Source organism: Myodes glareolus, chromosome 21, assembly GCF_982192425.1.
Source record: "Myodes glareolus chromosome 21, mMyoGla1.1, whole genome shotgun sequence".
In the NCBI taxonomy this organism is placed as follows: domain Eukaryota; kingdom Metazoa; phylum Chordata; class Mammalia; order Rodentia; family Cricetidae; genus Myodes; species Myodes glareolus.
In genome coordinates this window covers 39,987,638-40,131,816 of record NC_142046.1, presented here as the reverse complement: position 1 = coordinate 40,131,816, position 144,179 = coordinate 39,987,638, and the positions used below count along the sequence as shown (strand labels likewise).

Sequence of the window (144,179 nt, the reverse complement as noted above, 5' to 3'; positions counted from 1 at the left end):
AAACAACTTTGAGATACCATCTTACACCTGTCAGAATAGCTAAACTCAAAAGCACCAATGATAGCCTATGCTGGAGAGGATGTGGAATGAGGGGAACACTCATCCATTGTTGGTGGAAATGCAAACTTGTGCAGCCACTGTGGAAATCAGTGTGGCGGTTTCTCAGGAAACTGGGAGTCAACCTCCCTCAGGACCCAGCAATTCCACTCTTGGGAATATACCCAAGAGATGCCCTATCATACTACAAAAGCATTTGTTCAACTATGTGAACAAAAATATGGCTATTTGTAATAGCCAGAACCTGGAAACAACCTAGGTGTCTTTCAATAGAAGAAAGGTTAAAGAAGGTGTGGAACATATACACATTAGCGTTTTACTCAGCGGTAAAAAACAATGACATCTTGAATTTTGCATGCAAATGGATGGAGATAGGAAATGCTTTACTGAGTGAGGTAACCCAGACCCAAAAAGAGGAATATGGTATGTACTCACTCATAAGTGGATTCTAGCCATAGTTAAAGGTCTTTGAGCCTATAATTCGTGATCCTAGAGAAACTAAATAAGAAGGTGAACATGAAGAAAATATTACAGTTATCCTCTTGGATATTGGAAGTAGACGAGATTGCCAGGCAAACTTGGGTGCAGGGATGGGGGGTTGTGGGTGGAAGTAAGGGGAGATGATTAGAGAGAAGGGAGAAGGGGAGGATTGGGGCTGGCTTGGGGGAATGTAATGGGGGGGAGGAAGGATGGAGATGGGACTAGCGAAGTATATATCTCAACTAAGGGAGCCAATTTAGGGTTTGCAAGAGTCTTGATTCTGGAGGGGTTCCCAGGTCCAAGGGGAGGTCCCCAGATTGTTCACTGGGCAGCAGAGAAGAGCGTACCTGAACTGGCCTTGGCCCATAACCATACTGATGAATATTTTGTATATCACCATAGAACCTTCATCTGGCAATGGATGGAGATAGAGACAGAGACACACATTGGAACACTGGACTTAACTCCCTAGGTCCAAATGAGAAGCAAAAGGAGGGAGAACGTGAGCAAGAAAGGCAGGACTAGAGGGAACCTTCATCTGACGATAGATGGAGATATTGACGGTGACCCACATTAGAGCACTGGACTGAACCCCCAAGGTCCAAATGAGGAGCAGAAGGAGAGAGAACATGAAACAGGAAATCAGGAACGTGTGGGGTGCGTTCACCCTCTGATACAAGGGGACTGATCGAATGAGAGCTCACCAAGGCCAGCTGGACTGGGACTGATCGAGCATGTGATCAAACTGGAGTCTCTAAATGTGACTGACGTGGGGGCTGACTGAGAAGCCATTGACAATGGCACTGGGTCTTGTTTTGTCTGCATGTACTGGCTTTCTGGGATCCTAGTCTCTTTGGATGCTCACCTTCCTAGACCTGGAGGGAGAGGGGAGGAACTTGAACTTCCCACAGGGCAGGAAACCCTGACTGCTCTTAGGGATGGAGAGGGAGGAGGAGAGGGTGTGAGGGGGAGGAGGAGAGGGAGTGGGGGGAATGGGAGTGTATGGGAGGAGGGGAGGAAGTGGAAATTTTTATAAACAAATAAATAAATTAATAATAAAAAAGAAAAAAGAAAATTCAAAGTTAATAAAGTATTATGAAATCTAAAAAATAGCTCAAAAAATACATATAAAGATGAGGAGACATATATGCTTGTACACACAGGAATCTCATAAAAACACAAAGTCAGGAGCCATAAAATACATGCAAAGAATCTGTAAGGTTAAAAAAATACTGAAACAACATTATTAGATAAAGGACCTCCACAAATGCTGCTGAATTCTATTTGTATCAGCCATTCACTTCTGTGCATAAGGCCTACTCTTAAGAGTCATTTGATTCTGATTGTCTGCTCTTTTCTGAAGAGAAATGGAGAAGTGGGTCTGAAGAAAGTAGGAGACTGGGAAGAGTGGATAGTGGGGAGGCTGTTGTTAGTATATACTGCATAAGTAATAATAAAGTTTTAAAAATGTAGAAATAAAATAAATAATTTAATGATGAAACACAAAATTTCAAAAGACAAGAAAAAGAAATCAAATTCAAACACAGTTGAAGCATGGAAATAATAAAAATGAGACCAGAAATTAATGATATAAAAGCAATGAAACTGATAGAAAGAATCAAGGGTCCAAGAGCTACTTCTAGAAGATAAACAAGATTGATTGACAGGCCCTGATCCAACTAACCAAACGGGGGGAAAAAAAAAGAGAGAAGGTCATATAAACAGAATAAGAAATGAACAGGAAAACATTACAACAGACACTAAAGAAATTCAGAGTATTATAAGGGAATACTTGACAACCTGTACTCTATCAAGTCAGAAAATCTAAAAGAATTGGACCAAATTACACATTCAGTCAAAGAATTAAAACGAACCTTGAAAAAGTCAGTAACCTAAACAGACCCATACTGAATGAGAAAATTGCAGTAATAATTAAAAGCTTTACAGAAAAATTCTAACAGAATTTCAAGGAAAAGCAAAACCCAATTCTTATCAAGCCATTCAAATATAATAAACAAAAGAAACAGGAGCCCTCTCAAATTTCTATCACCCTAATACCCAAAGAAATAGAAACATAGCATCAACAAACAACAATAAAACTACAGGCCAATACCTTTGATGAACAAACACTCAAAATACTCAATAATATACTTATACACAAAGTACAGACATACATCAGAAAGATTAGCCACCATGACCAAGAAGGCTTTTTCCTATAAAGGCAAGGATGTCCAACATAAGCAACACAAAGAATGTAATAAACCACATAAGTGGACTTAAAGATAAAAATTTGATGATTATCTCAATAGATGCAAACAAAAAGCCTGTGACAGAACAGCTTCACAATAAAAGTCCTAGAGAATAAGTTCTAAATGGGACACACCTCAACATAATAAAAGCTATATATGCACCCTACAGCCAATACCATCTTAAATGGAGAAAACTCGAAACAATCTTACTAAAGTCAGGAAAAGATAGGGATGTCCACTATTCCCACTCCTTTTCAATGCTGTGCTCAAAGTACTAGCTGGAGCAATAGAGCGAGAGAAGGGAATTAAAGGGATACAGATAGTGAAAGAAGAAGTCAAACTGTTGCTATTTGCAAGTATTATGATGCCATACATTAGAAATCCCCTAAATTTTACCAGAAAACTTTTAGACATTGTTGAGGGAGGAGCGCTTGTTCATCCTGGCCACCCAGAACCAAAATAATCACACGGAAACTGTATTTCTTTTTTTAAAGTAATTTTATTAAATTATAAAAGTTTCCATTTCCGCCCCTCTTCCCAACGCCCTCCCACTCCCCCCCTCCCTCTCCTCCTCCCTCTTTGTCCCTAAGGGCAGTCAGGGTTTCCTGCCCTGTGGGAAGTTCAAGTTCCTCCCCCCTCCCTCCAGGTCCAGGAAGGTGAGTATCCAAACAGACTGGATCCCAAAAATCCAGTATATGCAGAGGAAACTAGTCCCAGTGTCATTGTCAATGGCTTCTCAGAAAGACTCCAGGCCAGCCACATTCAGAGAATCCGGCCACATTCAGAGAATCTGGTTGGATCACGTGCTCGTTCAGTCGCAGTCCAACTGCCCTTGGTAAACTCTCATTAGATCCGACCCCTTGTATCAGTGAGTGATAGCATCCCTCGCAGTCCTTCGTCATTTTCTTCCTCCTTCTGCTCCTCATTTGGATCTTGGGGGGCTCAGTCCGGTGCTCCAATGTGGGTCTCCGTCTGTATCGCCATCCAACGCCAGATGAAGGATCTATGGTGATAAGCAAAATATTCATCAGTATGGTTATGGGCCAAGGCCGGTTCAGGCACCCTCTCCTCTGTCCAGAGAACAATCTGGGGATCTCTCCTTGAACCTGGGATCCCATATATAATCAAGTTTCCTGTAAACTCTAAAATGACTCCCTTAATTGAAATATATTCTTCCCTGATCCCATATTCATCCTTCCTCCCTTCCCCCCTCCCGGTCAACCGAGTTTTCTCCATTCCTCCCCTACTCCCTTCTCTCTAACCCTCTCCCCTTCCAACAACCCTCCCCCCCCCCATGCACCCAAGGTTACCTGGGACTCTTGACTATTTCCTACCTCCTGGCAGATAGCTAAATAATCTTCATCAGGTTCGTCTTCTTATTTAGCTTCTCTAGGATCACGAATAATAGGCTCAAAGACCTTTAATTATGGTTAGAATCCACTTATGAGTGAATACATACCGTGTTCCTCTTTTTGGGTCTGGCTTACCTCACTCAGTAAAGCGTTTTCTATGTCGATCCATTTGCATGCAAAATTCAAGATGTCATTATTTTTTTACCGCTGAGTAAAACTCTAATGTGTATATCTTCCACACCTTTTTTAACCATTCTTCTATTGAGGGGCACCTAGGCTGTTTCCATGTTCTGGCTATTACAAATAGTGCTGCTATGAACATAGTTGAACAACCGCTTTTGTAGTATGTTCGGGAATCTCTAGGGTATATTCCCAAGAGAGGAATTGCTGGGTCCTGAGGGAGGTTGACTCCCAGTTTCCTGAGAAACCGACACACTGATTTCCACAGTGGCTGCACAAGTTTGCATTCCTACCAACAATGGATGAGTGTTCCCCTCACCCCACATCCTCTCCAGCATAGGCTATCATTGGTGTTTTTGAGTTTAGCTATTCTGACAGGTGTAAGATGGTATCTCAAAGTGGTTTTGATTTGCATTTCCCTGATCGCTAAGGAGGTTGAGCATGACCTTAAGTGTCTTCTGGCCATTCGAAGTTCATCTGTTGTGAATTCTCTGTTCAGATCAGTACCCCATTTTTTAATTGGGTTAATTAGAGTTTTAGTGTCTAGTTTCTTGAGTTCTTTGTATATTCTGGAGATCAGACCTTTGTCTGATGAGGGGTTGGTGAAGATCTTCTCCCAGTCAGAAGGCAGCCTTTTTGTCTTACTGACAGTGTCCTTTGCTTTACAAAAGCTTCTCAGTTTCAGCAGGTCCCATTTATTCATTGTTTCTCTTATTGTCTGTGCTACTGGGGTTCTACTTAGGAAGTGGCCTCCTGTGCCTATATCTTGTAGACTACTTCCCACTTTCTCTTCTATCAGGTTCAAAGTGGACAGATTGATGTTGATGTCTTTAATCCATTTGGACTTGAGTTTTGTGCATGGTGATAGATATGGATCTATTTTCATTCTTCTACAGGTTGACATCCAGTTATGCCAGCACCATTTGTTAAAGACGCTTTCCTTCTTCCATTGTATACCTTTAGCTCCCTTGTCAAAAATTAGGTGTTCATAGGTTTGAGGGTTAGTATCTGGGTCTTCTATTCGATTCCATAGGTCTACTTCTCTGTTCTTATGCCAATACCAAGCTGTTTTCAATACTGTAGCTCTGTAATAGAGTTTGAAGTCAGGGATAGTAATGCCTCCAGAAGTTCCTTTATTGTATAAGAATGTTTTGGCTATCTTGGGTTTTTTGTTTTTCCATATAAACTTGATTATTGTTCTCTCAAGGTCTGTGAAGAAGTTAGATGGGATTTTGATGGGGATTGCATTGAATCTGTAGATTGCTTTTGATAGAATTGCCATTTTTAGTATGTTGATTCTCCCAATCCAAGAGCAGGGGAGGTCTTTCCATTTTCTGGTATCCTCCTCAATTTCTCTTTTCAAAGGCTTAAAGTTCTTGTCAAATAGGTCTTTCACATCCTTGGTTAGAGTAACCCCAAGATATTTTATGCTGTTTGTGGCTATCGTGAAAGGTGATGTTTCTCTGATTTCCCTCTCCGTTTCTTTATCCTTTGTGTATAGCAGTGCCACTGATTTTTTGGAGTTGATCTTGTATCCTGCCATGTTACTAAAGGTGTTTATCAGCTGTAGGAGTTCTTTGGTAGAGTTTTTGGGGTCGCTTATATACACTATCATATCGTCAGCAAATAACGAAAGTTTAACTTCATCCTTTCCAATTCGAATCCCCTTGATCCCCTTATGTTGTCTTATTGCTATTGCTAGAACTTCATGCACTATATTGAAGAGGTATGGAGAGAGTGGACAGCCTTGTCGTGTTCCTGATTTTAGTGGAAAGGCTTTGAGTTTCTCTCCATTCAATTTGATGTTAGCTGTTGGCTTGCTGTATATTGCTTTTATTATATTTAGGTATGATCCTTGTATCCCCAGTCTCTCCGACACCTTTATCATAAATGGGTGTTGAATTTTGTCAAATGCTTTTTCAGCATCCAATGAAATGATCATATGGTTTTTTTCTTTCAGTTTATTTATATGATGGATTACATTGATAGATTTGTGTATGTTGAACCATCCCTGTATCTCTGGGATGAAGCCTACTTGATCATAATGGATAATTTTTCTAATACGTTCTTGGATTCAGTTTGCCAGTATTTTATTGAGAATTTTCGCATCGATGTTCATGAGTGAGATTGGCCTGTAATTCTCCTTCTTGGTTGTGTCTTTGTGTGGTTTTGGTATTAGGGTGACTGTAGCTTCATAAAAGGAGTTTGGCAGTGACTTTTCTTTTTCTATATTGTGGAATACATTAAGGAGTATAGGTATTAGCTCTTCCTGGATGTTCTGGTAGAATTCTGCATTGAAACCATCTGGTCCTGGGCTTTTTTTGGTAGGGAGATTTTTGATAACAGCTTCTAGTTCTTCACGACTAACAGGTCTATTTAGATTGTTCACCTGGTCTTGGTTCAACTTTGGTATATGGTACTTATCTAAAAAAATGTCCATTTCTTTTACATTTTCCAACTTTGTGGCATATAAACTTTCGTAGTAAGATCTAATGATTCTCTGAATTTCCTCTGTGTCTGTGGTTATGTCCTCCTTTTCATTTCTGATCCTATTAATTTGCAAGTTCTCTCTCTGCCGTTTGATTAGTTTGGATAGGGGTTTGTCAATCTTGTTAATTTTCTCCAAGAACCAGCTTTTTGCTTCATTGATTCTTTGAATTGTTTTCTGTGTTTCTATTTTGTTGATTTCAGCCCTCAGTTTGATTATTTCCAGTCTTCTACTCCTCCTGGGTAAATCAGCTTCTTTTTTTTCTAGAGCTTTCAAGTGTGTTGTTAAGTCTCCAATGTGTGCTTTCTCTGTTTTCTTTAGGTGGGCACTTAGTGCTATGAACTTTCCTCTTAGCACTGCTTTCATTGTGTCCCATAGGTTTGAATACGTTGTGTCTTTGTTTTCATTATATTCAAGGAAGACTTTAATTTCTTTCTTTATTTCTTCCTTGACCCAGGGGTGATTTAGTAGTTGACTGTTCAACTTCCATGAGTTTGTTGGCTTCCTGGGGGTACCAGTGTTGTTGAATTCTAATTTTAATCCATGGTGATCTGACAAGACACAGGTGGTTACTAATATTTTTTTTGTATCTGTGGAAGTTTGCTTTGTTACCAAGTATGTGGTCAATTTTTGAGAAGGTTCCATGAGCTGCAGAGAAGAAGGTATACTCTTTCCTATTTGGGTGGAGTGTTCTAAAGATGTCTGTTAAGTCCATTTGATTCAGTACCTCCAATAAATCTCTTATTTCTCTGTTAGGTTTCTGTCTGATTGACCTGTCCATTGGTGAGAGAGGAGTGTTGAAGTCTCCTACTATTAGTGTGTGTGGTTTGATGACTGCCTTGAGTTCTAGAAGAGTTTCTTTTACATATGTGGGTGCCTTTATATTAGGGGCATAGATATTCAAGATTGAGACTTCTTCCTGATGAATTGTTCCTGTTATGAGTATGAAATGTCCATCTCCATCTCTTCTGATTGATTTTAGTTTGAAGTCGATTTTGTTAGATATTAGAATGGCCACACCCGCTTGTTTCTTAGGTCCATTTGCTTGGAAAACCTTTTCCCAACCCTTTACTCTGAGTAGGTGTCTGTCTTTGTGGTTGAGGTGTGTTTCTTGTAGACAGCAGAATGTTGGATCCTGTTTTCGTATCCAATCTCTAAGTCTGTGCCTCTTTATAGGTGAGTTGAGACCTTTGATATTAAGTGATATTAATGACCAGTGATCGATGACTCCGGTCATTTTTTTGGGTAGTAGAGTGTATGTGTTTTCCTTCTTTGAGTTGTGCTTGTGAAGGGCCGCTAGATGTCTGAGTTAATGTAGGCAGTGTTGGGAATGTTGGATTCCTTGGGTTGTGATTTTCCTTCTAGTATTCTCTGTAAGGCTGGATTAGTAGCTATGTATTGTTTAAATTTGTTTTTATCCTGGAATATTTTGTTTTCTCCGTTGATAGTGAACAATAGCTTGGCTGGGTAAAGTAGTCTGGGCTTGCATCCATTGTCTCTTAGTTTCTGCAGTACCTCTATCCAGGACCTTCTGGCTTTCATGGTTTCCATCGAGAAGTCTGGTGTAAGTCTGATAGGTTTACCTTTATAAGTTACTTGACCTTTTTCCTTTGCAGCTCTCAATATCCTTTCTTTAGTCTGAATGCTTTGTGTTTTGATTATTATATGACGAGGGGATGTTTTTTTCTGATCCAGTCTATTCGGTGTTCTGTATGCTTCTTGAACCTTCATAGGAATATCGTTCTTTAGGATGGGAAAGTTTTCTTCTATAATTTTGTTGAGTATATTTTCTGGACCTTTGAAATGCAATTCTTCTCCTTCTTCTACTCCTATTATTCTTAGATTTGGTTTTTTTTAATTGTATCCCACAGTTCCTGAATGTTTTGTGATGAGAATTTGTTGGATTTGCTGTTTTCTTTGGTCAGAGTGTTTAATTTCTCTATGGTGTCCTCAGAGTCTGAGATTCTTTCTTCTATCTCTTGTATTCTATTGGTTAAGCTTGTTTCTGAAGTCTCTGTTCGTTTACCCAGATTTTCCATAGCCAGCTGGCCCTCGGTTTGTGATTTCTTCATTGACTCCATTTCAGTTTTCAAATCTTGAACTGTTTCTATTACCTGTTTGATTGTTTTTTCTTGGTTTCCCAGAATTTCATTTACGGATTTACTCATTTCTTCAAACTTTTTGGTATATTTCTCTTCCATTTCTTTACTCATTTCCTCAATTTTTTTGTTATACTTATCTTCCATTTCTTTACGGCAGATTTTCACCTCCTGTTTAAGTTCCTCTATTATTTTCATAAAGAAGCGCTTAGAGTCGATTTCTTCTATTTCTTCTGGAGTAGGGTGTTCAATTCTTCTAGTTTCGAGCTCCCTGGATTCTGGCGATGTCATGTTGCCTTTCAGGTTGTTGGAGGAATTCTTGCATTGGTGCCTGCCCATCTCCTCCACTCTGGATGAAACTCCTCAGCACTTTCTGGATAGAACTCCTCAGCACTCTCTGGGTAGGACTTCACAGCACTCTCTGGATAGAGCTCCTCAGCCCTCTCTGGGAAGAACCCCTCAGCAGTGCAACAGGGCTAGCTGGTCTTCCCAGGACCCAGGAGACAAAGGGCTCGCAGCAGTGGGGGGAGGGGAGGGGTCCCTTGGAACACCGAAGACTCTGCCGCAGAAGCTGAGGGGGGAAGGGCTGTGCTCCCTTCCCGGACAGGCAGGCAGGCTGCCCAGGCTAGCACCCACTCAGCTCTCTGGGAAGAGCTCCTCAGCAGTGCAACAGGGCTAGCTGGTCTTCCCAGGACCCGGGAGGCAAAGGGCCTGCAGCAGTGGGGGGGAGGGGAGGGGTCCCTTGGAACACCGAAGACCCTGCTGCAGAAGCTGGGGGGGGGGGCTGTGCTCTCTTCCCGGGCAGGCAGGCTGCCCAGGTGAGCACCCACTCACCTCTCCGGGAAGAACTCCTAAGCAGTGCAACAGGGCTAGCTGGTCTTCCCAGGACCCAGGAGACAAAGGGCTCGCAGCAGTGGGGGGAGGGGAGGGGTCCCTTGGAACACCGAAGACCCTGCGGCAGAAGTTGAGGGGGGAAGGGCTGTGCTCCCTTCCTGGACAGGCAGGCAGGCTGCCCAGGCTAGCACCCACTCAGCTCTCTGGGAAGAGCGCCTCAGCAGTGCAACAGGGCTAGCTGGTCTTCCCAGGACCCCGGAAACTGTATTAATTAAATCACTGCTTGGGCCATTAGTTCTAGCTTCTTATTGACTAACACCTACATCTTAACTTTACCCATTTCTATTAATCTGTATATCACCCCAAGGTCATGGCCTACCAGCAAAGTTTCAGCACATCTACCTCCAACCATGGATCCATGGCATCCCCAGACTCTGCCCTTCTTTCTCCCAGCATTCAATTTAGTCCTCCCTGCCTACCTAAGTTCTGCCCTATCAACAAGCCAAGGCAGTTTCTTTATTCGTTAATGGTAATCATGGCACACAGAGGGACTCTCACATTAAGACATGGCAAATTCAGCAATGTGGCAAGATACAGACTCAATACCACAAATCTAAAGCTTTTCTATAAACCACCAACAAACATACAAAGAAAGAGATCATGGACACACCTTCATTAACAAAATCATTAAATAAAATAAAAGATCTAGGAATAGAACTAACCAAGGAAGTGAAGGATCTCTACAATAAAATCATTAAACAGCAGAAGAAAGAGACAAAACATTACAAATTGGAAAGACATCATATAATCATGGATTAGTAGAAGTATTATTATAAAATGACCACTTTATCAAAAGCTATTTATAGATTCAATGTAAACGCAGAAGTTCATGAGATCTGCAAGTATCATCAAAGGTTGCCATGAAGAAATTGAGAACTTGGGCTTGGAATCAGGTGTCAGAATTCTCTAATAGTTGTCTGACCTGGTCTCATTTATTCATTTTGAAATGGAGCTAAGAATGTTGTTTAAGTCACAGGTTTGGAGGATCCACTAGGATCATTCCTGATGGCTCTAAGCATGCAGCCTGTCCCCTAATAAAGATACATGCTGATCATGTTTAAAACTGTAGCACTTTGTCATTCCACTGATGTTATTAAACATTTAGGTTATAATTACATATGAAGGCATGATATGGTAAAGGACACTGAAAACAAGTAACTGTCGAAGTTTTTCCAAATTTTTAAAAATACAAATAAAATTTTAAATACTGGCAGATGTAATTTTGAATCCTATGCCTGAACACCCTATAATGTGGGTATGAGTCTGTTCCAGGTATTCTCCAGAATAATTTTAGTTAGTTTTCTTCTTTAGAGGAGCAAAACTGAGAAAATACACATATACATACATACACACACATACACACACACATGCTCACACACACACACACACACACACAGGATTTAGTAGAGTAGCTTACAGGTTGTGGTGTAGGTAGCACAATGGCTAATCCCTACAGAAAGGTTTTTTCCACGAATCTGCTAATTGCTCATTCAGTCTATGAGGTTGGATGTCTCAGCTGGGTCTTTGGTCTGTGTTGGGAGAAGCAGGTTCTTATCCCAGTGAAGGAAAGCTTCAGCAGCAGGATAGACTTGTAATCCAGAGTGAGAGCAAGCAACCCAAAACCCTTCTTCCTTGTTCTTTTATGCAGGCTGCTACCAGAGGTGTGGCCAGATTTAAGGTGGGTCTTCTGACATCAAATAATTCAGATTTTGTGTCTCTTCCAACCTCAAAAGATCCAACAAAGAAAATACTACTCAGGTGTGCAGGTGTGTCCATCTATGTGGGGTTAAATTGATTCCAGACATTGTAAGATAACAGTCAAGATTAACCACCACAAATAATCAGGCACATTTAAGGGAATGTCTCATGCTTCTTCCAATAGCCCTGCTCCAGTTAATATTGATTGTCAGCTTGATGGGATATAGGAAGTTTCTACAGAGTTGAGGTGAGAATATCTAAATATTGACACAGCCACAAAGACACTTTTAAATAAAAAAAAAAGACCTTTATTGCTACCTACTGCTGCATAAGGACCTTGCCCGAAGCATGCACCTGGGAGCCTCATTGATTTTTGACATTTTTGATGGATAAAAATAAATTAAAACAAAACAAAACACACCCTGGTTGATACACTTCAGTTAGCAAGAACAGGTAACAAGAATCAAAACTACAGAAGTCAAAAAACAGTTTGTACATTTAGGGATTTTCCAGAATCCTGGAACTATTGACTATGTTGTCTTTGATGGTTTAGGTTTCTGTTCCCATTTTGGCAGGTGTTGGAGCTACCTGCTGGGTTTTGTGGTCAGAATGGTGCCTCCCACATGACGTCAGTTGTGCTAAGGTCAGGGGTCTCTTTCATGTAAACATGGGTGGTGTCATCCCATAGGCTGGATTCTGGAATTACATAAACAGAAAGTGAGCTGAGTACCAGGGTTTATTTCTCTCTGCCTCCTGACTGTGGGCGCCTCAAGCTTCAGTTGTCAGGGCTTCCTTGCCAAGATGAACTGTACCTTCCAAATGTAAACTGCAAATAAACCCTTTATTCCTTAAGTGGTTCTTGTCAAGTATTTTGTTCTGCAGTGACAAAAATAACTATTGCAAAGCCCATGAGATTGATATTTGAATATTCATTATACAGTGAAGAACTCGGAGACTTGTAAGTGATTGGACTCAGATCACATGGTTGGTGACAGACAGATTATGTATGCGAACGAGTTCTTTTTCCTCCTACATACTGCATTCTTTTCCAATACTACATCATTTTTCCAATCCAGTTGTCTGTAGATCCATCCCTTTCTTCCATTGAAGGCAAAAATTGGTTCTAGAGAGGAACACTGCTGCTTGCTGAAACTAATGGAGAGGAAAACTTATCTACATTTATAGCATGAATGAGTCTCTACTCTTCCACTACTTCGTTATCCAATTAACCTTGGCCGTTGAACTGTTATTCTATATTAACACTTGTTTAGCGACATGATATCTAAAATTTAACTCAAGTGACACTTTCTTTTATTGAACATATTTATAATGAAATATCTGAAGCAATTGATTAAAACTGTTTAGAACTTGGAATCTTTAAATCATTTCAAGCACTCTATATACTGTGACTGTAACGAGCTGACTCTTTCTGATTTGCATTAAGTTGGTAACAATGCTTAGAGTTATAACCACTCATAGAAATAAAGATTTATGTAATTTTATGTGATTTATGTAATTCATGATATCTTTATTAAATTCCCTTTGTAGTGTTTATCAAGACATATTAAGGGCTACAAATTCAAGGCAGGGGCTTTCTGTGGGAAACAATTCTACTTGCGTTGCGAGGACTTAGTGTGGGATTGTGTTCTATTCCTCCATTAAGGACAAATTTTTTTGGGCGTTGCATCTGCGAAACAAATGCAGATTGAACATCTTTTGTGTGGTACTATTCACCTCCACAATGACAATGCTTTGACATACATAATGTGATCATTTCACAATCTTTCTACCAAAGATGCAAACCTTTGCATTATCCGCAGCCTGATAAACAGTCCGCAACTAGCTAACAAAGAGAATGGGGAAAGCAGAGAGGAAAGGCCAAAGCTGTTATCATTCCAATACACAATACTCCAATACACAGCTGAGTTTTTCAGCCTTTTGTAAAAGTCGGCTTACTAGACTCCCTTTCACTAAGAAAACCTTCTGAGTGAACCAAAAGATTAAGTTCAATTTTTCCCATTGAGAAGCTCATCAGAGGGCTTATAAATATGCCTTTCTTGAGCGACTTAGTTTAAATTTAACTGTTAACGAAGGCACTTCATCTGTCTTGGCCACCTTTTGAACCCAATCAGCTCAAACTTCCTCGGTTCAAAAGTACAAAGAGTTGATGATTAGAAAGAATCTTTCTTTGCATTTTCCAGGCATGTTTAAAGTACTCTCCTTTTATATTTTAAGCCACCCTTTTGTGACTTTGTGATTTTCCAAATTATTATTTTTTTTTTTATTTTTCCATTGACCAGATTTTACTGAGATTCGGTTATGTGGTAAGGGAGCTTAGGGAAAGTGGAAAAATTTTGTGTAAAATGTAAACAGCAGCAAAATAACAGCTTATGACATCGATTTATGACTTATGACATTAGAAAGAAATGAAGAGTTCGATAAGTCTGGAAACCCTTGTTTTCTTAATAATGGTCATAAAAACTAATACAATATTTTCTTGTGTATCTGCAAGGGTCTCACAATTTATTGTTCTGTATTTTTCTTTTTCTTTTTTTTTTGAGACAGTTCTTTACTTTTCTAACATCTGGTCAACTGCCCTCATTTTCACCCTGTTTTACGGTTATGTTTTGTGTTTAACTTAAACATTGAACTCCGACTATGCAGGGCAGAGAGCAGCCACAAAAAGAGGAACTGCTGCCTTGATTCCTCTATTTTAAATGTCATGTAAATAAAGGTTTTCTGCTTTTACTGCCAAAATAGATTCTAAATCTGACCAATCTGACCAGCTCACAAAGTGAGTGTTTCTGTCTCCACGCTGCAAAAGCAGGGCAAACCAGCACCACTGCACTTTGTCTAAATACCTAAATTATTTCTTTCTCTTTTGAATATTTATGTATTTATTTTACACCCTGACCAAAGAAAATGGCAAGCCTCCCATGGATGTCAGCAAAGCATGGCATATCAAGTTGCAGTAAGATTAAGCAGCTCCGCTTTGTATTAAGGCTGGGCATGGCAACCAGTGTGAGGAGTAGGGTCCCTAAAAGCCAGCACAAGAGTAGAAACAGCCCCTCCCCCACTGTTAGGAGTTCCCCAAGATGACCAAGCTACACAACTGTCACATATATGAAAAGAGTGTAGGTTGGTCCAATGCAGGCTCCCTAGTTTTCGATACAGTCTCTATGAGTTCCTATAAGCTCTGGTTAGAAATTTCTGGGGGTTCCCTTGTGATATCCTTGACAGTTCTGGTTCATATAATCTTTCTTCCCCCTCTTCAGCAGGACTCCCCAAGCTCAGCCTATTGTTTGGTTGTGGGGCTCAGAATCTGTTTCTATTAGTTTCTGGATGAAGCCTCTCAGATGACTATTGGACTAGGCACCAGTCTCAGAACATCATTTGGCATCATGACGCAGACAATTTTTTTCTCTCCAGTCGTGTTTGGTTCTATTCTAGGACTCTAGACTATCCAGCCTCTGGGTACTGGCACTCCAGGCAGTGTCAGGGGTGGGTTCACTCTTGTGAACTTGTTCTCAGGCTGTACCAGTCATTGGTTAGCCACTCTCACAGTCTTGGTGCCACCCTTACTCCTGCACATCCCATAAGCAGGACAGACTATAGGTTGAAGGTTATATGGCTTGGTTGGTGTCCCATTCACAACATTGGTAGTCTTGCCTGGTCACAAGAGATGGCCCATTCAGTCTACATATTCCTTATTGCTAGGAGTCCTAGCAGAGGTCACCCTTGTGGATTCCTGGAAGTTTCCCTTATACCAGGTTTCTATCTAACCCTGAAATGATCCCCTTCCTAGTTACCTCTTTCAATATTCTACCCCCACCCCACCTGCACCCAATCCCTCATGTTCCCATCCCATGGACCCCAGTTCACCCACAAATCTTTTCTATTTCCCCTTCCCAGGGAGATTTAGTGTCCACCTTGAGCCCTCTTTTTTTTACCTAGCCTCTCTGCATCTGTGGGTTGAAGCACGGTTTTCCTTTATAACTAATATCCACTTATAAGTGAATAGATACCATATTTATTTATCTTTCTACTTCTGGCTTACCTCACCCAGGATGGTTTTTTCAGCTCCATCCATTTTACTTTAAATTTCATGATGTTTTTTAACAGCTCAGTAATACTCCATTGCATAAGTATACCACTTTTTTCTCATCCAGTTCTTCAGTTGAGGGACATCAAGATTTATTTCAGGTTCTGGTTATTATGAATATTGCTTCTATGAACGTAGTTGAGCAAGTGTTTTTGTGGGATGACTGAGAATCCTTTGGGTATATGATCAAAGTGGTATATCTGGATCTTGTGGTGGATCAGTTCTCAATTTTCTAAGAAACCGTCGTATTGATTTCCCCAGTGGCTGTTCAAGTTTGTACTCCCACCAGCAGTGGAGGAGTATTCCCTTGGCTCCACATCCTTTCCAGCATAAGCTGTCAATTATATTTGTTATCTTAGCCATTCTGACAGATATAAGATGGAATTTCAGAGTCATTTTGATTTGCATTTCCCTGTTGGCTAAGCTTGTTGAACATTTCTTTAAGTGATTCTTTGTCATTTGAGATTCCTCTGTTGAGAATTCCCTATTTGGATTCGAACCCCATTTTTAATTGTATTATTTAGTTTTTTGATGTCTAATTTCTTGAGTTCTTTATATATTTTAGAAATCAGCCCTCTGTTGGATGTGAGGTTGGTGAAGATCTTTTTTCTCTATTCTGTAGGCTGCTGTTTTGTCCTATCGGTTATATCCTTTGCCTTACAGAAGCTTTTCAGTTTCATGAGATCTCATTTATTGTTGAACTTAGTGTCTGTGCTATTACGGTTTCATTCAGAAAGTTGTTTCCTCTGCCAATGCATTCAAAAGCTATTCCTCACTTTCTCTTCTATCGGGTTCAATGTATTTGGATTTATATTAAAGTCTTGAGTCACTTGGACTTGAATTTTGTGCAGGGTGATAGATATGTATCTACTTGCGTTCTTCTACATTCTAACATCCAGTTAGACCAGCATCATTTGTTGAACATACTTAATTTTTTCCATTATATAGTTTTGGCTTTTGTCAAAAGTAAGGTACCAATAGGTGTGTACATTTACATCTGGGTCTTTGGCTCAATTCCATTGACTAATCTGTCTGTTTTCATGCCAATACCATGAAGTTTTTATTCTTATAGCTCTGTAGTAGAACTTGAAATCTGTAATGGTGTTATTTCCAGAATTTCTTCTATTATACAGGATTGTATCAGCTATCCTGGGTTTTTTGTTTTTCCATATTAAGTTAAATATTGTTAAGTATTGTTCTTTCAAGGTCTGTAAAGAATTATGTTGGGATTTTAATGAGGACTGCTTTGAATCTGTAGATTGATTTTGATAAGATGAACATTTTTATTTTGTTAATCCCAATGATCCATGATCATGTGGGCTCTTTCTATATTCTGATACCTTCTCCAATTTCTTTCTTCAAAGACTTAAAGCTCTTGTCACGCTGTTCTTTCACTTGTTTGGTGAGAGTTACTCCAAGATATTTTATATTATTTGTGACAATTATAAAGGGTGTTGTTTCTCTAATGTTTTTCTCAGCCCATATATCATTTATATGCAGGAGGGCTACTGATTTTTTAAGTTAATCTGTATCCAGTCACTTCAATAAAGGTGTTCATCAGCTGTAGGAATTTTTTGGTAGAAGTTTTGGGGTTGCTTATGTATACTATTAAATCATCTGTGAATAATGATACTTTGACTTTTTCTAATTTGTGTTCCCTAGATCTTATTGCTTTATTTCTCTAGCTAGAAACTCAAATATTATATTGAATAGATATGGAGAGAGTGGGTAACCATGTTTCTGATTTTAGTGGAATTGCTTTGAGTTTCTCTTCCTTTAATTTGATGCTGGCTATTGACTTGCTGTATTTTGCTTTTATTATGTTTGGGTATGTCCCTTGTATCCTTGATCCCTCCAAGTATTTTATCATGGAAGAGTATTAGGTATTGTCAAAGGCTTTTTCAGCATCTAATGAAATGATCATATATGTTTTTCTTTCAGATTGTTTATTTTATTTTATGTACATAATTTTTTTATTTTATTTATAAGATGAATTGCATTAACAGATTTTTGTGTGTTGAGTGATCCCAGCATCTCTGGGATAAGTCCACTTAATCATGGTGGATAAGCTTTTAGTTTGTGTTCTTGGGTTTTGTTTCTGAGTATTTTATTGAGTATTTTTTAATCTATGTGCAAGAAAATATTAATTGTCCTTAAAAGGAATAGAAATTTTAAACGAATTTACCTTGAGGATATTGTACTAAGTAAAACAAGCCAGGAACAAAAGGTGAATACTCTTTTTAAAAGAGATTTGTTTTTATTTTATGTGTCTGGATGTTTTGCCTGCATGTATGTATGTGCATCGCATGTGTTCATTGCCTGTAGAGGCCAGAAGAGGGTGTCATATTTCCTGGAACTGACATTAGGAATAGTCCTTAACAGCTATGTGGATGCTGGGAATCAAAACTCAGCCTTCTAGAAGAGCAGTCAGTACACTTAACTGATAAGCCATCTCTTCAACCTCTGGAAAAGAGTGTATTAATTCACTTATATAAGATTCAATTTTGTAGAAAAGGCAAAATGGTGGTTCCCTATAAGCAAAGTATGGGGAGAATGGAATTTCTTCCTAATGAAAATGTAGCTTCAATTTGAGAAGATGAAGAAGTTCAAGAAACAGTAAATGGTGAGGGTTATAGTAATTTCATTCTTATTAACAGTTTGTGAAATAAAATTAATTATATTTAAAAAGTGAGCCAAATGGCATCTTTATAAAAATTGTCTTTATTAAATTATCTAATAAAGCACCAAGTGAAATATATAAAGGGAAATCTATTATTAAATCAGTTCAGTGATCCAGTACATATTTCTAGATAAGGTATTTATTACTACTATATATTTCATGCCCTTTATGACACTTGATTCTTTCGACACTCTTTAAGAGGTCAAAATTTAATAAGTTAAAAAAAAGTTTAAAAAATTAAGCAAGTAGTAAAAAATTGGGATCACTTGTGGTTTTATAGTGCAAATAACTCTTGGTCTATTTTATTTACAAATTTAATTCTTATTGTATGTATTATTTATTATACATGGTACTAACATGGTAAGAAATTCCCATATAAGTATATATTGTACACTGAGCATATACACTCCTTTCTCCCCTACTCTACTCTTTCTCACAACCACACTAAACAATGACAAATATCCATAACCCACTAAAAAAAAAAAAAACCACCCCTCACACGACATTGCATTCGTAAGTTTACTTCCTGCTGTCTGGGGGCAATGGCATCTTCAGGGCACCCTGAAAAGAAAAATTTGGGTTAATTGTCAAGTCCTGGGAGAGGCAGCTGTATCATCTGTTATCCAGTCTTTGCATAAGGAGAAAGTGCAGGGCTTGTCTCAAGTCCTGGATAGAGTAGCCTGTGAAGCTAGATCATCTCAGCTAGCCACCTCGAAACTGTCCTGAGCAATTTATAGTCCAAAGCAGATGTTTGGGTGGTGTTTGTCAGCTTAGTAGCATTATATTAGTCTATGTGAAATCATTGTTGTGGGGGCCCATCATCTCTTTGAGACTTCGGAGATCACATTAGGTCAGATTATTCTTTTTCTTGGTAATTTTTTCAAGGTAGTTCTCCCTTCTTTGGATGCTTATATATCCAAATATTTTTAAATTTCTCAATAATTGTTTTTATTTCCCAAAATGACAAAAACAAAATCCTTCCCCACTCCTCACTTTGGAGTGTTTCCCTTTAGACAAGTTATATCTGGTCAAACAAACAAACAAACAAAAAAAAACAACATTTGTTAGTTTTATAGGTTAGTTTAGATTGAATGGGCACATTGTTGGATGAACTATCATATCTTCTAATTATGAGGTCTCTCATTCAAACCTAATCATTCTCAATATTGATTTATGGTTTCTTCTGAAATTTTTGTTTTGTTTTCTAAAACTGTTCTATCATCCAGAGAAAGTATGTTTTTACAATAGGCCTTAGATTTTTTAATTGCTCTGGGAAAGAGTTTCCTCCACAGTAACAGGAAATGACTGAATCAAATGTGACATGGGGGCCTGCATGAGGCCCCTCAAACCATTTTATAAAGGTAAAAGATTATCTTGACTGTTCCTCATTCATTTACATTCATTAGTCCAATGCCTGCCCTTATTATATCTTCTGCATAATCCAGAAGTGAAGAATGTTCTGTTTGGAGTATACTTAGAAAAAAAAACATTGTTTTTAGGAATGCCCTGTTCACAACCCCCTTTTTAGGTGGCTTTGTTTACCTCAAGTGAAACGTTTGACATTTTAATTTTTCCTCAAACCTCTGGAAATCTCCTCTCCTATTCAAGTACCATTATGATCATGAGATTCAATATTGATTATATCTCAGACCTATTCCTCCAAGGGTGCTGATCTTGTCTTTAAAGGCCTAATTATCCTTTTTTATTGAGAATTAGAATTTTCAAAATCCAGAGATTCAATTATTATTTGTCTAGCTTCTGAATTTGGTATCACCTTATTTACTGCTGAAGTCAATCTTTGTAAGAAATCAGTGAAGGTTTCTTTTGGGTTTTGGATGACTTTAGTAAATGTTAAAATTTTCTTTCCTACTTCTTCAATTCTGTCCCAAGCATTCAAAGCTGCTGTGAGGTGCAAAGTCAGAGCGTGATCATCACACAGAGATTGCCTTTTTAATATTAGCATTATCTCCCTCCCCAAGAAGTTAGTCTTGGGATATTTCCATACTTCTAATTCTACTTCATTATTCAATTGTTTTAGCCTCATCTTTTTACCAGGTCCTCCACTGGAATTGAGGACCAGGCTCCAAACCTGCTCTCTCCAAATCACCAGTCTTGATGGATGATTCTATTACAAGTTGACTGCGAGTTTAATATCTGGTTCACAAAAGGTGAATGCATACCATATGAGACTATTGCATCCTTGAATCTCCTTAAATCTAACATTTCCAAGGATTCCAGTGAGCTGAGCACTTAAACAGCCTTGGAGATATCTGTTATTTGGCAGTTTCTGTAAGGTGACTGGATAAATTAAGTCTGGTTGTTTGGAAACCTTAGACTGTTCCTCTCTAACCTTATAATGTAGCACAAAAACTGATTTTCCTCTGCCTGGATTTGAATATCTCTATGATATGTTTTAATAGGGTTTTCTAAGATTTGTATCTTGGCATTAATATCAACCTTTTAAAAGATGAATTAAGAAATATTAACATGATAATTAACATTATGTCAATCTCAGTTAAGTTGATTATCCCTTCGTTCAATTAGTTTAATTGTTCAAATTCTAAATCATGTATTGAATAATCATACAGAGACCTAACTCTCTCCATTGTAATTGTGTTTCCCATTTTTCTACGTGGAAAAATCTCTCTCTCTCTTTCTCCCCCCCTCTCTTTAATTCCTCCCTTTAAGAGTTCTTAATTGTCTCACTAAATCTGCTGCTGCTGCTGATTCAGATGACAATGAAGGGTGAAACTGACTGCTGCTACATAGAACCGTAGAAGCCCAAGTGAGTCTCAAGGTAGCTTCCTAGTTTGGTCACAGTTCTAGGAGGGGATCCACAGACCACTGGGAAAAAATAAGCCAAAGAGCCAGTCATCTGCACTGGGGACTGTGCAAAAGCGGCTAACTCCTGGGGCATTTGGAGCTAAAACACCTGCGGAGTTTGCTGCAGAGACGCTGTAAAAGAAAAATCGGGCCCATTCAGAGGACTTGGAGAAATGATAAAAGGAAAACCCAGCCAGTGAGGCAGTGACCTCAGTTGCATATAGCTCCTGCCTGGTTTTTTTTTTTTTTTTTTTGTGAATTTGTGCCCTAGAGTTGGATGGAAGATGTAGTAAGAATTCTAACTGATCTTAATAATAAAAACCTGGAGTTAGATATTAGGGGGTGAACGTTGAAAGATCAGGGAAGCAGTGCAGCCTGTCACTAGCTCTTACCTCTATGAAATTCTCAGACCAAATGGGGCATCCTGTATCTACAAGTCCAGAGACAATTCCATATATCCTGAACTTCTGGTGTCCTTCCGCCTTATATTCCTTTCTCTGCCTAGCCATATTACTTCTCATCTCCACCTCCTTAGTGCTAGGATTAAAAGTGTGAGCCACCACTGCTTGGTTCTGTTTCTCTTTTAGACCTAGTCAATCTCATGTAGCCCAGGGTGACCTTAAACTCTGAGATCTGTCTGCCTCTGTCTCTTGAGTATGGGGATTAAAGGTGTGTACTACCACTGCCTGGTCTCTATAGCTAACTAGTGTGGCTAGCTTTACACTCTGATCTTCAGAAAAGCTTTATTTGTTAAAGCACAAACAAAATATCACCACATTGGGAACTGGATTTCTGATGACCTCTGCTCCAGCAGGGGTTGGCTGACCAAGATTGGAACTGAAGTTCTTTCTATGTTTTTGCATGGCCTCTGATCTGACCATGAGTCCTCTGAGGTTCCAATGCTAGGCTGACTTCTGGAGGGGATAAGAGGCTTCTGCCTGGTTTTCAAGGAGTTACCCTGGTCCCTGGGATTCAGGATCTTGGTCTGGCATCTGATGGGGTGGATGGCTTCTGCCAGAGGTATGCGTCAGGATACGGTGATGAGAAGAGGAGGGGATGTTGGAAATATTGTGTGAACACGGGCAGGGTAGGGGGCAGTATTTCCTGTACTTCAAGATGCTGGTCTGGCCTCTGGTAGAAGTGAAGGTTTCTGCCAGAGGTCTGGGCCTGGATGTGGTGACAAAGAGAAGGGAAGTTAGGGGTATATTGGGCAGACATTGGTAGGACAACGGGAAGGGGTGCTTACCTGGTTTTCAGGGAGCTAGCCTGGCCTTTAATGGACTGGGAGACTTCGACCAGAAGTGTGCCAGGATATGGTGATAAGGAAAGGAATGGCAGTTGGAGTTAAGCTGGGTAAACATGGGAGTGGTAGGGGAAATCTTCCTTCTTTTTCATTTCTACCGCCACCTGTATATAACCAGACTGAGCTTTAAAAACTGTAAATTGGATTATGACACTGCTGTCTTTCTAAGGGATGCACATTGAAATTGGATTATATGGAAAACTCCTCCTCAGGAGTGTATTCTCTGTTCTGGCTCTTGCCTCATATGCTATCTCTCTTAGTGCATTCTGATACCTGGGTGTCACACATGCTGCCCTCTCTTCCTGAGACACAACTTGCTTGCCACTGTGACTGCTTCTGCTCTCGTCTTTCTCTACTCTTTGAAAATCATCTCCCCATTCATCTCTTTTCTTCTCTGAGGTCCTGTTCAACCCACTATAAGTCCTTCTTGGTTCCCAGCTACTGTCCAGTTTATTCTCTCTCTCTCTCTCTCTCTCTCTCTCTCTCTCTCTCTCTCTTCCTTTCTTCCTTTCTTTCTTATTTTTTTGAGGCAGGGTTTGTCTGTAGCTTTGGAGCTTGTCTGGGAACTAGCTCTTGTGTTGGTCAAGTCCCTCTAGTTGGTCCCGGGCCTGGCTACTGAAATAATCACACAGAAAGTGTATTAATTAAATCACTACTTGGCCTAGTAGCTCTCGCTTCTTATTGGCTAACTCCTACTTCTTAATTTGACCCATCTCCATCAATCTATGCATTACTACAAGGTCGTGGCCTACCAGCAAAGTTTCGGTACATCTATCACCTGCAGCGGCTCCGTGACTTCTCTCTAACTCAGCCTTCCTCTTCCCCTGCTATAGGCCAAGCCAGTTTCTTCATCCATTAACCAATAAAAGCAACACATAGACAGATAAAGCTCCCACATCACTCTTGTAAGCCAGGCTGACCTTGATTTCACAGAGATCCACCTGCCTCTGCCTCCCAAGTGCTGGGATTAAATGTGTGCACCACCACCACCTGGCCAATCTATTTTCTTTATAATTCTTATTTCTGTTTGGAATAATATACCAATTTACTTCATTACTTAGTTACTATATAGATGCCGGGTAAATGCATATCAAATGAATGAATAGCTTAAGAGTACTGTGCATTAAGAGAAAAGATGAATGTGATTTCCTACAAAGAGCAAGAGTTCTCTATGTGTTAGCTGTAGCAGGAAGATTTGTTTAAAGCTGATATAATGTTATAAATATGAAGATACATAAATAGTCCATTCCTTTGCCAGTTTCATAGCAAAACCTTTACTCTACTTTCTCAGCTACTCAGAGAAATGATTCCCCGAGGCTAAATGTGTAACACATTTAAATAAACATATTTAGGAAAAAAAACCCTTGGGTAAGCTTAAGATAAAGGAAAGCCATGCAGAAAAGATATTTTTGGAGTGATATGCCATCTGATTGTTAATTTTTATCTCTGCTTATGTCGGAGAACAGAAAGTGTGTCATGACATGCTTCTGAACACCTCCCCTAGGATTTGCCGCCTAAGTTATAACTCAGTTTGCCTTGTAGAACTTAAAAAGGTATAGAAAGCAATTGATTTCTCTGTATTTAAAAATTGTGAAAGAAAATTACCTGGCAGAAACTGGGGGAGGGAAAGATGTAAGAAGGATGACCCTGTGGTAAGTGAGTTATGGGGGACTGCCTGAATATTTATGTCCATTTGGAAATTTGAATACCTTGTTTAAACTCTGTTCACCAAGCAGATTTCTAGTAACCCACTTTGCTCAGCATGCATGAAGGGAAAGAAGGTACTGTGATTTTAATCACTTGGGATTGTTGGTAAAGAGTTTTATAGATATTTGCCAGTATATAAATAATTATATTTGCAAAGTTTAATTCCTACCACCTGAAAATTAGTGGGCTGTTTATGTGTGTTTCTAATGGTTAAACTGAAACCTAGAGACAGACAGATTTACCTAGACAAGAAAGGGCCAAGGTGAGCGTGTGAGACAAATTCCTGCCTCTCTGTATATTTGAATCGTACTTCCATTTTTTTATTCCTTTGTCTCTCTTGCCAGTAAGTGGCCTGGATTAGAGGCTTCTGCTACACAAAGAGTATGAGTACTAGTAATCTTATTATTACCATAAGATCTGAGATTCAGATTATCAGTAGAGAGAAAGATAATAGATTTTATACTAATGCAATAGAACAAATGATAGCTTTTACAGAAGTATAGGTTATATCTTACTTATACTTTAGTTCAAAACAGAATCAGTTTGTTAACTATTCCCACAAAATGGTGGTGTCAGACAGCCAATTAAAGGGTCTCTCATTCTTGCCTCAATTTCAAAATTTTGTTAGGTCACAATATTTGCTATTCGTTTGATTCCAGCTTGGGTTCTGCACCATAGGCAGACAATTGGATAGCATGATCTCTAAGCATACTTGGGAAGCAATTCAGCAGCAATGATGCTGTATATGGACAGGACAATCCAATAGTTATTGACTAGGAAGATTTAAAGTCACAGGGAGAAGTGTTAGATAATAGAGATATCAGAAGCCAAACAGAGGGAAAGGAACCTGTAAAGCGAAGTCGTGGAGCAGGAGAAGCCTTCATAATGAGGAAGCCACATGTAGTAAAACTTTGCGAACAAAGAAGTTAGCTGCATGGGGGAAGTGAACCCAGACAGGAGTGAAAGGAGGCCATAGATAATGTCGATGTCACTAAATCAATTGTTCTAAGGTTGAAGATGTTGTGGATTACAGACATCATTAGATAAAATTAACTTTCTTTTAAAAATGTATCTATGAGATTTTTTTCCCATCTTTATGCGGCTTTATTTTAACCTCTATTTCTTTTATTTTTAACTTTTACTCTTTTTTTTAAATTTACTTATTTATTTATTTATAAAAATTTCCACTTCCTCCCCTCCTCTTAATACCCTCCCATTCCCCACACCCCCTCTCCTTCTCCCTCTCCAGTCCTAAGAGCAGTCAGGGTTTCCTGCCCTGTGGGAAGTTCAAGTTTCTCCCCCCTCCCTCCAGGTCTAGGAAGGTGAGCATCCAAACAGACTAGGATCCCAAAAAGCCAGTACACGCAGACGAAACAAGATCCAGTGCCATTGTCAATGGCTTCTCAGTCAGCCACCATGACAGCCACATTCAGAGAATCCGGTTTGATCACATGCTCGTTCAGTCCCAGTCCAGCTGGCCTTGGTGAGCTCTCATTAGATCAGTCCCTTTGTATCAGTGGGTGAACGCACCCCTCGCGGTCCTGACTTCCTTTTTCATGTTCTCTCTCCTTCTGCTTTTCATTTGGACCTTGGGGGCTCAGTCCAGGGCTCCAATGTGGGTCTCCGTCTCTATCTCCACCCATCGTCTGATGAAGGTTCGCTCTGATCCTGCCTTCCTTGCTCACATTCTCCCTCCTTCTGCTTCTCATTTGGACCATATTCCTCTTTTTGGGTCTGAGTTACCTCAGTAAAGTGTTTTCTATTTCCATCCATTTGCATGCAAAATTCAAGATGTCATTGTGTTTTACCGCTGAGTAAAACTCTAATGTGTATATGTTCCACACCTTCTTTAACCATTCTTCTATTGAGGGGAACCTAGGTTGTTTCCAGGTTCTGGCTATTGCAAATAGTGCTGCTATGAACATAGTTGAACAAATGCTTTTGTAGTATGATAGGGCATCTCTTGGGTCCTGAGGGAGGTTGACTCCCAGTTTCCTGAGAAACCGCCACACTAATTTCCACAGTGGCTGCACAAGTTTCCATTCCCACCAACAATGGATGAGTGTTCCCCTCACTCCCCATCCTCTCCAGCATAGGCTATCATTGGTGTTTTTGAGTTTAGCTATTCTGACACGTGTAAGATGGTATCTCAAAGTTGTTTTGATTTGCATTTCCCTGATCGGTAAGGAGGTTGAGCATGACCTTAAGTGCCTTTTGGCCATTCGGAGTTCATCTGTTGTGAATTCTCTGTTCAGTTCAGTACCCCATTTTTAAATTGGGTTAATTAGAGTTTTAGTGTTTAGTTTCTTGAGTTCTTTGTATATTTTGGAGATCAGATCTTTGCCTGATAAGGGGTTGGTGAAGATCTTCTCCCAGTCAGAAGGTAGCCTTTTTGTCTTAGTTGAACCTATTTTCAGAACTCTTTTTCCATGTATAGACATGGATATTGATATGAAAGTCCAATAAGTTTATAATTTTATGACACAAAGTATTTCTGTCTATGTGATTATGACAAGTCTATTACTAACTCTGGGTCTCAGTTGCTTACCTATAAAATGTGAGTATTAGGCTATAATTTTTCTGGTGAAATACAATACTGAGGATATTTATATAAGACAGTGGATGTGTCTTTGCCTTTACTAGAGTGCTACTGATTTTTTAGAAGAAAGATAGATCCCAGAACTTATTTTCTAATCCAACTTTTTATTAATGAACAGATTTGACAGGGCTTAACTAAGAAAAGAGAAAAAACTATGAGAACTGAACAAAAAGGAAGTTATTATAGGGAACTGATCACAAAGCCCTTGGAGGAAGAGATCAATAAGGCATAGTGAAGTTAAGAAGAAATGAGTAGATCAAGATCATGATCAAGATCATTACGAGCCTTTTATTAAAAACAAAACCTTTAGGGGCCGACAAGATGGCTTAGTGATTAAGAGCAAGCGGCGCTCTTGCAGAGATCTGGAGCTCTGTTACAGCATCAAAGCCTGGTGGTATTCAACTGTATCTATCACTGTCTTTGGTGACTCAGAGTCTCCTCTGGCTACTTCTGGCATCTGCCCTCAGGCACACACACACACACACACACACACACACACACACACACATACACATTTTAAAAAACAAACACAAAGCTGTCTTTTAAGGAGTAGAAAAACTTACTTTGCGTCTCTCTTAGCCTCAGTTATAAAATAGTTTCTTTAAACAATGTAACTATCAAAGTCACCAAACCACTTGTAAAAAAGCTGCTGAAGCATTTCCTGAAACCCTGATGACTGAACTTGACTCTGAGTTATCTGTCTATTATTTCAGTCACTACACTCATGAGCTGCATTCTGATATCATTCTGCTCTCAAATTCTCTTCTGTGTCCTTAAAACAAGAATCACATCTCAGCTACATGTGAGTAGGAACCTTGCATTCCAAGTAGACTCCTAAGATTGTATCATGGGTTGTGCGGAGTTGTATTCCCATAACCAGAGACACCACAACCAAAAGTCAGAAGAACTGAAACACAGTAAATTTTCTCGGAAACAACAGAGATCTGAAATTTCAGAGCAGAGCTGTTCTTAACAACTACAACCCCAACAGCGCTGGTTGAAGGATGTATCCTGTGCAAGAGTTCTCTAGGAACAGCTGGATGGTTGTTGGAACATGGGAGAAACAAGTGCCTTCATCCCTCTGAAAAAAGCCTCAGGGCCAGTCTTCCCTTAGAAAATGGAGAGGCTAGTCTTCAGACGTTCAACTTGACAACTGGTCAACCTCCTGTACTGAGCACCTGGGAATGTGTGCTCCTGGAGATGATAAGGTGTGCTTAAGACTGACTTTATGAATTTCTCCCTTCATAGGAGTCCACATTCAGCCACAAGAGATTTGTTGGAAGTATTTTTAGTGTTTTTTTTATGGCTTATGGCTCTAGAAACTTCTGTTCCAGGTAGGCATAACTCACCTGTTTGCCTCTGGATGAATGTATCTTTTTAGATTTGGGGAAAACATTCTGTCTTTTTTCACTCCATTCAGTTTTTCATTGTTCAATGATGGAAGTGACAACTTCCATCCTTATGTTGGACCTACAAACAGGTGTCCTATGTTCTTTGTTTATTGTATTTAACCATCGTGGGTGAATGTGTAAAGAATATGCCCAACAGTCTGAGTGGAATTACTTCAAGAGGAACAATGACAATGCAAGGGGGCATATCCACCCTATTGCTACCTGAAACAATAATATAATTTAAGTCATGGTCTCATAGCAAGGTTAGGGTTCAACTCCCGCCCTTGGGCCTACAATACATTTTACAAGGATAGGAAATGGAGGTGATCCTTAGTATTACATCTTGTTCAGTAAAAATTTGGGGTCCCGAGTCATTATTTTGGTTACTATGAGTTAGTGTTGAGGATCAAATTCCCAAATATGTAATGCATCATTTCCCCTTAGTGCTTAATAGGTTTTAAACAAGAAGTTTAAAATTCTGAACACACTGAGTTGAAGTACTTTCTCTCTCAAAGAGCCTAGAAACACTAGCATGCTCGAGTCCATTGTGATTTCCCAAGAGACCAAAGCCTGCATTTTCCAAGTGCCTTTGACCATGAATGTGTTCTTGCTTTCTGGAATTTTGCATTTCAAAATTGTGAAATGATAAACAAGAAGCACAATCTTCAAGGATCTAATTTGCTCAGGCATTGAATATAAATGATGATTGCTCTAATAGTCTTTCTACTGAAACTAAATGAGAACAATGTTGAAAACATTTGTTATCATGGTGGGCACAGAAGGAGCACTGAGTCAGTGTTGAAGATTTTTAGTTACTATTTTTTCTTTCTTTGGGGGACATTGCCTTTTAAAATGATCTTAAGAAATAAGTCCTGCTTGAGATATTTAACAATTTAACAACTGTTATGACTCAGGCAATGACTAATCAGAAACGAACAACTGTTATTATTCATTGTGGTATGAAGTTGGTCCCAGGAAATGGGTAAAGGTGGGCAATTAAGACAAGTATCAGAACCAAAGATTTATAGCAATAACAAGATTAATATTTTAATGCTCAGGTACCTATACTAGTACATAGCATACATATATATCTATACTAGCACATCTGCCCACTGCCAACTTTCACATAAGCAATGAGTTCAGACAAACAAAGTATACAGAGCAAAGACACAGAGTCAGAGATGCTTTTCCCAGCAAGGTGGAGACACAAGGGAAAGAGGTGGGCAGGAAAGCTGTCTTAAATACTTACAGATGTGTCAGGTGAAAGACAGCTAGACTTATGGTTTGTTTCCACAGGGTTCAGACAAAAACAGTTAATACATGAAAATAATAGGGGATAAAAGTTCAGCTTTAGACAACAAAGTTTTCCAAATTCAGAAAAGTTTAGAGGATGCTCCCGTGAAGCACCAGATTCTCCAGTATTAAAAGATGTTTACAAAGACAGAACCAAATGCATAGATGCCAAATGTTAACAGGATGTCCTAGAAGAAATACAGTTACTTAACAGTTCTGTAGATCCTATTGATCTCAAGTATCTTTGGTCCAAGAAGCGGGGGGGTCTCAGTTATAACTGTCGCATCTCCATGAACAAATTCCGTACAGTATATTGTTTATTTCCATCTGTAACCACAAGAAAAGTATGAGAATTACGTAATTTTAACAGCAAGACAAGCTTCTGGTAAGTTACAGAATAAGTTGAGAACTTGTTCACTTTTAAAAGACTATGAACCCCAGGACAGGTGAGTAAAAGAAGTCCCCATCTCAGGGCAAGCAGCTTGAACCTGAGGCAAGCTTATTTCTTGTGAGGAATTTTGAAACGCTCTCTTTTGTCTTAATTCAACACCTAAATGCATTTAATTGCATAATAATGCCAGCTACGTTAGTGAAGAAGGGGCCAACAGGGTGTTAAAAAGCAGGGCACACAAAGAAAGATTGAGGAAGGTAGGGAACGGGAGGGCATCAAGAAGTGTGGTGTATTTTATTTACCTGTGCCCTTGATTTTTCCTTGCCTTCACTTCTGCCTCACAGAGTTCCATCTCTATGATCAGTGGGTTTTTCATCTGTAAAGGAGGCAGTTGGTTGAAACTCTGAGTCTTCATCCAGCCAACATTTAAAAAGTGCATACTCGGTAACAGACGCTACGCAATGTGACCGTTCAGGTCCCCAGGCATTCTCTGATTTTCCAAATCAGTGACCAGAAGTTTAAGATGCTGGGCGGCCCGGTGTTGCCTTTGCAAAGCTCACAATAGAATTCCCCTCATAGCCGTATCAAATAACTCTCCAGTGAAAGGGCTGTAAACAATAGAACCTATCACCTGTATGCATATTATCAATATACTCAGATCAGTTTACAAAGAGCACAGGGATTAGAGGTGACTAAAAAAACAAATTATTGTGAAGCTGTCACCAATCTTGTCTTTAGGAAGACTGAATTTTGACTTATTCTCTGATTCATTTTCTTCTCCTCCCTTGGGATTTTGGAAATAAGTAATAAGTGGCTCCCTAAATTCTATTCCCAGATCTTCTGTATGCATGAATTTTGTTCTCAGATATAAAAACCTCAAGACACTGTAGCCTGGGAGGTGCTAACCGTCAAACTATGCAATGCAGTGAATGGGAAGAATACGTATAAGCCTTAGGCTTTCCGGCACTGGTAGCCATTTCTATAAAAACCAGCCTGTCGTAGAGAGGCTGCCTAGGATTTCTTCATCTTTTTGGCCCATAAAGAATGGGCTTGTTTGATTATGCATTTGATTTTTTTTGTTAGAAATACAAACAACTGTAAGGATCATTTGCAAATGTCCATGAACATTGGACCCAAGAATTATTAATGTTGAGAACTCAGTATTGGGATGTTGCAATATAAAGGAAGAAAAACAGAGGAAATCTCAAGATAAGGTAGTACACATGAGCACACACACACACACACACACACACACACACATTCTCTCTCTCTCTCTCTCTCTCTCTCTCTCTCTCTCTCTCTCTTTCTCTCTTAAAATGTATTAGCATAATGGGAAAATGGCCAGCGACTGTCATGGGGTTTTACCTCTTCACCTGGGTCCACCATTAAGCAGAAAGCAATCTGGTCCCCTATTTTAAAGAGTTATATATGATGGGTGTGTGTGTGTGTGTGTGTGTGTGTGTGTGTGTGTGTGTGTGTGTGTGTTTGTGCATGAGACAGAATTTCATGCATCTCATGCTGACCTCAAGTGCCACATAGCCACACATGGCATCAAACTCCTCACAAGTGACTCTGCAGTGCTGGGGTCAAACCTGGTGCTGTATACATGTTAGCCAAGTATTCTACTCACTGAGCCACATGCCCAGATCGGTTTTGCTATGTTCATGAATAAAAAACATATTTATGCTTCACATTTTGGTCTTCACCATACAGATAATCTTGACAAGTTGCCTATACTTCTTGCACCCTAGTGTTTTCATTTACAAAATTATGGAAGAGAACAGCCGTCCTCCAAGGCTATTGGGAGAATTAAAGACTTTTGGAAAGCACTTGACTAACCATTGGTTCATAGTAAATGTTTATGTATGATTCTTATCAGTATTACCATTATTCTGAGGCATTTACTTGCCCCAAGGCTCTAAGTTCTTAAGAAAGATGAATGCAAAATAAAAGGCAACAGCTTTCTGCTCCAAAGATCTTTTTCCTTTTATTTCTCCATTCGGGTATGGACTGGAAATCAGGACGTACATCATTGCTTGTTATAATGTGCACATCAGGATCGGGACGAACAGGTACTCATTTATAATGCACATCCTGGGATGCAACACTATCAGAATACCAGAGAACGTAGTCTAGAAATGCATTGTTTTAAATGAGGTATCCAGAGGATTCTCAGACCAACTGGAGACTGAAGATAACAGAACAGAGCAGGCCTGGCCTGCTTTTGCTTACTTAAAGTAGTAATTCTGTCTGCAAGTGTATGTTATACAGAACCGCTGGTCTCTCAGGATAGGATCCTATTTAATAGACACAGACACTCTCCAGTCTCAGAAGGCAGCTTTTAGCACACAGTCAACTTTTCAAATCAGAAACTGTTCCTATGTTAACAATTCCTATGTTAAATTATTGGTCAGTGTGTACTAGGGATGGAAGCAGGTTTTTCTGGCCAGGTTTCTGTGTTTCTAATCATACCAGAGAGGTTTTTTTCTGCCTGAACATAAGTTGTTTCCCTTTTGACATTTTTTTCCTGAGAAATTTTGCCCAGAATAGTTATCAATGCATGAGTCAAAGATAACATTGACTGCTCCAAGCAAGATTGTATATCCCAGTGAGAGAGTCTGTCTGTAGAAGTTAGCTCGATTTGGGAAACAACCAGGCTAGCTAAAAGATAAAATAATTATATTTTTATTTATAAGGGGAAAACTCTTAACAAAATAGGAATGAGAAGTCCAAGCTTAGCTGTGCTGCAAGGGAACCACAGAGAGAGGGCCCCTCTGTGTGCCATTTTTCTCCAGATATCAGAAAGCCACACCCTAACTTGGTCCCACCTCTTAAAGATAATTTGTTGGCAAAGATTCCCCATCACCTCCCCCTTTTGTCTAAATAAGAGCAATCCAAACCCAATACAAAACTATATACAATAGGAGCAAATATCAAGTACAAAATTATAACCAACATAAACAATATTAAGCAATGAACACATGCTAAATGTTTTAATAGACATTCTATTCCAAAGAGTCTAAGTCTTGCATCAGAAATAGGCTTGGCTAAACCATAAGAAGATGGTAAGTATGACTATTTAATCTTCAACCCATTGAAGGCCTGAGAAGGGAGATAATATTACTTGAGTAGGCAGGAAGTACAATCAAGCAGCTTCCAAAGCAAGCAGTAGATGGAGACAACTGGCTACCTGAGCAATCACCGAAAGTCTCATTTGCAATGTTGAAGCAACCAACTTTGGCTAAGGCCTAGTGTAACTGACAAACAATTTTCAGAGGCAGAAAATATTTTAAGACTATCTTACCCTGTCTCAGCAAGATTTGGCCAAGTTCTTTACCTTGTGTCCTGTTTATCCAGTCCAGATACCATGTACTTTGTCAGTGGTTGAGGCAGGGGCAGTTCCTTGCCCAAAGGCCAATTGTGCCAAGAAGAAAACAAACTCTGAGTTGAATGTCTTCAGTGCTCAATATTCTCTTGGGAGTAGATTGGCACTGTTAGGAGCAATCATGTCTCATGTCAACAGAACCCTAAGTTATTTAAATGCCATGTTCTACAGATCCTTAAAGTAGTTGAAGATTACGTGTGAAGATTACAGAATACAATGTCTATGTATCTAAAGAACCTGGCTTGAGCATTTGAGACCTTAAAGCTTGCCCCTGAGTGACACACTTTCTCCAGCAATGCCACCCCTACTCTAACAAGACCATACCTCTGCTGAGAGCTGCTGTGGGAGTATAGAGCATGTGAAAACTAGTATCTAACATGTCTACCCACTAGACAAATAACTCCCTATTGGGAAGCCCCACTTGGCAAAGCCATGATTACAGTTACTGACTGCAAATAACCAGTTGTTTCTCACCCCTGCACATACACACTTTGGTTTTTAGAGACGGGGTTTCTCTGTAGCTTTGGAGCCTATTCAGGAACTAGCTCTTGTAGACCAGCCTGGCCTCGAACTCACAGATCCGCTTGCTTCTGCCTCCTGAGTGCTTGGATTAAAGGCATGCACCACCATCACATGGAATAGTCTCTATACTTCTGATGAATAGAAATAATATTAAGATTTTTTTTCATTACTCAGACTGACAGAGGAAATTAACAATTTTCTCAGTCAGAAAGGCAGCTAATTTTAGACTTCAGAACATATTCAAACAACCTGGTCGCTCCTGGAGATGAAAACACAAGGACACATTCCCAGGTGTTGTTTATTGCTGAATCGGGGTCGGAAATGATGAAACTTTGGTAGACACAACTCCTTGTCTAGAAACTGAGACTTTCTGCACATACTCGCTACCACTCAAACGTCAGCTCTGTCTGGGGAAGAGCTACATGCATCGCCAAGCATTACTCACTGGCTGGTCATTGTGACATCCTTAGCCTGAGAGAAACTCTGCGACTTACCTTAGGTTATGAGAATGGGTTGGACCCTGAAAATGTAACATACGGTTGTCTAGAGTTTGGCTATGGGAGGAGAGAGACCACACAGGATAGGAAGCTGTGTTGAGCATTGCAGGGAGCTGCTGGGAAAAGAGCAGAGCCGAATGAGTGGAGTGTGTGTACTGAAAGGGAGATGTAAGGAGACATGTAGAGGTATGTAACTATGTGGAGAATGTGTGGGCAATATGAAGAATGTGTGGAGATTTGTAACCATGTGGAGGCAAGGAAGAGGAAGCTGTAGAGAAAAGAGATGCAGAAGAGAAATGTACTTAAAGGTGCGTAGCCATGTGAAAATAGATGTTATTATGAATAGAGATGTGTGACTGTGTAGGAGAGAGATGTATGTATGTAGAGAGAGACATGGAACTGCATGTAAAGAATCTGGCAGTGTGGAGACAGAGCTTCCCAGAGAACATTTTAAAGATGAAGTAAAAGAGAAAGTTGCCATCATAAAGCATGCGTGTTTCCTTATGTTTCCCCTCAGATAGATAAGAATTTTTCCTAAACCATTGCCTAAGCCATTGTGGATTTTTTTTTTCATACCCTGGGTGCTGACTGAAGGCTGGCCCCCTAGTCAGCCATACACCTCCTAAGAGTGCCATTCACTATGGGCCTATGGGGATAAGTTTTATTCAAACCTCCACAACCTTACTCTGCAAAGTTCTTTTCTCCCCACATTCTCCCCACAGCCTGTCTCCTAAAATGCATAATGCATTTGGGGCATTTACTATCTGGGTCTCTTTCTTTCTTTCTTTCTTTCTTTCTTTCTTTCTTTCTTTCTTTCTTTCTTTCTTTCTTTCTTTCTTTTCTTTCTTCCTTCCTTCCTTCCTTCCTCTCTCTTTCTCTCTCTCTCTCTCTCTTTCTTTCTCTCTCTCTCTCTCCCCCCTCCCCCTCTCTCCCTCCCTCCCTTCCTTCTTTCCTTTCTTTCTTTGTGTGTCTGCAAATGATAATTGTGTGTGGTCATGTGCATGCTATAATAAATTTGTGGATGTCAGAGAACATCTTTGTGGAGTTGGTCCTCATCTTCCACTTTGATATGGGTTCTGGAGATTGAACTTGGGGCATCCGGCTTTTGTGGCAAGTGCTGTTACCCATGAATTCCTGATAGTCCTGTGTCTCCTCTTTTTTTTTTTAAGAATTCATTTCATTTTAAAGTGTGAGTATGTTGGTGGAGTGGGACTTATAACACACATCATCATTTCAGGTGCCCAAGGATGCCAAAGACAACTGACCCCTTAGAGCTGAAATTTCATGTGGCAACCTGAGAAGCATCCTGAGGATAGAACTCGGGTGCTTTTGAAGAATGCCATGTGTCCTTAGCCACTGAGCCATCACTCCAGTCTCCTTACTCCACTTCTGGAAAGGTGAGGAAGTTAGAATTAATGCCATTGTTTATATCATGCATAAGTCAGTAGAATCTGCATATTTTTCCAATGTTCCTCAACACAGAGGCTTGACAGGAGGTCCGAATATGTCTGCCTTTGTTTTGCGCACTGACCGTATGGAAAACTTTACTACTTAGCTGAAACAAAACTGACTCAGCTAAGTTGACAGGTGGAGCCTAAGAAAATCTGTTTGTTATGCTGACACAATTACACATTCCTGCAGGTGCTGACTCACAGTAGCTTCACGTTCCTTCTCTTCTTAGAGAAAAATATGTTTAATATTTTCTTGTCTTTCTTTTTTTAAAAGCAACATGTTGCCTTAACTCTTACTGACATCCAAAATAATTTGAGATGGGTAATGCTGGCAACGACATTACACTCATACACTTCTGCTTCCCCAGGAGGATTATGTAATGCTTTCAAGTCGCTAAAGAGTCTCGATGCACAAATGCTTTCTGTGGTTTTATAAATACGCATACACATTCCATTTCTTTTTTCTTTAAAAAGCATTTGCAGGATCTCTGTGGGTAAACAAATAATTCCATTAAAATTCTACAAGGGAACTGAGAGGATGGCTCAGTAGGTAAAAACGCTTGCTGTGAAAGCATGGAGATCTAAGTTGGATTTCCAGAATTCACATGAAAAGTCAGGTGTGACCCAGGGGTCTTGCAATACCAGCATTATGTAAACATTGTCATGACAGGACCAGTTGAGCCTGGTAGAGGTCCGTCAAGCTCTATCATCAGTGAGAGACCCTGCTTTTAGTATAAATACAGAGTGATTGATCAGGATACCCAAGATCTTTCTTTGGCTGCTGTATCACACAGGAGTGAAGGATGCACTGTATTATCCCTTGTGCATATATATCACCTGCATACTCATGAAAATGCAACAAGAGAAATTTCCTCACAAGGCAGACAGGATTATCATCTCCTAGATAAAAAGGGTCTTGCTCGTTGGGTACCCTCCTTGTGTTTTAGGTCTGCAGTCACCTTGTTAGACTACACTCTTTTCTCAAGTCAGTTCCCTACACAGTCTATAGTGGTTATTTGTAGGTCATATACAACTTTTTTTCTTTTTTCGTGACAGGGTTTCTCTGTGTAGTCCAGGCTGTCCTGGAACTCACTCTGTAAACCAGGCTGGCCTCGACCTCATGAAATTCACTTGACTCTGTCTCCCGAGTGCTGGGATTCAAGGTGTGTACTGCCACAGCTCAGCCATATGCAACTCTTAAAGAAAGACAAAAAAGGTGAAGCCACAATACCCACCTGAATGAGCACTGTTAAATGAGACAAATGACATCATTGTTTGCAATTATAAACTCCCCTGAAATGAGTCTTTCAAAGGGATGCTACCATGACTTTAATAAAGAACAGAACTAGTCATATGCTTCATAAAGACTCCATACCTTCCAGCTAATTTTGGCAGCTGGCATATCTCAGCACCTACCTGTCTTCCAGCTCACTGTCAGTTCCACCTCCTACTGTGCAGAAAGAGCTCCCAGGACTTTGACTCCAGCCCATTTCAGAAGTGAAATATCAGAATTTGCTGTGTAAGCATTTTTAAGCATATGTGGATGAGATATGCCTTCGTGACACTTTCCTCCCGAACAACACAAATAGTATCTTCTCTCCATGGATCTCCACCATATGCCACCCCTGGTTACGTATTTTATCCCTGATTTCTTTAACTGTCACAATATGCTAAGTGCCATGATTCCTATTAACAGATTATCCATGGACCTCCGGAAATTTAGGGACTTCTTGAAAGCCACATTGCCTTTAGTATAAACACTGGTTTTGCAACTAATAGCAAAACAGCAACAAATCAAATATGCCATTAATACCTATTATGTCACACTGCTCTATACCTTCTCCCTCTGTTGGCTTATTTGAGTTTTATAAGTCTTTTATTTTATTTAAAAAGAAAACAATCGTTTTTTCATTTTACATACCAATCCCAGTTCCCACTTCCACTTTCTCCCATTTCCTTTGCATCCTCCCCAGACTGCCCCCCCATCCTTTCCTCAGAGAGGGTAAGGCACATTGCTTTGCGGAAGGTTCAAGGCCCTCCCTATTGCATCTAGGCTGAGTAAGGTATCCATCCAAAGAGAGTAAGTTCCCAAAAAGCCAGTAGAAACAATAGGGATAAATCTTGCTTCCACTGCCAGTGGCCCACAGTCTGCCCAGGCATACACTGTGACCCATATTCAGAGGACCTTATTTGGTCCTATGCTGATTCCTTCCCCATCCTGCTGGAGTTGGTGAGCTCCAATTAGCTCAGGTAAACTGTTTCAGTGGGTGTCCTCATCATGGTCTTGACCTCTTTGTTCATATTCTCACTCCTCCCACTCTTCAACTGGACTTTGGGAGCTCAGCCCAGTGCTCCACTGTGTGTCTCTGCCTCTGTTTCCATCTGCTGCTGGATGAAGGTTCTATGGAGACATTTAAGACATTCATCAATCTGACTACAGGGCAAGGCCAGTTTGGGCAACCTCTCCACTCTTGCTTAGCGTGTTAGCTGGGATCTGTCACACTGTGGATTCCTGGGAATTTCTCTAGTACCAGGTTTCTTGCTAGCCCCATAATGGCCCCCTCAATCAAAATATTTCTGTCCTTGCTCTCATCTCTCTCTTTCCTCCATCTCAACTATCCCGTTCCTTCAAGTTCCCCTCTCCCCTTCCCTTCTCCCCTCTTCCTCTCCTTTCACACTCCATTCTCCCCATACCCCTATCATCTCAACTTTGTCAGGAGATCTTGTCTATTTCCCCTTCCCAGGGGGGATCTATATATGCTTTTCTTAGGGTTCACTTTGTTAGTTAACTTCTCTAGGGCTATGGACTATGGGTTCATTATCCTTTATCCTTTGCTTTATAGCTAGTTTCCCCTTATGAATGAATACATACCATGTTCATCTTTCTCTGAGTCTGGTTTCCCTCACTCAGGATGGTTTTTCTAGTTTCATCCATTTGTATGCAAATTTCAAGATGTCATTTTTTTAACTGTTGAATAGTACTCCATTGTGTAAATTACCACATTTTTTTTTATCTATTCCATGGAGAGGGGCATCTAAGTTGTTTCCAGGTACTGGCTATTACAAATAATGCTGTTATGAATATAGTTGAACAAATGTCCTTGTAGTATGATTGAGCATCCTTTGTGTATATGCCCAAGAGTGGCATTGCTAGGTCATGAGGTAGGTTGATTTCCAATCTGCCATACTGATTTCCAAAGTAATTGTACAAGTTTGCATTCCCACTACCAATGGAGGAGTGTTCCCCTTACTCCACATCCTCTCCTGTATAAGGTATCATTGGTGTTTTTAATCTTAGCCATTCTGACTAGTGTAAGATGGTATCTTAGAGTTCTTTTGATTTGCATTTCCCTGATGGCTAAGATTTTGAACATCTCCTTAAGTGTCTTTCGGCTATTTGAGATTTTTCTGTTGAGAATTCTCTGCTTAGTTCTGTATCCATTTATTTAATTGGTTTATTTGGAATTTTGATGTTTAATATCTTGAGTTCTTTATATGTTTTAGAGATCAGTCCTCTGTCTGATGTGGGATTCCCCTCTGTATGCTGTGAATGTGTTTTGTTACCATTGGTTAATAAAGAAGCTGCTTTGGGCCTATGACAGTGCAGAATAGAACAAGGTGGTAATTCCAAGTAGAGACAGAGGAGAGAAGAAGGTGGAGTCAGGATCCGCCTTGTAGCTACCAAAGGAAACAGACACTGGAACCTTGCCAGTAAACCATGAGCTTCATGGTAAAACACAAACTAATAGAAATTCATTAAATTAAGATATAAGAGTTAGTTAATAAGTAGCCTCAACTATTAGGTCTGGGCAACTGGGAAATGAGCAAGCAGCCTCCACCAACAAAATGGCGCCAATGAGAGACAACTCTATCCACATAAAATCTGAGAGAGATTGAAAAGGAATTCTAGACACAAAAGAATAGAGTTTAACACAGTCTTTTGATAGCCACATTTTTTTTTTGGAAGAGCTCTGTTTTCTTGAAGCAAACATGGTGCCATTGCTTTTTAAGAGAGGTCTTCCTGACTCAGCATTGGCAGCGAAGCCATGTGATTTTTTTAGAGGAGGGCTTCCTGGTTCATGCTAGTTGCACAAAGAGCTCTGGCTCTTTTAGGAGGTTGGGCACTCAAATTGGCTCTGTGAGCAGTGTGTTGCAAATTGCCTAAAGAAAGTGAGATAGTCCTTCAGGGTTCCTCCTTCATGAAAGAGTCTGCCAGAACATTCTGCAGAACACACAAAAAAAGTGATTGACAAACTGCCAATATAGGAGGAACTATCTTTGAAATTTCCTGCTTCATAGAAAAGTCTGCCAGATAATATGGGCCTGCAGGCTGAAGATGTGTGCCCCAATATTACAGAAGAATTTTGGGTGACTGTTCAGGTAGTGAGATGTCTCTATCAGTTCTAGAGTTTGAGAAGTTGCTTACAACGCACTTTCTGTTTACTTAGGTAATATTAGATCCTTTTGGAGTCTTTGATGGAGTTGTAGAAATAAAGTTATAATTATAAAAGATAGGTAAGATATAAAACTTCAGACTCACGAAGATAGGATAAACAATAGAGTATTTTCCTTAATTTGCCAAATGTAATTGAACTAAATATTATAACTATAAATCTTGCTTGATAACTGTTTTATTATACGTAATTTTACTATGTTAAAGTTAAAACCTTCATTTTTATTTAGACAGAAAGGGAAGGTGATGTGGGATTCCCCTCTGTATGCTGTGAATGTGTTTTGTTATTTGGTTAATAAAGAAGCTGCTTTGGGCCTATGGATGTGCAGAATAGAGCAAGGCAAAAATTCCAAGCAGAGATAGAGGAGAAAAGAAGGCAAAGTCAGCAGGTGTCATGTACCTGCCAAAGAAGACAACACTGGAACCTTACTGGTAAACCACAAGCCTCATGGTAATATGCAAAATAATAGACATAGATTAATTTAAGATGTAAGAGTTAGTTAATACAAATCCTGAGTTAACAGGCCAAGCAGTGTTTTAGTTAATATTGTTTCCGTGTGATTTTTTTGGGTCTGGACAGCTAGAAATTGAAAAAGCAGCCTCCAACAACAGTTGGTAAAGATCTTTTCCCATTCAGCAGGCTGCCTTTTTGTCTTATTGACTGTGTCCTTTACTTTACAGAAGTGTCTCAGTTTCAGGAGGTCCCATTTATTTATAATTGCTCTCAGTGTCCATACTACTGAAATGGTCTCCTGTGCCCATGCATTGAAGGATACTTCCCACTTTCTCTTATATCAGGTACAGTGTGGGCAGATTTATACTGAGTTCTTTAATCCATTTGAATTTCAGTTTTGTACACAGGGATAGATATGAATCTATTTTCATTCTTCTACATGTGGACATCCAGTTATGCCAGCACCATTTATTGAAGATGCTTTCTTTTTCCATTGTATAATTTTAGCTTCTTTGTCAAAAGTCAGGTGCTCATAGGTGTGCGGATTAATATTAGGTCTTTGATTTGATTCCATTGGTCAACCTGTCTATCTTTGCGCCAGTACCAAGCTGTTTTGACTATTATAGCTCTATAATAGAGTTAATGTCAAGGATGGTGAAGCATCTAAAAGTTCCTTTATTGTACAGAATTGTTTAGCTATCCTGGGCTTTTTTTTTCATATGAAGTTGAGTATTGTTTTTTCAAGGTCTGTGAAGAATTGTGTTAGGATTTTGATGGGGATTACATTGACTCTATAGATTGTTTTTTGTAGGATTGCCTTATTTATTTATTTATTTATTTATTTATTTATTTTGGTTCAGGCTACTTGGTGTTCTGTAAGCTTCTTGTAGCTTCGTAGGGATATCCTTCTTGAGGTTGGGAAAATCTTCTTCAATGATTTTGTTGAATCTATTTTCTGTGCCTTTGAGCTGGAGTTATTTTCCTTCTATCCCTATTATTCTTAGATTTGGATTTTTCATGGTGTTCCAGATTTCCTAAATGATTTGTATTAAGAATTTATTTGATTTAATATTTTCTTTGAACAATGAATCTATTTCCTCTATAGTATCTTCAACACCTGAGATTCTCTCTTCCATTTCTTGCATTGTGTTGGTTATGCTTGCCCCTGTAGTTTTCATTTGTTTGCTCAGATTTTCCATTCCCAGAATTCCCTTGGTTTATGTTTTATTTATTGCCTCTATTTCAGTCTTCAAGTCTTGAACTGTTTGGACTGTTTTCTTCATCTGTTTGATTGTTTTCTTATTTGTTTTCTTGGGTTTCTTTAAGAGATATATTTATTTCTTTTAAATTTTTTGTTTGCCTTTTTCTCCATTTCTTTAAAGGAATTTTTCATTTCCTCTTTAAAGATCTTCATCATCCTCATAATGTTACATTTAAAATAATTTTCTTCTGGGTTAGGATGATTAAGTCTTCCTGTTGTATGACCACTGGGGTTTGGTGTTACCACGTTGCTTTTTAGGTAGTTGGATGAATTCTTGCATTGGCCTACTCATCTCTTTCTTTAATTGGTATTGGCAGTGCCTTTGCCTCTTGGTCCAATCCTTGCAGTGACTGTCTGTGTTTTTGTGAACTGTTCTTTGTCTTCTCTGTACTATAATTGTCTGTATCTCAGGGAGCCACTGAGATATCTTTTGGCCTACTGTCTTGGTCCACTTTCTTGGTCTGCTCTCTTGGTCCATTCTGTGAAGTCATAGCCCATGCTTCAGAGTTAATCTCTTGTACCTCTCTGTGTAGTTGCATTCTGTGTTTCAGAATTCCTCTGAGGTCACAGTGGATAGGAGCGTTTTGGGGTGGAGTGAAACTTATAGCTTACAGGGTCCAATCGACAGGATAGAGGAATTGAGTAGCTCGCCTGCAAGAGGCTTGCCTGTTGGCTGGCTAGAGAGGCTGAGGCAGGTGGGATAGGGGTTTTGCCCTGGTATAGAGGGCCTAGAGAGTGGGGTGCCCCACTGGGTGGGTGATCCCTTACCTCTTGGTCCTTTCTTTGCAGTTGCAGCCTGTATTCCAGAGTTCCTCTGAAGCTGTAGGGGGATAGGAGGGTTTGTGGGCAGAGTGAGACTTGTACCTTGCAAGGCCTAATGGATGGGGTGGGTGTGCTGGGTTTGTTAGAGAAGCTGAGGCAGGTGGGAACTGGAGTCCGGGGGGGTTTACACCAGTATGCAGGGCCTAGAGAGTGGGGCACCCTGTTGGGTATGTAGTCACTCACCCCTTGGTTCTCTCTGTGTAGTAGCAGGCTGTGTTTCAGAGTTCCTCTGAGGTCATGGTGGGATAGGAGGGTTTTGGGGGTGGAGTGGGACTTGTAGATTACCAGGTCCAATCTATGGGATGGGGGTGTTAAAGCAGCCTTGAGTTTTACACGTTTTAAGGAACATTTAATATAGTATCTATCTTGAACATAAGGGGAATCTAGTGTGTTGTGTTTGTACATGCAGTTTGTGCGTTTGGTAAATGACTATGCATACATGTGCAGTTGTGCACGAACATGCCAGCACAGTGAAAAAACAGGAAGATATTCTTCTTCATCTTATTCCCTTGGGACAAGCTCACGCACTAACCTGGAAGCTCACCATTAGCTAGGCTGGCTGTATCAAGGCTGCCACGCCCAGCATTTCTATGTGGATACTGAGAATTCAGACTCGAGTCCTCATGCTTACACAGAAGCTCTCCTGTACACGGAGCCATTTTCTCAGCCTTAGAATTTCGTCTTTTAATACAGAAAGTGTCTACTAATTTCTTGCCATATTCATTTTCTGTGGTCATTGTCCTGATCTTGGGTGTATTCTTCCCTGAACTGGACAATTGGAACATCTCCTCTCACTATCAAAGTTGTTTAAGAAATTAGTCAATATCTAAGACTACCTCAGTAGGGACAATCACTGGGACTTCATTAATGGAGATAAAATTAACGGGGATCAAATTCTTTCTTTACTTAAATAGCTTTATGAGATATAGTTACCAGATGATTATTTACCAAGATATGTGAAATGTCTTCTTGAGATAAATCCAATATAAAGGAAGTAGAACAATGAGAATCATGAACTTTTCAGAAACCACAATAAATCCTGCTTTGGGCCTAATCCTTTCTCATTCTCAACTAATGAGACATTGCAAAGAAAGAGTATGGACTTTAGATTATAGACCTTAAATTGTGAGATTGCCTCTATAGACGAGCAATGAGAAATAGAATTTGTCCATTCCTAGCTGTCAAGATGACCTTCACTGTGACAAATTACACCTTCAAATCTTGAGTCAGATTTTCAATTCAAGACTGAGTTGTTGGAGACCTGTTAGAAAATTGTCAGGATATCAGACAGTCTGTGAGTTTCTTAGAGCTTTTAGTAAACTAAGAAATTTTAGACAAACTGAGATTGTCAACAAGATGATGGGGAGCACACAACCTTGTTAAAGAGATTATCCTGGTGAACAAGAAATAATCTAAAATAGTCTCGATTAAAAAAATGCACATCTGGAAACTGCTCACATTCGCCTAATTTTCTACCTTTAGCCAGTTTGTGAGATTGAAGAGAGAAAATCAGGCTCATATTGCCCCATTACCTCTCTAACAAATTACCAGATATTTAAAGGCTTATAAACAGGACAAATTTGTTCCCTTTCAGCTCTACAAACTACAAATATAAAATCAAGGTGTTGAAGAGGATATATTTCATTTAGAGCATCAAAAGACACTGTTTCCATCTTTTCTGACTTTTCTAGGTTTACTATGATCGCTGGTTCATGGGCCCTTTTGCAAATCACTGTGAGATTTTACCTCCAAGTCACATGTCCTCCTAATTCCTTTGACCTTCTTGCCTCCCTCTGTTCAGGATCTTTGTGATGGTAGGCAATCCCTAAATCTAGGAAAATCTCCCCAACTTAGGTTCTTAATTTGATCTGCAAAGTACCCTTTACCATGTAAGGTGGCAACTCAGAGTTTTCACAGATGAGGACCTGGGTATCATGGGCATCATTTAACCTGCTACAACAAACTGGAGACAGTAGGGAACCCAGAAAAAGTGTGGGTCCAAAGGATTGCCCAAACAGCAAACATGGTGTGCCTGAGACACACATGAAGGAGGAAGGATTTACTTTGGCTTAATGTTTCAGAAATTTTGGGTTAGGTTGCTCACTCCTGTGTGTTTTTGCAGAATGTCACAGCAGGGGGAGTGTGTGGCCTGTGAGAAACATTTTTTGTTTGGTTTGGATTTTTGTTTTTGCTATTGCGGATAGTTGGCCTTAGGTTCTCCTCTTCTCTTTGTGCTGGCTGCTCTATCATGGCAGAGCATGAAGTACATTCCCGCCAATGATGTCAGACTCAGTTATTGACTACGTCAGTTATAAAAGACAGCAACGAGTTCGGCAAGAGTTTGTTGCTTCCTTGTCCAGTTTGGGATCTGGTGCATCCTTTTTTCAAAAAGAAGTTGTTGCTTTCTTTGTTCATGGACTTCTTGCTCTTTTTCAACAGGCAGGAGGGAGTCTTTTCTTTCTGGTGGACAGGAAGCACAGCAGTGAGAATGTGTCCGTGGAAGCCTTCAAAGGCACATCTTCAAAGACCCACTGCTCCAGCAAGGCCCCACTTCCCAGGGTTAACAGCTGGATGCCCATACCATGAGGAGCTGTGAGTAATAGTTCGTATTCAAGACCTAACAGATGGGGTCAATTATTTGATCTCTTTATGGTTCTAATTTACTCCTGCAATTTTGATTAAAACGGTAACCCTGTCTCAACTATACAAACTGCCCTGTGCATGAATATTGGCTACATGCTTCCAGGACCAAAAACTATTATTTGAATTGTTTTCTTAAATTTAGTGTTCACTGGCCATTTCTAACATAATTAATGGCTTGGGTTTTCACATATTCTGTGATGTTATGTCATCTCTCAAATCCCAGTTTCTGTTTCTTGATCTCAGTCATTTCACACTTGACAAGCATCATATGGATATTTATTTCAAGGCCCCTTTTATTTTGTTTAGCTGAAGACTTGATAAGGGTGAAATTTTTAGCACAACCTTTGTTATTAAGAACAATAGAGAACACCTATTGCTCTTGCAGAGGCCTTAAGTTGGACCCCCAGCACCCACATTGTGTCTAGCAACTGCCTGAAACTCCAGGTCCAGAGGACCTGATACCTGCTTCTCGCATTCAAGGGCACATGAACATAGCACACAGACATATATGCTGACGACACCCTGCAAAACCCTAAAAGAAAAATAAAACTTATATAAAGATAAAAAGAAAAAGTAAAACACTCAAAGATATTATTAAAGCAAAATCACGTTTCTTTCCATGAGCATTAGGCAATAGAATTTGAATTAAAAACCATTAGCCAAGATTCCAACAGATTTTCTAAGCCACAGACTGCTATAAACAATGGGTGACAACTCGCCTCTGTAAGGACAAAAACCACATTTTATGGGATAGTTAGACTCATCTTGGTGCCAACGGTATCTTAAGTTTCATCCTATGTGCAGGAAAAGTTAGAACACTACCCCTTATTCACCTGGTACAAACACTTTCTAAAGAGGCAAACACTCTGGCTAGCCAAAGCTTGAAAAATTCTGGTTTAATTTTTCGGTCTCCAAAACTGTAATAATTCTAACCCCACAAAAAGTCAGAGCATGCATTAGACAGCAAACAACCATAGTCAAATACCTTTCTGTTTAAAACTAGCGCACATGCATATGCTATATTTATTAGGGGTGATAGCCACACAGAGGTAAGAAAGAACATTTAGACTCTGTCAGCTTTGTGGTGATTCTGAACCGAGGTCCTTGGCAACCCCCATTGGGAGTGATTGGGGATAGACCTTTAACAACTGATGTGAGCATTTCTACATTTGTTTACTACTGAGTTGAGTGAGAGTCAATTCTTGACCTTAAGGATCTTAGAGCTTAGTATGGCCCCATTAGTACCTGAACTTTAGTTTCATTTTCTGCACACCCTCATAGATCCCCTTCAATAGTTCCTCATCTGTAGGCTTCACAACTATTTCCTGTGAGGACAGACCCTTCTCTGTCTCCAGCAGCTGCTGGGCCTCCTGGGAAGGACTGGCACTGCCTGGGTCCCTCTGCTGCCCTCTCATGGCTACAATTCCCCCACCAACATCTCTGGAAAGGCTAGAAATGGCCGGTGGCTTCATTTATGGTGTGTGCCGTTATAGGTGATAGGAGTGGAAAAGAAAACCTGGTCAAACAGTTTTAGGGGCAGAGACCCTGGAAGTGAACAGTTTTAATTCTCTTTCTTGACTAAAAGTTGGAAATATCCTTAGTCCTGTCTGGAGTTCTGTTCTTACCAGGGTCCAGGAATGCCTGGGAGAGGCTTGCTTCCTGATTGCTAATTTCTTTTCCTAAGTGAGCACAGGTGCCTTAAGTATAAAGTCTGTCTAAAGCTGAGAGGAGACACATAATGGATCGGCCAACTGGTCTGAATGACTCACCCAGGTTTCCAGCATTAGCCCTCTACAAAGCACCAAGATCAGCACCTCAATGGCACTCTATTTCCTGGGTTCAGCTCCAGCTCCACAGAATTTCTACCTCTTTTCCTTCTCGTATGTTCTCCAGAAGAAAACTTATTTCTGAAACTGACCCTCTGTAATTCATTAATTTCATTCTTCAGATGCTCTAGATCAAAGGTGAAGCTACTGGCTTCTGTGCCTGTGAGCTAGCTCCTTAAGTTCTGAGTGAAGCCCTTCCTGAGCTGAGAAAGGCTCCACTGAACTCAAAGTCTCCCAGCATCACCCATGTCATTGGTGGGATTTCCAGCTATGGAACATCCCACCCATCTAACAAACAGTCAGTGCGCTAGAGACAGAAGAGCTGAAGATGATGTAAGATGGAGTCTCTCTCGGTCTCTGTTAGAGATATTTCCCTGGTTCGGAATGAGCAGATGATGTCACAGTGACCTGTGTTAGTTGTTACCAATGGAGAATCAAGTGGACTCATCCTTAGACCCAATTTTGAATTTTTAATTCTTTTAAATTTTAGTTTATGTGTATCCGTGTTTTGCCTGCTTGTATGTCTGTGCAGCACTTGTATGGCTGGTTCTGGCAAAGGCCAGAAGAGGTCATTGGATCATCTGATATTGGAATGACAGATGTTTGTGAGTGATGTTTAATGCTAGGAATTGAACTCGGGTCCTCTGGCAAGGAGGCCAGTGTTCTTATCACTGAGCTCTCTATCCAGCCCTCTTAGACACAATTTTAAAGGACATAAATTTACAAGGACACCCCAATCTCTATTGCTGATTTACTACAGAAATGTTCTCAAGTGTATTCTCTTGGAGGTATAGATTTGTTCATTTCTTTAAACATACACATGTTTAAAGTTTTAAAAGAGAATGCCTGCTGCCAGGGTTGTTAAGGTTTAATGACTGAGTAGATTTAAAATTCTATTAAGAGAAAGCTGGGACCACAATAGGCTGAAAAACAGAATCTGCTTCTAGGTAGAGACATGCCATTACCTCCTCCATAAATTAATCCAGTTGTGCTGGCAAACCGAGTAGCCAAGGTACCATGCCCCGGGACGGTGGCCCACTAAACCACTCAACAGAGGTGGGAAGAATAATTTTATGAGATAATGCACTTTTCCTTCCCAGATACCCTACTTCGTAGGGCAGTACCTCCGTGGTGTCAAGTTGTTTGGTCTGCCTCTCTTTCTGAGCCCTAACTCAGAGTTGTGTAACTTTTTCCTTTCCTTCCCTTCTCACTCTTTTGGGTGTTCGCCCCAATATGAGTATGCCTTTTCAGGCAATTTGGACTCCCTTACCCTTTCTTGAAAGCTTACCTCTGTTCTGTGTGGCTGCTTGTCCATCCTACGGCTGACTTCCAAGCAGGCTTAGTGCCAAGGGTCCAGCTTGCCCTCTTAGTCTTCTGCATCTTACTCTTCCAGGCAGGTGCAGAGATTTAAAGCTTGTTTGCTTTCGGGATTTTCTTCTAAACTAGAAAGATTGACTTTGAGCTTCCTTTCGAGTCCATTCTTGAATCGTTTGTAAATGAGACCAAGAGCCCCAAGAGCTCTGATTTTCTCAGTAGCATATGGTGGCGTGACCATGAAGGAACAGGCACAATGACAAGGACCACTAACTAATTGGTCTTGGCTACCCATTATCAATAAACCAACTGAAGAGTCAGATGCAGGGAAGTACAGGAAACGAGTTAGTTCAATGTGGATGATCTGGTCAGCAGTTCATCTCGGGGTGCTCACATGAGGTTTGGGTTAAATGGACGACAGGAGCTAGGCCTAACTGCTAAGTAGTCTTGGCTAAGGTGTGGTGTTGCCCACGTTGGTCTTGGTTCCACCCCTTGCTGCAATGTGGTCTGATAACGTTATAGAAGAGGATAAAAGCACTTCCTGGGAGGCAAGGGCCTTCTCTGGCTGCCACCAGGCCTCATCCTTTTTCTTCCCACAGTACGACACGCCTGAGGAAGTTCCAGTATTCTGGGAACTACTGGTCAATAGTCTGATAGCTGAAGGAGAGGCACAAGTGCTTCTCTTCAGAACGTCTTCATTTCTTCCAGGACAGTTTCCGACCTCCCGAAATCAAGGCAGCTGGTGCACACTGAGACCAGAACTAAGCCAGCTCCCTTTCTCCTTGGGAAAGAGTCATCGCCAAGCAATTATTTAGTTAATTATAACCAATTAAACTCTGAAGAGAAAAATGTGGGTCAGAAAAGAGTCACTAAAGGATGATACATTAGCCCAGAATAGAGGACTCAGAGGAGTTGTTCAGGCCAAGGATTTGGCCTTGAAGAAGGGTTGGGCAATCCAGGAAAAGAGAAAGAATGGATTCCTTTAAAAGGGAAAGGGAAGTAAGCAGCTGCCTAGTTTCAACCAATCACTGGAGAGCAGACTGCATCTCAAATACCAGTATAGACTGGAAATGGTAATTCTGATTGGAGCAAGAGAAAGCGTCATGGGAAATTCTTATTAGTGTTTTACTGCAGAAGGTGGGCTTCCATAGACCTAAAGAAGCTGGGAAATCAGACGCCCTAGACAAGATGAATTACACGAAGACTGTAAAATCCTTGCTCTTAGCACATCAGGAGAATTTGCTTGTTTTCTTCTCAGTTTCCCTTTCAGCTTCCTGAAGGGATACCATGAAATTCATTGCCAAAGTTGTTTACAATCAAGTTGTCATGTTTACAGGGCCTTGAAAAGCTGGTTTTATTCTTTAATAAATGAAAAACGATGCCATTGTCCCCTCCAAAATAGCGGAGGCTTTACTTGAAGCAAATCTGTTTGGAAATGTTAAGCGGGTTACACAGAACTAATGTGCCTCAAGGTGGTCATTCTCTCTGGATTAAAGCCTGGGAACAATTGTGGCTCCTGTTACAAGGAAAATTACAATGGGCCATTATGGAAAGGGACAAAAATCTCTGTTCCCAGAGGGGGACTGACAAGCTGCAAGTCCCCTTCTGCATGCCAGCACAAAAGCCCGATTGCTTCAGATTGTTTGTCTATGCAAATTGAAGAGCAACATTAATTCTAAGAGTGGGGTTGTGGAGTGGTGAGAGGCTCCTGATTGGCTGGGTTTTGCTCCGGGGCTGGCAACCAAAGGGACAATCCCCGTCACATTCCTTCTGCACCCCGAAAACCTCTAGAACAAGCCTTGTTATTAGATTTCAGAGAGGAAGTTTGTGCTTTTGGGATAGATTTTGGAACTGTAGGACCTGCAGACTTAGATCTCATCAAAGACCCAATCCCCTACTTTCTTCATTGCCTTCCCTAAAGCAGACCTCAGTGATCATCATGACAGACGTCCCTGGGACACTGAGCGGGACACAGTGCAATGGGGACAGACCACCAGAGAATGGCCAGCAGCATACCAGTCAAACCAGCGAGGACAGAGCTGAGGCAGATGGGACTCAGCCATACTACAAGGTGGAACCCAGCCTTGAAGATGTACCCGCAAGGAGAAATCAAGAAGGAAGTGGAACCTCTAAGGAGAGCTTACTACCGGAAGAGCCTACAGGTGAGAACATTCTCCATGGTAAAACATTTTTTTTCCTCAGTTCAATTGTTTTGATTTACAACCCCCCTTTCTCTCCCCCCTTTCTAATATAAACTAGTATTATATGAATAAACTGGAGCCAAGAAATACAGACCCTTATCCCAACAGGGACTTCTATCATAAAGACTCACAACTAGGCTTGTCTGATAGCTTTGAAATCCCATGGTCTTCTTTTCTGAACCTTGAGCATTTTCTCTCAGAACAAAGCAGAATAATAGTAACCCCTTTTATTGGGTTGTGAGAATAATTTCTAAATGTTAATGTTAGCCACTGCTATTTATTGTTAGACCACAAGTCCATTGTCGTTTGAAAAAAGAGAACTCAGAATTTTAAAGTACCCTTCAGTACATGTCTAAAGAACTTTGAATCCATAGTTCTGTGTGTACACACACACACACACACACACACATATATATATATATTTATACATAAATATATATGAGAGACAATCATTGTGGAAGCTAATTATTAAATCTATACAATAAAATTTAAAAAAATCAGAAAAGTAGAGCAATAATTTTTACTCGTCTTAATGAAAGCTAAAGACATCCCCTAGAATCAGAACTGATCATTTGTGAACCTTTAGCCTTGTCTGTTGTCAATGTTACAATACTTGTGTTTTCTCCCAGAAAACCCAGAAGAGAACCTCTTTGTCGTTCACAAGGTCATCAAAGATCTTTCTCTCCAAGAAGCAAGTGCTGAGGACATGGCATTCAGAGAAGGTAACAGGAGTTCCAGGTTCCTAACCTGACTGTATGACTGGATAGGATGAGCACTCTGCATGTGATGCTTTGGATGTGTGCCGCTGGGATGCGGTTCCAAGCAATGACTTCAGAATCTTCAAGCTGCTTTGGGCAGATATGCGAGTGTTGTCTTCTGGGGTTTCCACCCTACCCAGCTTTCCAGATGGCTCAAGTCCCGAATTGTACGAATTGATACGATTGACTGGCATGGTAATGTGATAGGCTAGCCCCCCAAATTAAGCTATTTTTTTCCAATGTGGTGCTGCAGACGGGTGTTGGGCAGCTTCCGGAATGATTCAGAAACGGGTTTAGAGTAAAGCCTTCTAAAGTAACTTCATAAGATGAGTTACTCCGTGGGAAAATTATGTCTGAAACAAGTACAAGCCGCTAAGTATTTCTTGTCAAAGAAGTGTGCCCCAGAGTGTTGAGAGTGATGTATTTTTTACACAATTGTGAGACAAAAGTGCACCAAAGTAGCTATGTTATCGTGCAAGTAAAGTCAGTGGACAAGGTTACAAAATCTTGTAAACATTTTCTTCTAAGGAAATATTACATCCAAATAGTTTCTGAGTACAGTGCAGAACAGAATCTGTTAATTAATCACCATTTCTCTCTCTTGCAGAGCTTATCTCCAAGTTAAAGTCAGCATGTAGCACCTAACCAGTTTAGTTTAGGACATACCAGGGAAAGCAGGGGACCCACCAAAGGGATATTAGAACACAGTGTAAATAGCGGATGCCAAGGAGAACAGGGAGGAGCCTGGGGAGTTTTGAGTTTCTTTCTTTGCCTAGAGTACTCCAGCACCCTGCTGCAAAATATGTAACCAGGCACGGGAAGGTGCGGCCAGCAGTGGCTGGTATTGGCGAGATATATAACAGACAGATTTTCTCACCAGATCGTATTCTGTAAACATTAAAACCCCGCAAAATGATTTGCATAACTTTTCTGCCCCAATACTGCTTTAAATGTGACAAGTTGATCAAGGCAGAGCTCACCATTGTCCACCTACAGCTTCTTTATCTACCAGGGGACCTACTACAAAAGACAGTTTCCTAGGATCTTGGCTTTCAATGAAGAGGAGAGTGAGGGAGCCTCTCTCTTTGTGTCTCTTTATGGTCCGTGGTGTCACCACTCAATTTATCTCGGCTTAAATCCTTCCCTTTCTTCTTTTTAAGTCTATTTATTTTATATCCTGGCTGCAGTTTCCCCTCCCTCCTCTCCTCTCCTCCCAGCTCCTCCTGCCCACTCCCCCAATGGAAACTGTTCTCTCCACTCCTCTGTGGAGGAGATTGTTCTCTGCTCAGGAAAGAACAATTCTCCCCTGGATATCAACAAAACACGGCATTGCAAGTTGCAGTAAGACTAAGCACCTTCCCATCTACTAAGGCTGGGCAAGGTGACCCAGTATGAGGACTAGAGTCCCAAAAGTCAGGAAAAGAGTCAGACGGTCCCTGTCCCTGCTGTTAGGAGTCCCAACAGGACCAAGCTACACAACTATAACAGACATGCCGAGACCCTAGGTTCATCCCATGCTGGCTCCCTGGTTTTCAGTTCAGTCTCTGTGAGCTCCTATGGACTCAGCTAAGTAATCACTGTGAGTTTTCTTGTGATGTCTTTCACCCCTCTGGATCCTACAATCTTTTCTTTCCCCCTTCTGCAAGATTCACTGAGCTGGGCCTAATGTTTGGCTGTGGGTCTCCGCATCTGTTTCCATCAGTTGCTGGAGGAAGCCTCTCTGATGACTGTTGCACTAGGCATCAATCTATGAGGATAGCAGAATATTGTTAGGCATCATTACATTGACATTTTCCCCCTCTAGTCATGTTTGGTTCTATCCTAGGTGTCTGGGTCATCCAGCCTGTGGGTCTTTTTACAGTACAATTCTACTCTGACAGAGGCTCTGGATTTTCGTACCTTTCATTTTCAAGAATGGCAAAAAACTATAAAGTCTCCTAAGAAGAATATGCCTGCTAAGAGTAGAAAGATGCTAAAAATATCTAGGAAAAACACTAATTAATTTAAAATGAAAGATGAATTTTATTCTTGACAGTGTTGGGCCCGAGTCGAGCACATGAACAAAAAGATTATTTGTGTGTGTGTGCGTGCGTGCGTGCATGAGAGAGAGAGAGAGAGACAGAGAGAGAGAGAGAGAGAGAGAGAGAGAGAGAGAGAGAGAGAGAGTTTTCTTTTCTTTTTTGCTGGGAGAAAACACAACAAAAAAGCCTTCTATCATAGAAAATATCTGAAGTACACTTATATGCAATGTAAAGACTATGAAGTGGAAGACTGACAGCTGCTCAGGACAAGTGTGGGAGGGAATCCATGCTTGCTTCTCTCCTTCACAGTACATGGGAATCCATGCTTGCTTCTCTCCTTCACAGTACATGGGAATCCATGCTTGCTTCTCTCCTTCACAGTACATGGGAACTTGGACTCAGTGACAAACATGAAAGCCTTTGATAGACACAGACTTCCAGGGAGAGCTGTGAAAGGAGAAGCAGAAGCAAATTGACAGAGGCTTTTCACCTTGTTTTCCAGCAGTTGTGGAATAGACAGAGGATGGTGAAGCCACACACTCTAGCCGAGTTCAGTGTGGGTAGATGGTTTCCCACAGAAGCCTGTCACGAGTGCATGTTCCAAAAACTCTGCTCCCTTACAATTCATTCTTACACATCGATAAATACTAGTGAAGTATTTATTGTAGTAAAGATATTCCGGCTGTCTGGAAAGCAGTGATCAGAGTGCTTTAAGCCTTCTAAAACACAGCATGGCACCAGATGATCTATTCCTTGGCTGTCATTTGGAACAATAGGAGAATCTAGGGTTATACACACACAAGCCCAACATGTTCATTAGATCTGGATCCCTAGAGGTTAGCACAGGATCCTAAGCACTGTGTGGGACTCAGTTGCCAGCATGTAAGTTCTGAGCATCTAGAGACTTTTGATCACCTCTTGAAAAAGCTTTTTAAGTTTTATTATATGTATGTGAGCGCATGTATGCAAGTGCCCTCTTCTTCTGCCTGGTGCCTGGATGCCGGAAGGCAGCATTGATCTTCTGAAACTGGAGTGACAGAGTTAGAGGCTGCCTGTGGGTGTTGGAATGAAACTTGTTTCTCTGACAGAGCAAGTACCTGTAACCACTAAGCCATCTCTCCAACATGCCTTTCTAACACTTTTTCATTGTTGTGTTATTTTATGTGTATGAATGCTTTGCCTGCATGTATGTCTGTGGACTATGTGCATGCCTAGTGCCTGAAGAGGTCAGAAGAGGGTATTGGGTGGCCTGGAACTGGAGTTAGGGATAGTTGTGAGCCACCCCGTGAGTACTGGGACTGGAACCTGGGTCCTCTGGAAGAGCAGCCAGAGCTCTGAACCACTGAGCCATCTTCCCAGCCCAAGCCTTTGCTCTTCTTTACCATTCAAGAGACAGTGTCAAATGTCAAAGCTGCTACTTTGAGTGTGGCTAGGTGTAGTAAAGAGGAGGGAGTGGGCTGTGTGGCTGGCTAGCTTAACCCCCGAAATAACCACATGGAAATTGTATTAATTAAATTACTGCCTGGCCCCTTAGTTCTAACCTCTTATTGGCTAACTCTTACATATTTGTTTAACCCATCTCCATTAATGTGTATCACCACTTGACTATGGCTTACCAGCATGAGTCTAACCAGCGTCCATCTCGGCCAGGAGAATCATGGCATCTGCCACACTTCCCTTCTTCCCAGCATTCTGTTCTGTCTACTCCGCCCACCTAAGGGCTGCCCTATCAAAAGGCCAAGGCAATTTTCTTTATTCAACCAATGAAAGCAACACATAGAAAGAAGACCCTCTTACACCAGCTAGGCATGGGCAGTCATCATTTTCATACTAGAATAAAGCTTTTCCCTCTGAGGTATTGTTTGCATTGTCCTTGTAGGATGCATTTGTGGATGTGAAGTAAATCCAAGCATTTTCTGAGTATGTATACATGCACATACATGCATGATACAAATACACACATACATACATATGTGCACGCACGCACACACACACACACACACAGGTTTGGTAAGGGAAATATTTTTACGTGTACCCCAGAGAACAGTAACCCTACTAAACACACTAGTCTATACAATAGAATTCCAGTCAAATGAGGTTAGATTGTAGACATTCCTGAAGACATACAATATTCATTAGCATTTTAAAACTTAAATTCTGAGATATTTATTTAACTATATGAAATGCCATGTTTTTGCAAATTATTTTGACTGTGAAACCTGTTTGATTGTCTAGACTTAACAGGCAACTCTGAGTCACAGTTCATAAGGCAAAAGTTAGAATGTGATTGTCCAGAAGAATGTGTTAGAGTATTCCAGCAGCTAGGTCCTCTGAAACCCTAGCACATCTCACCCACTAGTCCATTTTGCTGCAGGGCATCCGTGGAAGCAGATTCCTCTGAGCAGCAGTGACCTGGAAGTGAGTACGCAGAAGGAAAGGATTGTCCACCAGCCTCTAGATCAGAGAGAAGACGAGAACACCGCATACCAGGCAGCAGAAATTGAATGGTTGGGGTTCCAGAAATCTAGTCAAGTTGACATATTGCATTCTAAATGTGATGAGGAACCAGAAGTTTGGGATGAAGAAATTAATGAGGAAGACATTGAGGATTGCAATGATGATGAAGACGAAGTTCAAGTCATAGAATTTAAAAGAAAACACAGCGAAGGTTTTCAATTAAAAGAGGAAAACCATCCAAGCGATGACTCCCCACTAAGCAGCCCCAGATCCCAGCCAGGGACCCCTGATGAGCAGCCCATGTTAGGAAAGAAGGGAGATATCTCCAGGAATGTTTATTCCAGATACAACACGATATCCTATCGTAAGATCAGGAAAGGGAACACCAAGCAGAGAATTGATGAATTCGAGTCGATGATGCACTTGTAAATCAAGCAGGACTGAGAAACGTCATGAGTGCTAAAGAAGAGCTAACTCCGTTGTGCTGAGATATCTTCCTCTGCCATATTTTCAAGATGCGCTTGTTTAACATCTTTTCTGCCATAGAGCAATGTGGAAATATAGACAAAAGTCAGTCTGGTAACTTCAAATCAAAAGCTTTAGTCTCATTCCTGGGTGTTTGCTTTTAAAAAGTTAACTAATATAGCAGTATTTGGTAAGCATTGTCTGAGAGGCAAGTCTGTCATGATTTGGCTTTAAAATTAGTGATATTAAGAGAGAAGGTCAAGGGAAAGAGAACAGTTGATGTGACTCTCCTAATTCTTTGGTGTCCTTCTTTCTTCAGGCCAAAAGGAAGTCTGGGATTAAACCTCTCCTCCATTAAACATGGTTTTTATAGATTCTGCCAATAACTTCTTTGCTTTCTATTTATGTTTTAAAAAATACTGCATCTCAAATGAGTGAAAACTCAACAGATCGCCTTTCTAGGTGTCACTATTCAGTGAATTTGTTCACTAAAAGACTGAGTAATTGTCAGTCAGAATTCTGTGTCCTAAGTGCTGGCTTTATGCTTTCAAAATGAATTAAATCCATTGTGAAGTTGATCCAGGGAGGGGCTAGATGACTGGTGAGCCATAGACTATTGGATTGTATTGGATGGTTTTATATTTGTTACTGAAAACAAGACCTTGTCTAGCACAATAAAAATAATTAGAAATAAAAATGGCAATTTTAGCACGATTTTAAGAAAATGCCTTTACTCCATTACCACACTTTCTTGCATTAACAGTATTTCAAAGCCAACCTCTTTGCCTGGGAATGAGAGACAATGGCAGTCATAACTGTACTAGTTACTATGAAATTGGAAATAATTATCTTAGACTATTTTAAAAGTAGGGTGTGAGCATGTATTTTTAGGGAAAAAGCTGATAGTTATGGGGAATATATACTTTATTGGACCAAAGCCCAAATCAAGAAGCTTAAAATTGCACGTGTGCAGCTTCACACGCACCCACATGTCAAATAATGCATTGAATATTTATGAAAAGAGTGTATTTATACTCTTGGATAGTTTATTCCACAAATTTTCATTTTGTGCTTCTGTATATATTGCTCTGAACTTTCTGTTACTACAGATGAAAATATCGTTTGGCTCCAAATAAAAGACAATTCCTTATTGTCTGCATGTAATACAGTCTTCATTGTGCTGTTCAACCCTTTGTTGGTCTCTTTCTCATTTGGTGCAAAAGCCTGGGTGAGTCCTACTTAGACGATTGCTTATTTATGTGTACCAAATCCCACACATTCCCATGGCAAGTTCCTTAATTCTTCCTGGTCATATAATATATTTCCATTGTATCATGTAGTACCATGGAGTATTTAAAAGACTCAAGTTTTAATTTGATTCAAGTGATTCTTTTATTCTTCAAACCGATCATTTACAACCTGACCAGGTAAGATCTGTTATCCTTAAACTATTGAGCCTGCTAATTTCTTTTGGGACAAATGTGAGTTTTCCAAATAAAATGAGAAGAATTCAGTCTTCTGATTGATAAAGTTGGGTAGGAGATTGGCAGACTGGGATAATTTCCTGTTTTAATATAGATCCTTTTTTTAAAAATAAAGATCAGATTTATTTTGGCGAGACCTGAAATTTTTGGCTGTAGACATAAAGGAAGAAACCAAGAAAAATTACAAGATAGGTGACATACATACTGATATCTCTGAGGAACAGCTTTTAGACTGAAAGAGACATGATAGATATTGTTAACTACAGAGTCATTATGACATATTAGTACATGCTATTCTTTTATATGACATAGTTAGATATTTTATAGATTGAGATTTAAATGCAGTCCAAGTGGACATATAAAGTTGACAGATACTTTTTTTAATTTGTTCAGTTTTATTTTTTTTATTAATTTATACAAATTTCCCCTTCCTCCCCTCCTCCCAATACCCTCCCACTCCCCCCACTCCCTCTCCTCCTCCCTCTCCAGTCCTAAGAGCAGTCAGGGTTTCCTGCCCTGTGGGAAGTTCAAGTTCCTCCCCACTCCCTCCAGGTCTAGGAAGGTGAGCATCCAAACAGTCTAGGATCCCAAAAAGCCAGTCCATGCAGACGAAACAAGTTCCAGTGCCATTGTCAATGGCTTCTCAGACAGCCCCCATGTCAGCCACATTCAGAGAATCCGGTTTGATCACATGCTCGTTCAGTCCCAGTCCAACTGGCCTTGGTGAGCTCTCATTAGATCAGTCCCCTGGTATCAGTGGGTGATCGCACCCCTCACGGTCCTGACTTCCTTTGATCATTCCACAAAGACAACCTGTTTGCTTTCCTGGATCCCAGATGAGGCCTATCACTTTCTGCTTAAATTCAGAGCACTGTTTTATGTAACATTGTTGACCTATCCACAGGACAGCCTGTTTGTTAGATGGCATTGACAAGTTACCATGGAGTTTGTATGGAATGAGTAGTATATGTGGCTAAGAGTCATGAGAACGGTATTAGCATCTATGGTACACCATAACCGTGAACTTTTCAGCTGTGCTCTCTTGCCACGCAACTCACCAATTATCAAACATTTTGTCCACAAAGACTGTTTGATGTGTGGTCAACGGGGAAAGTACTCATGCTCATGGACGTGGTAATGCAGTGGCAGGAAAGCATTGATAACGTACTTTGGTATCATTGCACATTGATTGGCTCATCCTATCACGTACAGCAGGGTAAGAATTAGCACCTCGGCAACATGGTAGTGGTGGGTTGATATGTGGGTCTTGGTAATTCAGAAATAGCAAAGGTCTTGTCCCTATTGCATGGGATATATATTAATATATTTTAAACTCATCTGGAGCGCTATTAATTGACAACCATGCATGAAGGTTTACCTGAGATTTTGCGATTCAAGGTTCAGGGTGGTAAGGACTCTGGTACCCGATACCTGGTGGGGATTACATGAATGCTGGAATTTCTTAAATGGCTTAATTCTCCTTTGTTGCCAGATGAATGGGAATTAAAGACAGCTTTACTTCTTTGTAAAAATTAAATTTACCTTTCATTTAGTACATATATTTGAAGACATTGAATTTGCCAGGTTCTGTCTGTTTTTATCCATCCACCTACCCATCTGTCTGTCTATCCGTCCATCCATCCATCCATCCATCCATCCATCCATCTCTCTGTCTGTCTATCTGTCTATAATTTACCTATCTATATGCTGTTAAATAAAGAATTAACTACCTGGTCTGATTTGCTTTGAGTAAAAGCTTGTTCTTTGTTTAAGGCTTGTAAACCTCTCTCTAAAGAGTGAGTTTTTTTCGCATATAAGCAGCTCTTTAGACCATCAAGCAAGCCACTTCATCAAAAAAATAAGAGAACACCTAATTACAGTTAATGCACATTATTTATTTTTAAATGATTATATGTGAAACTGTGAGGACTTTGGTGGTTAGATACATAATATACATGAAAAGCTTCTATTACTTTGAAAGAAAATGAGATTTTTGCTTTAGATGCATATTGAGGTCATGCACTTAAGCTCTCTGGACACAATGCAGTGTCATTTCTGCATTTTTGCATGGATTTTGCACAAGTACTACTTATGGCATTTTTTTTCAATTGAAGAACAGACATTAAGCTTTTCAAAGTGATCAAGGAAAACATTTTAAGTGAGTTATTCTAGAAAAGAATAAAATTCTAGAGTACAATAAATAAGAAATGTGTTTAATAATGTGAGAAAAGCAACCACTTCTCTTGAAAGGCCAAGCATTCATTGTTTTATAATAACAAGAAGGTTATAAAATCCAATGTCAAACATTATTACCTTCCAATATGAAAATAGGATATTATGTCATAACAGAAGAGCAAAATGGTAAAATGTGTGTTCAACTCTTGAGGCACATGAGAAGGCAAAGCCAAACAATCAACACCACACAAGCGTGCATACACACACACACACACACACACACACACACACAGAGAGAGAGAGAGAGAGAGAGAGAGAGAGAGAGAGGGAGGGAGGGAGGGAGACGATAGATAGATAGATAGATAGACAGACAGACAGACAGATGGATAGATAGATAGATAGATAGATAATAGATAGATAATAGATAGATAGATAGATAGATAGATAGATAGATAGATAGATAGATAGATAAATGTGTCGTAGTGGACACCAGAAGTCAATCACCCTGATAATTGGGAAAACACAATACAAATTAGGGACACTGGTAACTAGCTTTTAGCTCAGAAGAATATTGAAAATGAAGTTTGAAAGCAATTTTTATTTTCCTAGAAATTTAAAGTTATGTATTTGATTCTTTCTCTATAGATAACCTTAGTTGAACAGAAGGAAAAGAAAAAGTCATTATTTAGAAGTATTAGCTCAAATATTCCTCCTATGTGTTTGTTCTTTCATTAACAAACCCATTAAGAAAATCAACAGCAAAATCTCTCCCTTGATCTTTGCCTTCTCTCTCTCTCTCTCTCTCTCTCTCTCTCTCTCCCCCCCCCCGCCATTTCTTACAGATACTATGTATAAAATTAGAAAAAAATCTTGTCAGTTTTTAAAAGAATTAAGGTATATGTGGAATCCTACAAACTTCCACAAATGTAATCTGACTTCGCTTTCAAGTCAGAGAAACTGTGGTCAGGGCAAGTCCTACTGAATAAACTTGTGCGGAGAGTTCAGAGTAGAACATGGTGCTATCACAGGAGGTTCCAATTGTCCCTTGCCGTTGCCTTATTTCTTTATGCTGTCACAAGATACCTAGGGTTTTGATCTCCTCCCAATTTAAAGAAGCACATGCACACACACATAATGCGTGTCCATACACAAGGCATATATTTGCACAACTGATGTTTACAAACAGTCTAGTAAACCTTAAAATATATTTAATTCCATTATCAGAAGTTGTAACTGCAGCATATAATACAAAAGCTTTATCTGTTAACTCGTTTATAGCTAATAACTTTGAACTGGCAAGCAACTTTCAATATAAACAAACGTGTTTTCACTCATTATCGGTGATTGTCATTAATAGGAACTCCACATATGCGAAATTGGTCTGCATGTTGGAAAATGGAAATTTTTCACATTGGTTTGTGTTTTTACAAGGAAGGACTCACATAAACCTGCAAAGGGTTCCTGATGGAGTCAATAAGTGTCAGCTGTCATCTCAAGTTAAAACAGACATTAAATTTGCACTGTGGAGTTGTTTTTACTTTCTTTCATTCACAAGCACCCCATCATCAGACATACCATCCACCAAGTCTCACCGAGGCTCATGTGCAGGTGCCCCAACATCCAAAACACTGTTCACCAATCTACACAGAGGCGCCTATGCAGGCACCCCAGCATCCGAAACGAGGCTCATGTGTAGGCACTCCAACATCTGAGACACCATCCACCGAGTCTCACAGAGCAACATATGTAGACACTCCAACATTCAAGACACCATCCACCAAGTCTCACAGAGACTCATGTGCAGGTGGCACCACCCTCCAAGTTTCACAGAGGAACATATGCAGGCACCCCAACATCTGAAACATCATCCAGCGGGTCTCCTAGAGGCTCTGATGCAGGCACCCCACACCTGAGACACCATCCACCAAGCCTCACAGAGGATCATAACACTTTATGTGAATGAAGTAAAATGTCCATGAAATGAGCATTGGTCAAAAATAAACTTTCTGTCTAGTAGCTTTGGGTAGAACTTCTCTTCTCCTAGGCTTCCAGCAAGCACTGAATGCCCATGTGGCAGCTGTAAAATCTCTAAGGCACCACAATCTGTAATGTGAGCTGAAGTGAAAATCTGTGGCCCGCGTTTTAAATTGACGGGTTTTCCAAAGCTTTATTTCCTATCCTGTTAAAAGTGAGCTACTTGTCAGTTTTGCTTAAAGGTTGGAAGGGATTTGGGTACTGAGATTCACAGAGAAGCAGCTCTCTAAACTTCTGTTTGTCAGTTTGGTCCAGCAGGTGGTGAAGTCCTACATCACATCACACGGATCACTACAGGATCTACGACGGTTGCCACAGGCAACTACACTTCAGCTGCTTAACAGAGAGGGCCAGCGTTGATTTCCTGCTTACAAAACATTCAAGAGAGACCGGAAAGCTTTTAACCAATCTCATTTCCTTATCTTTAAACCAGCAATATGCAATGCAGGGACCTTACCTGAGTTCACCTACATTGATAACCCTATTTCTTTGAAAAAGGATGTTCATGGCACGCAGTAGAGGAACCACTTCTGGGAGTGCCAGATATAATAGTCACTAGGTTTTATCTATTGCTGATGGGATGATCACATCCTTCCTCAGTGTAGGAAGGACAGACACCTTCCTGATCATATGGAGGGAAGAAAAGTTTTATACACAACAATAAGATGGCACACACAAAACCTAGGGGGCATATGCACTCGGTGATAATTAGTTTTTCTTTTTCCTTTATTTCTTGTAATTCTGTGGTTTTTATATGAGCTATTGGGGCCTTTGCATAAGATCTGACTTTTTTGGATGAGTTCTACTTAAAAGCAGAAGTATTTGAGCAACAAGAAGCAGGCTGGTGTTACTGGTGTGCCTCAGTCCCATTTTATCCTGCCTGGGAGTTCCTTGAAAATCATTGTTAGACACTCATGAAATTAGAAGAGGCTAGAAACGTTGAAGTCAAATCCACTCTAAGTGCTGTCCATGACCCTTGGAATCTTTAAGTCAACATTAGAAAGAAGGTTTTCTAATATCTAGAAGAAGGCTTCCAAAGCAGTGCGGGGGAAGCTAATGATGCATTGCGATCATGGCACGGGTGGTTTTGCAGTCCTGTGAATGACAGATAATTGAATGTCAGCAAGCAGAACTGAGCAAATTTGACGCTCGCGATAAAACAGCACTGTAGCAACAACAGCTGTGTCATCCCACGGGAGAGGAGAGGGGAGCTCTGCATTACTGTTGAAAAAGAGAAAGCCACTGTGCATGCTGAAGGATGAGGAAGCACTTCCAATATTCAAGAAGTTAGTATTTTGATCCAATTAGTTCTGTAAATTATTAGCAAGGCTATCCTGTGTTCAGGTTGACAAGGTGCACAGGCATGTTCCTAAGAAAAGGCAATAACCTAAGCCAAGCCAAGGAAATGTGAACCCCTGATAACCTATCCTCTTGCTGAAGAATTCACTTCGACCACCAAGTGTTCCATCAACTGTTTGTCATTACATGGAAAAGATACTGTAGTAGGATTTATATATTCATTCTTGTCTTCTAAAAAAAAATTTGGGGGACATGCTTTAAAAATGTTGGCAGTATGTCTGAGAATCAGTCCGTCCTTTCAAGGCTAGGCCCACACAGATTCCTTACTCATGACTGATTCCTTGAGTCTTAGCATAAGTGGGAAAATGTATGGTAGAAATGTTATTAAAATTTTAACCTTAAATAAGTACATTATACTACAAACAAAGCCTTTGTTCTACTGAGAGTACTCAGAGGTAGCTTTATATAATAAGTATGTCAAGGTAAAGTTAGATAGTGCATTCATTGATCAGACTACCCAGAAGATTTTCTTGGGAAAAAATAAAAACGTTTACTTCCTTCACTTACAAAGGTGCGTCTAGCGAAAGAATGACTTACCTGTTGCTAAAAAGACTTTCCTTTTCTTCTGAGGAAATTTTCCTTGGATAAAATAGACTCTTTGTAGACCAGTGGGCTTGGGGCTGTTATGGAGGTCTCAGCCACATGAAAATGTTATGGGTCACTCACTGTACTGTTTGGTCACTAACTCGGTTAGTTCATTGCCAAAGGCTTGTGTGTTTTTTGTTTGGTTTTGTGCTTTTTCTTCCCATATGGCTGTTTTGGAAAGAATTATTTCATTATAAAATATTCTCTTATCTCCTCTCTAATCATCAGGTACTGGAAGAAGCATCTTAAATATACTATATATGCTGTAAATGTGTAAAGAAGAAATGTTTCCTTTCTCATGATGCATTGGTAATCAGGCTTTTTTGGTTACTAATTGGAAGATAAAATTAAGTGTCAAATAGGAAACCCAGAACTGAAATGTCCAGTTTTACCATAAGAGCATCAGAACAAAGGTTTCAATTCACCAGCAAGAATAAGCATGGTCAGCTTGAAAGGGTGACGCTTCAGCGTGAAGTTGGTTTATCTTCTTTGTAGGACCACAGTGGGCAAACTCAGACCAAAATGGTGATTGAAACAATGGAACGAATCACACCTGGAGATCTGAAGTCTTAACCCATTCATGCCAATTGGCCTGTAGGTGTTTTTAGATAGGCAATTTTTCTCCCAAAATCAATTTTCTTATCAAAAGGATTATAGTAGACCCTGGTCCCTAAGCTTTCTTTTGCAATGCCCAAGGATTGGTGTACTTGACTTGAGAGCTTTCCATAGCTGGCCTGTGTGATCCTTGGGTCCACCTGAGGGTTTTGCTCTGTCTTTCCCCGTCAGAAGCAACACACCCCTTTCTTATTCTGCAGGGTCTGGGACCAGACTTCACTCAACCCTCTCCTCAAATTGCTCATCTTGTTTAAATGCGTGTCTGCTTTGGCACATTTTAGAATCTATTTTTAGTATGTTTCATTCAAGTGAATATTGATAAATCTAAAGCAGCATTTTTATTGTTTTCATATTTTAAATTTTGTCCTGTTCTGTATCATTTCTGCTTTAATTTTATCAGCTCCTCTCGCTTAACTCTGTGTTGGAATGTTCAATAATCAAGTACAGTACAGTGTGTTGTGATCCAACCTCCCTCTCTTTGTTTACGTTAAAAAACACAAAAATCTAAGAAATTCACTGCTATGACCAGCTTTTTAAAAATATAGTATTGTTAAAAACCACAAAACGAATTGAAAGAATACACAGAATTGATTACATTAAGTCTTCTTCCTTTTCACTTATTTTTTTTCTCCTACTGCTTCAGATTTAGAAGAAAACTGCCCAGTCATCCAGTTCAACCTCACCATTAGGCAGGGTCCTGGGGTTGACCAGTACTATTATATACTGTCAGGTAAACATGGTGATATCTTAGTAGGACAGTGTCTCTCTGCAGCTAGCGGAGTCTTCCAGGAGTGAGAATCTGTGAAGATGTATTTGATGAAAGCAGAATCCGGTTGGTTTTACGACTACTCATGGGCAAGAATAACTGCTCAACAGCAGTCATGGTCATGACATCATTGTAGGTCTTCAGTTCTGGTTCCTGTCAGAGTACATGTGGAAGACTTGGAGTATGCACTATAGCACTGGGCGGGACACAGACACTTCCAAAGGTTACCTAGAGCTGAAGAATTTCAGTCCAATGGTGACCTGTTTCCCTGAGTTATTGTTTGGTGCTTTAAAAAAAATCTTCCATTTAAATGCTATTAAAATGGAAAACTTAAAATACCATGGAAAAAAATACAGTCACCAACTTTAGTCTCATTTTCACAGATAATCTGGAGGCTTAACTAGATAAGCCATCTTTCTTTAGCCTTCATAGTATTGTTCAAATTTCCACTTTTGATATGGTTCCATTGGGTTACAAGTGGCCACTTTCAGGGTCTTCTGAGAAGCATTTCCTTCCATGCATAACAACTGCTGATAGTTTTCAAAAGCAATGTGATCCACCTGAAGAGAAAGAGGATATGGGAATGAGCTACCGACTACACTTGACATATGAAGATATAATAAGGAAATTATATTTTCACTCCCCCAGGGACTCTCCTGAATTAAACTCGTGACATAAGCACAAGGTTTAGAAAACATCAAATTTGTCTCTGTCCCAAACCAGCTTCTCTAGTTGTAAGGTTTTGATTCCACAGAAAGAAAACAGTCATTTTGTCCTAGTGATTTGACTGATAACTATATTATTTAAAAGAAAAAAATCTGGTTGGCATATAATATATTGGGTAACTACTTCATTGTTGGTGGTAAAGCAAAAAAGCATGTGATATGACAGGAAGGAAGTCTGTTAGTTGATTAATCCAGCTCAGGTCTTAGAATGCTCGTGTATGCTAGCAAATGCTAAAGATGGCACATTTGATCTGTGATCTCTCCATCTAAATTCTGACAACACAGAATTTCAAACACTCAGATTTAGTTAGAATAAGACAAGGGTATTTCAGATGAACTTAATGTTGCTCAACAGCTATTAAAAATGAGAGATAATTTACTTAGAACCAATTATGGCCTTATAATTTTAACTCATAAATCTCAATTTTCCATAAATATGATCATGGTCATTTTAGTTATTATTGAGCTATTTTAATATACTTCTGTTTTTTTTTAACCAAAACAGGAGACTTTCATGCTAAAGCAAAATTATGACTCCCACAGAACCTTGGAAGTACGATGCTTACATATATTTAAGGTTATGCAAAGTAGGTGGCCTTGAAGCAAATCCTTCAGCACTGTGTACAATGCTCTGTGCCGAATGACGGAGTATAGGGGACAGCATAGATTGACATAGGGAGCACTTGGAAATGCCAATTTAGAACTATGCAATTCTAGCAAGTTATTGTTATCTAGAGGAAAACTCTAAAAGAATGAGGTTCCTGTTATTCACAATCTCTTTCTCAGTTTCTCTTGTTCTTTAAGACTTGCATATATCTCAGGGACTGCTACAGTTGTATCTTAAATGCCATCTCCCTCCCCAAAGCTGACATGTTAAAGACTTGGTCCCCAGGGTACAACTGTTGGGAGATGGTGAAATCTTTGAGAGCAGGCTTAGATCCATAGGTCACTGCGCAGTGTCTGTGATAAGGAGTGTGGTCGTCTTTCTACTCCCCTTTGCTTCAGGCCATGAACTGAGCCACGTTCAAACCTGTGGTCTCTCTGTGATGTGTTGCCTTATCATGGGCTCCAAACAGCAAGACCAGCCTATGGTGGACTCAGACCTCTAAAATGGAGCAGACTCAACCCTTTCCCCGTTAATTGTCTAAGGCAGTGGTTTCTTAACCTTCCTAATGCTGTGACCTGTTTATACAGTTCCTCATGTTGTGATGGTCTCAAGCTGTGAGGACCCCAGCCCTAAAATTATCTTCATTATTACTTCATAACTGTAATTTTTCTACTGTTATGAATTGTAATGCAAATATCTGTGCTTTCTGGTTCTTGAGATCTTGACTCACAGGGTGAGAACTGCTGGTTTAACATGTTTTTCTAAAGTGATAGTCAGTTAGCCCAGGAACTTGAGAAGATTTGTATGAGAACTGTCAACAACAACAAAAAAAGAAACAAAAATAAGAGAGAGAGACAGAGAGAAAGAAAGAAAATCAATACAGGTTATCCATCTCTGTGAAAGGCAGAAGGCAGCACCGACAAATTCTTAGTTTCTATTATCTTAGTAAATATTACCTTTTCCACGGCAACTTTCTGGGTAAGACCTACTCTTAAAAACTTTCTCACTGTATATCCTTCCCAAGATTCCCTGCAGGGAAGAGAGGTTTTGACTTTCATTGTCTGTCTTTCCTTCTGTCCTCTTTCTTTTCCACCTTCAGTGCGGTGTTAGAGAAGTAGGAAGTGTGACATAAATTTAGCCATTACATATTTATGAAATTTCCCCAAAAGTGCAAAAAATAAAAAGAGAAGTTTATGCACTACTAATTCTCCATTTGGTAGTATTAACTGACAATAATAATGCTTATCAGTAGGAGGAAAGTGTCTCAGAAAATTAAAAGATGCAGTCGGGTGGTGGTGGTACATACTTTTAATCCCAGCACTCAGGAGGCAGAGGCAGGTGGGTCTCTGTGAGTTCAAGGCTAGCCTCATCTACAGGGTGAGTTCCAGGACAGTCAGAGCTACACAGAGAAACCTTTGTCTTAAGAAATAAAACAAAACAAACCAAAACCAAACAAACAAAAAATTAAAATATACTACTGGAGAATGAATGAGTATCTTGGACCCAATTTTAGCTCCCAGTAGAAAGAGAATGACTACATATGACAACAAAGGAAGGATAACCTAATAAATGGAGACACCCCAAAATAAAATGAGTTTCCTTTGGGGCCAGCTCGGGCAGAATCATGATCTCTGTACTGCCAGTATAAAATACTGAGAAAAACAATGTAAGAGACAGCAGTTTATTTCAGCTCACAGTTCAAGGATACACCCCAAAACTGTGGAGGAATTCACAGTGACAAGAGATGGGGGGGGCTCGTCACATTTCATGCACGGTAAAGAAGCAGATATTGAGGGACAAATGTCACAGCATCCTCACTTTCTCAATGCCGTACAGCCCAGGATTCCCTTTTGAGGGAATAATCCCACTCAAAATTAAGATGGGTCTCCCCACACCATTTAACATAATGAAGACAGTCTCTCCTAGGCAAGCTCCAAGGCCAACTCTAACCACAACACCAATGCCTGCAAGACATTTGGTAGCTGCATGCTGGTGAGGTGGCAGAAACCTGAGGAGGCAGTCCTGACCTGAGACCAGTCCTAGCATCTCAAGATTCCACGGCAAAGTTTATGACATTGAATCCTATGCTGACATGACTGAGAGAAACTGAAGGGGCTGGGGAATAAACACAGTTACACCGGGATGTTTTGCTAGGGTAATAACTGTGTTGGAAACATTCTCCTCAAAACTGCTTTTTACTGGGAGCTATGTTATCACCAAACGTAAAGTTGACAAGACACCCACAGCCACCCTCCTGTAATCGGCAGTCTTATCTGTGGAGCCACATAGGAATGAGAAAAGACCCCTTTTCTAAAGAGAGAGCAGATGTGGGAGCTCAAACCATTCTAAAGAGCAGCACTTGCAGTAAGAACGCAGCTTCTTGCTTTGTCTATAGATTGTGCCTTTAGGTTCCTCTGGTAACCAATGAGAATAAGTTTCATCAATACACAAGGCACTGTTGATTGATTTAAATGAATTTTCGAAGCTAGCATGATGGTGGCAATACAACGGGAAGAGATGGGTGCTTTCATTTAAATGACTTGCTTGAAATCAATTTTGAAAAAAAGCAAACAAAACCAAAAATAAAACCAAAACATTGAAAATTTACCAAAACTCTGCCCCTGAGTGAACCTTCACACTGTCTCTATTGTGAGCTAACAGCACCTAAGACTTCTGGCTGATGGGACTGATAATCGGAGCTTTATGCCCCCTTCCGCTGAAGTTGACTGTGTGGTGAAGGGATGGCACGGATTGTTTGCTTACCAGTTCTGGATGAAAGCCCGATGCTGATTTGTGCAGCCACTTGAGGCTGGAGTTTCTGTTATCACATGGCTGGAGTCTCAGGGGTCCCTTATCAGTGCCGGGCGCCAGGCACCACTGTCCGTGTTTAATAAGTCTCACCCAGGTGTAATTGAATTGTTGAAGCTGTAGAGAATGGACAGAGGGAAGGCCATTCAGAGAGCAAGCAGAGGCAGGGAATTTGCCAAAGACTTTAATCAACAACAGTGAGACTGTGGCTGCTCTAATCTGGTGAGTATGTACGTTACTTAACCAGCCCACTGTCATCTTTCTTAATGCTATGGTGGGTAGTGCGACTATCTCTTTTGGCTTCAGCAATGACTTTCAGGTGTCTGGTTCTGTGACAGTTGTGATTGTCTTGCCTCTGCTTCTTTAACAGCAAGAATTCCGGGTCTGTGTCACTATGACTGGCTTTAAGTTGGGATTTAATTTAGACTGTAAGGTTGTATTAAAGAAATGAAGGCAAATCTTGCCCCTCTAAGTGTTGTCCCTGGGCCAAAATCGTGTTGCCTGGACACTAGTTATAAATGCAGGATCTCGGCCCCATCTTGGATCCTGTGAGTCTGAGTCGACCCTAACAAACTCCTCGGGTGATCATCAGTGTCTGAGAACCAAGGACAGACAATGGAATAGGAGGTCAGGTACTTACTAAGACACACTGCACATCACCTTAAAAATGGTCAAATGTAAAAGCCTGCAAAAACTTCTAGTTAAAACAAGGAACAGGGATTGAGGGGGAAACTGAGTATTTCATTTCTTTTGAGGGTTCCAGATGAATATAACTCAGGTATTAAAACCTATTGGCTCTGTCCCTACCAAATTAACTTCCTCTACATTCCTGTTCTTTTTGTTATTCAAAAAGATCACTAGAAAGGAACAACTCAAAAGGAGCAACAGGGCCAGAATGTGACAGAGCTTCCTGCAAGGAAGGCAGTGGCTATTACTCATATTTTGGTGTTTCCTTCCCAATTCATTGGTTTTCAAGAGCAGAAGATGAGTTTCTGGTGAGATACTGATTTTACAGGTATGCTAAGTTCCTACAGAAATAGTCTTAAAAGAGTAGATTATTTTCATATATTTTTGACTAATTCTGCAGTTGTTCTTTCTATAATTTATGACTATCTCCACTGTGAACTGTGAATAAGCAAAAGTCCTGTCTTTCAGTTGATTCTTTAAACTCATCATTTCATCTCTTTTCTAATTATGAAAGTGTTTCCTCAGCTTTGGGTTTCCAATCCACAGAAGAACTGCACTGACAACTCTGTCTTCTACTCTAGGGGAAGCTTGGGACTGAGGCACATAAATGGGATGCTCTTGAAAGTCTAAGGCACAGTGCTCAAATCAGCACTAAGAAGGAAGTCGGCAAGCCGAGGCCATCATCACAAAATGATCTGTCTATCACAGTGTGATCTGCAATCTGGGGGCTGATTTGTACACATGAATCAGTGTTCCTGTGAGTTCTATTTAGCATCCAAAGCAGTTACCAGTCCCATCTGGGGTGCAGATGCTGGAGAGGGAGGTGCAATCACTCGAACCTCACCTCCAGCATGGCGGGAGTAATCCTCTGTTTTTCCTGGCCCCGCTCCCTCGCCTATCCACTGTGCTCTGATTTCGTGGTTATTTTGTTAGAAAAATTTTTCATCAAGGATCACAGTTTAGGGGACGTTCATCACTCCTTTAAGGTAACAGAGAAAGGGGAAAGTTGGGCAGAAGAATGGAATCAGAGAATAAAATGGGTTCTTTAGGATGGCTCCATAGAAACTTCATTTCTACTTTATCTGTTGATAAAGATAAACTTTAAATAAAGTTTTATTTAAAACTTTAAATAAAATAATAACTTTATTATTATTGTTTTGTGCATGTGTGTGTGTGCATGCGTGTGTGCACGTGTATGTGTGTGTGTAATATTTATATGTAGGCATGCATGTCACAGATGGTTTGTGGAGGTCAGAGGAGTAGTAAGGAACTAGTTCTTTCTGTACACCTTCATGTGGGTTTCGGGGATTGAACTCACATGGACAGACTTGTGTATCAAGCTGCTTGACCCACTGAGTCATCTTGCCAGTTATCCTTTAGGCATTTTGTCTTTATCATTACAACCAACACTTACAGCGTACCAAACATTAGGTAGTACTTACCAGTCCCCAGTGTGTTGCCAATTCATTTCAGCTTTAGAATTAGGCACTATCTGCACTGCTACTTACAAAGGTTTAAGACTGTACATTAAGCCAATTTTGCTAGGAAAGTCAAGACTAAATCCATCACGGAGCAACGACGTCAATGCCTACAGTCTCTTCCCTTCTATTACTTCTCTGTCGAGTGGCACTTCCTTATACCAGACCATGGATTATGTTGACATTTAGATGTCTATGCATTTCTCCTGGGCAGAGGTCGGTTGTCTGCGCCTACCTGGCTGCTCCCATCACAGTCTTCCAGCGTGGCTGTGGTGTTTTTCACGGAAATGCACTTGCCCAAGGCCACATTCACAAGCTAAGGAGCAGAACACAGAATACAAAGCATTCATTAAGAGCAAACACATCTTAACGTATAAGAAGGCATGCAGACACATCTAGAAACTAGAGGGTGGACAGCCATAAGGTCAATGGATAGTCGATAGATTAGAGTTTGCAGGAGATGACTGTCATGGTCACAGCCCTAGCAGAGACACAGTGTGATCCTGTCTCAGCACAGCTTCAATCTGGCATCATAAGCCTGTGATTCAGCCACAGTAGCAACAGACATTAGCTTCTCATTAACTCTTTCCTGGGATGCTGAATGAAAGGGAGCGAAAGTTGCTACAGGAAGGAGGGGATTTTCTTCTTCTTCTTCTTCTTCTTCTTCTTCTTCTTCTTCTTCTTCTTCTTCTTCTTCTTCTTCTTCTTCTTCTTCTTCTTCTTCTTCTTCTCCTTCTTCTTCCTCTTCTTCTTCTTCTCCTTCTTCTTCTTCTTCTTCCTCCTCCTCCTCCTCATTATTATTATTATTATTTGGCTTGAGTTTATCTCAATGCCTATTTTAAAAGTCAGGGTACACACCTCTGATTTCATTAAGCCACAAGTTATGGGCTACATTCCTTGACTGACCCCTCTAAGGGATCTGACTGCTTAGGCACTGACTCCTAGCTAAACTGAGTCCTTCAGAGAACAGCAGATCCCAGCTGACTCCCTGTCAGACTTTTGCTAATGACTCAGTCAAGCTCCGACTCATTACAGGAAAGTCACGGAAAGCTAGAGCAGAGCCAAGCTTCAAGGCCCTTTCTGGCAGACTCGGGTTTTTAATGAATTTACAGGGTCAACTATGAAGGAAGCTTCCCATCAGTCCCCATCTAATGCAGAGAATGTGGATTCCCTTGCCCCCTCTGACATTCTGGGCAGGACTACCGGGATGGGAGGTTAAGAATGCAATTTAAACTTTTCAGGTTTACTGGTGGTGCTCTGTAGAGGAGAAATTATGCATGTTCTATGAAAGCCTGCTAAGCTTGGAAAATGGTGACCATGTTTGTGTTTTTTTTTTTCCCAGCTTTTATGGGGACCAATACAAAGCTCCGATTTCAGGGTGCTGTGACAATGAAGGCCTTGTCGACCACAGGATCACCAGATTTTGTAAGCAGGGTGTCTAGTGGGTTGCTGCCTACTTGTGAACGCATGCCTTAGCTTGGAGATTAGTAGGAGCAGTTTGTGGGGTCAGAAAAGGCAGAAAGAAGCAGTGAGAGGGGTTACTGCAATCTCTAAGTAGGAAGAACTATTCTCACAGATACATACGGAGCGTGTGAGATGTGGGCATATGCCAGTCAGAGAACTGGGCAGAGCTCTTTCGTAGAAGAACAACACCTAAGCTGACCTTCGGCCAGTGGGTACTAGGAAAAAGAGTTCATCTGCTAGAACAGGGAGAAAACAAAGATGCTAGATGCTCTCTGAGAATCTGAGGCGGCAAACTGACCTTCATTTGGGTTTGAAATAAAAATGTGCCTCACCTGTTTGAGCTGGGAACCCTCGCTGACCTTCAAGGAGTATAACCAGACCTCAGCAGTTTTACTGGTCGGTCGTTTCTAAGGTGTCTGACACCGGGGATACAGAGAAGTTCTAGAGGGACAGATCTCCAGCATGCTCCATTCACAGGTTCAAATGGCAAGTCCGGGTATAGCCACCATCAGTAGGTCTGAGCAACGGTAGCATGCAGGAAACGTGCAGTGGCTCACTAAGCTCAGGAAGTAGGAGTAGGAAGAGACGTGCGGGGCGGGGGAGGGGGGTGCAGGGCGATTCCAGAGGCAAGGAAGGAAATGGAAATCCTCATTACTCTTTGGATTTTTTTTTTTCCAGACAGGGTTTCTCTGTAGCTTTGGAGCCTGTCCTGGAACTAGCTCTTGTAGACCAGGCTGGCCTCGAACTCACAGAGATCTGCCTGACTCTGCCTCCCGAGTGCTGGGATTAAAGGCGTGCGCCACCACCGCCCGGCTACTCTTGGGATTTTATCAGAGAAATGAGTCCCATGTTCTAATGGCTCATTCAGAAATTATCCTATCGTAAAACAGGTTTGGAAAACTGGCTCCAACACGGATGAGCCAGGTGCTTTCTCCTAGAACTCAGAGACTTCCAGGTGAGAGCACACAGCGGGCGCTCAGGACACACACATGTCCCTTTCCCAGGTCCACTCGGCTGCAAACTCCTGGTGGCAGAACCAGCACTACCCAGACAGTGTTTGGGAAGTCTTAGTTTAGATGGTTTTGTTGTTTTATTTTGTTTATTCATTTTATTTATTTATATTATTTTGTTTTCTTTCAAACAGTTCCTTCCTGCAGGAAGGCCTTGGAAGGCACTGGAGTATAAACAACAATTTCTCCTCCTAGGTCTTTAATGAAAACCATTTCAATGTAATAATAGTAGTAATTATAATAATAATAAAAATAAAGTATTGTGTAGATTTTATACTTTCTGGATTGAATTATTTGATTTTCCCAGTGTCAAAGGTAGAGATTTCTCACATTTGCTTACATAACTGTTAAATCTTAGGTGTAGGCTGTTTGCTAATGATGTACTTCAAGGGAAGAACAAAGCTTGCCGAGGCTATAATTGATTTCAGATATTATTGGCTATGAAAAACTACTCGCAATAAAAAACTTTCGTTGGACTTAAATATCGAGGTGTACAGGCCGAATGATGAGAAAATGTGAAGCGAGAAACAAAAGATAGATTTTATTTTCCGACAGCCTTTCCTAGCTGTCATGGTCTACTGAATTATGTTTGCTATTAATCGGAAAAAAAATCTCAAATATTTAAAACAGTAATAACACTCTTGTCGGAAGAGAGCAGGAGATGTCTTCATTAATATTTGTTTACATGAGGGCAGCGAAGAACGTAAATAAAAGAAAAGGGTCTAGTGAGGTCGTTTTGAAATGTATGCCCAGCATTTTGATACATTATAGAGCAGGCATGTGCAGGCAGGGTGTTTTTTGTTTTTGTTTTTTTTTTGTTTTTGTTTTTTTTTAAAAAAAGAGCTTTTCAAAGATAGTGACAACTTACAGGGAATCAAAAGATAGTTCGATTGCGCCCTCTGGTGGCGCATGTTCAGTAATGCTGCTGCTGAGAGTCTAGAGCGAACTTCAGGACTTCTCTTGCCACCTTTGTGAGGAGGATGGAATTTAAACATCTAAGTGGGAGGTCTGATGTGTCTAAGGCCAAGCTGTTCTTCTTATTTAATTATCTAAAGTAGCTGAGAGCTACTGTGACCAGCCCCAAATCCTGCTATTCTCTTGTGAACTATTCCCGGCATTTTGCTACAAATAAACCAGGTCATGTATATTTTACTGGTTAAATCTTATAAAATCAGCACAAATATTCAGAATACTCTCCTGTTTTTGATCTCCTCCCTGGACTTCCCTGGTGAGGACAACAGCATTATTTTTACTACATCTTTGTTATCTGGGCATTTGACAACCTGGGAGAGGGGCTAGTCTATACATCTGATTCTTGGAAGAGCTAGAGATGGCTATTCTGAAAAAGCAGACACATCAACAGGTACGTCAGACATCTTCCTGAACACAACAGGACAGGGCTATGGAAGGAAGCAAAAGAACACTGGGGATATTTATAAGTAAATATGAAAAGTGACGTAAGAGACTAAGCACAGACTTAAGCATGGGCTTCAGTCACAAGCCGTATCAGGAAGCTGTACTCCTGGGTGGACTCAAGGCTTCCCCCCCAGGGTCTCAACTTCTCAAAGCTTTATGTTGCACTGGTCCCCATTCAAACTATCTGCCCTTTGTGAAAGTTCTGTTAGTGCTTTGAATATTTTTATTATTTTCAAAGAAATTTTTACAAAACCCAAATTAAAGCTTGTATTTCCGGTGGATAACCCCGTTGGTGAAGGAAGAAAGGAAATGAGGAAAATCACTTGGGAGTCCACGAACCCTCTCTTGGCTCTCCACCTACACATCTCCATCCATGCCCTGATGGATTAACCTCTCCATATCGTGGCTGCCGCCAGCCTGCCCTGAGTTGTGTAGGAGCTGAACCCCCGCCTCTCAGAGCTAGGTTGGCTCTGGGTCTCAGGCTTCAGATCTTCTGAGAGGATCTCTCTACAGCACACATTTCAAAGGAGTCGGTCCTCCTGGCCTGTTCCTTTACAAGAGCCTTTATATTCTATATTCATACTTCATTTACTTATTATCCCTGTCCTCCACGCAATGCCAATTTCCAAAGAGACAAAGTCTATATCCTGAAGTCATCTTTAATTATCAGTCAACATTACCACATAATAGACTCCCTCAGATTCACCTCTAACATCTCTCATTTATACTTTGTTTCAGCGGCATTCATGTCTGTTGCTTAAAGTACATTACGTCATTCTTTCCTAAGCATATTTGAGGGGGCTTCTGTGTTGTTTTCAGTGGCCCTATTAACTTACCACGCCACTAGCTCTCACAACGGGAGCCTTCAAGTCTGGGAAGACGTTGTCCAAGTACCACTTGAAACCTTTGCACTTCAGCTTCTTCCTCAGCTCCCTTTGCTGGGTCAGGTTGCCCACATCCAACCCTTGGTCTATGAGGTGATCCCCGTGGCCATAGAAGAGGTCCTTGTACTCATCGAGCCAGACCTCAGCCACCCGCACCAGGTTCCGTTCCACTGTCTTCATGCGGTCTTTGGGGAAGGAGTACGGATTGTCATTTCGGAAGATGTGGCCCACTCTGGAACAGGGAACAATTTCGATTTCACCACCACACATCCAGACCTGGCGATGAGTCAGTGAAAAGCACCAGTTATCAAATGGTCACTCACAGGTCATAGGCAAGTAACCATGCCATGCTACTGCCTGGAAATAGTCCTTCCAACTTAGAAACGCTCTCACAATGGAAAAGAAGATACAGTAGCTTTATTTAGTCTTATGCATGGTGGACCATTTTCATTTTCCCTTTAGATTCAGCTATGTAACATTTCTCTTTATCTCCTTTCCAAAGAACTCTTTACAGAACGCCAACGTATAAAACATATCACTAACGTTCCTGTTTGGGTTTAATCAGGAAGAGGCTATAGATGCCCATTTATTCACCTATTTATTTGGGAGACCTGTAGGCCTGTGGTACCCAACTCAAAACTCTTCTTGGCCAGGACTTCCAAACTTATACACATCTGAACACAGACCACCCAGTCGCGTAGGGAACCTGGTATTAGTGTTCTATTTTTTTTTAAGGCTTTCTCGGCATGATTCAAAGATGACTAAGTCATTATACACAGTCTCAAAAGATGACACACCATGACCCACACTTGGCTTGCTGGTGGACTGCAGGGGAGGGATTTTTTTTTGTCATTTGTTTTCTCAAGGCCATCCCCACTACAGATAGTTCCACTGCCACCACTGTATTAGAGAGCTATTCCAAGAGAGTCACTGTACGTTGCAGATGAATCCCAAAGTAATTTGCTTTAAGTATGAATTTCAGAGGTTTTGTTCAGAAAAAGAAGAGTAACTCCCCCATAATTAGACATAGAAACACTATTGTGAAATATTAATTCCAGTGGTTTTACCACAGTGGTTGATTCTTCTACATTAAGCCTGGGTAATGAAACAATCTATAGAACCTGTGCCATAGAGAAGTTTCTTCTCAGTCAGTCACATATGTGATTGTGTTGATAAACTGAAGCCACTTGAGAATCATAAACACTTACATGTCCATATGTTGTGATGTTTGTGTATGGGTGTTTACATGTATGTGGAGGTCACAGATCAACAGAGGGTGTCTTCCTCAAGTGCTCTTCACCTTCATTTTTGAGATAGTTTCTCTCACTGATATAAAACTCAGCAATTGGACAAGAGTAGCTGGAATCACAGATTCAAGTCTCTGCTCTTGGCTTTCTATGAGAGATTTGAACCCAGGACCTCATGCTTGTGTGCCAATCTCTGTAGCAGCTGAGCCTCTCCCCTGGCACCAGAATGATGAACTTTTAATTAGAAAGAAAGAAAAAAAGAAAGAAAGAAAGAAGGAAAGAAAGAAGGAAAGAAAGAAAAGGAAAAGAGGGAGGGAGAGAGCGAGGGAGGGAATAAAGAAACAGTAGCGAATACCTTGAATGACAACTCCATATTTTCTCCTCCCCAAACATCAAGACCAGGGTCATAAGTTCCAAGTTCGTAAAAGTAACTTTTATCAATGGAAAATAATCCACCTGCCATGACTGGGCACCTACAAAGAGGAAAGATGGTGTTATACTTTGGTCCCAAGGTGACCTGACTTCTAGAGCGGCTCCTCTTTGTCTGCGTGGGAGTCTGGAGTTGTTTTTGGATAGGCTGGGGAAGTCTTGGAATGGAGCCTGCAGCTTGGCTTTAGTGAAAAGTTTCTGGCTCACAGGGGCTAAACTTGACGAGAGTCTGAGAAGACGTAGGCAGGGCTAGGATTCTTACCTGTCAATTATGTTCTGACACAAATCCCAGGGTTAATGTGAATTCCTACGGCAGTGCTAAATCAGGTGTATTTCAAATTGAATTTGGGGGTAAGGAGTAATGACCTAACTTCTCAGGAAAATTTGTTTGCTTTGATAAGTCTCGAATAGATGTATAATTTTTTGAGACATGGGTATCACTGTAGCTGAAGCTACCCGTGAATGTGCTCTCCTCCTGTTTCTGCCTCCTAAGTACTGAGATTAGGGGTATGTACCATCCTGTCTAGTTGATACCTACAATTCCTACTGGTTTTCAGAAGGATAGAGTATAACTTTTTTTTAAAACCTATTTTCTGCCTTTCTAAAAAGACCTTGGACTGCTGCTAGTCTTCCGTTTTCACACACTTACCTTATGACGTCCGTTTCTTTAATCCCACTTTTTGCAACAACATCTGGAGGAATTGTTCTCCAGCCAAAGTTCATGGGCCACGTGAAGACACCTCTTTGGAAGTTGTCCACTGTCATGTAACTAATGTAAGACAGGCAAAACAAATGAAGTTGCGAATGCTAAGATTATCTGTGTCTCTATAGAGTTCACAAACACAGCCTCATGACTGGTTCGGGTGTGGGACGAATGCTCACACATGATTCTGCACGCTTACCTCGTACTATTCGCTCAGGGGAGCTTATGAATATGTTTTTGCACTGCTAGTTAGCCGGTTTGATTGCTTGCTTTCAACTTACGCTCATCTTTTGGTCGATAATGGCCATTTTAGAGCAAGAAATGAAACACTTGAAGTTCCCATAAAGGGTATGATTAGAAACTTGAGAAAAAGAAATACTTTGGAGTTCAACGGACAATCAAAGGGGATGAAGCTAATAATGAGAAGTTGGATTTATTAATAGATGAAAGTTGGTGTACCAGCCAAATAGACGACTGAGTTGGTAAGTTCTGATCCCAAGGTATCTCTCATGTGTTTCCCCTTGTTTGGTAAGTAGGCCGCGCTTTTTAGGTTTTATCACAGCACGGATGAGGACTAGCAGTCTCTGCTGCTTTCCAGTGTCAGAATGTGGCAGCATTACCTCATGTCCTTGTCATTGATGACTTCAATTACTGGGCAGGCCACTTTCTTCCTATTTAAATAAACTCTTTCCAGAAGCGGTTCCAGCCAGCCCACATTGCATTCCACGTGAGAGTCTAAGAATGTCAGCACATCCCCTGTAGAGGGAAAAAAAGGAAAAAAAAAACACAAAACACTGGGAAATATGGTAGGATACAACCAGTCTATGTGCTTCAAGGTCCAAAGCGTTGGGGATTGTTTGACAAGTGTGACTGTGAACGTGGGCATCTTCTATTCTCACTGATTTCCTGGTTCCTAGAATTTCATTTTGTAATATGTGGGGAAACTCTATTGAATAATAGAGATTCTGTGGAACAATCACCACTCAGATCTAGAAACAACTGATAAGCTACTGTCATTTGCCTGCTTTTTTTTTTTGCCACTGTGGTGAAACCATGACTGAAGCATCTTCAGGAGGACAGGGTTGATTTGGCTTAAATGATCCAACCATGGTCTGTAGTGATATTTTGTATTTTAATACACGAAGCTTGCCTGAAGATTAGAAAATAAATCAGCCACCATGACCAGGCTTGCAGACCAGACAGTGGTGACACACACCTTTAGTCTCAGTAACCACACTAGTTTGTCATGGAAACTGAGCAGTAGTGGTACATGCCTTTAATCCCAGCCCTAGAGGTTTATAAGGGGGGAGGAGAGGAGACAGTTCTCAGACACAGTCTCATTCTGAGGATTCCTGGAGGCAGGATTGCTATTTTGAACTAAGATAGAAGTAAGACCTAATGGCTGACTGTTTTTCTTTGCTGACCTTCAGGTTGAACCCCAATATCTGCCTCTGGGTTTTATTAGTCATGTTGCAAGGGTCCATCATTAATAGAAGCCAATGCATGAACCCAATGGCAGAAACTTGAAGCAGACACCACAGAACACCACTTACTGACATACTCAGCTTGCTTTCCTATACAACTCAGGACTGATGCCCAGGGTGGTACCATCCACACTCTGCTAGCTAGTCTTCCGTCAACTTGATACATAACTATTTATAGTTATTTGAAAGGAGGGAAACTTAATTTAAAAAAAATATCTCCATAAGATCTGGCTGTCAGGCGCTTTCTCTATTAGTTATTGATGGGGAGTGGCCCAACAAATGGGGGGGCATATCTGGACTGGTGGTCCTGGGTTCTGTAAGAAAGCAGGATGACGAAGCTATGGGGAGTTGAGCAGTAAGTAGCTTCCCTCCATGGCCTTTGCATCACATCCTGCCTCCAAGTTCTAGCCCTGCTTCAACTCTTCTGACTTCCTCCAATGGACTATGATCTGGGATATAAGCCAAATAAACCCTTTCCTCCCCAACTTGCTTTTGTGTGACGAAGTTTCATTGCTGCAATAGAAGCTCTAATTAAGAGGCCCATTAATCATTCATCAAAAATGCTGTACAGACATGCCAGTCTGATAAACAATTCTTCAGATGAGGTTCCCTTTATTCTGGTTATTGTTTTCACTGGCCATTCCAAAGTGTGGCCATGCAGGTAGCACTAAGTCTTACTGCTCAGTGCCTGTGTTCTCCCTGGGTGTCTTATCGGTTCCTTGCTACAAACCTAAGTGTAGATCTATTCTCATTTCAACTTAAGAGATAAAGACTGGAGGAACAAATAACTAGAGTAACAGTCACTTGCCAAAGTAGTTCACCTAGGGTGCCATGTAATATGATGAAACAACTCCTTACATAGCTCATGATGGGGATCCAAATCTGCATTCACTCCCCACCTGGCCCGGATCTTACCTCATTAATATTCTCATTCATTTGTTGCCAAGACCTGAGGGAAGAAGCACCTGCTGAAAACATATTTTGGAATTTTACATTGTTGTATTTTGGGGAAGGGGAGACTCTCCTACGCACGGATGCCATCGCTCCACTTTAAGACGCTTTGTTTTAAAATAAAATCTCAGGATTTCGTAGATAAGCAAACAAAGAGCTCCCTACGTAGCTGGCTCCTGGTGGTGTTTCTAATTGTGGCAGAATCATCTGTGAAAGTGTGCTGCCGCGTTTGTGCAGAGAGCCTGAGAGGCACGGGGGAATAGGGAGTAGACTGCCAATAAACACAATGTGTGTCCTTTGACCTATGGTCTACTTCTAAGATCTACCTAAACTCAATCTTTGGACAAATGGCCTTCTATTTTTATAAATTTCTCAAACTCAAATTCAGCACAGCTTAATCCAATCTTGGTCATAACCTGACATAGTTCTCTGTTTTCTAGGGCGAGTACTAGCATGCAGGATTGCTTGAAGATGAACTTTATTAACAGTAACAGCAATAAAATAAAATGAAAATGGCCAACCTCAGTAAAAGCAAGCACCTTCTCTCCCCACTCTTTCCCATTCCTTCAACCCCTGCACAGAGACTGCCTCTGCACTCCCATCCCCACCCCAGTAAACGTCTTATGTGAGCTCTGCTGCATGGTGTGACTTTGTGGGTTCCCTTGGCTTCATTCTGCCAAGGTGCCTTCCACTGTTAAATCATCACATTCATCTCTTAGTATCCACAAGATGCTGGTTCCAGGCTTCCTCCTGACACCATTCTCAGGGGCTGATGTTGCTTATTTATATATGACAGTGCAGTATTCCCTGTATACTTTAAACCATACCTGGATTACATATGATACCTCATCATGTAAACAGTTCTGAGACTGAACTACTGGGGGAATAATGACAAGAAGAACCAGCCTGTGTATGTCTAGTACAAATGAATTTTTACATGTATTTTTAAATCTAAAGTTGGTTGAATACATAGGTGCATTACCTATATATAAGGAGGCCTGGGTAAATACATGTATATACATGTATATACATATACAACTATTCTAAGTACTAAAATGGACCTGCAATTTTATACGCCATTTAAATAAATTTATCTTAAATTTGTATTATGATTTACAATGAGGGTAGTCCTTAAAAATTAGAGTCGACAAATGTGTCCTTTTTAGGTTTCTTGAGCAGAATTTCTTTCTAGTCAGTAGTGAGCAATTAAGATGCACCTAGGAGGGTTTTCCAGATGGAGATCTATGACCTTTAGGGAAGTATTTGATTTGGTGGGACTGCCCAGTATTGTAGTGAGGAAGATAGAATTCACTGTTTTTGCTGTTCGATAACATTTCTTCTGGGAATACATATGAATTTGTGTATATATAACTGGATTGTGATATAAAGTTTATTTCTTTTTTACATCTTTTATTTTGTTTTTATTGAGCTATATATTTCTCGTTGCTCCCCTTCATCCCTCTCCCCTGGTCCCTTCTACCCCTTCTCATGATCCCCATGTTCACAATTTACTCAGGAGATATTGGGTTTTTTTTCTACTTCCCATGAAGATTAGATTCATGTAAGTCTCTCTTAGAGTCCTACTTGTTGTCTAGGTTCTTTGAGTTTATGAATTATAGGCTGTATTTTCTTTACTTTATGTCTAAAAGCCACTTATGAACGAGTACATACTACCTTTGTCTTTCTGGATCTGGGTTACCTCACTCAAAGTGGTGTTTCCTAGATCCATCCACTTGCCTGCATATTTCAAGATGTCATTATTTTTTTCCTCGGTGTAGTACTCCATTGTGTAAATGTACCACATCTTCTTCATTCATTCTTCAGCTGAAGGGCACTGAAGCTGTTTCCACGTTCTGGCTATGACAAATAGTGCTTCTATGAACAAAATTGAGCACATGTCCTTGCGTTATGATTGAACATCCTTTGGGCATATACCCAAAAGTGGTATTTCTGGGTCTTGAGGTAGATTGTTTCCTCATTTTCTGAGAAATTTCCATACTGTTTTCCAGAGTGACTGTACCAGATTGCACTCCCACCAGCAAGACAGGAGTGTTCCTCTTACCCCACATCCTCTCCAGAATAGGCTGTCACTTGTGTTTTGGATCTTGGCCATCCTGACAGGTGTAAGATGGAATTTCAGAGTTGTTTTTATTTGCATACCTCTGATGGCTAAGAATGTTGAACATTTCCTTAAGTATCTTTTAGCCATTTTATATTAATCTGTTGAGAACTCTCTGTTTATGCCTGTATCCCATTTTTATTGGATTATTTGTTCTTTGACGACTAGTTTCTAGAGTTTTTTTTTGTATATTTGGACAGCCCTCTGTCTGAAATGGGGTTTGTGAAGATCTTTTCCCATTCGGTAGGCTGCAGCTTTGTCTTCTTGGCCTTGTCCTTTACTTTATAGAAGTTTTTCAGTTTTAGGAGGTCCCATTTATTAATTGCTGTTCTCAGTGTCTGTGCCGCTGGGGTTATATTTAGGAAGTGGTCTCCTGCGCCAATACTATCAAGTGTACTTCCCACTTTCCCCTCTAAGAGGTTCAGTGTGGTTGGTTTTATGTTGAGGTCTTTGATCCATTTGGATTTGAGTTTTGTGCATAGTGAAGATATGAATCTATTTACATTCTTCTACATGTTTATATCCTTTTATGCCAGCATCACTTATTGAATATGCTTTCTTTTTTCCATCTCATCTTTTTTCACTTTATATTTTTTACTTCTTTGTTAAAAATCAGGTGTTCTCAGGTGTGTGGATTAATATCTGGGTCTTCAATTCGATTCCATTTGGTCCTCCTGTCTGTTTTTTCTGCCAATACCAGGCTATTTTCAGTACTTTAGCTCTGTAGTAGAGTTTAAAGTCAGGAATTGTGATACCTCCAGAAGGTCCTTTATTGTACAGGATTGTTTTGGCTATTATGGGTTTTTTTGCTTTTCCATATGAAGTTGAGTATTAATTCTACCTACACAAGAGCATGGAAGATCTTTCCATTTTCTGGTATCTTCTTCAGTTTCTTTCTTTAAAAAATTCTTGTGACAAATATGAAATGTCCCTTTGTCTCTTTTGATTTATTTTAGTCTGAAGTCTATTTTATTAGATATTAGGAAAGATACACCAGCTTGTTTCTTAGATACATTTGACTGGAATTTTTTTCCCCATTCCTTTACTCTGAGGTGATGTCTGTCTTTGAGGCTGATGTGTGTTTCGTGTATGCAGCAGAAGGATGGATTCTGTTTTCATATCCAATCTGTTAGCCTGTGCCTTTTTAAAGGTGAGCTGAGTCCATTTATATTAAGGGATATTAATGACCAGAGATTGCTAGTTCCTGTGATTTTAGTTTTATCTGTTGGTGATGTTACTGTGTGTGTGTTTCCCTTCTTTGGGATTTGCTGCTGTGAGATCATCTATTGTCTGTGTGTTTGTGGATGTTTAAGGTTTTTTTTTTTATTTCTCTGATTCCCTATTTCATTATGCCGTATCTGACAGTGTATCCTAGAACCTCTATGCACAGTTTAAATTATAAAATTGTGAATTTGATTGTTCCCCCAACTGACCTTGTTCTTTTCTGTTCTAGTGTAATAGCCTCCTAACTGAATTCCCTGCTTCTCTTCTCTCATCTTTCTAGTATCTGTTTTCTATATGGAGGCCTTCCTGGTCTTTTTAGATTCAAACAGACCATTTAGCTCTCTATTCACTGACATTCCCTGATTTTCTAACATTTGCTACTTGGCACACAGAACTGCAAGAAGTCTCATTTTTGTCTTATCCTCCAAATGAACTTCTTACCACTCTCTTCTCCGGTCAGGTCCCATCAGCACCTATGAACTCCTTCTCTGCTTTGAAATTGCCAAGCTCATATCTGCACTCGAACGCTTGCACATGTGAACGGTCTTCAGCCACATACCAGCTGATAGCTTCCTTTCCTAAATTAGTTCTTAACTATCATATTGTTGTATTAATCATAGATTTACTTTACTAAGGAAATTAAGCCTGGAAAACACAGTTGGCCAGCTGAGAATGATGGGGGACAAGCACAATTAATGTAAATGACATAGATGCATAAAAATTTCATAAAGAAACATTGTTTTGTTCAATAAATGCATGGTTAGAAATGTAAAGTCACTGCTGGGCACACAACTCACTGGTAACATATGCACTTAGCATGCTCAGGCCCTGGGTTTAATACTCAATATTATAATTCATAAATGAGAATAAATACAAATTAAAAAATTAGCTACCACTATACCACCAATTTTGTTGTGATATAATTGTTTCTCACTTAAAATTCCTATTACAAAATGTTATTGATTGGAACAGAAATCACCCAAAAGGGTGCCAGGCACCTTGCAAGGCAATTTCTTCAACAAGTTCATTGAAGTGAGACTATGACCCTAATGTGGACACCAGCTTCCAGTGGCAATCCAGATAAAAGTGATAGAAGAGAGTTTTGGGTCTTGCCCGATCACTCCACTCTTGCTAGCAAGTTTATACTCTGCTGCAGCTGCATTTCTTTGCTAATGTCAAAACCCAACTGCTTTGAATTTCTACTGTGGACTATAGGCCAGTCTTGTGTAACAATTTCCTCTGAGATTAAAGCATGTCCATCTTGAAGGGAAATGTGTTAGGAGAGGATTACACAGGGAGGTGAAGTAACAAGATGTTCTAAGGGGAGATGAAATAGACAGGAAGTAAACAGCTCTAATAGCTTCAGGATGTTCCTGAAACTGATCAGAATCACTAGGCCTCTCCTTTACCAAGGGTCTTCAAATAGTGAATACATCCCAGGGGAGAATCTTAGACAAGTCCAGCTGCCTGGAAGAAGCTCAGACCAATTGAACCACCCCGGAAGGACACTCTGCATCTGGTTGAACTGCCTGAAGGGTGTGCAGTGTGCTCCAAGTTCCCAGCTTTTGTGGCTGTCACTCACGCTGGGGTGAGCTTTGGTGGTGCAGCTGTCTTTGAGTCATTCTGCTTCTGTAAGTGACCTCTCACCCCTAGCCCTGTAAGGAAACCAATACAACTGATTCATTCACTAAATTGGATTTTGGTGGCATCTGTCATGGGTCCCCTATCTGAGGTGAGTAGATTCCATGTTTCCCCTCCCCAGGAAAAGTCAGTAATACAACGTTATTCCTCAGTAATTCTCCAGACCTTCAGTGACAGACTCGGACCACCAAAATGTGCTCAGTCTTATGGACAGAACATCAGCTGTTCTTAATCTCTCCTGTGTGTGTGTGTGTGTGTGTGTGTGTGTGTGCGCGCGCGCGCGTGCCATTGTTGGACAGTTTAAATTATAAAATTAATTTAACTGCATTGTATAAGGCAATCTAATAAATCTCCCTTTACTCTACATTCAGTCTATCAACTCTTGTTTTTCTGAAGAATCCTAACTAATACACAAAGAGATCAAGTTTTATTTTAGCAAACCTGCGGGATGATGAGAGCATTTGGGAGGTTGAGGGACAAGAACATAAGACTGCAGTGAGAATCCATTTACTCCAGGCAGGAGACCGGCAATACCAAGGCTTCTAGAGGTGGAGTGGTGCTGAGAAACAACAAAGAGTGGTAGTAGCTGAGAATGCCGACTTTGGGCTCAGGGGTCTGGGTTCAGATGCATCCATTACCCTGATCTGCATGAGACAATGACAGCAATTATCCAATGATTGTACTTGTTTCCCAGAGGCACTGCAAGGACGAAATCAGTTGGTATGGAGATTATAGAGTGCCGTGTGATTCTCAGAATCTGTTTCTACTGTGGAGCACAGATGCTTCCATAGAACGATGTAAAATTGATGCTGAATGTTTTAGCATTTCTAGAATATTCACTGTCAGGAAGGATTCACCTTCCAGTCACTCTAGAACACTACAAAGAGACAAGGAAATTGGTGTGGTGCTCTTTGGAACCACAGAAATAACTGTGGGAAAAAGAGAGGCAACTTCAGAAAAGAGAGGTGTGAGGACCCGAGAATTAAACTATGCTGAAGTCTTCGACTACTTAGGGATTCAGCTACATCAGTTACAAAATCTTCCATTTAAATTGGCTCAGAGTGGTCAAATTCTGGACAATCGGGGCACTTAAGAACAATGATGGTCAGATGTTCCCATGGAATTTCCTCAGTCTCAGGGGAATTTGATGGGGAGAAGGTTAGGAAGAGGGTATGAGAAAAGAGAGGGTAGCAAAGGGAAAAGGAGAGCGACAGAGACAAGGTCTCTGAGGATCTCTACTATACATGGATAGCACCTTAAAAAAGGAAGAGTTATGGAAAAACTGTTTTGTAAGCTCTCATTTTAATAACTGATACTAGCAAAGGCCAGCAGTTTATGTTCAATCACTGTGTAACATGTGTGAGTCTTAGGTTAATCTTTGGAAGCAGAGAATTAAGCCACAAATTACCTCCAGCCACAAAAGGCGAGGTCTAGCTGTCAATATCTTAATGTCACCAAGAGTAAGACAGCCTGACAGTATAGGAAGAATCAAAAAGTGGGCAACTGTTGTGACCGATCGTCAAATTGCATGTATTGATCACCCTCAAATCATTTGTCCTACAGGTAACATGAAGACTGAACATTCTGAACATGGTAAGTTGCACAGGGAGCCACGGAGTTGGCCTGGCCTAGTTGCTTTGAGAGGCATATGCCATAGGTTTCTCAGGTTGGAGTCCTTAGCTCTTGGATCACACAATGTGCCTTCCAGTTCCTGAGAGACTGAGGGACTCCCTCAGGCAGTGATGCGTTCAGGCCACTTTGTTTTTCTCTGTATGTTTCCTTAATGGTCAAGCAAGCACGAAGGCTTGACAGGACAGTTGGTCTTAGACATTAATTTTGTGTGCCCTGTATAACTTGCAAATGTTACTGTATCTGGGCAACTACAACTGTATTGATCCTGGCAATTGCCATTTTATTCTGTTTCTGATAAAGGCATAAAAATTCTGATTGCACTCAATAAAACTGTCATAGCCTCGGATGTGCTGTGGCCCCTCCAACCAGCCATATCAGGTGACCTTGACCTGGTAAGTAAGTACAGGCACTTAAACAACTGTACAAATATATCGCCTGAAATTTGAAAATAACACACTGTGTCAATGCGGTGTGAGAGGGGTTGAGCAGACTGGGAGACTAAAAGAACAAACTAACCAAAGCACATGAAATTTTTAAAAGATCATGAAATGAAAAATAGTAGGAATAATGAGAAAAGTTGAAAGGATATTTATAGGTATTTGATGTTTTTCAATATGAAAGTATGCTCTTTTTTTTAGTAATGCCCAGTGAAACCTCAGGTGTATGGTGTCATGGTGTCATAAGGTCTGTGAATCCCTTTGCAAAGGCCCAGAAAATATGGCTAATGTATCCATGACTGTGTGTGAGGGGGAGACAAAGCATGTATTTCTTAAGAATTAAAAAATCCATAGCCATAAGAGGTGAACAGGTGGGTACTCCTGTTCTAATCTTTCAAACTCTGCATTTTTTTGAAAATGTCCTAAATTAAAGCAAACCTATGAGGAAAACGAAAGTGGAGCCGTTTCTTACCTGTTGCGTTCTGTGCCCCTGCCAGCCTCGCTCTGATCAAGCCATGTCTCTCTTTGAGGCGAAGAATCCGCACTTTGGGAAACTGAGACATGTATTTATCCAAATCAGCTTTTAGGTAGTCTATATCAGAGTGAGAACAAACACAGAATACTTTAATTAACTAGGTTTACCAGCGGTGTCTTTGCAATATCAAATTCAAAGCTATGATGTCATTTTTTTTTTTTTGAGAATGGATTTTACTATACAGCCCAGGCTGAGTTTGAACTCTTGATTCTTCTGCCTCTGCCCCCAGGTACTAGGATTACAGATATATGCCACCACATCTGACTTTTCCAGAATTTTATTTACAGCTCATTTTCCACTAATTTTGTGGATATGAGTTTCTTTTTTGTTTCTTTGTTTTGAGACTAGTTTTCTCTTTGTATCCCTGGTTGTCCAGGAACTCACTCTATATACCAGGCTGGTCTTGACCACAAGAGATTTACCTGCTTCTGCCTTCTGAGTGCTGGGATTAAAGGTGTGTGTGTCACTACCACAAGCTGGGTGTGTATAAGTTTTTTAAAGAGGACCCCGAAACTGTAATAGATTCAGGATCCATAAAGTACTCATTAAAAAGAGACCTCATCAAAGGTCTCCTTTTGCTTGGTAGCCCGTTGTTATTTCTACGTAAGTTATTAAGATCACTTACTGGCGTTTTCAATTCTCTTCCGGCATCTTATTGCTGCTTGAGTTCACTGTGATTGTTGTAGCAACAACAGAACCATAGAAAGCACACATAGCACCAAAGTTACAGATCAAGGTTCAGCTGTTTCTCTGACATCACCATCCATTTGCTGTTCTTGCTAGTTCAAAAAAGAATGGGTGAAAGTTTGGGAATTCCCATTGTGGCATCACTGGGCCTGTGGGACTTCCTATATACAGAGATAATTTTGTAATGGAAAGCGCAAAATTCTTTGATGTAGGAAAGCAAACAATGGGACAATAAAAACTGTGAAGGCTTCTTCTTCCAGACTGGACTATCACTATTATCTTTCTGATCCTTTAAAAAATGTGTCTTCTCCATGCTTAACTTCACATGGGATCTTCCCTGTTCTTTAGAAGAAACCAGGGAACTTCCATTTCTTTGCTTTCCATAGAGTTCAACTTTGGCTGACAGTAGAAAAATAATTCTATTAACAGAGTGGACGTTGCTCATTACAGTCCATAAAATATGACTTATTCATCATCTTCTGGACTCAAGTGATCAACTCAGGGAATGGCAGCACTAAAATCACTCCTACAAAGCAGAGGACTCACAATGGGAATGGGTAAGGCATTCCCTGCATGACCAGTGATGTAGTCTTAAAGATGAGCTTGTGTTGTGTCTGAGTGTTTTTCCTGTGTGTCTGAGTACCGCCTGCATGCAGTGCCTATTGAGGCCAGAAGAGGGTGGTAGCTCCCCTGAAACTGCATTTACACAGTTTTGTGCTGCCTTGTCAGTGCTGGGAATTGAAGCAGTATCCCCGGGAAGAAGAGCTGGTGCTCTCCCTTGCTACGCCATGTCTCCAGCCTCAATTAGCAATACATGATCAGTACTTAGATTGGTTTCTGTGGCTCCACATGAAACAATAAGCTGGCATTTACAGATACTTAAGCTTCATCCGATTGCCGTCTGAACCCTACCTACTGTTGCCCTCCTTCCGTCAAGCTTTAATCTCTCAGGAGAACCCAAGGCAGGCTTTACCTTTGGTGCTGAAGTCATCCACCAGCAGAATCTCCTTGATGAGGTGTGGAGGAGAGCGATTGAGGACACTGTGCACGGACCTCAGGAGAGCGGACCACACCTCATCTACGAAGCACATGATGATGCTGGTCGTGGGGAGGGCGTTGTGCACCAGCTGCTCTGCGCACCTGGGGCAGGAAATAAGCACCGCTGAAGAGAGATGCCGCTGAGATCACAAAGGGTCCTAAATAATCTGCGTGTGCATGCACACACATGCATCTCTCGTCACCAGTTTATATGTGTACCAGGACCATTTTCCATGCAATAGCAATAGCGTTTGTTGAAATGACTCACAATGACAGAGTTGACTCCTCCTTTGGTGGTGTAAGACTGCACTGAAGAGGAAAGGGGCTTTGCAGATTAGATTCTACTTTAATCCTACCAGCAAGATACTAACCTCAATAATAACCTATGTATTCTTTCTGTGCCTTAGTTTTGCACATCTGCCAAACAAAGTGATGGTCCTCTAAGAGTTTTGGAGCCTAATGAACTGTATAGAAACTGCCTACCATAGTTCCTGGCACAGGCATTCGCTAAATGGTAACTGTTGCTACCATTATTAAATCATATACCAGAAGAGAGCATTCTGAGTTATTTAGTGTTACTAAGTAGTTTAGGACTGCCTGTATAAATAGCCATCTGCCAAATGCCAAAAGAGATATCCTTCACCCTACTCAGCATATGAATGTATTTATGGTACAATGAACATGTGCCAAATAATCACACTCTTTCCCACTTCTCTATTTGGAAGCTCCTTGCTGTGACGACTGCAGAGTGGCCATACTTCAAGTCATTTTGCTGGCATAGAAATGAGAGCCAGGCTAAGAGGGAGCAGGTGCTCGGTGGATTCCACCTGGCCGTGGTTTCCTACAGGCTCCGCAGCTCATGCTGCCTCGCTATGGCGTTTTCTGGGTCTGGCCTGTGTCACTGTTCCAGGGCAGCTCCTAGCAGGACCTTCCACATTATATTTGCCATTCTGCTAACACGCCTCCTCTTGGTAACATAATAATCAGCAATGAAGGTCAATAAATACTTAAGTGCTCTGACTTATTTCCGTGTAAGATTCCGACCTCTTTCCCCCTTTAACTGATGAATGACTGAAGTCATGGACAGATTGGCTCTTGATTATGTTAGTAAGTTCCAGACCTGGGACGGCAACTCCGCTTCACCCTAGCTCTAGAAGTAACCACGGAAGTTTAAAGCCCCAGAGTAAAAATAGCTAGCAGTCGATGCAGCATTTGTGAGAACCATAGCTTCTGCTAAGTATCATGGCTCACTTTTGTTTACTTAATGAATAAGACACGGATAAAGGCAAATGCTATAGTCAAACAAACAACATTTGCTCAGTTTTTTTGTTTGTTTATGGTTGCCAAAGTACCATTGTGAACATAATTTAATTCCATACCATGGCAATTGCTTGAGATGCAGTTGTATAATGTATTATCACATACTTCTTTAAATGGTGCAAAATGAAGCATGAGATGATCAGTGACCCACCCAGCATCATTTACCTAGTTCTAGCATACATGGGAATGTAAAATGATGTAGCTTTCATTTCATTGGGATACAAAGATCTTCTGCACTAACAGAGTATGGATCGGGAATCAAATAAACATATGGTCACATATCACTTATCCCTAATTACTGGCTTGGAGAAATTGCATAACTTCTTTGAACTTTAACTTGCCAACTACAAAGCAGGGATTAAAAACTTTTCTTACTTAAATATCTATCTGACACAGAGCTTTCTCAGAAGAAATACAAACCATCCCACCATGGTCTATAATTGCAATCTTTTCCCAAAGCAATTGGTTAGCAGAATAACCAAAAGACCTTGGGAAAACATGCATCCAACCTTCAGCCCCAGAAAACAGACTCAGAAAGTTTGCACAGAAATTGAGAATCTTTGTCATAAACAAAATAAGAGACAGAGGAATGACTCACAAGTCACTGATCCGTCAGTGGGGGAATGCAGGTTCTTACATAAAGCTAATTCAGTACCCTCATAATATGTGATTAAACTTAAGAAAACATTAGAGGGCTGAAATGAACATGTATTATATTTTCAGGTGCTATAAAGTCAAAATAACACGTTTCAATCAGACGTCTTAATATGATTCCAATGTTAACATAAAATAACAGGCTGCCCAAATTAATCTTATTCTGCACAAAGAAAACCTGCATTGGAATTTCTATAAAGTACGAGCATTTCTGACTATATTTAAGGATTACATTAATTACCCGTAGTTGCTGTAACACCTACGATTTCTGCTCTACAGCTTCTCCTAATTTTCCAAGCTTCTCTCACATTTTGCTTCAAGCGGAAAGAAGCTACCAGGCCAACCCTTCAAAGCTGTGCTTGCTGCTCTCTTTAACAAACGTCCAAGTTCATCACCTCCAACTTCTCATTTTTATGTGACCGAGGACACAATTTAGCCAAGCTCCCTACCACTATGTAACACACATTACGTCTCTGCAGTTACCCATCACCCACTGCTCAGTCCCTGCAAACATTCAGGAGAAACGCTTCCAGTGCCCATATATTGACCAATGCTTCTCATGATGACATCATGTTCCCAGAGGTGATAGACATGTCCTCTGCAGAGGGCCTCGCTTTCTTCTGGACCTCGCTGGCATCCTTAGCATCCATGTTGTTTCTACTGACCATTTCAGGACAAATATCCCAGATATTCTCTATTATAGTTGCCCGAATTCGGCCAGTCTCTGCCCTCTATTTTCCAATTACTAGTTTGGCCACATCACATTCAACTTTTCGTTATGTAGGAAACTGCTGCAGACTGTTTAGAAAGTAAATAGACCCCTGAGGACCATTGCCACCGGTCCACCCCAAAGAATTAAGACGCTAAAGTAGGAAAGAGCTTTTATTAGGGAGGGGCACCGTGCCTATATCTTTTTAAATGTGGGACGGACTCTCCTTCCCTGCAACTCAAAGCTAGGTTTACTTATAAGTAAGAGAAATGTTGAATTAGTTGTTTACTCTCTCAATGTTCTTCCTTTCCTTTTAAAAACCACATTTGGATCTTCTTTATAGTTTTTACAGTTTCTATATTAATAATAGGATACTAATTGTAATACTTTGTCATGAATTAAATGTTGATACTCAAATTTAGGAAAGAAAAAGGAAAGACACCAAATTACAGGCTTGCCAAGGACTGATAATAAAAAATGTAGTTGACTGTATAATCACCAACAGTTGAAGGAGGATTTTGGGGAAAACAAGATAAATTCTGGGATTTATTTTCTAAGGTAGTTTATACCTCAAAGGTCAGGTTGCAGTTCTCAGAAAGTGTGCCGGTCAGCAGGAATGCTTGGAGTGATGATGCAGTGGGTCACTAGGAGGGAGTGGATGGGGCTGGAGTGCAGTGATTAGTTCAAACCAGATGCTGAGTAGACAACTCTGTAAGAACAGACTGCTGTGTAGACGGCTGTGTGGGAACAGACAGCTGTGTAGATGGCTGTATGAGAACAGACGGTGCAGTGTAGATGGCTGTGTGAGAACAGACTGCTGTGTAGACGGCTGTGTGGGAACAGACAGCTGTGTAGACGGCTGTGTGAGAACAGACTGCTGTGTAGACGGCTGTGTGAGAACAGACTGCTGTGTAGACGGCTGTGTGAGAACAGACTGCTGTGTAGACGGCTGTGTGAGAACAGACTGCTGTGTAGACGTCTGTGTGAGAACAGATAGTGCTGTGTAGACGGCTTTGTATGCTATCTGTAAAAAGAAAGCAGGAAGCAGCTAGGAGGGAGGGGCTGAATTTATCAGCCTCTTTCTCTCCCTTCCCTGAGAGATGAAACCATATTTATAGGTGTGAGGATGGTACAGGAAGAATTAAGAGCTGGCCAAAAATACCGATGATTGTCAAAATTTTCAGTGGGGTAGGCTTTCCTTACATTGGTTAACCTTAAGTGCGGTTGAAGCAACTGACATGCCTAGCCTCTTTAGGCCATTCGATAGTTTCCTGCTCTCCTGAGATTGTATACTCTTCTGATTTTTACCGCCTTTTCAGGCTTTTTTTTCTTCAGTTTCTTTCTTAGCCCCCACCTCATTTCTTTATAATCATTAAGTAGGGAGAGCTGATTGTATAGCTTTGTCTCATCAATGAATACCCAGCCCCACGACCTTGTGGACAGCTTTGTTGGTTCATTTGGGTCTTAGCTTTAACACTGCCTGCACGGAGCTTCCTCCAGCCACCCTGTCAAAATCCAGTTGTCCCATTATTCCGTTAGAGCTAGTTGCATGTCTCTCGCATCATTCATTTTTCAATTTTATTTCTTTCTCTTCTACATCCCACAATTCTTGAATGTATGTCAAATCTGCTTTCCTCCTCTATAGCCGCAAGCTTCTAGGTCTGTTGCACATAATATGTATTTGATAAATCATACTGAATGGACGAATGAGAGGACAGAGATGGAGTAGAGCTTAAATGTAAAGCTTAGAAAGCAAGAGAGAAGATATTTTCCTTTGAGATGGGGGAGGAAAGGTAATAATATATTCAGGTAACTTCATGTGCAGGAATAAAAATCTATATTTTTGTTGAGTAGTTTTTAATCATCATATATGGCCTGTATATTCTACATTGTTTTTTAAAAATATTTATTTATTGATATGCATGGGTATTTGCCTGTAAGTATGTCTGTATACCATGCACATGGCATTCTTTTGGAAGCCAGAAGAGGGGGATGGTTCTTCGGGGATCAGAGTTACAGGGGTTGTGAGCTGCCACGTGAGTGCTGAGACTGGAATTAATCTTGGTCCTCTAAAATATCAGGCATCTCTCTAGCCCCATGGACCTATGGGTATTCTAAATACCTAACTTGTGTAATAGTCATGTAGAATAAACGTGTAAGGTGTAAGTTCTTTACCTGAAAAAAAAGTACATTCCTGGAATTACCTTGTATTTAAGTCAGACCTTTGTTGTAATCCTACCTTCTGCGACGGAACAGGAATAATGGTTTCCAGTGGGAAAACAGGAACAGGTAGCTTGTTTTGCTTGATTGGTGTGAGCAAATTCAGAATGCTCCGGAATTCAAAGGATAAATCTCTCCTAGATATACATTCAGAAGACTTTTCTTGTGTTTAAAGCTGGGCATGGCTGACATCATGGACAACGGTGCTGATTGGGTGACCCAGAGTTCAGTCACACACTTTTAGAAACCTGATGTTCTGCATCAGTGCACAGGTTAAGCGCGTGCCAAGTGTCTACCAAGCCGGCTTTCTTGTTGCTGATTTGCAGGCACCATGGGCCAGGGTAGACAGCTTTTGGTACTAGTAATATTTGTCCCTGATAGAATTAGCCACAGCTACCCAGTTTCATGGAGATTCCATAGGTTGCAAAACCACTTCAAACTGTTCTCCCCTGACCCAAGTAAAGCGAATCATCTTTGTTTCTGATTTGTCAGAGTCTTGATTTCTGCCGCTTTTGCAGGTAAGGGAATAGCCACAGAAATCCAACTTAGATGCATGGTATTTGGGTTTGTGGGATTTTCTGAGACTAAGAATTGATGATTTTATTATAAATAGTTTATTATGCAAACTAGGTGTTTAGAATCTACAAGTCCTGGTCTCTGCTTGAAATTACTCAGACTCATTGTCTTACAGGGTGTGGGATCTAGGTTTGGATCAGTGTGGCAATCCAAAGGCTAGAGATTATGGGGAACTCAAATGTGACGACTTTCATTACCCTGAAGGAGCTAATGCACGACTGTGGGAGAGGAAAGGCTTGGGATGCGGAAGGACAATGAAGAGCTAAGTTCTAGTCCCCTGTGTGCCGGCTGGTGACATAAGTATCAGCATGCCACCTCATCTTCAGAACCTCAGATCATTCATTTTTAGGGTGAAGATTATGACGCTTGCATCACAAAAAAAAATTATGCAGGTTTCATGAGACAATGGATATAAAAATACTGGGCGGGCATCACTCAGAAAAGCCTGTGTGAGAACTTGGAAGAGCTCTCTCTCTAGACTCCCAGTTTCTGACTCGAAGCTCTGCCCTGCCCTAAGCAGTCTTTCATCTGAATCTACCAAGTGCCCGTTCATTTATCAAGAGACTCCAAAAGTTGATGGCTCACCTTCTCAGCTTCTGTGTGCTCAGTCCTTGGCCACCGACTTGATTTGAATGGAGCCTATCAAACCCGGACTGTTTCAAATCACAACGCTGAGGGAACGATAACATTCTCTCATTTCTATGAATTTTTCATTTTATTCCAGCAGAGGCAAAACCGCATCATGTGGGTCAAATCTCAGTCTTTATGGGTTTGAACAGAAGGTCGGAAGGAATGTGTTTCAACTTCCATTTGCAATTCAACTACAGCCTCCATGGGAGCCTTGAGCGGCCTTCACTCCCCACACTCTGCTATCTTCCGGAGCATCAGGAGAATCGAGCAGCCAGCTGCAGTGCACGCTGTCTGGAATTATATTCTTTCCTCAGACCTTAAAATTATTTGAGCCTCTTGCTGATAAGAGGGTATACTGATATGAGGATTTTACTTTTGTGTTTTGTTCTTTTTTTTTTTTAGGGCAAATGATCCTTGACATTTAGTTCAAATCACCTGACTGAGCAGGGCAATGCTTCCGCTTCCCTCTTGAGCCTTTAGCCAGGAGATGCTGCAGTCGTAGAGGCAAGGATGTGTCATCAGAGGGAATGGACTCAGGCTCAGAAATCCAACCTCCCAGCTCCAGCACTTGCCACTTAACAATAGTCTATTTTGAGCAGGCAGCTGGCAGGGTGAAGTTGGGTTAGAGGCAGGAGTTAAGATGGCGGAGTTCTGGGATGGAAATAGTACTGGGTGAGGGCAGAGCACCTGGGGGCCATGTGTCTTGCCTGTCCTATGTGTGTGGCCTTGGGCAAGGTACTCCTCTCCCCATACTTGCTCTGCGATATAAGTATTCATCTTGAGCTCTTCCCCCATTCTTGTTATCTCGTGAGATTCCCTATGCAATGTTTATTTGCCTCCTCACCTCTGACCTATGCATGAGGAAGAAAAAGGTCTTAATTACCCCAAAAGTCATTTGAATATAAAGAATCAGAAGGAGGTTATGGAACCGATAGAAAAAACACTCATATTAGAAGTTGGAAGCTCTCATCAATCCCAAATCTGCTAGTGGGTTTTGCTTTTCTCGCCAGTACAGCATGCATGGCAGGTTCTTACCCTTAGTGCTGCTGGGTGCCTAGTATAAAATGCACATGCATGTGTACCATATATACACTTATGTGAATTCATCACTGTCTGGAATCTAATACAACAAGAATGTCTTGTGAGCAAGGGATAGATTGCTCTTCACAAAGAACCTTGACCGACCAAGGAGGCCTAGGTGTATCATTGTGAAGTAGACTAGCTAGGGTCAGAGAAACCAAGACTGGTGAAGGGCAGTTATTGCCCAGGGAGGGCGGATCAGAAAACTTAGCATTGGTATCCAACCCATCGCTTCTGAGCTGTGAGCCCTTGTGTGTGTGTGTGTGTGTGTGTGTGTGTGTGTGTGTTCCCTCAATTTGTTCATAAGGAGACACAATACTTTATCAGTCTGTCAGTCTGTCATGGCTGTTGCCATGGTCAAATGGGGTAACAGACATGAAAGATAAAAGATACCAGCTGCTTTGGCCTGGTGTGCCAGCTCTTGACAACAAGAAGAAAGTACAGTATGCAACAAAGTCAATGGGCACTGCCTGATTTACCTGCCACAGTGCCAACCCCCAACTTCTCTATAGGTAATACTGGGATGATGGAGACCATATCAGCCTTAAAACTTTGTTCTTAGGATAAATAAGAATCCCAGTAGCAAGAACTTTGTGAATGTTCAGTTCTCTGTCTCAAGTCTCGCACATGGCGCACAGCACATTTAAAAGGCAAGCCCATTTAAGGGTACTTGAATTTGGCATCATAAAGATGTTTTTCCAGGGAAGTTTAAATAGCTCTTTTTAGTTTTGAAAAAAATAAAATAAAGCAGCTAAACATTACTATTTTTTCTTAAGTTTTCTTTCTCTTGGTTGGGAAAAGGGAGGCGAGTTATTCCTCTCTTTGGAAAGTTCTGCTGAAGCAGGTCAGCCAGAGAACGCAACAGGAAATTATATTCTGGGACAGGAAAACCCAGGGAAATATTACATGAAGAATTTGATAAAAATGAGGCTGATGATGAACATGGGTTAGATGTCTGAGAAAGTTGTGAATAGGTTCATAGTCCTGTACTTGCTAATTACGATCTTTCAAGTATATTTCTAGGTCATGGGCAACATTTAGGAGGATGGAACCTGATCTGTATTAGCTTCCTCAGTTTGTGCTTGTTAGGACCCACATGGTAGCTTTCTTTGCTTGGAATTAATGACAGGATTGTGTTTCTATTTCCCCCGCTGGCTGTCTTCCTCTTTCTAGTTAGAGGTGAATGACAGAGAGGGGCTCCTGAAGGCTTCGGAATTATTTCTCAGCCATATTTAACCATTGTTATGTTATATGTCTAATTTCTGCCTCTTAAACACATTTTTCCTCTTATTTTCTTTTACATATGACTTTTGTAAATTGTGAAACACAGCCCCGAGCCCTCTTCTATAGACACGTCTGCTCACCAATGCTCACGCTTGCTTGCACTGATACACACACTACTGAAGCAGCAGCAGCGAGTGCTTTCTCCCATAGGTGTGTACTCAGGAAAGACATCATGCCTTTTAGGTGATAACATTCCTTGCCGCAAATGGGCTCTTCCCTGGCTGGGACTTCTCGCCTCTGCTCCAGTCTATTGCAGGTGACGTTCTCCAGTCACTATTATTCACAAAATCACTCCCACTAAACAAATTCAATATTTATTTCATGGGAAAATAAAAGCTTGAATTTCATTTAGCTTTAATTTTATTTAACTAGCTTTCTCTTTTCTCTCAGCCTGATAAACGTCAAGCAGCTTGAGAGTTCGCAAGGATATGTGATCAACTATTGCCTGTCCTCCAGCCTGTCTTCTTCCTCCAGAAACCCATTAGCTCTGGCATTCCTGATCTTCCCACAGTCCACATTCAGATTCCAGGAACTTTTCCCTCAGTAATTTTGGCAGGTTTGTAGGAAATGCCCAGTGCTATCCCTTGATTTTTATGAGTGCCAGTAGAAAACCCTGCTTTTCTGGGTAGGAAGGAAAAGTGTTGGTTAACAGTCCTGGCTCTGAGATATGAGAGTAAAGTTGGGTTTTAATGACTTCGTGGGAAAGCTGGGCAGAATTCTCTAGTAACAGCCAGAGTTAAGCTAGGCTGCTGAGCACTGTTATGATACAACAGACATAGGTGAGAGCACCATGATCAGGAATTTTTAAGCCTTATATTATGTGTATGAGTGTTTTATCTGCATATATGTATTGTGCCATGTGTGTACCTGGTGCCCCTGTAGGTCAGAAGAGGACATCATTTCCCAGGACTTGAGTTATGGTTATTAGACACCGTATGGGTGCCACGTTTTCAACCTGGGTCTTCCATAAATAACAGCAAAAAGTGCGCTTAACTGCTGAGTCATCTTTCCAGCCCCAACTCTTATTGTATTTTAATAACTCAATGTTGGCAGGAAAAATTCCTTGAAGTATTTTTTTTTCTGCAAGTCCAAATTCAGGAAGTGCACTTCTAAGTAGCTTCATTTTTGGAGTTCCATGTTAACCATAGCTTTAGGCCTAAAGAAAGCCTTTCCCAAATAGAATTAGCCTATTTTGGATGGGGAGGACTTTGGTTCAGCAAAAAAAATAATAAGTGTGTATGTGTGTGGAGGGGGGCTGTGTGTGGTATGTGTAAATGTGAAGTGTGTATGCATGTTCCTTAGTGATGATGCAAATGCACTTCAAGAACTAAGGAGGACTTCAATGATGAGGTTGGTTTTGCTTTTTGGTTTGTCTGGCTTTGTTTAAAGGGACTATCAAAAAGAACATTTGATTTCAGGTATATTTGATAAGTAAGTATTCTAAGTGAAAATGAAATTCTATTTTATTTCTTGAAAGGAAAGAAAACCTAAACAAAAGCAATTCCTTCACTTGAAAGTCAAACATTAAGATTAAAACTAAAGGAATAAAAAATGAGCTAATGAATAAACATGAATTAATTGATAGGCCAGTGAAAAGCAGGATATAGTTACATTAAGCCAAATGATAACACGCTTCATATGTTCAACATGAAAAATTATGAAGTAGCTATGAATTCGTAAGGTGATTTAAACGCTACCCTTGAATTAATTTCTCTCATTCATTTATTGTTTCACAATAGTATTGGTTCTCAAACCCCATTTCAGAGAAACACACTTTTAAAGTCAGCATTGTACAAACCCTTGTCTTTGGAATGCTCAGCTATAACCTAGGGGAGAAGCAAGTAAAGCTGAGAACAGTTTCTGCAGAAGCTTGGAACTTTAGCACGAAGGCAAAAGGATGCTCTTGTTGTTGAGGAACCAAAGTGCTTCAGCAAAGAGAAGGCTGCATCCATCCAATGCTATTGGAATTTAGTGGTCACAGCTGTCATGGCCCAGGTCCAGTATGCTACACTAGGATCTAGAGTAATGCTGGATTAACATGTGAGGCCATGGAAGCAGAGAGCTGAGGGAGACTGGGAAGAGATCAGCTATTAAAACCAACAGGGGAATAGTCAGGAGCAGAATGTATAAAAGACATAATCGTGTGAGCTAGTGAAATGGCTTGGCCGGTAAAGCTCATGCTCGGTAGACACGAGGATGAGAGTTTAGATCCGCAGAATCCACCGGGCATTGGCTGCCTATCATCTCAGAACCAAGGAAGCAGAAATGGGAGCCCCAGGGAAAGCTGAGTAGACTAGCTGGGTCAGTGAGTTGTGGGTTCTGCAAGAGAACCCGACTAAATAAATGAAGAAGAGAAAAAGAGCAATTAAAGACACCCAACATCAACATTTAAGCACACACACACACAGTGTTCACACTTATGTAAAAATGCATACACACACATACATATCACCTCACATCACCTACATTTTTTTAAAGTGTCATGAGACTGCTGAGGGTCCACCTTGGCAGACACGGCCCATGTCCCAGACTAGATATCTGCTGCGAGGCAGAGAAACTTAGACATTCCTGAGAACACAGCCTTAGCAAGGCTGGTGGCAGAGAGGCATCCTTTGTTTTTGGATAAGACCTGGAGATTGTGCAGCATCTTAGACATGTCTCTGTGGGGCTTGGAAAAAGCTGAAAGAGTTGGTTTGGAAAAGAGACTCCAATTTTAAAGCTAACGTAGGAGAAGTTGTCCTGGCAACCCTGCCTCTCTCTTCATCATCACGTCAGCCTTGTCCTAGCATAGCAGTTAATTTAGCCTTCAATTATTAACTAGGAACTACTCATTATTTGCACTAAAAGTAATGAAACCAAATGAACATTACAAACCCGTCCTTTTAATCCCTCTCCAGTCTATATTCAACAGAAGTTATGATTTGACACTGACTGTGTTCATTGATCTATAATAGCAGTTTTGTTTCCAAATGTAAACATCAGGGAGCTATTCCTAAAGTTCTAAAATCCCAAGGTTACAGTGGTCTGCATTTCAGCGAATTACAAGATCTTGTTTTTATACCATTCTCCCCACATACACGTGCAAATCCATATATATATATATATATTCTTACTACATTTTACAATAATTTCCTGAAATGTATTACCTTAAATATTATTATAGTCACAAGCAAGATATTTCAGATACATCATGATCAAAGTTGAAGAAAAATAATATCAAAGTTTCAAAAAAAGAAACCACCACCACAACAAAAAAATCCCTTGCTCCAAGTCTTGCCTACCCAAGAAGCCCCACGTGTTTCTCATTTGTATTTTCTTCCAGACATTCATGTGAATGCAGGATTTGCAAATATTTATACTCGAAGTTGGAATAAAAGGAGAGAAAACTTATTTATCCTCCTTTCAGGAAGAGTAGCACAAAGGGACCAGAAATCTTTTGGGTGGACTCACAAATATGCTTCCTGATGGCTGGCTCGTCTCCGTCAGATTGGGGTGGCAGGCAAAGCAGCCGCCAGGCAGCTTGCCCAGAGACACACCTATATTTAGCCAAGGTGGTTTGTGTGGCAAGAGGGAGGGGATTTGGCCCCACGCTCTCTGACTCAGTTCAAACACACGTGTCAGTTTCAGGAACAGCTGGACAATCTCCCGCAGAAGACAGAGTCTGATTGTAGCTTTCCTGGGCTTCAGGACTCTCCTTCCCCTAACTAAATTATCAGTGAACAAGCTCCGGGAGCCATGGAACCTTCCATAAATCAGCCGGGTGATAACATTAGTGCTGGCTTCTGGCCTCACACACTGTTTCTTTCTCCTACTTGGAGCTGGAGTCTGCGCTCTGTGTCCTGCCTGATTCTACCCCAGGCTGGTAGCAATCTGCTGAGCAAACTTAAACAAAGCTACCTTCAAAGAGACGTTATTTCCCTGTACTTCTTACACAAAGTTGTACCTAGTGTGGAATACTGTCACACGCAGGATTTCAGGTTATAGCTGGGGATTTTAGAATCCTTTTATGGAAGACAATACAGAAGAGACAGGAGACAGAAGGGGAATTGTGAATATGTATTTCTCTTAAGAGCTAGGTCAATGATCAGCAACAACTGAAGTTCCTAGGACCTTGGCTCCATCCTCTGGGACTATTACTGCATTCTTTAGGCTGCATCACCGAGTTGTCTCATCTAGACAGGTCAGTGGCACACGGCCAGTAGCAACGTGTCAGTCGCTAAGAGTCTGAACTGTTTCTTCAGGACTGAAATCACATTGAAGACGTTACGTTTGATACCAAGAGTAAAGGTTTATCTGTGCTTGCCTTCTCTTTCTGAAAACACTGTGCAAAAGCTTGCCTCGATTTGCTATGTTCAAAAGAAGCATTTCCCGAAGAAGCCAAAGAAAGCCATTGTTTATGAACCACACAAGCCTAGAGTTCTAATTTTGCAATTTGTGATTCCAGCTTCCAGGTTGGCTTGCTTAGGGAGCTGAAAATTAAGTTGTAATCAGAGTTATATTATTAATTAATGGGCAATAAACATATGGCTACAAGTAGCTTCACTTGGAATTGCATCAAAGAGAGTCACAGCCTGCATTCTAATCATGTCTATGATTAGATACACTTCCTGATGATGGAGCTAAGGAGCTTAATTGTTTGAGCATGAGGGTCCATTGGGAACCTTTAGAAGGGCAATACTATGGGCAAGTAATACACTTTTTTTTTTTGAGACAGGGTTTTTCTGTAGTATATAGAATCTGTCCTGAAAGTCGCTCTGTAGACCAGGCTTGTCTCCAACTCACAGAGATCCACCTGTCCTGCCTCCCGAGTTCTGGGATTAAAGGCGTGCACCATCACTGCCTGGCAAGTGAAACACTTCTAATTGGAAGAATTAGAAAGACACTAATTGCATGAGTATCCTCACCTACTGTCAGGTCATAGTGCCCGCCCTCTCTTTTCTCAAGCTCATGAAGCTTACCTACATATTTGTAGAATCCTGTAAATGCAGAACCTCTGTTAGCGGGATTATTGTTAACCTGCTCTTGAAGTTCCTCACTGATGGACTTTTTCCTGCGTTAATGCTGTCAGTGACTGAGTGCACAACAGTCTGCTATTCTCATTAACAAAAGGACTTTTAAGTTTAGAGATTAAATCATCTGCTTTCTTGACCTAGTCATCATTACTCATGGCTATTCATATTTTACAATTTAGTTGCAGGAAGTCTTAGGAGACCTCTTATCGGTGAATACACCAACATTTCCCAGCCACACTCCTGATAAGCTTGTAACCAATGAAAACTTCCAACATGGTAATTTCCTCCACTGTCACTGCTGGCATGGAATTACTCTCTGTGTTTTACTACTTAGGCATAGATTATCATGAATTGAATGCTTCTACTCATCTAAAGAGATTTTTGACAAAGGGAAGGAAATGGAACCTAAGGAGGGGACCTGAGATGCAAGCATAGAAGGAGAACACCGTGCATTTCTGATATCATAATTTTCCTCTATGTGCATGTTAGATTATTTGACTAGCATCAAGTAATAACTGTCAAATTAGTTCTCTAGGTGGCCAAAATTCACGCAAATTAAATTTCAGGAAACTTCTCTACACAGGAGAGCCAATGCCTGGTTCAAGAAAGGAGACTAGAAATGGGTCTTACCCTGCAGGCCTTGTGTCTTCAATGGCTCTGTCCACTGGAATCAGGTCACTAAGGTAGACATTGAAGTTTCCTTCTTTCCATCTTCGTTCTGCCTCCTTCTTCTTTCCAGGCGGAACAACTACAGGGCGCCCAAACTGACCTGGAGCACTGGGATCCCTTGGAGAAAGGGTCACATCTATTCTCAGCACACGGTGCCTACCAGGGTATTCAGGGGTATTTGTGTGGCTTTGTTGGTATCCAGCAGTCTGGGCCTCCGCAGTCAAGTTTCTTCTTACTGGGTGGAGTCCCCCTGCTAAGGACAGCTTGGCTTGAGACACTGCTCTCTGCGGAGCTAGCAGAGAGGAAGATGTCTTGCTTTGATTCCTGGGGATGTGTTTCTCTTGGCTCCCACCCAGTAATTTAGGGACGATAGTTTGGGTTTTAGAATCAGGCATCTCTTTGGTATCTGTCCTCAGGTTCTCCTCTTTGGTTATAACCACAACCTGGCTTTCTGAGATATTAAATTTCTTCTCTGGTGCCACTTTGGCCCCATCATCTTCTGGCAAGCCTCCCAACTGGGTCTCATTCATAGATTGCTTCTTTAAATGGCCTGAATCAGCAATAAACTTAAAAAGAGGTAACACTTTATGGGTTTTGTGTTTTAGTTCTTTGTCCTGCACCTCAGTTTCTTTTATGGCTATGGCTTCCCCAGATTTCAGGATTGGTGGGTTGGCAAAATGTGTCTTCGATTTTGTTACTGCCTGTGATTGCTGCTGCAAACTGTCAGTCCTGACCCTGATGGTCATATTCAGGGTCCTTTCAGATGTTTGCTTTGATGCATGCCTGCTGAGAGTGTGGCTTTCTGGGGCCTCTTGTTTTGTAGTGAAGGCTTCTGTGTGTACTGATATATTGGTCAGTGACGTTTCTCTTGATGCTGCAGATGGGGTCCTCTGTGATGAAACTGTTGTTTGCTTGGGAGTCATGTGCTGGGAGGAGGCCTTAGGTTTGCTGTCTCTCCCATCTGTCTTCTGCACAGTAAAAGGCTCTGGGAGGGTTCGCAGATGTGCAGCGTGCCACAAAGGTACAGCTTTTCCCCTTCCTAAGGGGATCTGCATTTTCCCTCTCCTCTGGACTTGGTCCATATGCTCATCAAACTTGAGTGGGTGGTCCTCTGCCTTTCTAAAGTTCTCCTTTCCCCAAACTCCATGCCGGGGCAGCCTCATTCCTGGAACGTTGCTGTCAAGGCTCTTCCTTTGGTCTGGCTGGACTCTGAACCCTGTGTGCTCCCTCCTCCTGATGTCTTCTTTAAGTATCCCAGTGTTGATCTCACTGAATGAGAGGCGGAGAGCTGCCATGTCAAAGAGGAGCCAGATGACAGAAGCTACAAAAATGAATGCCAAGACTCGCCCACTTCCTCGGAAAAACTTTCGGATCTTGTTCATTGTACAAAGGCTTGCTGTACAGTTTGCTTTCCCTCTGAGTCTGCTTACCTGGAGTGGAGAGAGAATTCAGACAGCAGCAGCAGCAGCAGCAGCAGCAGCAGCAGCAGCAGCAGCAGCAGCAGCAGCAGCAGCAGCAACACCAGCAGCAGCTAGTCCCCCCGCTCCTGAACTTAGCAGGAAACAGACGTCCAAGGGGGAAAAACTCAGCTCCTACTGACTGCCTGTCACTCTCTGCCTGCGTGGCATTTCACTGCAAAGCATCGATGCCTGCCCAGTAGCCCTGGCTAAACCCTAGCAAACACTGGCCCCAGGTGACTCCCAGAGCAGTCAACTGCAGCCACAGGATAGTTCACTGTATCTTGTCTGGGAGGGCCCATGTCCACCTTCCTTCAAGCCCAAGAAAAGGTGGGGCTAGGATGGTGCTGCCTGCTGCCGCTTGCTTCTCTCCTCCCAGTTCCCTGCATGCTGTAACTCAATACCACTTCTCAGAAGGAAAACATTTCAAGCCATTACCCAGAAAACTTCATTCAGCTCTCACCTTCTGGGTTATATGAGACAGCGTGTGTTTTAGGGGCAATTAAACAGAAGGCAAACTAACTTAGAGGGCATGTGTTCCTGGTTTGTAACCCCACCTACCCCACTCATACTTATTAACCCTGTGGTACCCAGACACTGAAGTGCTCTGCTGGATCAATTAATTCCTCACCTTAATATTTCAGTTTCCGAGGTTAATGGCTTAAAGAAGGGGCATCTTATAGCTTCATTGCCAGAGAGGAGTGTTTAGCTATTCACAAGGCTTCCACAAACACACAAAGAGGTACAAAAAAAAAATTAAGGTCAGCTACTCTTTTTACACTGGTACATCTTTATTTTATTTTTTAAATTTAATATACAAACACAATTTGTCATGTTCCTATGGAAAATTCAAGATACTTTGTTATGGTGTGAATGTTTGTGTACCCATCAAATACAACGTGGAGACCCTAATCTCCAATAGGGTGATATCAGCATGTAAAGTCTTTGGAAGGTGATGAGATAAGGCAGAAGGAACCTTCATACACTAGATATGTGTGCTTATAAAAGAGTCCAGTGATCTACCTTGCCCCTTCCATTATGTGAGGGCACAACGAGAAGAAATCTTGAAGGAACCAAGTGATAAAATCTTACTAGACACCAAGTATGGTATTCTGAACTTCTCAGCCTTCAGAACCATGAGAAATTAACTGATACTGATTATAGACCATTTAGACTATGGTATTTTTTTAATAGAAACTTAAATGGATTAGGACATTCACATGCTGTGGGACAATGATCTATACCCTGTCAATTGTAGTAATAAAACACTGATTGGCCAGTAGCTAGGCAGGAAGTATAGGCAGGGCAATGAGAACAAGAGAATTCTGGGAAGGGGAAACCGTCAGTCTGCAGTCATCACCAGACACAGAGGAATCCAGACACAGAGCAAGAAAGATATAGCTGCCTTGCCAAAAAAGGTACCAAGCCACGTGACTAACACAGACGAGAGTTGTGGACTAATATAAGTTATAAAAGTTAATAAGAAGCCTGAGCTAATAGGCCAATTCATTTATAACTAATACAAACCTCTGTGTGTTTATTTGGGACTAAACAGATGTGGGACCTGGTAGGACAGAAACCTCCGTCAACAGTTGGCACCCAACATGGTGCAAGTACATCCACAAAAAACCTGAGAGAGCTTGGAAAGTACTTCTAGACACAAAAATAACAGGGTTCAGCATGGTTTCTTGGTAGCAACAATGTCTTGGGTTTACTCTCTTTGTTAGAGGCAAGCATATCTCATTTAAGAGAGGCTTCCAGACTCAGTTTTAGCTGTAAAACTTTGCAGCTCTTTTAAGAGGCCCTGCCACCAAACACTTAAATGGTGTTTATAAATTTCTGACAGTATGCTTCTTGGTGTTGGCAGGGACCTTAAAATGCCATAGACTTGTGGCAATAAGCATGGCTCCAGCCGATATTCTGCCTTGAGGCTAGACTCTCAAAAAGCTAAGAAATGGGCTGGATGCAGCTGTCAAAACCACGACTGAAATCCTAACCATATTACTTAGGAAAATAAAAACTCATGTGTTCAAAAAATATACAATATAGATAAATTCAGATTAAAAAACATCTAAATGATATACAGTGTGTTTAAAAATATATATAGGCTTGGGAGAAAAAAAAGGTTAAAGTCCTTAAAATAAAAACAAGTAGTTGGGTGTGATGGCACATGCCTTTAATCCCAGTACTTGGGAGGCAGAGGTGGGCAGATCTCTGGGAGTTCAAGAATAGCCTGGTCTACACAGTGAATTCCAGAACAGCCAAAGATACACAAAAACCCTGTCTTAAAAAGCCAAAAAATAATAACAAAAATAATAAAATTTAAAGCCATGTAAATATAAAAAATAAACATAGAGTCTGGATATTATATGCCATTGTGTTGTCTTAAAATTGCTTAATGACTGAGGAAGGACTAAAAGCTGCTTAAAGGCATTTAATTTTAAATGATACTAAATTAATCTAAGATAGGTATTTTAAAAATGCCTTGACTTCAAAATTGAAGTAAAAAAATATATTACTTTGGAGAAGAGGTTTTACTTTTGTTTACACAGAAAATGAGAGACCATGGACTCATCCCGCTTTAAACAAAATCAGGTTTGATCAAGAAAGATTTACTAAAAAATTCTACAATATGAACAGATGGCCCAGATATCTGAGTTCTACATCTAAAACAGTTTCAAAACTGCTGGCTGAGATAATCAAGCCTCACAGAATATTCCAGAAGGACTTGACCATAATTTTAAATTTTCTTTAGGTCCCCATAAGGTTATCAGTGCCTCCAATCAACAAATAGTAGCCTAAAAACCTACACCCACATTCCCCCCCTAAATAAACTATGGATATTTTTCTTTGTTTAGAGTGTTGGCTACAACCTGTATAAACAATGGTCAAAAAAATTAAATAAGAGAGATTCGATTAAGAGTTCTTGTTTTAAAATAATGGGGGGGGAGTGCTGTGGGACAATGGTCTATACCCTGTCAATTGCAGTTTAATAAAATGCTAATTGGCCAATAGCCAGACAGGAAGTATAGGCGGGGCAATGAGAACAAGAGAATTCTGGGAAGAGGAAACCGTCAGTCTGCAGTCATCACCCAGACACAGAGGAATCCAGACACAGAGCAAGAAAGATATAGCTGCCTTGCCGAAAAAGGTACCAAGCCATGTGGCTAACACAAACAAGAGTTACGGACTAATGTAAGTTATAAGAAGCCTGAGGTAATAGGCCAATCCATTTATAATTAATACAAACCTCTGTGTGTTTACTTGGGACTAAACAGATGTGGGATCTGGTGGGACAGAAACCTCAGTCAATATATACATATCAGTATTTACCAGTCATGGCTTTAAAATTGTGTCAAGACTTTGACTAGACTCTGAGTGACCCTGGGAATTCGAAATGCCAGTAGTTTCCATGTAGATTTGGCCTTAAAACTAGCAAACAGTCTTCTATCTTATTGCTGTCACCTGACAAAAGCCACTTAAGGGAAGAAAGCCTTATTTTGACTCCCAGTGGAAGAGTGCCGTCCATTACGGTGGGGAAGCCATGGCACAGAAGACTCAGTCAGGAAGCATAGAAAAAGGTCTGTGGTCAGCTTAGCTTGTTTTTTTTTGTCTTGACAACCCAGTATACCAGTTTATAGAATGGTACCACCCATGTTTAAGGTGGGTTTTCCCACTTTAGTTAAACAAGTTTAGAACATTCCTCAGAGATGGGCCTTGTCTCCTGGATAGTCTAGACCGTATCAAGTTGAAAATATTGACTATCACCACCCCAAATTTTGAATAACTGATAAGAAGTAGAAATGATTTGTTTTCTGGTATTATATTTTTTTTAAAAAATTCCCAGGTCTTTTCAATGTACAGTCAAGCTTGTGACATTCTGGTCTACTAGAAAATCTACCCTTTTCTGACTTTAAGTACTGTCCACATGCTGGTTAATTTCAGATGTTGGCTTGACTGGCTTAAGACACAGACAGCCAATACACTAACATTTCTGTGGATTTCTGTAAAGATACTTCTGGAACACACTGGCGTTTGAACCAGTGAACTGAATAAGGAAGATGTGAGCAGTTGCCACAAGTTCAGAGAAGGCAAGTTTATTTTTCCTGTTCCAGAGACAGGATGCTCATTGCCCCCAGAACTCAGAGCTTCAAGTTCCCTGGCCTTTGGCCGCCAGGACTTAACTCCAGCAGCTTCTTCAGTTCTCAGGCCTTTAATGTTAGACTGACAATTACATCATTGGCCTCATCTGCTTCTGCGAGTTTCCAACTTGAATGGTACCACACTGTCATACTTTTCTAAGTATGGCCAATGTATTTTGGGATTGAGTCTCACCATCCATAATTGAGAGCCAGTTCTCTCACTGCATCCTTCATTGTCTGTCTGTCCTTTATCTCTCTTAATCTGTTTACCCTATTGTTTCTGTTTCTCTGAGTAACTCTGACTATAGCCTCTGATGGTTAGTGCTAACTGGTAGCTTATAAAAACCTGGACTCCCTGGGAGATGAGCCTCTGGTAGAGCTTGAGGGAGATTTTCTTAACTTGGCTAACTGAGGTGGGAAGACCCACTGTGTGTGTGCGTGCGTGTGTGTGTGTGTGTGTGTGCGTGTGTGTGTGTGTGTGGTTAGAACCTGACTAAGTGAAAGGTGAGAGTGAGCTGAGTGCCAGCACGTGTGCAGTTACTGGTTACACTTCCCTCTAGTGTGGATATAATGTGATCATATTATGTTTCTGCCACCTTGACTTCCAGACGGTGATGAGATTCGCTGCAATTGTGAGCCAAACAAACCCTTTCTCCATTAACTTGCTTTTGTTGGGATGTTTTATCACAGCACCAAGAAATGGAGCTACGTTGCAACCCCATCATTTCTGTGAAATTGCTTGTCAGAGTAATACCTAATAATAACTATGCTTCTCAAGACAACGGAGCAAGGATGTGCACTTTGTCGTCGCTAATTATAAAGATTGTGCAGCAGGTCTGAAATTACTGCTCAGGATCTATTTTCTAAGAAATTCTGAGATGGTATGATACCGCTTTCTCCAGAGAGCCAATCATCTATCCTTTGAAAGAAACATGGGGAAAGGAATTCTGTATTCCTTGTTCTTAGACATTGCCTTCTACACTGGTTGAACCAAGCTTTTACTTTGCTCCTAAGGAGATAAAACTCACATGTAACAGGACATTTTTTAGCCTCTGATTTTTCTTATTCTTCAGTAACAGCCTTACTGTTATATGTTAGAATATTCACACGAGTAGTCACATTAGAGCTCAGATATTTCTTCCTTATAAAACTGCCTGTGTTCATCTGTCCTTCCAATGTAGCTTAGGCTCTATGTAATAAAGACACATAATTACTAACATTAAGGACATCAAAGGTTATCATGAACATGAAAAGATAGGTACATTCTGGGTATTGACATACAATATCTAGTATGGAAAAAATCTCCTGGATTCTGTGGCAACATAGTTCAGTAAATATGGATGTTTTGTAAAGAGTCTATTTCTATGCCTGGGTTACCTCTCTTGGGATGTTGTTTTTTTTTTTTTTCCTAGTTCCATCCATTTGCCTGCAAATTTTAAGATGTCATTTTTTTTTTTTTTTGCCGCTAAGTAGTACTTCATTGTGTTAACGTACCACATTTTCCTTACCCTTTCTTCAGTTGAGGGGCATCCAGGTTGTTCTTGTAGTATGATTGGGCATCCTTTGTGTATTTCTGGATCTTGAGGTAGATTGAGCCCCAAATTTCTGAGAAGCTACCATACTGATTTCCAAAGTGGCTGTACAAATTTGCACTCCACCAGCAGTGGAGGAGTGTTCTACTTTCTCCACACCCTCTCCAGCATAAGCTTTCATTAGCGTTTTTGATCTAAGCCATCCTGAAAGGTGTAAGGTGATATCTCACAGTTCTTTTGATTTGCATTTCCCTGATGTCTAAGGTTGTTGAGCAGTTCCTTAAGTGCCTGCTGGCCATTTGAGATTCTTCTGTTGAGAATTCTCTGCTTAGAACTGTACCCCATTTTAAAAATTGGATTATTTGATATTGAATTTCTAGTTTCTTGAGTTCTTTGTATATTTTGGAGATCAGCCATTTATCAGATGTGGGTTGATGAAGATTTTTATTCTCCATTCTGTAGGTTTCCATTTTATCTTGTTGACTGTACCATTTGCCTAACAGAAGCTTCTCAGTTTCAGGAGGTCCCATTTATTAATTGTTCTCAGTGTCTGTGCTGCTGATGTTATATTCAGGCAGCAGACTCCTGTGTCACCATCCATTTATGCCAGCATCATTTGTTGAAGACACTTTCTATATTTTTGACTTCTTTGTCAAAAATCAGGTGTTCTCAGGTATGTAGATTTATGTTAGTGTGTTTGAGTCAATTTCATTGAGTCACGTGTCTGTTATTATGATGTCTATTCTTAGTAATAGAAAAGTAACTAAGACACTGTCCAGGTTAGTCTTTCAGGTTATTCATTGTTTCCTATCTATGTGAGCATATTCTTGGTAACTAATTTTTGGTTTTCATTTATAATATTCATTCTACTGCTCAACTCTAACTATAAAACTACAAATGGAAATATATATCTCAGATTGATCACGCTGTATATTAGTTTTCTGTAATCATTTATGGTACAATGTTACTGTATAATTCATGCTACAAAAGAAAAGTGAGTCTTTTTATTCTTCAAACATATTCCTATACTTAGCTGAGTCTCTAGAAATCCCCAGTCAACTCTCCCTTTCTGATTTTGTCTCCTGGATTCCATATGTAAGATCATGCAGCATTAATCTGATTATTCTGTCTTATTGAATTCAACATAAGGTCTTTTGGACTTATTCACATTGCTATGAATAGTAGGATTTCCTTATTTTCAAAATAAGACTAATATTATTCCATTACTGTATTTTCTTTATTCATTCACGTATGATGAATTCTTAGGTTGATTCCAGGTAGAACTGTGAAGAACCTAAGAATGTAGGTTTATCTTTGAAAGATATATATACAGAAATGCAATTGTTGGCTCATATGGCAATTTGACTTATTTTTTCAGGAACCTGCATAGTGATTTCCACAACTGACTTACCACTTTATTTTTCTACCAACAATGTACATAGATCTCTTTCTCTCCACATTCTCATTGATACTTACTTTTTGTTTTTATAATAAGTGTTCAGTAAGTATGAAAAATATCTCATAATTGGCTTGTTTTGTGCTTTTTTATATTAGTAATATTGGACATTTTCTTTGATACCTTTGGTCAGTTAGAAATCTTTTGAGGTATGTATTTTTAGGTCTTTTGCCTACTGACTCAGTGGGGTTTTTTGAATAGTTTGTGTGCTTTATTTTATAAAAATATTAGGTGCTTTTAATTTTGAAATGGAATCTGTTTAGAAACAGATAAGGATGAGCAGAGATGGAAGAAAACAATGTTAAGGGTTTGTACTGGATGACTTCTGGTCTTTCTCCTCCCTCCCTTCCTCCCTTCTTCCCTCCCTCCTTACTTCCTTTCCTTCTTTCTTTCTTTTGGGAAGAAGGGAGGCCCATTACAAACAGTAAAGAGTGAGGAGTGGGTGATAACCAAAGGCAAAATTATGACAAATGTGAAGACTGCATTGGCTTCTAGTAATGATTCATGAACTGGCAGAGTATCTCTTCTGAAAATTTAGAAAAGTTGCCTGTGATGGCTATTTTGGGTTGTCAGGACTATATCCAGAATTACCTAAAATCTAAATGACTAGGTACATCTGTGAGGGATTTTTTCTTAATTAAGTAATTAGCAGTGGGAAGATCCACTTCTAATTCAGATCTTTGAAGTGGGAAGATACTTCTTTAAACATGACCTTTTGGGGGGGGGGAGATCCACCTATAATCTGGGTCACATCTTCTACTAGCAGCCTATATAAAGGACATAAAAGATGAAAGCTCGTTCTCTTGCCCCGCTGGCTTTCACTCTCAGTGGCTTGAGAGCCCACTTCTTTGGGATTCCAGTGCATACTGCAGACCAGCTTAAACATTCAGCCTTGCGGACTGAAGCAATACTGAGCTTTTGGAACTTCTTTCGGTAGACAGCTATTGTTGAACTAGATGGACCACAGCCATTCTAGTACCCCACCTCCATTCTATGTTATGTTTCTCCAGAGAACCCAGAATACAGGGCTTCAATAGGCATGGCAGAATATTTTATTTTATAAGATAGTTTGAGCAGGTACAAAAAAAAAGTAAGCACTTTAATGCCAATGTCATGCAGATTAGCAGAGTGGTGATTGTTGTACTATCTTTTCAGGGTTCTTGTTTATTCAGGCTGATTCTGGCCTGTTGGGTATTTGTCTGTTCCAATTCTTTCTCCTGCTTTTGGGGAGGCTTAAACAAACAGCTTAGCTCTGGCATGATAGCACACGACTTCAGAAGGAGTGATTCCATTTAGGTCTGCTGGAGCCCAGCACAGGGCTTAATTCAAACCGATGGCCTCTTGCACATTTTACTTAACAGAATATGTCAGTTCACATGAAAGTTTTCAACCAGTAGTTACGAGAAATAAATACCCAGATACATGTTCATTTTGCTTTTTACAATATTAAATATAGTTTATGTGATAATTTACTTAATAAAGATGATGATATCTATCCCACAAATTCCATAAAACAATTATGCACAATATTTATAAGGAAGAAATAATACTACTAATCATGGTTAGAAATACAATATATGATCTGAACTTTCTATACATCATGACATTTATAATGTACTTAATGTCTATCTATCACCTGTCTGTCTTTCTGTCTATCATCTATCTATCTATCTATCTATCTATCTATCTATCTATCTATCTATCTATCTATCTATCTATCTCTGGGCTAAAATGGTCAATAGCATAAATGTACCTGTAATTTTTAAAAATATACAGTATATATTTGTTTTCTGGTATTTTTTATAAAATTACAATAGAACTTTTAACCTGTCAGATTTTTTCCTATAATAATGCCTTATTACTTTTGATTTTTTTTTACTTATTTTTTTTACTTTATATTTTTATTTTATTTTATTTACTTTTTCAAGACAGGGTTTCTCAGCAGCTATGGAGCCAGTCCTGGAACTTCCTCTGTAGACCAGGCTGGCCTTGAACTCACAGTGCTCTGCCTCCTGAGTGCTGGGATTAAAGGATAAAAGGCATGCATCACCAGTGCCCAGCAGTTCTGTTTTTTAAAGAACATAATATAATTACATCATTTCCCTTTCTCTTATCCCACTCCTTTATCTCATCAAATTTATTCCTTCTTTTTCCATTAATTGTTGTTATATGCATCTACATATGTATATACATATATTCCCAAATATAATCTGTTTAATCTATATAATGTTATTTTTATGTATGTTTTCAGGTCTGACCATTTGGCATTAGTTAAACAATTGGTGTGTTCTTCCCTGGGGCCTCAGTATTTCTTCAATGCCTATAATTATTTGTGTAGGGTTGTGGCCTATGGTCTTTTCCCCATTATTTTGTCATGTCTATTGTTGACTTTATTCAGTTCGTGTTTGGTCAGTCCTGTTGGTAAGACTAATTGGTGTAGTTTCTGATATCACTTGGGAACACAATTTATTTTAGCAAATTTCCTGAGTTTATAAGGCTCTTATAATCTTTTCTCTCCCCACCTGATGCAGTGGTCCCTGGGTGGGAGCTGTTTTGCAGATACATTTGGACTAAGCCCCACAACTCTGAATTTTGATTTGTTATAGTTTTCTGTAATGTTTCCCGTCTGTTGCATTAAGAACTTTCTTTGATAAGGATTGAGGATTACACTGATCTGCGGGTATAGGGACAAATATTTAGAACGTAGTTAGGAGGGATTACGACAGTTAATAAGGTGACAATTGTAGGTTCTCCTCCAAGACCCATGAGTTCACTATCCTGGGTAGCTGGGTAGGTTTGCAGAAGCAGGCATAGTTTCCTTCTTATTGAGTGGGCCTGCACAAGAATTAAGGCCAATAATTGACAAGGCCAAGAATTGACTTCATAAAATGTAAAAGCTTAAGCACAGCAAAAGAAACAATCAACTGGTGAAAAAGTAAAAAATAGGTTCACAGAATGGGAGAGAATCTTTCTGATTGATTAATATGACCCCTGTCATATTAATATCCAGAGTCCACAACAAACTCAAAAGAACACAAAGAATCAAAAGACAATGGACATGCACAGAATTCTTAAAAGAAGAAGAAGAAGAATGGCTAAGAAACACCTGAAAAAAATGTTCATTATCCCTAACAATTAGGGAAATGCAAATCAAAACAAGTTTGAGATTTTATATTGCCTCAGTCACCAAGGCAAAGAGCAGCAAAACAACAGACGACACTGGAGGGGGTGTGAGAAACAGGGAGCTCTCATTCACTGTTGGTGGGATTGAAAACTGGTGGAACCACTGTGGAAATCAGTGTGAAAAGTCCTCAAAAAAGAAAAGAAATAAATCTACCATATGACCCAGATATTCTATCCCTTATCATAAGCCCAAAAGACTCAACATACTATTCCACAGGTACTTGGTCAGCCATATGTGGTCAGCTCTGTTCTATTCACAATAGCTAAGGAGTGGAAACAACCTAAATGTCCTTCAACCAATGAGTAGAAAATGGGACCATGGGACATACACACTATGGACTACTGTTCAGTTGTAGATAAAATGAATCATGACCTTTTAGGTAAATGGATGAATGAACTAGAAAAGATCATATTGAGCGAGGCAAAGGAGACCCAGAAAGACAAACATCATGTTTCTCTTTGGAGGTCAGCTACCTTTCCTTACCTCCCAGAACCGTCTTCACAGGGCTTGCACTGCCCCCACTGGCCTGAGCCCTCCCATTTTAATCATTAACGAATAAAGTGCCCCACAGGCTTGCCTACAGGTGGGTCTTATGGGTACATTTTCTTAATTAAAGTTCCCTCCTCTCAGATGTCTTCATGTTAAGTCGCTTGATAAAAATGTAACCTACATGACCTGAAAGAGAAAAAAAAGAGAGAAAAAAAAAAACAGGTGGAAGTGGAAACCAAGCTGAGAGGCAAAAAAAAATTATGCTTGCAGTTTTTTCTTGATCTCCATTGCTTACATTACTCCATATGGGCAAAGGTATTGGGCTCTTTTGTTGTGAAGTGCCTGAGTGTTTTCTTTCGCCCTTGAAAGGTGAGGGAGATCTGCTCAGGACTGGCACACACAACAAAGAGTGTGCACACTGCTCTGTCTGAGCCAAGCAATCTAACAGCTCTAAAGTACTCGCTTTATTTCTGGAGGGATGAAGTCAGCCTGTCGTTAGGTAAATGAATGGGCTGAAGTGAAGCCAAGCAAGGAGGGAGTATTTGAGGGGGAAGGAAGGGCTTACAGCATGTAACTTGCATACATATGCACATGGCTATCATGTCTGCCTATATGAACTCCATCTGCTTAATGTTTGACTTTATGAATTAATATTTATACACATGTGCCTTGTGGAGTTCCCAGAGATCACACACACACACACACACACACACACACACACACACACACACGCATATATATATGTGTGTGTGTGTGTGAGTGAGAGAAAGAGAGGGGGGAGGGAGAGAGGGAGAGGAGAGAGAGAGAGTACAATCAAGGTGGAGATGAAGCCAGGCTTCTGAAGACAATGAGACATTGGCCACACAGCCAGGCATATTGCCTTTTGGAGGACAGATCAGATCATATGTTTCACATATGCTTATTTGGGGTAAGGGAGTACTCAGGGGCAACACAACCACTTCAGAATTTTAGAGGAATCTCATGTGGGAGGATTTAACTCATTCCATATGGTTCAGAGGGTGGGACAGAGGCTGTGTCATAACAGATGTCTGATCTAAATGAGACGCCTTTCTGACAATTAGTACACAACAAAAGAGATGTAGATTCCTTCTAAAAGTAGCTGATGATCGGCCTGCTCTTGGAAGAGGTATGTGGCAGAGGATGATCAACCATCTGTCACAAAAGTTGTAGGGGGCCATTCTGCAATTTCACGGGGTTTGGATGTGACCAACAAATAGAAGATAATCCCATCCCTTCTCCATTGGGAAATGCACTGATTCTCTAAAATATAGAAATAAGCATTGAGGTAGGATGTGCCAGAGAATGGCATTGCTTTATACACCCATTTCCTTTATTCATCAAGATTGATGTAGCTGCATATGTATCTTGAGATAAAAAATGAACCTGACATTGGACCACAGGAGAGTTTCATGGTACAGAATAGAGTGATGAAGCACATGCATGGTGATCTCTGACCTTTTGAGCTTCCTCTTTTAACTCACGGATACAGAAGCAGCTCAAGAGGCCCTGTAGTACCTCTTTGTTCTGTCTTCTCTCTTTCTTCTGTTTTCTCTACTTCTTTCTCTCACACTTAATGCTTGGCTTTAATGTTCTCTTTCCATTTGCTTTCCTTTATCTTGCCTTTTGTGCATAAGGACTGAAGCAAAAGAACATTTGTGAAAAAAAGCAAAGAGGAAGCAAAAAAAAATAAGTATTCAATCCTTGGCTATATATGATTTACATAAACTTGCTGGTGTGTGTGTGTGTGTGTGTGTGTGTGTGTGTGTGTGTGTGTGTGTTTGCACAGATGGACCCTTGGTGGCCCGATACATTGCCTGTGAAATCTGGTTTGCAGCATTTTTAATGTGGACAATTGCATTCACAACAGATGTTTGGAAATGGTGGGGGTTGGGACCAGTTTTGGTTCTCATTATGCCTGGGTGCTGTTACCATTAAGTGGGAGAAAGGATGGAATACTCAGTATATTACAGAGTGTTGGTTGATCACACTCCATCAAATATCATGCCAACCCAAATAAAAGCAAAATTCCAGTGTAGATTCTAGAGTGAGTTATGGAGGTAGACTCTGTGTTTCTGAATGTACCCCATTTAGTACTGTGACTTGAATAAGCACACTAACCTTGGTGTAACAAGGTTAATGAGTACCCTCCTTAAGTGCCATAGAGATATATGGCTTCCTACACATAAGTGCTTCGAGAAGCACAGATATTAAAAAAAAATATTGGCAAGGGTTTTGATTTTTTGATATTATTGGATACAGGATGACTTAGATTAACATTTCATGTTGACTGTGAAACTTCTCTGCTTCAAATAGAATACAAATAAGATGTAAGAAAAAATAGCAATTACCAAAAATGTATGGCAGAGCTACCCTTGAAGTTATGAAGCTGCTGAGCTGTATCACTACAGACAGAGAGAAGCACACACTGACATCAACAAATTCAATTCATCTAACGTTCTCTTTCATCTCTGCTTGTATATGCAAATAGATACCAAACCTTTTCCCAATCCTCCCACTCTTGACAATGATGCATGCAGATGCAGATTCTCAGAGACTGGTCTAGGAGGTGAATGTACACCACTACATCTACCATGCATGAGGAACTATGGGAATTAAGAACGTTCCCATGTATTACCCTTATGCTGGTAGTGAATATTTTATCTTGTTTACAGATTGACTCAGGAGGCATTTTAACACTGTGTGATATTGTGAGGTCATGGTCTCAGACTTTAATGATTATCCTATCAGAATAGAAGTATATAACCAGTATAGAAGGCATGTTCGATTAAGTGGAATCTGTTAAAAGAGGGTAATGCCATAAAAACTGCTTTTAGAACAAAAATCCCTGACATCACTTTGTTTACTTTTCATTTTTAATGTGTTTTATAAAAACAGAGTTGAGATTCTTCAAAAGTATGTGTACCTTGGTTTAATGACAATATTTTCAATTGATTTTCCTCCATCTGTTTCAATAATTTCCCCTTCCCATTTGACCAACTCATTTGGAAGGAAACACAAGAACATATGAAAGATGAGAACTGAACCATACAATTGTTTCATGTTATGATTATTGTGCTTTTTGGTGACTATGTATTGAAAAGTGTCAAAACTTTTCGTACAGCTCATTGTGCATCCAGCAATCAACCTTTACCATGTGTAACTGTTTTGTGCTGAATTGACTTCATACAGGTGTTTTTAAAAGCACATACAGACAGAACACACACACACACACACACACACACACACACACACACCTTTCAGCATATGGCAACTATGGTCTCCATATTTCTACAGGTTGGGATTGGGAAGCTTGGAGTCATCTTCTGTGTTAGACATATGAGAATGTTTATATGCTTACATTAGATTTCAGGAATCTGTAGTGAGTACTCCCAATTTCCATGGAGAGGATAGAGGCAAACTTATATTAAAACATGATCTTTCAACCTAACACTCTAATTTAAGATACTGATAACAGAGGAAGATGTGATTATTGAAGATGAGGAGGGCACAGTTGCCTGCCTCTGTTACAGTAGGTGCTTATGAAAAATGGCATGTGTTATTTATTTGTAGTAGAAATTTTGATAAATGAGTTTTGTGAAGTACTGTAATTTGTCTTTACTATTTGCTGTCTAATAAATAGTCAGACATCTACCATTCTCAGATAGAAAAATACAACCCAAGTGACTGAAATATATCCAGTTCTCCCATGGCAGTTTAAGAAACATCACCCTCAGGCTCAGATATTTGATCATTCTTTTCCCAATAGGTGGCATTGCTGGGAGAGCTTGAGGTGGTGGAACCTTGCTGGATGTAGTACATCACTGGAGGTGGGCTTTGATGTGATCTACCATCTCACTCCTTCCAGTTAATTCTCTCTGCTTTGTGTTTGTGACGGAGATGTGGCCTCTCAGCTCCCCATTCCTGCCACCATGTTTGTTGCTTGTTTCCCTTTGTCCCTGCTATGATGTACTCTAATCCCTCAGGGATCACAAGCCAAAAACAGTCCCCAATTTTTCTGTTTTATGTTATGACATTTTATCATAGCAATGAAAAAGTAACTACTCCAACTTCCTCGTATGCACACGCTTGGAATATACTTCAAAGTTTCCCGTGAGTAACCCATATTACTTTGTGATTTAGCTATAGGCAGCCAATAAGGTTTGGTATTTTTATACATAGTTAGAAGGAACCATACCTGTGAAGGCAAGTTGACATATGCCTTTGGTCTGAGCACCAGAGAGGCTAAGGCAGGAGCAAGGTTAATTTGGGGTTAGTGAGACTCTGTCAAGAAGGAAAAAACCATGAAGATGAGGTGCTAAATTAAATAATAAAGGATGCCTTGTGTGTATGCTAGTCCAGAAACATGGCTGAATGCATTTGTGCCTTTCTACAATATCAGAATTTGAATAACAATGAATTTATAAGATTTACAGATTTTTTTAAATTAATTAATTTATTTATTAAAAATTTCCACCTCTTCTCTGCCTCTCTTTTCCATTCCCTTCCCCACCTCCCCTTCCCTCTCTAGTCTTAAGAGAAGTCAGGGTTCCCTGTCCCGTGGGAAGTCCAAGGTCCTCCCCCCTCCATACAGGTCTATAAAGTTGAGCATCCAAACAAACCAGGCTCCCACAAAGTCAGTCCATGCAGTAGAATAAAATCCCTGTGCCATTGTTTTTGGCTTCTTAGTCAGCCTTCATTGCCAGCCACGTTCAGAGTGTCCATGTTGATCACATGTTCCATCACTCCCAGTCCAGCTGGCCTTGGTGAGCTCCTTCCGTTCCTCATTTGGACCTAGGGAGCTAAGTCCAGTGCTCCAATGTGGGTCTCTGTCTCCATCTCCATCCATCGCCATATGAAGGTTCTATGGTGATATGCAAAATATTCATCAGTATGGCTATGGGACAAGGCCAGTTCAGGCACCATCTCCTCTGCTGTCCAGGGAAGACTTGGGGGACCTCTCCTTGGACCTGGGAACCCCTCTAGAATCAAGTCTCTTGCAAACCCTAAAATGGCTCCCTTAGTTGAGATATTTACTTCCCTGCTCCCATATCCATCCTTCCTCCATCCCACCCATCCCATTCCCCCAAGCTATCCTGAATCCTCTCCTTCTCTCTTCTCTCTACCCATCTCCCCTTACTTCCACCCTCCACCCCTCGTGCACCCAAGTTTGCAGGGCAATCTTGTCTACTTCCAATATCCAGGAGGATAACTATATGATTTTCTTCAGGTTCACCTTCTTATTTAGCTTCTCTAGGACCACGAATTATAGGCTCAAAGATCTTTAATTATGGCGAGAATCCACTAATGAGTGAGTACATGCCATATTCCTCTTTTTGGGTCTGGGTTACCTCATTCAGTAAAGTGTTTTCTATTTCCATCCATTTGCATGTAAAATTCAAGATGTCATTGCTTTTTACCGCTGAGTTAAACTCTAATGTGTATATGTTCCACACCTTCTTTAACCATTCTTCTATTGAGGGGCACTTAGGTTGTTTCCAGGTTCTGGCAATTACAAATAGTGCTGCTATGAACATAGCTGAACAAATGCTTTTGTAGTGTGATAGGGTATCTCTTGGGTATATTCCCAAGAGTAGAATTTCTGGATCCTGAGGTAGATTGACTCCCAGTTTCCTGAGAAACAGCCACACTGATTTCCACAGTGACTGCAAAAGTTTGCATTCCCACCAACAATGGATGAGTGTTCCCCTCACTCCATATCCTTTACAGCATAGGCCATCATTGGTATTTTTGAGTTTAGCTATTCTGACAGGTGTAAGATGGTATCTCAAAGTTGTTTTGATTTGCATTTCCCTGATCACTAAGGAGGCTGAGTATGACCTTAAGTGTCTTTTGGCCATTTGAAGTTCTTCTGTTGAGAATTCTCTGTTCAGTTCAGTACCCCATTTTTTAATTGGGTTAATTAGAGTTTTAGTGTCTAGTTTCTTGAGTTGTTTGTATATTTTGGAGATCAGACCTTTGTCTGATGAGGGGTTGGTGAAGATCTTCTCCCAGTCAGAAGGTAGCTTTTTTGTCTTACTGACAGTGTCCTTTGCTTTACAGAAGCTTCTCAGTTTCAGGAGGTCCCATTTATTCATTGTTTCTCTTATTGTCTGTGCTACTGGGGTTATACATAGGAAGTGGTCTCCTGTGCCCATGTCTTGTAGACTACTTCCTACTCTCTCTTCTATCAGGTTCAATGTGGTCAGATTAATATTGAAATATTTAATCCATTTGGACTTGATTTTTGTGCATGGTGATAGATATGGATCTACTTTCATTCTTCTACAGGTTGACATCCAGTTATGCCAGCACCATGTGTGCTTTCCTTCTTCCATTGTATACTTTTAGCTCCCTTGTCGAAAATCAGGTTTTCATAGGTTTGTGGGTTAATATCTGGGTCTTCTATTTGATTCCATAGGTCAACTTCTCTGTTCTTATGCCAATACCAAGCTGTTTTCAATACTGTAGCTCTGTAATAGAGTTTGAAGTCAGGGATGGTAATGCCTCAAGAAGTTCCTTTATTGTATAAGATTGTTTTGGCTATCTTGGATTTTTTGTTTTTCCATATAAAGTTGATTATTGTTCTCTCAAGGTCTGTGAAGAAGTTTGATGGGATTTTGATGGGGATTGCATTGAATCTATAGTTTGCTTTTGGTAGAATTGCCATTTTTACTATGTTGATCCTCCCAATCCAAGAGCAAAGGAGATCCTTCCATTTTCTGGTAACCTCCTCAATTTCTTTCTTCAAAGACTTAAAGTTCTTATCAAATAGGTCTTTCACTTCCTTGGTTAGAGTTACCCCAAGATATTTTATGCTATTTGTGGCTATCGTGATAGGTGATGTTTCTCTGATTTCCCTCTGTGCTTCTTTATCCTTTGTGTATAGAAGGGCAACCGATTTTTTGGAGTTGATCTTGTATCCTGCCACATTACTAAAGGTGTTTATCAGCTGTAGGAGTTCTTTGGTAGAGTTTTTGGGGTTGCTTATGTACACTATCATATCATCTGCAAATAACGAAAGTTTAACTTCATCCTTTCCAATTCGAATCCAATTGATCCCCTTATGTTATCTTATTACTATTGCTAGAACTTCAAGCACTATATTGAAGAGGTATGGAGAGAGTGGACAGCCTTGTCGTGTTCCTGATTTTAGTGGAATGGCTTTGAGTTTCTCTCCATTCAATTTGATGTTAGCTGTCGGCTTGCTATATATTGCTTTTATTATATTTAGGTATGATCCTTGTATCCTCAATCTCTCCAACACCTTTATCATAAAGGGGTGTTGAATTTTGTCAAATGCTTTTTCAGCATTCATATGGTTTTTTTCCTTTCAGTTTATTTATATGATGGATTACATTGATAGATTTGCGTATGTTGAACCAGCTCTGTATCTCTGGGATGAAGCCTACTTGATCATAATGGATAATTTTTCTAATGTGTTCTTGGATTCAGTTTGCCAGTATTTTATAGAGAATTTTTGCGTCCATGCTCATGAGTGAGATTGGCCTGTAATTTTTTTTCTTGGTTGTGTCTTTGTGTGGTTTTAGTATCAAGGTAACTGTAGCTTCATAAAAAGAGTTTGGCAATGACTCTTCTGTTTCTATATTGTGAAATACATTAAGGAGTATAGGTATTAGCTCTTCCTGGAGGTTTTGGTAGAATTCTGCATTGAAACCGTCTGGTCCTGGGCTTTTTTTTGTGGGGAGATTTTTGATATCAGCTTCTAATTCTTTGTGACTAACAGATGTATTTAGTTCGTTCATCCGGTCTTTGTTCAACTTTGGTATATGGTACTTATCTAAAAAAATGTCCATTTCTTTTACATTTTCCAATTTTGTAGCATACAGACTTTGTAGTAAGATCTAATGATTCTCTGAATATCCTCTGTGTCTGTGGTTATGTTCCCCTTTTCATTTCTGTTCTTATTGACTTGCGTGTTCTCTCTCTGCCATTTGATTAGTTTGGCTAGGGGTTTGTCAATCTTGTTGATTTTCTCCAAGAACCAGCTTTTTGTTTCATTGATTCTTTGGATTGTTTTCTGTGTTTCTATTTTGTTGATTTCATCCCTCAGTTTGATTATTTCCAGGCTTCTACTACTCCTGGGTGAATCTGCTTCTTTTTATTTCTAGAGCTTTCAGGTGTGCTGTTAAGTCTCCAATGTGTGCTTTCTCCGTTTTCTTTAATTGAGCACTTAGTGCTATGAACTTTCCTTTTAGCACTGCTTTCATAGCGTCTCATAGGTTTGAGTATGTTGTGTCTTTATTTTCATTACATTCAAGGAAGACTTTAATTTCTTTCTTTATTTCTTCCTTGACCCAGGGGGGATTCAGTAGTTGACTGTTCAGCTTCCATGAGTTTGTTGGCTTCCTGGGGGTAGCACTGTTGTTGAATTCTAACTTTAATCCATGGTGATCCGACAAGACACAGGTGGTTACTAATATTTTTTTGTATCTGTGGAAGTTTGTTTTGTTACCAAGTATGTGGTCAATTTTTGAGAAGGTTCCATGAGCTACAGAGAAGAAGGTAAATTCTTTCCTATTTGGGTTGAACGTTCTATAGATGTCTGTTAAGTCCATTTGATTCAATACCTCCAATAATTCTCTTATTTCTCTGTTAGGTTTCTGTCTGATTGACCTGTTCATTGGTGAGAGAGGTGTGTTGAAGTCTCCTAGTATTAGTGTGTGTGTGGTTTGATGATTGCCTTGTGTTCTAGAAGTGTTTCTTTTATGTAAGTGGGTGCCTTTATATTAGGGGCATAGATATTCAGGATTGTGACTTACTCCTGATGAATTATTCCTGTTGCGAGTAAAAAATGACCATCTCCATCTCTTCTGATTGATTTTAGTTTGAAGTCAATTTTGTTAAAAATTAGAATGGCCACACCTGCTTGTTTCTTAGGTCCGTTTGCTTGGAAAACCTTTTCCCAACCCTTTATTCTGAGTAGATGTCTGTCTTTGTGGTTGAGGTGTGTTTCTTGTAAACAGCAGAATGTTGGATCCTGTTTTTGTATCCAATCTCTTAGTCTGTGCCTTTTCATAGGTGAATTGAGTCCATTGATATTAAGTGATATTAATGACCAGTGGTTGTTGACTCCGGTTATTTTTTGGTGGGGGGGGGATAGTAGAGTTTGTTTGTTTCCCTTCTTTGAGTTGTGCTTGTGAAGGGTCGCTAGATGTCTGAGTTATTGTAGGCAGTGTTGGCAATGTTGGATTCCTTGGGTTGTGATTTTCCTTCTATTACTTTCTGTAAGGCTGGATTTGTGGCTACATATTGTTTAAATTTGTTTTTATCCTGGAATATTTTGTTTTCTCCATTGATAGTGAATGATAGCTTGGCTGGGTATAGTAGTCTGGGCTTGCATCCATGGTCTCTTAGTTTCTGCAGTACCTCTATCCAGGACCTGCCGGCTTTCATGGTTTCCACAGAGAAGTCCGGTGTAAGTCTGATAGGTTTACCTTTATAAGTTGCTTGACCTTTTTACTTTGCAGTTCTTAATATTCTTTCTTTAATCTGAATGTTTTGTGTTTTGATTATTATATGGCGAGGGGATTTTTTTTTGGATCCAGTCTATTCGGTGTTCTGTATGCTTCTTGAACCTTCATAGGAATATCGTTCCTTAGGTTGGGAAAATTTTCTTCTATAATTTTGCTGAATATATTTTCTGGGCTTTTGATCTGCAATTCTTATTCTTCTTCTACCCCTATTATTCTTAGATTTGGTCTTTTTATTGTGTCCCAGATTTCTTAAATGTTTTGTGATGAGAATTTGTTGGATTTGCTGTTTTCTTTGATAAGAGCATTTATTTTCTCTATGGTGTCATCAGAATCTGAGATTTGTTCTATCTCTTGTTTATGCTTCTATTCTATTGGTTATGCTTGTTTCTGTAGTCTGTGTTCGTTTACCTAGATTTTCCATATCCAGCCAGCCCTTGGTTTGTGTTTTCTTCATTGCCTCCATTTCAGTTTTCAATTCTTGAACTGTTTCTATTACCTGTTTGATTGTTTTTTCTTGGTTTCCCAGGGTGTCATTTATGGATTTACTAATTTCTGCAAACTTTTTGTTATACTTCTTTTCCATTTCTTTAAGGGAGTTATTAATATCCTGTTTCAGGGACTCTATTGCTTTCATAATGACACTGTTTTCCACTTCTTCTGGAATAGGGTGTTCAAGTCCTTCTGTTGTAAGATCGCTGGGATCTGGTGTTTTCATGTTGTTTTTCAGATTGTTGGAGGAATTCTTGCCTTGGCGCCTGCCCATCTTTCTTCAAATGCTCTCCAATGGATCTTCTGGTACAGGGTCAGGTTCCCTTGTTGGCCAGGGACCTTGCCCTCTGATGGATCTTCTGCTACAGGATCAGTGCCCCTTGCTGGCCATAAATCTCCCTGACTAAAGGCCTACCTTGCTGCAGGCAGGCTATTAAAACAAAGGAACTCCCTCCTACCCGGTTGCACTCACTACCCCGTCCCAGCACCCACACAGGCTGAGCTGGGGGATTTTATGGCCCCGAGGAAGAGAGAGAGGAAGGGAAGGGGTTCTTGGGTGAAAGCTTGAATGGGATAGGAGGAAAGAGGGCTTAGCAGGGTGAAGCAGCCCCTACAGAATGACCAGGGAGATAAGGATGTTGGGGAAAGTCTGTGTTCCCTTGCCAGGCTTCTGCCGTGGATGAAGAGCACACTTACCCCTCCACTGGATCTTCTGCTACAGGATCAGTGCCCCTTGCTGTCCAGAAATCTCCCCCTCCGCTGGATCTTCCCTCTACTGGATCTTCTGCTACAAGATTTAAAGATTTTAAAAACAGAAATTTATTACAGAATCTCACATGCCTTGGTATTCTGGCAATGTAGCTTCTTTCATTTCTGTTTTAATTTCTAGTATTAACTCTCTTGTCACACACCACACAATAACTAATATATATATATATATTAATATGTATTAATATATATATATATAGCTGTGTACGGGCTGTAGAATTAATATAAGTTAAGGAGACTGCAGTGGCATTCCAAAGGTTTCAGCAGTGGGCTGAGAGAATCTGAAATGACAAGAAACCAGACCAGTGGTTTGAGAGAGAAGGTGCCAAAGCTTCTGGAGTCAGGATTTGAGAGGGAAGCTGCAGAGTTCAGCTACCAGATGAAAGAACAAACAATGGTCTGAGATCAGTAAACGGCTCTGAGGCAGATCCAGATGTGTGAATAGGTAAATCATTAGTCAAGTAGCTTACATCACCAAAAGGGTCAAAGCTTAGCCATAGGTTCAGGGACATCATAGATTCCTCTGCTTGTTGGACACCAGCTAGGTCATGCCCTTGTAGTGTTTTAGCTCCATGACTATGGGATATGGTGTGAGCTACACCACTTCTTTGGTTGGTATGTCCAACAAGTTCTTGTGCCCTTCACTGATGTTTTAACATATCCCTGTGTCCTTATAGTCTTAATTTACTCTTATGGTCTCAGTTGACTTATATGATGGCTCTCTATTCCAAAGGAATAGATAATTTATTAATCTGTGCTTTATTCTTCAAATATTTAAAAGGTACCATGTTATTTGAAGAATACAAAAAATATATAATATAAATTCAAATTTCTTGGAATGTCTCTCATTCTCAGTTATGAGCCTGCAGTCATCAATACCACTACAAAAGAAGCTTCTTTGCCCATAGAGCCATGGGCAACAAGATCATGGACTTCCACACATTTTCAGGCAGCAGCATGGATTGTGGACCTCCACTTTGGTGTCTGATGGCAGCACAGGTCACAGACATCAACCTTGCTCCCTTTGACTTTGTCACTATTCAAATTCTTTTTCACTGTAACATATTTCAGATGTAACGCTTAACTTTCATGCCCACAGTCTTACATAGCCTTGCTAGGGAATGTTCTTTGAGGGGGACATTCAATGCACCAGTCTAGACACACAAACCACTACATCAATGTTTACAAAAGATGCACTTGAATTTGATTTGCACATTCATAAGCACACAGTGTTCATCTGCCTCATTTTGGCTGTTATTATTCCATACTTCCTCGACCTGCACTTTCTCATGATCTCCTCAAGTTGATGTTCATTACAGTGTTCCTTCTGTCAAGCCACACTGACCATGCATGCTCACAGTAACTACCATAAGATGAGATCCTGTTCTTCACGGAAGGCTAATCTCAGTGATGCTGTGTAGAGTGGAGGTGCATGGGAGGAGAGTGTTGAGAATATTTTAATTGATAATTGTGCTCCGACTGCATGCACTCATTTGTATCAAAAGGAAATTTCATGCACAGATTAAAATCTATCCTATCTTTTGGACAACATGGCCACTCTTGAAGTCAGATATCTTATGCTCCAGTGGATCAGACTGTTTCTGTGGGTTTACCCATCATGGTCTTGACCTATTTGCTCATATTCTCACTCTTTCCACTCTTCAACCTTGGGAGCTCAGTTCAGTGCTCCAGTGTGGGTCTCTGCCTCTGTTTCCATCAGTTGTTGGATGAAGGTTCTATGGTGATATTTAAGATATTCATCAGTCTGACTACAGGGCAAGGCCAGTTTGGGCACCCTTTCCTCTATTGCTCATGGTCTTAGCTCAAGTCATCTTTGTGAATTCCTGGGAATTTCTATAGAGCCAGTCTTCCTGTTAGCCCCATAATGGCTCCCTCAATCAAGATATTGCTTTCTTTGTTCTCATTGCTATCCTTCCTCCATCTCGACTATTCTGTTCCCTCAAGTTCTCCTCCTCCCTCCCCTTGGAAGTGTTTCTTTTATTCATCATTCTTTCCAGTATTTGTTGCCATTTTTTCTTGATCTAAGTCATTCTGACAGGGGTAAGATCATTAAGGAATGTTCTGAGAACTTGTACCTCAAAAGACTGGGAAACTGAGATGACATCAATACATTTCTGAATAAGCATGATATAACTTAATTAAAATAAGATGATATAAATAATTTAGATAATCACAAAACAAACAATGAGATTAAAGTAGTAGCTAGAATCTCCTCACAAAGGAAATCCATGAGCCAGATGAAGCCAACACTTTTCAAATTGTTTCATGGAACAGAAATGGAAAACATACTGCCAACTTCATTTCCTGAGGGTAGTATTATCCAGATCTCCAAACTGTATAAAGAGACAACAACTGCCAAACTATGAACCAGTTTTTCTGATAAACATGTATACAAAATTCTTAACTGGCCTCTAGTGTCTTAGCTCTGCACTCTGATCTTCAGGCAAGGTTTCTTGTTAACTCATAAACAAAATATGTTTTGTTTATGTTTTAACCTTGGTTAGAAAACTTCCTGAAATCCAGGACAAAGCTGTATTCTGTTTTGATGGCTCAAACTTTTAACATAGTATCAAAAATACAGACACTAAGGATAAAAGCATGATAACAGAGAACATAAGGCAATAAGATCCAAGAACACATTTAGCAGATCATACATACCAATTGGGATTCCTCCCAGAAATACAATTTTGGTTCAACATAGGTAATCAATCAATGTAATTCAATGTATTCAATGACTTAAGGACAGAACCACCTTGATAGATACATTAAAGCCTCTTAATAAAGTTCAATATGTACATATAATAAAAAACATAAAGATGGAATATGTCATTAATTCAAAAATTGTTTTCTGCCCCAAATCTTCTGAAAATAATTTTTATTGTCTGCTTGAAAAAAATTAATTGAAACTTTATTCAAAAGAATTTGGGTTGGAGAAGGGTTTTGTTTTCATCTTTTTAGGAGAATAAAGGCATCCAGCTAAGGAACACAAAGACGACTGGACAAATGAGACATCTGAAGAAAAAAGACAAATCATTCAGGAAAAAAAGTGTCCCATGAAAAAGAGTAAATTGGTCTATTGGTATATCACATTTCCAACAGGATAAAACTTCATAAATCTTCCCAAATGTTTGTTTCTGCTGTTCTCTATGGACATATACTACAAATGGTCTCTTTGTAGTACAAGTATAATTAAAGATTAATGCTGCTTTAGGAGTTGGAGTGTGGCTCTCTCTTTCTTTGAACCCAAGCATGCTTGTTAAAGTAAAATCCAAAATCTGTCTCGTGTCCGAAGAGCCACCTGATATTGGACAGAAAAAAAATTAAGAACTATTTTATTGCCACAGATCTCATAATCCTTTGGTTTTATATTGACTCTTCAACAGCTTTTCTTAGGGAATAAATATCTCAAAATTTAGAAGATTAAAATGTATTTTAATTTTTTATCATGATATAAATGGTCATATAGAGTACTAACTAATTCTAGAAAAAGGCTTCATCTATCTTCCTGTACATGATTTTGGTCTGTCTCTATTTGTGTTCTGCAATGAACTTAATTAACATCAACCTTTGAAGTCTCCAAAGGGACAATAAAACTCCAAGACAATGATTCCTCCAGGACTATGATAACACCACTAAGCTGAAAATACCACCTAAATATCGACTTTGAACTACAAGGAGCTAAGAACAATTTCAAGGTGGCCAGCAGAGATGATTCAGCCTCACAGGCCTCTCTAGTCAATTCTTGAGACAAGCCCTGCACTTTCCCATTAGCAAACTAAGCAAAAAAATGGTAAAGCTACCTCTCCCAGAACTTGATAATTAACCCAAATTTTTCTTTTTAGGATCTCTTAAAGATGTTGTTGTCTCCAGACAGCACGAAGTAAATTTAAGAATACGATGCCCACATTCCCAAGAGGGGGGTGGGTGGGTGGTTTTTAGTCATTCAATAGGTTATGGATATTTGTAATTGTTTCAGGAGGTGGGTTATAAATTGTTATTGGTTATGGTCAGAGAGAAAGTCGAACAAAGGAGATGAGATTCCGAGTTCTTGTTTTGAAAAGAAAAAAGGGAGAATATAGATATGATAAGATTAAAATGGTAAATCATTGAATCTACTTATAAAATGCAGGTTAGAAATTAGTCACATATTACAGTTAAACTTGTAGTCATATTAGGTATGTTTTCAAGAACAAACTGAGATATATTTTAAATAGACAGGTCATATTCAGACACTTAAGAGATGTACAGATATGACATTTAAGATGTTTTAATAACAGGTTCTTTTTTTAAATGACGATTAGACTTGTGTGCTCCTGGCAGCACCAATCTACTTTAGAGAAGAAAATGGGCATCACAGAAACTCTACATAGAATTTACTATTTTTGTGGTAAAAGCAAGCCACTGGGCACGAAAATGCTCTTTCCTCAACTGCTGACACTCTGCTGTACTAATTGGACAAAGAGGACACAAAAGAGAGTGCCTGCCAAATCTTGTCAAGACAAGCCAGGACAGTCCTTCAAAAATAACACTTCATAGAAATGACTGTCAAATATTCTAGGCCTCGAGGTTAAAGATGGATACCCCAATGTTATGAGACTCAGAAAAGAAAGTCACTAAAGAAGTCCAAAGTGTATAAAGTTGAGAAACTTCAAAAGATAGTTTTGGATGGTAGTGAAAGTTATGTTAGAAAGTAAATTAGGTACAAGACTTTGGACTCACCAAGATAAGATAGATAATGGAATATTTCTCTGAATTTGTTAAATGCAAATGTACTAGACATTGTTGATGTATTTATTGCCTGTATATATTGTATATTGTTATTGTACTTATTGTACATAGTTTTTTCTTATAATATTTATACTTTTTTTATTTTAGACAAAAGGGGTAAATGTAGTCATATTTTTTATTGTTTTTAACAAGTAAAGCTTGCCTGAAGATCAGAATGCAGAGATACGCTGCTAGAGGCCAGGGAAAGGTGACAAAACACCTTTAATACTCTGGAGACAGAGGCAGAGGAATCTCTGTTAGTTCAAAGCCATCCTAGGCTACACAAGATTGAAATCTGCCTATAAGAGAAACAGAGCTCACACAAAGGTGATCCCCGAACTTGATATCACACATCTTTAATCCCAGAACTAGGGAGCAGGAGACAGGAGTAATATGACTAGGTGGGGAGAGGAATATAAGGCAGGAGGAGACAGGAGCAGTGAAGTCTGAAGTGTGGAGGAGTCAGCTGCAGTCTGAGCTTCGGTGACGACCACTGTAGTCTGAAGTCACATTGAGGGCAGGGTTGTCCCTTTATTTATCTGAACCTTGGGAGAGGTAAGACCCCTCTAGTGGCTTGGCTGCTTTGCTTTTCTGATGCTCAGCTTGAAGCTCAATATTTTTGCATTTCAAATTTATTATTTGTCCTACAGTGGTGCCAGAGGCATATATAGTCAAAATATATTTTAAAAAACTGAACAGGGCAACTGCCAAAAAGGAAGAGAAGGCCAGTATCTAGATTTACCTCCATTTTTACATTTTTTGTTTTAATTAAATTTTTTTCATACAATATATTTTGATCATATTCTATATTCTTACCTCTCCCCCAACTCCTTCCAGATTCTCCCCACTGCCCTACCAACCCAATTTCATGATGTCTTTCCTATTGTTTCTGGAAAATGCTATTCCTTTGGAGTCATACATCAACCCTGGCTCTTACAATATTTCCACTTCTGCATTAATCTGTGAGCCTTGGAGGGGGTGATGGTTGATAAAGATAGCTCATTGATGGTTGAATTCTTCTATATATCTCACTCATGAGACATTTTCAGTGATTTGTTCTCTGTGTTAATTCCGATCTACTGAAAGAAGCTTCTCTGACGATGTATTAGTCTGATGATGCACTGGTGTATGGGTAATAGTAAAACATTATTGGGATCATTTTGTTACTATGTTCCTTTACCAGAACAATACTGTAGGTTTTACCTCAAAATCTATGACATAAGAAAGTCCCACTTTCTTATCCATCTCAGCAATGTCATGTATAGGTTCCATCTTATAAAACAGATCCTAAATCCAATAAGGAAGTGGTTGATTATTCCTATAACATAATTCTTAAGATTTGGATAATATTCTATTATATAAATGTAGATTTTCATCATCCACTGATTAATTGATGGCTGTTTGCAATATGGCTGTGAATAGAGAAAATGAGATATCTTTTGCTTCCTTAGGAATTAGACTTTATACAAAAAAACCAAGGACATCAATTAAAATATGTCATTTACACAGCTCTCCATCCCTCTAATATGGATGCATTTTCAAAGTTCAGGTTTATGATTATGGTTCTGCTATGCAGACATATTGTCTAAGGACCCCGTCAACTTTCTCTCATGCACCGTGAGTGTGAAATAACATTACTAAGATATATGAGATCCATCTCCATGGTGACAAAACCCAGATCATTTGGATTAAAATATTTAAAAAGAAAATTTTCCTAAACGATTTTGAATTCTAAATCTGGGCTGGCTGGGTGACAAGAGGAGGTAAGGCTGAGGGTAGGTGGTGGGAGTAGAGTGAGGCAGATTTTAGAGATAATTTTGGAAGGGAAATTTGCCCCTAGAGAAGCACTTTAGATGTCAAAGGTGATGAAATAATAGAATTCACTGAGCATGCAAAAGGACTAGAGAACACGAAGAGAAGGGTTAACAGGTGTTTGATCTGTGACAGAGAAGAAAGGGTATGTAATGAATGACAGAAGATATAATATAGGATAATTACCAAAATGATAAAGTTCATCAAGCAAAAAGTTTAAGAAACTGTACAAAATCCAAATAATAATGACAAGAAAGAATCAAGCAAAACAACTGAAAGTGAAACACAATAAAAGTCTTCAACATAACCGATGAAACAACTGTTGTTTTCTTAGGGAAACAATGAGATTGAGAGCTGAATTTTCAAAACAAAACAAAAACAAGCAAGCAAACAAAATAACATCATCCCAAACAAAATCAGTAAGCTATGGCATGGTTTCTTTAACTAAACCATAAAATAAAGAATTGGGAGCATGAAATTTCATAGCTCACGGAAAACATCTTCAAACATTAGCTCAGGTAAACTGTTTCAGTGGGTGTCCCCATCATGGTCTTGACCTCTTTGCTCATATTCACTCCTCCCACTCTTTAACTGGACTTTGGGAGCTCAGTTCAGTGCTCTGCTGCAGGTCTCTGCCCCTGTCTCCATCAGTTGCTGCATGAAGGTTCTATGGGGATATTTAAGACATTCATCACTCTGACTACAGGGCAAGGCCAGTTTGGGTACCCTCTCCTTTATTGTTTAGGGTCTTAGCTGGGGTCATCCTTGTGGGTTCCTGGTAATTTCTCTAGTGCCAGGTTTCTTACTAGTCCCATAATAGCTCCTTCAATAAAAATATCCCTTTCCTTGCTCCCTGTCTCTGTTCTTCCTCCATTTCAACTATCCTGTTCCCTCAAGTTTTCCTCCCATCTCTCCTTCTCTCTTTCTCCTCCCCTTCTGTCCTACCTTCTCCCCAACTCCATGTCCATGCTCCTAATTTTGCCAGTAGATCTTGTCTATTTCCCTTTCCCAGGGGTGATGTAGGGTTTCCCTCTGTATGCTGTAAACATGTTTTATTACCATTGGTTAATAAAGAAGCTGCTTTGGGCCTATAGCAAGTCAGAATATAGCCAGGCTGGAAGAGATATATAGAGTAAGCAGAGTCAGAAGAAACACCATGTAGCCGCTGCAGGAGACAGACCCTGGATGGAACTTTACCAGTCGGCCACAACCACATGGTGATACACAGATTAATAGAAATGGGTTAATTTAAGATATAAGAATTAGCAAGGAATATGCCTAAGCTATTGGCCAATCAGTGTTGTAATTAATACAGTTTCTGTGTGATTATTTCTGGTCTGGGTAGACAGGAAATGAACAAGAAGTCTTGGCCTACATAAAGGAATCTATATATGTTTTTCTTAGGGTTCACCTTGTTACTTAGCTTCTTAGGGTCATGGACTATATGCTCATTATCTTTTACTTTATAGCTAGTATCCTCTCATGAAGGAGTACATATCATGTTCATTTTTCTGCATCTGGGTTACCTCACTCAGGATGTTTTTTTCTAGTTCCATCCATTTGCATGCAAATTTCAGGCATTTTTTTTTTCTGCTGAGTAGTGCCCCATTGTGTAAATTACTACATTCTCTTTATCCATTCTTCAATTAAGGGATATCTCAATTGTTTTCAAGTTCTGAATTGGTATGTATAATGAAAAAAAAAGATAGTTTGTTTCCTTTTCTTGAATAAAAATGAGAGAATAAAAAGAAAAAATTTTCAATCAAACAAAACAAAACATCTTCAGAAAATAAACACAAAACCAAAGACAACACAAGAGAATTATGCAGAGCAAACTATCCCAATAAGCGTTACTGAAGATATTTTTGAGAGAAGAAAAAGAAACACGGCTGACTACAGACTTCAAGATCTGGAAGACAACAAGGGGCCAAGAAAATAATAAGACTCTAAAATGTATTTAGACCTTATGGAAGCCAATTACACAATGAAGTAGGAATAATAACGCTAACTTAAAATAAAAGGAGATTTAAGATATCAAGAAACATTGGCATACCAAGTTGGGGAGATTTGGGGCTTGAATTAAAATAGTTTAAAGTTCTGACATTATTTAGAAGATGAGAAAAGTGCCAAAAGATGTTTTGATACATGAAGAATGCACATTGTAATTTTTAGATAAGCACAAAATTATGCAAAACTTTTAAGTTACAAGATTAAAAATGTTTCTGAAAAAATATCACACCATTTCTTGTGCAATGATTAGGATACCTATACCTTGCTCGTGGAAGTGGAAAATGGTTTAGGTACTTTGGAAAACAATAATTGCTTTAAAAATGATATGCCCTCCTGCAATTCTACATTGAGATGTGTATCTCAGCATATCTGAAGGCAGAGTTTTCTTCAGAGTAGCATTTTTGAGCATCCTTTTGAACAGTAGCAACTGTTCAAAGCAGCTGAAGCATGGAGAGAGACGTGGCTCGTCAAACGAGGGCTTGATAGGGAACATATGATATAGACACAATGGAGTATTATTTAACCTTAGAAGAAGAACCTTGCCTGCTGGCTCAATTGGTAAAGCACTTGGCTTGCATATACAAGAACTTGTGTTAAAGTTCAGAAGTTACAAACAAGTTCTAGGCAGGTAGATAGAAATGCTTATCAACCCAGTGGTGTGGAGGTAGAGACAAGAGGATCCCTGGGATCACTGGCCAATTTAGCCTACTTGGTAATCTCCAAGGCATTGAGAAACTCTGTCTCAAGGAAGCTATACAGTGTTACGGAGAGTCAAGCCTGATCTGTACTCTGCATACATTTCTATCCACATGTACTTGCTGCACACCCCACCCATGCTCATACATGCACATACACAAGCATGCAAAACCAACAAAAGGAGTCTCGAGGACATAATGCTAAGTTAAGTAAGCCAGTTACAAGATGCAGAAGTATTATGGGATTTCACTTAGTTTTTAAATACAGAAAGTAGAGTAGTTGCTGACAGGACCTGGGAGGGGGAGGCAGAGGAGTTTCCATTTAATGGATATAGAATATAAGTTTTGTAAGATAGAGTCTGGAGAAATCTAGTGGTGTTGATGGCATAAGATAATGGATTTTAGTTTAAAACGTTTTTATTTTTTTAATTACGATTTTGTGATGGGGGTGAGGAATGGAGATTATGTGCCCATCAAAAGCAAAGTTAGGTTTCTAGAAGAGTTGCAAGCATTTGTAACTGTTGAGCCTGCACATATACAAATGATTCACATAATGCATTGTATTATATTGCATTTTCCACAATAAATTAAATGAATTACCCATCCTGTCTCTCTTTTTCTCTCTCCTTCTTTCCTCTTCTCATTCCCTCACACCCTCTCTCTCTCTCTCTCTCTCTCTCTCTCTCTCTCTGTGTGTGTGTGTGTGTGTGTGTGTGTGTGTATGTGTGTGTACATGTACCATGGTGTATTTGTGAAGGGCAGAGGACAACTTGCGGGAGTTGGTTCTCTACTTCCACCATGGGGGCCCTAGAGATCAAACTCAAGTCATCAAGTTTGGCAACAGGCGCCATTTTTCAGTAAGCTGTCTTGATCCCCCTCCTCCAACAATAAATAATTTTAGGCATGAAAATCTCCATCAATTTAAATAAAATAAAACAAGAGTGAAGGAATAATAGGAAAAGTGGAACAAACTCAAGATGGCGAAGAGTATATGCAAGTGTCACAGCTCTGGAGGGACAGGTACCTTGACTGTCAGAAGTCAGGCTATACCTGTAGCTGTGAAGGGAAGGTGTCCTGGATACCTACAGCTCCGAAGAAAAAGTAGCATGTCAGACATAAGGCTTTACCACAGTTGTTAGAACTGTGAAGGAAGGTATTGTGGATACCTGCAGCTGTGAGGAGAAAGGTGTCCTGACTTGTCAGGAAGTCAGACTCCACCTGAAGCTGGGTTCCAATGGAGGATGGTCTCCACACAGGATTTGGCAGTCCTGCTTGTCGCCAAGAGAGAGTCAGTACAGCTTAGCTCTGCTTGGCTACCCTAAAAGAGCTTCCCAGCAGAGGTGTCTGTTTCTTCTCAACTCTGGCCAAAGTTGTAACTTCTCTGCTTCTCTAGGCCAAGGGGGAAACCTCTATAGAAATGTGGCAGTCTGCACCCGCTCCAGTGAAAAGTTGTTACTTCTCTGCTTTCCTAAGGAAATTTTTCAGCAGAGGTGTTCACTGTTTCTTGGCTCTGCTCCACCAGGGACTTTCCCAGATGAGATTCTGATCCACTCCAAGGAAAGAAGGTCTTTACCCAAAACTCTTTCAAGATCCTTACTTGGGAGGAAGGAATCCAGGAGAGTAGCTGTCTCTGCCAGGGTGGAAACGGGCAAATGTCAACTAGACAGGCACAGGGCCTATATAAGGCTCCTTAGGGGCAGAGTTTTGCCAGGGAGAAAATTTTCAGGGAGGAAATTGGTCAAATTTCAATCTCCTGATCTTAAAAAGCTCAGAGATTGGCTAGATTTCATGTTCAGGGATTGGTTGGCTTTATGCTCAGGAATTGGTTGGTGTTGGTGCTCAGTTGATGGGTGCAGAATATGTTTCTTTGACTCTGGTTCTAGGGACAAAGTGTGTTTCTTTGGCTCTGGTTTCAGGGTCAGGGTATGTTTCTTTGGCTGGCCCTTTTACCCTATAATATATTTAAACCAAGTTTATCCATTGTTGCATTATACATAATGTAGTATACAATTAAATATTTAAGAAATAAAAATTTCAGCAATATGTTATTTATAAAAAACCATGTTATATAATGCTATCATTTACGTCTCAAATATCTCAAAGGAATGACTGATGATATATATTTTGGAGTACAATGTAGTTAATTAAGAAATAAGTTATCTATAAGTACTCATATTTTTTGTATATTTGGAAAAAGAACAAGAAATCCTGAGACTGAAGAGATGTCTCATAGATGAAAACTATTTTCTGCTCTTCCAGAAGATAGGAACTGAGTTCCCATGACTAACATTGGGCAGTTTACAACACCTTGTAACCCCAGATCCAAGGCATCCGGCACCATCTTGTGGTGTCCCTATCACATACACTACATTCCTGCAGAGACACATCTACACATAACTACAAACAAATCTACAAAAACCAAACTTCCAAATCACTCATGTCTACAGAAAAGTCCAGTGATGCTGGGTGGTGGTGCACAACTTTAATTCCAGCATTTGGGAGTCAAAGACAGGTGGATCTATGTGAGTTTGAAGTCAGCCTGGTCTACAAGAGCTAGTTCCAGGACAGGCTCCAAAGCTACAGAGAAACCCTGTCTTGAAAAATAAACAAGCAAAAAAGGTACAATGAGAATTGTAGCACTCCTGCATAAAACGTGATGGCAATATCACACATCACAACCTGTTAGTGTCCTCAGAAATCATGGTTACAGATAAGTATAGAGTATGAAATAGACATCCCCCCAAAAATCTCTGAAAATCAAAAAGGTAAATGCGCAGATCAAGATATTAAGGTGGCAATGTAACCAGAGTGAAATAGAGGGTAATAAATGGCAGAAGAAACGTTAAAGGAAGTACCCAATAGAGAATGGCAAAGCACAAAACCTAATGGTCAAAGAAAGAAACGGGAAACACTTCATAAAGCAGATAAGGAGAGGAATTAATTGCAAAGACTATGGCAGAGATAACTAATATTACGAAATGGCTAGACATTATGGTTACAGGCCGCTCTGAAATTAAAAAATAAATTATTAAATTATTGTAAACAACTACAAAAAGTAAGCTTAAACATGTAAATGTTAAGATTACTAAGTTCCTAAAATCTCAAAACCTACCGAATGTGATACAAGGGGGAGCAAGAAACATGACTAGAGAGAAGAAAATGACATCATTAGATTATATAATCTCATGGGACCACTCTCAATGACAGTGACATTTGTCATTAACCAAACATTTTACCCATCACATGCTGTTTAGCAAACTGAATATACCATTGTACAGAGAGGATCCCATGTCAAAGACTATTAGGGTTTTTTTTCCTTGAAATGTAAAATTGGTTTAATATATTTTTAAACGTCAGTGGATTTTACAAGTTAGCAAAGGAAAAATAATATGAGGTCATCTCAACACACAGAAAAAGCTTATGCTAGAATTAAATTCCTATTTTTAAGCAAAGGTCCTTATCAAACTCTGAATAGAAGGAACTCTTAATTTTATAAAGGACATCCACAAATTACTCATAAGCATCACACTTTGTGGGGAAAGCTAAAGTTCTTAGCTTTGGGGAATGGTACAGGGTTGCTGAGAGTCATTGCTCCTTTTGATAATGGTCTTGAAGAGACATTAAGCCAAGATGAAGCAGCAAAAGTTGAGGAGGACCTGCAACAGTCACAGTATTTCAAAAGGTGGGATTGCATGCACAATAATCCTTGGCATACATGGATAAGTGATTTGAATTTTAATTCAGTTTGCCATGATTGCTGTTTAAGACATAAATTTAATAAACACACATTGTATTTGAATATACTACAAACATTGTGGGACAGAAGTAAACCTTCAAGGTGTTAGCACTGAATTAGTTTTAATTTTGACTCCTTTGCTCATATGATCTTTCTTCCCACTCTTTGACTGGACTCCTGGAGTTTGGTTCAGTGCTTAGCTGTGGATTTCTGCATCTGCTTCTATCAGTTACTGGATGAAGGTTCTGTGATGACAATTAGGGTGATCATCAATCTGATTACAGAGGAAGGTCAGTTCAGGTGCCCTCTCCACTATTGTAGGAGCCTTAGCCAGGGTCACCCTTGTGGCTTCCTGGAAGTTCCCCAAGCACCAGATTTCTTTCTAACCCCATAATGACTGCCTCCATTAAGATATCTTTTTCCTTGCTCTCCCTCTCTGTCCTTCCCCAAACTCAATCAGCCCATTCCTTTATGTTCGCCTCCCCTCTCCTCATAGCCTCTTTTCCCCCTCCCAATTTACCCAGGAGATTTTAGAAGAAGTGATTTTTGTTTGTTACCATCAGGAGTTAACAGAATTCTATTTTGCCTCCTAGGAGAGCTCTCTCCTTAAGTGTATGCAGCTTCTTGCAAGCAGCCTCTCTTTCCAGATCCTCCTGTGGTGAACCCAAATGTTGTTTATCAGGCAGGCATCATTCAGCCCACTAATGCACTCCGTTGCCAATCTCATTCTCATGCTAAGCCCCAGCCCCCTCTGCTTAGCCACACACGCACTTTAGACTCAATTTGCGTCATGGAGATCTGTAGGCAGATGTAGGTGGTACCCCACAGATGCAAACTTTTTATTTTTATTTTTGATGTTTTCCTTTGTCATTTGGACATGACAGTAGAAAAACAATCATCCACTACTTAGAAAGGGTTCATGCGGAGAGTTGCCTGTTCTGGCTACCCACATCAAGAATTTTAGTCTGATCTTGGGAAAAAAACAGAAGCCTAGGAATGTCCCATTCTACCACCTCTATTGCCAATATCTGCCCTTCCTTTTGCATTTCTGGCCTTTTTTAATTTCCTACACATCCATACCAACCTAAAGGAGCAACAAAACAAGATATGCGGGAGTAGACATTGGTCTGAGGACATCCGTCTATTGCATTCTTATTAGCTAAAAATGTGGTTGATGTTATTATTCTTCAACTTTGAAATGTTTTAAAAGCAATTTCCAGGACTCAGCAGACATAAGCATGTTTCAACTGCTGAACAATCTGCTGTAGGTTCAGTAGATATGAGAACATGAGAAGAGAAAATGAGATGACAATAATAATAATAACAACAGTAATAATAATTTCTTACAAATACCAAGCAAAAGTCCACTTTGTGCTGCTCTGCAGATGAGCAGGGCTCTTCCTGGATGGGTCTTCAAACAATGTCGGGGTTAGATACATCCTCAGCTAGACAAACACAAAACCCCTCAAATATGCCACTATTTTATTCCTTAAGAATTTCCCCAAATTATTGGATCACTAAATAATTCCAAGAGTGCTTAGCGATCGTCTTTGCGGTGGTATTTTTTTAAAGGCATTTCATACTAGTTCAAACAAAACATTTTTAAAAGATGTGACTTGCTATTTGTAAGCAGATCAGTTCAGGAATCAAAACTGTGACATCTGAGGATGATCTAAACTTGGCAGAATTGTGTCTGGGAAAGGAACTGTGGATTTTGGAAGTTTTGGAAGGCATGTGGTTTGTGAAGAAAGATTTTTACCATGTGGTTCAGTCACTTGAGTTAAAATCCTCCCACCTCTTGTAAACAATGTACATTTGGTCTCTACCTGTTTTCAGGGTAAATGTTCTTTTAGCCCCAGCCATGCTGTTCTAGCTTTTGTTCAGAACATTAAATTTAGATGGTCTTTTCATTTATTCAGCAGACTCATTTTTTTATTAAATCAAGAGGGCTATTTTCAAGACAAAGGAAAAGTTCACAGTTAGCAATCAAGTGCAGTGTTCCAACTGACCCTGGCGAAGCAGTGGGTAGGTGAGGGTGGCTTCTTCTCTTGGATTCTGACCTTTCAGCTGTGATAGGCCAGCACCACAAGACCATTGCCAAGATGGGGGCCTCCTTAATGTCCGGTTTTAGAATGCCAAGTTAAGACTTAAGTATCTGTTTGCTAACCCAGTCTATCTCCTGACGCACTGTGGCTTTCTTACACTTCTTTCTTTTTACTGCTCCATCTTTACAACTATATCAAGCATAGAATATTGATAGTTACAAAATGTGCCAGAATGCAACAGCACATGATTTTAGACACTATTTTAAGCATGAACCTGTTTATGTAGCACAATCCATCATGAATTATTCCTCAAGACATAAATTATAGAATCATCAGTGATCCGCTGTGAATTCACGCAAGTTTGGAATTCATAAAGTTTGTAGGCAAATGGTTTCTGTGAGTTGCCAAATACACATGTTTTTGCTTGGGGGTTAGATTTAGACAGGTGGTAGACTCTGCTTGGAGCCTGCCCGCAATCCGTGAGAGTACACTGAAATCTGCCTGACCTTTTTTTACTTTTAGACCCAGGAGAAACACCCCAGTGTAGCTATTTATGTTCAAGACCTCCCCACAGAGGATAGCCATCTTGGAATATAACTCATGGACTTTCATCAAGCTCAGCTCTTGTGAGTGATGGTCAGGTGTCAAAGGAAACTGTTTGTGGTCACAACCACTGCTGGTCCGGATAGGCAGATGTCACATTTTAACTCTCCTTAATATACTGGTCTCTGTCACTCCACATGGGGTCACCACCATCAAAAGTTCCCAAGCAGGGTGTTGATGTAAGTCTCTTGGTTTCCCTGTGTTCTCCTTCTCTCCAAAATGCAAAAAAATAAACAACAACAACAACAACAAAAAAAAACAGTGGGAACATTATAGATTCCAAATGTCACTCTTCTCACTTCCCTTTGTTCAAGATAGTCAAAAGGTAAGCAAAGGTTTAGTTGGAAAACTAACTGTCTATCTGAGGAACAGTTGCTTTGACTTTTCTTTGCTGTGGACAGGAAGTCTCTCTCTCTCTCTCTCTCTCTCTCTCTCTCTCTCTCTCTCTCTCTCTCTCTCTCTCTCTCTGTCTCCCCTTTTCTCCAGGTTGGAAAAGGGACATGAATAACATATCACTTCCTCTTTTGGAAATTCACTTTGAAGTCCTCTACCAATTCCTCCCTACTCCTCTCGAGGCAGGAAGTGGTCCAGAAGGAAGACAAAAGTCGGTATCTTCAGCTGAGTGTAGGTGTCGCTGGTACGTATTTCCCCGTGAGATAAATAAATTCATTACTGCTGACTACTTTCACTATTGGAGTTTTAGTAAAATTTCCTGAAACAATGGACAGTGTCTTTGTTGGCTTTTGTTATCAATTTGAGGTATC

At 40.2% G+C, this 144,179-nt stretch overlaps 2 protein-coding genes and 1 long non-coding RNA gene across 3 annotated transcripts; 1 reads left to right on the top strand and 2 right to left on the bottom strand.

The window, feature by feature from the left end:
• Positions 1-44,675: 44,675 nt before the first annotated feature.
• Positions 44,676-47,443, bottom strand: LOC146890434 (uncharacterized). The gene is made up of 2 exons (XR_014998746.2): positions 47,044-47,443; positions 44,676-45,091 (listed from the first exon to the last, which is right to left on the bottom strand). It is a non-coding gene; the product is annotated as an uncharacterized LOC146890434 (long non-coding RNA).
• A 2,691-nt stretch (positions 47,444-50,134) lies between these two features.
• On the top strand, positions 50,135-57,480 carry Ermn (ermin). Its single transcript, XM_048426231.3, has 3 exons — positions 50,135-50,576; positions 51,245-51,337; positions 55,769-57,480. The coding sequence occupies exons 1-3, from the start codon at positions 50,354-50,356 to the stop codon at positions 56,278-56,280; spliced, it is 828 nt and encodes a 275-aa protein (XP_048282188.2). The 5' UTR covers positions 50,135-50,353; the 3' UTR covers positions 56,281-57,480.
• Positions 57,481-62,717: 5,237 nt separating this feature from the next.
• Positions 62,718-106,616, bottom strand: Galnt5 (polypeptide N-acetylgalactosaminyltransferase 5). The gene is made up of 10 exons (XM_048426020.3): positions 104,656-106,616; positions 90,476-90,642; positions 88,753-88,872; positions 79,413-79,548; positions 78,739-78,858; positions 78,016-78,133; positions 76,366-76,689; positions 71,875-71,955; positions 69,430-69,591; positions 62,718-65,894 (listed from the first exon to the last, which is right to left on the bottom strand). Exons 1-10 carry the CDS (start codon positions 106,074-106,076, stop codon positions 65,754-65,756), a joined length of 2,790 nt encoding a protein of 929 aa, XP_048281977.3. The 5' UTR covers positions 106,077-106,616; the 3' UTR covers positions 62,718-65,753.
• Between the last annotated feature and the right edge of the window lie 37,563 nt (positions 106,617-144,179).

Excerpts from the sequence above, each read along its gene's own strand:
- Ermn (XM_048426231.3), top strand. The coding sequence starts at position 50,354 with ATGACAGACGTCCCTGGGACACTGAGCGGGACACAGTGCAATGGGGAC. Across the intron at positions 50,577-51,244 it reads ACTACCGGAAGAGCCTACAG|AAAACCCAGAAGAGAACCTC; the intron begins GTGAGAACATTC and ends GTTTTCTCCCAG. Across the intron at positions 51,338-55,768 it reads GGACATGGCATTCAGAGAAG|GGCATCCGTGGAAGCAGATT; the intron begins GTAACAGGAGTT and ends ATTTTGCTGCAG.
- Galnt5 (XM_048426020.3), bottom strand. The coding sequence starts at position 106,076 with ATGAACAAGATCCGAAAGTTTTTCCGAGGAAGTGGGCGAGTCTTGGCA. Across the intron at positions 71,956-76,365 it reads TTGTGAGAGCTAGTGGCGTG|CTTGTGAATGTGGCCTTGGG; the intron begins GTAAGTTAATAG and ends TCTGCTCCTTAG. Across the intron at positions 65,895-69,429 it reads CGGGCTTTCATCCAGAACTG|GTGGATCACATTGCTTTTGA; the intron begins GTAAGCAAACAA and ends CTTTCTCTTCAG.